The following is a 105,009-nucleotide window of genomic DNA, read 5'->3' on the forward strand; positions in this document are numbered from 1 at the left end:
AGCCCAGGCTGCGCTGGGCACTTCACCCGGCCACCCCAGTTTGGCCTTCTCCACCCTTGAATTGGGCTGGGAAAGGAGAAAAAAAGAGCCGCTCGGTGTGTAAGGCAGAGCCCACCGAGGGTGACGGGACCCAGGACCGGGTGAGGGCCTGAGGAAGCTGATGGGTGCGGTGGGGACCCGGAGCCTGCACGTGGCGCCGGGCTCCGGCTGGCCAACCATCCCAGCTCCAACACAGGCCCAGACCCTCCCACTCTTCAAAAGCCAGAAATGGGGACTTCCATGAAATCTGGTGTTTCAGTGCTGACTGGTTTTCTCTCTGCCTCTCCTTCCTGGAGTCATGGCTCACCCTGGACTTTCTCTAGAGCCCTTGAGACTCGTAGCCTCGGGGTTCCTCCCCAAGGTCAGAGACCAAAGGAGGCTGGGGACAGGGGGTTGAGCTCCTTGAGAGTCCCAGGCCCGAACCTGGCCGCCTGAGGCCATCCCTTCGCGGGGATTGTGGCCAGGGTCCCCAAGCAGCAGCAGCGTCCAGAGAGATGACCGAGGGACAGCCCACGGCAGCTCTACTGGCTGCCGGCCTTCTGCCCAACAGGCCAGCCCCCTCTCTGAGCCTTGGGGGGCATCTGTGAGACGGGATGGGGGCCAGCTGCAAAGCTGTGAAGATTTAAGAGACCATGTAAAAGTGGTGTGAAGTAACGCACACCCTCGAGGGGTTACCATCGGTCCCCTCGGTTACCCACCACCCTCGTCATTCTTTACCGGGCTGTGGACTGGAGAGAGGAGGGCAGAGGGAGAGGGAGAGACAACAGGCAGAACAGACACAGCATTGGGCTTAGGACTCCGCCCACCCTGCCCTCTGCCTGGCCTGCCCTCAGGGTGACCAGGGGACAGCAGGGGGCCCCTCTCGGGACATTGATGTCCACCTACACCGGGCCTTGTTTGCATAAAGGGTTTAAATGCAAAAACAACAAAAAGCTTAAAAACCACTCCCTTAAGCTAAGTCCTTCTAAGGCCTAGGATACAAGGTTTTAGACTCTATCCCAAGAGCAAAGTCTGAGGGGGAAGCAGGAGGACTCCGAATGAGGATGAGGGGACAAGAGCCCTGGGCAGGCGGCCCCCAGCACCCCCGCAGCTTCGGGGACCTGGCTCGCCGTGCTTCCCACCCTCCCGTCTGGCTCCGGAACAAAGAAAGGACTTTCCCTGCAGAGGAGCAGAATGTATGCTTCCAAGAATTGTGAGCAGCGACAAGACAGGAAAGAAACCAACTGTTCTGGCAAATTGAGGAGCTGTTAGAAGAAATCATCACGCATCCTGCCGTGGAGCGCTTCAAAGCAGTTAGAGAGTGAAGCAACTCTCTGTGTATCAATATGGAACAATCCCTAAGACACATTATTACAACCGGGAAAAGCAGAGGCGTTGGCCCATGCCTGGCCGTCATGGACACAGAGTCTCTGGGAGGAACACGCGCCACAGCCAGGCCGGTAGGGGTGGAGCTGCACTGTGGGATGGGAGGGGAACAGTGGTTGCTGAAATGCCTTTTTGTGTTGTGGTTTTTTGCTGTATACACGTATCACCTACTCACAAAACACATTTTACAGGAGCACAGTGGGGACAGATTCTCAGCAGAAGAACTTCCCAACCTGCCGACTTGCCGAGTAGGGGGCAAGTCCTGGCTGTTCAGTAATTCAGGTTCTAATCCTTTGCAGACGAGGACACGGGGGCCCGAGGGGGGGACGTCATTTGCCGAAGGACAAGCCAGGCCTTAAGACCAACTTTCCTGATTCCAAGCCCAAAGCCATTTCTGCCCTACAACCCCATGGCTCGGGGTCCTACCACACTTGTTGATTAAAATAGAAATGTAACTACTCTAAAGAACGGTATGGAGGTTCCTTAAAAAACTAAAACTAGAGCTACCATATGATCCAGCAGTCCCACTCCTGGGCATATGTCCGGAGAAAACTGTAATTCAAAAAGACACACGCACCCCAATGTTCACTGCAGCGTTATTCACAATAGCCAGATCATGGAAGCAACCTAAATGTCTATCGACAGATGAAAGGAGAAAGAAGATGTGGCACATATATACAATGGAATTCTTTTCATAAAAAGAATGAAATAATGCCATTTGCAGCAACATGGATGGACCTAGAGATGATCATACTAAGTGAAGTAAGTCAGACAGAGAGGGACTTCCCTGCTGGTCCAGTGGTTAAGAATCCGCGCTTCCACTGCAGGGGGCACAGGTTCGATCCCTGGCTGGGGAACTAAGATCCCACATGCCACATGCTACGGACCAAAAAAAAAAAGAGAGAGAAAGAAAAACAAATATCATATGATATCACTTATATGTGGTATCTAAAAAAACAAGATACAAGTGAACTTATTTACAAAACAGAAACACACTCACAGACTTTGAAAACAAACTTATGGTTACCAAAGGGGAAATGCGGGGTGCGGGTGGGGATAAATTAGGAGTTTGGTGTTAACGTATACACACATATATATATGATAGATAGTCAACAAGGACCTGCTGTTATAGCACAGGGAACTCTACTCAATACTCTGTAATAACCTATATGTGAAAAGAATCTGAAAAAGAATGGCTATATGTCCGTATAACTGCATCACTTAGCTGTACCCCTGAAACTAACACAACATTGTAAATCAACTATATTCCAATATAAAAGAAATTAAATTAAAAACTAGTAATTCAGTCTTGGAAAAGCAGGCATGTCAGGTCCCCCATGGAGAGAGGAAGGGCCGAGGGAAGAGTGTCATCAGCGGGGCTGTCGTCACTCAGGTTGAACTTTCCCCGAGGATAACACAGTCATCCTTACCTGTCTCTATACTTACAACTTATTTCTGAGAAGCAAGAACCCAAGTGTCCATGAACAGATGAGTGGATAAACCGAATGTGGTCCCTCCACACGATGAAACATTATCTGCCCATGAAAAGGGAAGTACTGATGCTGCTACAACCTGGATGAACCCTGAGGACATTCTGCTCAGCAGAAAGAAGTGAGCCACAAATGGGCGAGTATGGCCCGATCCCGCTTATATAAAACATCTAGAATAGACAGATTAATAAAAGTGGAAGCTAGATTAGAGGTTCCCAGGGCTGAGGGGAGAAGGGAATGGGGAGTTATTACTTAACAGGTATGGACTTTCTTTTTGGGATGATGAGAAAGTTCAGGAAATGGTTACAAATGGTGGTGGTTACACAACAACGTGCATGTACTTAATGCCACTGAATCGCGCACTTAAAATGATTAAAATGATAAATTTTATATTATGGGTTTTTACCACTGTGAACGACTAACTTGAGAGATTCGCGTGAGGCTAAGCGGATTTCCCTGCAGCCCACACCATGGCTGGTCCTCCTCCGGGGGCCTCCCCAGAGGCACCCACGTTGTCTGTTTTTTGAATATTGTTTTCCTGACACCTGGCCAGAGATTTGATGAGATCGGGGATTATTTTTAATTTCCCCAAGTACATTCCCACTGAGTCTCCCCAGCCCCGCTTTCCCGGAAACAGGACCAGGAATCGATCCAGTGGAGAACACGCCCAAGTCAGGCTCCTGTCAGCGGTTCCCAGGCCTGGTTCCTTCTGAGGGACCCGTCCTACCGGAGCCCCCTCCCAGCCACCTGCCCACCAGGAATCGGCCGAGTGACCCCGCTTCCTCGCTGCCCGAAGGCCCGGCCCTCGGCCCTGTCCCTGCTCGGGACGTGACTGGACCAGAGTCAGCAGTGGCGCCTGCTTCTGCACTTGCAGCTCCCAGTCGGTCCGGAACCTGCGCCCCTCACGGGCTCACGGGCCGGCTGAGTTGGGAGGCTGGAAATCGGCGCCTACAACGCAGACACGTGCCTACAGGGGCCTGAGGCTGCGAGCCCTTCACAGGCCGCCAGGAACGGCACGGGCCCTAAACCCACACTGCGGGGAAAGGTGGCCCGATGAATAACTGGGTTTTCCACGTGAAGCCAACTTCTAGAAGTTTGTCAGTGGTTTCCCTACCCCCATCTTGGCAGCAAAACCGGACTCCAGCTGGACGGGATGATGGAGGGACCAGGTCAAAATGATCGGGTCGGGGCTGATGGCCCGGTCCCGGGTGCAGACACTGCCCAGCTGCAGAGACGAACCGGCCCCACACCCAGCGTTCCCTGTGGCTGACAGGCTAGCGGGGCAAGTAGGGTGAGGGGCGTCACAGAGGTGACATGCCTTGCTGAGACCAACGGCTCTGCCCAGACCCCCGCCACCTGGCCCACGCCAGCCTCGAGTGCCTCCCTGGCTCTGCCTGGGAGGACACGGGAGGGGGACTGAGCTGGCAGCAGTGGGGACGGGAGGAGGGGAGGGGGCGGCAGGGGGCAGAGGCGGGGTCGGGGAGTGTCTGAAGCACGGCCCCCCACCCCGCCCCGTGAACTGGGATCATTTCCACCGTCAGACAGTGCTTAGGATTATGAGGGGCAGGAAAATGTCCAGCACCAAACTTGCACAAAGCAGGTGAGTGAAGGGACAGAGGAGGCAGGTTAACGTGGGGCACGAGTGAGGCGGCCCGTCACCCCTTCATGGATTAGGACCTGGGGGCCGGGGGTCAGTAGTGCACCAGTGGTTCTAAAGAAAATCAATAACTCGAAAATGTTTATAACACGTGGAGAAACTGAGCTCGGAGAAGGGGGTGCTGCGCCCAAGGACAGTCCAGGCTGACCTGCCCGCCCTCTACCGGGCCCTGGTTTCGAGAACTCCTGGGCCTCTCCCTGCGAAGGATCCCTTCCCCGCAGGGCTCCACTCAGGCTACGCTGAGCAAGGTGCTAAGGGGAGAAGACGGCACTTCTCACCATTTCTACATCTTCTTCACCTGGCTGTTGGGAAGGGGCTGTGATTCTGAGATCTCACTGCCCCAGCAACATCCCGAAGGAACCCAGGACAGACAACCCAGGGGTCCTGGGCAGCGGAAGGGGGCTGGCTGGCACAGGGCAGCCTCAGCGACCACGCGTTACGACCCAGGCCTGGGAGGACCAGGAGAGCATCACCAGGTGAGCGGCTCAGCTGGCGGCCCTGACGGGTCACACGCACCCCCTCCTCCCTTCCTACAGCCATCCGATGTCAGCGGCAGGGCTGCCACGGCCTCTTCTGGGCCTCTTGCCCCACGCCGTCCTCCGCACAGCAACCGACTGAGGTACTGTTAACACGATCTACCGCTTCCCTCCCCACCAGCCTCGGAGGAAGCGGAAACTTTTTCGGGGGCACTGAGTCCTCCGTGGGCTGGTGATCACTCCTGCCCTGGCCACACGGTCTGCCCCTCCCTCCAGCTCCCAGAGTCCTGGGCTGGGCCCTCCTCGTCCAGTCCTTGGATACACCGGCTCTGCCCCATGCTAGTGACCAATCAGTTCCCGCTCCTGAGCTCTGCCCTGAGGCAGCACCCTGCAGGCTGGCCCCGCGGACCTGCACGACACCCTCTTGGGCAGTTCGGTCACCTGCCCACAGCCACACACGCAGCTGCATGCAGGAGTCAGCATCTGCTCTAATCTTGAGTCCAGCCACCTCTCTAATCCAAAGCCATGGGCTTCTGCCCAGCCAACTGCATCAGCCTCTCCCTGGCTCCAGTCCACCCAGGACAGTCTTCTAAAATACTGCCAGCGTAAGTCTTCCACGGCCCTTAGCAGAGACCAAAATGCCCTCTGAGGCCATGTACGCCCTCTCGTGCCAACACATTGCCCTCACTGCCCGAGCTCCAGGGCCCCCAGCCCCACCCAGACCCCACCGTGGCACCCTCAAGCTGCTCCCTGCCGGCCCATCCGCATGGCCAGCCCCCTAGGGAGCGTCCCTCCCACCCAGTCCACCTCGGTTGGGTCAGGCTCTCCCAGGGGCCTATTTATACACTTGTTTAAGGTATGTTTCCCCACTGCCCGCTCCCCACGGTCCCCAGGGCTCCGTGCTTGGTGCCCGGTGCATAATGGGAGCTCAGTAAATACTGCTGAATGGACGGACGGCCGCCTCACTCCAAGCCCGAGCTCTTAGAACCACCTAACCTTCCACTCTGCCAGGCTTTGAGCTCTCAGATGCAGGACTCCCCAGCTCACCCTGGACGGGGTGGCTTGTGGCGGGACCTTCAAGGTGTTAAAGGTGGGACATTACAGCCCCTCGAGTGCAGTCCACGGGCCACGGCAGGAGGGGTGCCCACCTGTGTCAGAAGCTCAGATGCCCATGCTCGCCCTCGGGTGGAGGGAAGGAACGCGCTGGGCGGACGCGGGGGCGTTTTGGCTTCCTCAGGACAAGTCCCTCGGTCTCAGGCACGGCCCCTACGGTCAGGCTGTTCACGCAGGTCTAGGCATTCTCCCTGGGACGACGTCTGACCACGGAGGATGCCTTGCTACGTGGGGCCACCCTAGTGGGCAAACGGTGCGGCGGGAGGGCAGCAGGAGTCAGGACAGGGGGGCGGTCCCTGCAGGCAAGCCGGGACGTGGCAGGACCCTGGGGCTGCAGTGACCAGATGACCCCGGCGGCCGGCGCCGCGGCTGAGCCAGTCTGTGTGCCTGTGAAGTCTGGGCTCGGTAGCGCCTGGAAACTTCCCGCCCTGGCGCGCAGCGAGTCGGCACCCAGCCAGGCCCCTGGAGGCAGCCCCGCCCCCTGCGAGCTCGCCCCGCCCATTACGTAGTCCTCCTCCACCGTCTCGGTCCGCGAAGCCACGTGACGGACAAGGCCCGCCGCTCGCGGACCACGCCCACGCTAGGCTCGCCCCACCTCCCCACACGTCTCCGCCTCCGTGATTGGCAGCTCCAGGCTGAGCCGCGGACCTGCCCCTGCGGGTGCTCGTCCACTCGAGGGCTGGGCCCGGGGTTGGCCCTCGCCTCCGGCCTCCAGGAGCTTCTTCCTGCGCTGCAGGGTCCTCGCACCGTCTCTTCCATGTGCCCGGCCGCCTGGTCGTCCACACCCACCCTGCCTGCTCCGGGCTCCACAAGCTGGTGCGCTGAGACGGGCCCCGGCCCTGGGCGATGGGGAGCCGCTGGGGGCTGGGCTGCACTTGCATTCGCCTTTAGTTAATTTTCACACCCTTTGCCGTTACCGGAAAACTTTTAAGTCTACTTAGAACAACTTCGGCACATGAGTCCACCTTTCCAATTTCATGATTTCGAAATAAAGATCGAGTACGCCATAAAAATTTAGCATGCTCCAAACTGAGATGTGCGTCAGTGTAAGATACATGCTACACTTAGTATGACTGCTATCAGTGATCAGTACTTTGTGATGATTATGATGGTGAGAAAACTGTAAGTATTTCGTTAATAATAAGTTTATATTGACTACTGGTTGAAATAACATCTTGGAAATAACGGGCAAAGTAAAGATATATTTTAAAAATTACTGTCACATGATTCTTTTTACTTTTTTAATGTAGCTACTAGAAAAGTTTAAATTACACTTCTGGCTCCGCTGCATTTCTACCGGCAAGCACTGCTCTAGACACGCACAGTGCAGCAACACACAGAGCACTCCCCCCCCCGCCTGCTCTGAAACCACGTGGGAGTTTCAGGCCCAGTTCCCTTTTCCAGGACTCTCCCGGCAGCCTGCTGAGACCAGGTTCCCTTGAGGTCCCCCTGGTAGGATGAAGAGACCGAGGCTTGGCGGGGAGAGGAGACTTTCCGAGTCACTCACCCTGGGGGCAGCAGCCTCCCTCTTTGTTCCATCCAGTGATGGAGTCCAAGCTTGCCTGGTGGACCAAGTGCGGATGGATCCTGGCTGAGACCCAAATGCCTTCACTGAAGGTGAAAGCTGCCTCCATACTTGGCCACGGACCTCGCATTGCAAGCCAAGACCATTAAAAGCTCCCCCACGGCTGCAGGTGAGGCATTCTCTGCAGGGCCCAGGGGAGTCCCGGAAAGCCTGAATTCCACCACTAGTCTCTGACTCCAGTCTGGTCTCCGGGGACGGAAGAGAGGCAGACTGAGAGGCAGAGGTGCGGGTGCAGACACAGCTCCCTGGTGCACCCGCTCTGTGCCCCGTGAGTCTCGGCCTCTTCACCTACCGCTTGTAGGTTTGCTTTGAGGGGTCAGATAAGGCGTTCCACTCACAGGGACCAGGGCCTGCACACAGCACACCTCAGCAGAGGCCAGCTATTCTTGTTTCCTGAAATGGCTTTAAAAACGGTAAGGCGCTACACGCCCCTGGGTGATTGTCGTTCCGTGCAAATGGCTCCAAGGTAGAGCACGTGGGGACCAGCCATTCATGCCACGCATGTACTGAGGTGGCAGACGGGCAGGAGCAGCACCGGGGCTGGGGTGGATTCTAGGGAAGTTAGGGAAGGTCAGACGTGGCTGTGGTCCAAACTCAGAACCTACTGCAACTCTGTTCATCTTTTGGAGCGTGGCTAAAATGATGATGGTGGTGGTGGTGGTGACGGCAAGCCCCATATATCTTATTTTATTTATTTTTAACTTTTCTTTTTTGGGGGGCCCCATGCTGCGCGGCTGGAGGGATCTTACTTCCCCAACCAGGGATCGAACCTGGGCCCCAGCAGTGAAAGCGCAGAGTCCTAACCGCTGGACCTCCAAGGAATCCCCAAGCCCCATCTATTTTAAGTGGCTGCGCTAAGCACTTCACCCACATTCAATCCTCACGAGCCAAGTAGTATTACCATCCCTTGTTACAGATGAGAAGACTGAGGCTCGGGGTGGTGCAGCCACCTGTGTGGAGTCACCCAACCAGATTCCACTTGGGCTCTTTGACTGCAGGTCCTGGCCTTTACCCATCCAGACCCCAGCTCTGCCTCACGAGCCGTACACCCCTAAAAATTTCTGAGGACCCCTAGGGGCTTTTATCTATCAGTATTTGCCATATTAAAACTAAGGCTTTGGGCTTCCCTGGTGGTGCAGTGGTTGAGAGTCCGCCTGCCGATGCAGGGGACACGGGTTCGTGCCCCCGTCCGGGAAGATCCCACATGCCGCAGAGCGGCTGGGCCCGTGAGCCATGGCCGCTGAGCCTGTGCGTCCGGAGCCTGTGCTCCGCAACGGGAGAGGCCACAACAGTGAGAGGCCCGTGTACCGCAAAAAAAAAAAAAAAAAAAAACCCAAAACTAAGGCTTTAAAAAATTTATGTATTAAATCATTAAAAGTAACAATAATACATCCACATTTCATAAATGAAAACTAATTGTAGTTTCCAAGACAAAAAATTTTAGTGAGAAGAGTGGTATTCCTTACCTTTTTGCGTCACTTTAATGTCTGGTTGAATAGGAGACAACTGGATTCTCACAGCCGCTCCACATCCAATCTGCTGTGACGAGTTGTTTTGGTCAAAGCATGTGAAGATAATCCGGCCTCACATTGGGGTGTAACTGGAAAGGCGAGGAGCATTGAGGATGCTGGCTGAGACCAGGGCACAGTGACGGGTTGAGTGACAGCACCAGATTGCCAAGGTCTGTAAGGTTCAGCTGCAGCCTGATGAGAGACCCAATGTGGGGATGAGGAATTCTGCAGGAAAAGCACATGGGAGACCCCTCGATCAACCTCCAGGTTGAAAGTTTAGGTCAGCCCACAACTAGTGATGCTACTGTATGCAGACCCAGAACAGGCCCTGCTGGCAGAGATGAAGCCCACAGGCCTCTCAAGGAGCTGGTGGACGGATGGAACCAAGTCACTCCCAGTCAGGGATGGGGGCCACCCGGGTGGCCAGATAGGCTCTGGCTCAGCCCATATGCGTGGGCCAGCCAGCGGGGGCCCAGGTTTGAATTTCAGCTCAGCCACTTGCAGGCTGTGTGGCCCGAAGCAAGTGGCTCAGCCTCTCGGGCCTCAGTCTTCTCATCCATGAAATGGGTGTTATCTGTAGCCGTCTACATCCTCGGTGGCTGTGTGGATCAGATACAGAGGGACGTGCAAAGCTCTCAGGACTATACCTGGCACGTGGTAAGCGCACGCACTCTGGCTGTTAATATTCAGCGCTTGGATCCCTTCTCCTGGTGGTCCTTCGTCACCAGAAGCTTGCTACCTCACCTCTGGGCAGCTCATCCTGCAATGTGGCCTGGACCTCGCTCCGTCTAGAGGTGGGGCCTACGTCTCCTCCCCTGGAGGCTGGGTGGACCTTTGCAACCCCTTCGTCCCACAGGAGGGGCAGAAGTGGCACTGCAGGACTTCCAGGGCCCTGTCATGAAAGGGGCTATGCCCTGCGTGATCTCTGCTGCGGGGCCTTTACACTCGCAGTTCCTCCTGCTCTGGAATCTCTTCCCTGGCAGCTCCTTCTTGCCATGCACGTCTCAGTTCACATGTCATTGCCTCCAAGAAGCCTCCCTGAACCCTCAGGTGTGAAGTGGCTCCCCCGGCCCTCAACCCCATGGCCAGCTTTCATAGTCTTTATCTGAAATTCGCTCTCTCTCTTTATGACTAGCTTCTCTCTCTCTCCACTAGAATGTGAGCTCGAGAGCAGGGGCCTCACCTGTCTTGTTCTCAACCTGGTGCGTAGCGGGTCCGTAGCAGCCAGGTTCCCGGGGGGCACTCGGTAAACGCTGGTTGATCAAATGAATGAAGGCAGTCCCAGATCTCCAAGTTTCTCCAGGGTCAACACCCACAGACGAGGGGTCTAGCCCCTCTGCCATCTGGTCTCTCTCCCATCCAGGCATTTCAGCCAGGCGATATCCTCTCAGCGTTCCACACCTATATGCCAACCTGACATGGCTGGTGGAACCCTGTCAGAGAAGGGCTTTCACCTCCCTTCTCTACACTTTTACTAATGCAGCCTAATGGACCAACCTTTGTGACCATGCTTTAATCAAGGCTCAAGGGTTGGAAGAAACAGAAACCCACCCAGAGGCACTTTAAGAAAAAGAGGCAAATGTATAGGAAGGAATCAAGGCTACCTCATAAAAAAGTGGCCCTCACGAGACCAAACTGGAAACTATTAAAAACCATCTGAGGGACTTCCCTGGTGGTCCAGTGGGTAAGACTCCGTGCTCCCAATGCAGGGGGCCCGGGTTCGATCACTGGTCGGGGAACTAGATCCCGCATGCATGCCGCAACTAAGAGTCCACATGCTGCAACTAAAGATCCCGTGTGCCGCAACTAAGACCCGGCACAGCAAAAATAAAACAAAAGAAACCACATCTGAGTTAGCGGCTGCCTGGCTGGCTGTATCTGGGGCCGCAGGGTCCCTTGCGCTCTCTGTCTCCACACACATGGTGGAAGGTGGCTGTCCTCCTCCATCTCACTTGCTGCTACCAGGGGAGACAGAAGGGGATTCTAACTCGAGGCCCAGGTCCCAGAAGAGGTTCTGATTGGCTCAGCTGTGCGCCTCTCAGACCAGGGGGCGGTGTTCGGGAGGGGCGTCGCGCAGTGCTGCCTCGGCTGCCGAACTCCATCACTGCAGGTGGGTGGGCAGTTTTCTGAGAAGCAACTGGCCCCAGGGTTGAAACCACCCCAAAAGGCCTCCTCTCCAGGCGTGACATTAAAAATACTCCACAGTGGCACAACCAGACGCTGCGCCAGGGCATGGACGGTGGCCATAGCGGCGGGGCGGGTCCTGAGGCCCCTGCTGTGGGGCTGCCCCCTTCCTGCTGGCTGGCTGTGAGGGGTCAGCGTGCTAAGTCCCCAGACCCCCAGCACTTCCCAGCCCTCATCCCACCCCCGCAGACAAAGGTTCACACTCATGTTCTGGACTTGAGACTCCAGTGGGCATCCTTCTCAGCCTCATTTCATCCTAGAGTCCCAGAGCTGCCCCCAGCGGGAGTAAGTCTGTGCAACGCTTTCCCTTCCCAGGAGTGCCCTTGCTGTGGACACGCCTGGCGGCGTGTGCCTATCACAAAGCGTGTGGTGGCCAGGCGGGAAGGGAGTCCCCTCCCGAAGCGTCTCCCTGGATTTCTCAGGACCTTGGGGCCTGCCTGGGGCCCCACACAGCTCTGGGAGGGCATGAGCCAGCGCCCACTCTGTGGCTCGAGGCTGGTGGGTGGGCAGGTGGCAAGACACGTGAAACGCCGGTGGCGCCAGCTCAGCGTTGCGGAAACCGGGGAGGCCTCCGGCCGCTTCCTGTCCATCAGCTTATCTACAGGGGGCAGGGGCTGGGCTAAACGGCACGCGGGGGTGGGGGTGGGGGTGGGGGGCCGAGCGCACAGTCACTACTGTCAGGCCCTGGCGCTGCCACCTCTCCAGACCGGGTGTTTCTCTGTTTTCAAAATGTGAAACACAGAGTGGGAAACCAACTTGTTGCACCCTCCCTCCTGATGAGCAGCTACAAGCCAGCCGAGGCGTACAAGGTCCCCTTATCGCCTCTGGTCTCGAGAAGAGGCTATGCCTGCGGCATAGGCTCCCAGGCAGGTCTAGCCTCCCACACGCTGTCCCTCTTTAACGCGCAGGAGGCTCCGCTTTGACTCAGGTTGATGCCTGCCTACAACCCCCAACCACCGTTTTGATTAAAAATGCGTTTTATGAAAATCAAAACTACAATGAGGTATCACCTCACAGAGGTGAGAACAGCCATCGTTAAAAAGTCTACATACAGGGGGCTTCCCTGGTGGTCCAGTGGTTAAGACTCCACGTTCCCAATGCAGGGGGCCCAGGTTCAATCCCTGATCAGAGAACTAGATCCCACCTGCCGCAACTAAGAGTTTGCATGCCACAACTAAGAGCCCACATGCTGCAACTAAAAAAAAAAAAACATCCTACATGCCGCAACGAAGACCCAGTGTAGCCAAATAAATAACTGCTAAAAAAAATAAATAAAAGTCTACAAGTAACAAATGCTGGAGAGGGTGTGGAGGAAAGGGAACCCTCCTACACTGTTGGTGGGAATGTAAATTAGTGCAGCCACTATGGAGAACAGTATGGAGGTTCCTCATAAAACTAAAAAGAGAGCTACCTTATGATCCAGCAATCCCACCCTGGGCCTATATCCAGACAGACTTTAATTCGAAAAGATACACGCACCCCTGTGTTCACAGCAGCGCTATTCGCAAGAGCCAACACATGGAGACAACCTACATGTCCACCAACATATGAACAGATAAAGATACACGCACCCCTATGTTCACAGCAGCGCTATTCGCAACAGCCAACACATGGAAACAACCTACATGTCCATCAACATATGAACAGATAAAGAAGATGTGGTGTATACAGACAGTGGAATATTAGCCATAAAAGTGAAACAATGCCATTTGCAGCAACATGGACGGACTTAGAGATGACATACTAAGTGAAGTAAGTCATAAAGAGAAAGACAAATATTAGATGATATCACTGATTGGCAGAATCTAAAACAAAAATGATACAAATGAATTTATCTACAAAACAGAAACAGACTCACAGACCCAGAACAAACGTGTGGTTGCCAAGGGGGAGTGGGAGCCAGAGAGGGTTGGATTGGGAGTTTGGAGTTAGTAGATGCAAACTATTATATATAGAATGGAGGAACAGCAAGGTCCTACTGTATAGCACAGGGAACTATATCCAATCTCCTGAGATAAACCATAACGGGAAGGAACATATAAAAAAAGAATACGCATGTGTATGTATAACTGAATCACTCTGCTGTACCACAGACATTAACCAACATTGTAAACCAACTATACTTGAATTTTAAAAAACACACTTAAAACAAAAAACATGCTTTACTTGGTGGCTCAGAGTACACACACCAAAAGAAAACTGTAACAAAATGTAGCCTTAAAAATGCTGGCCTCGGCCCACCAATAACTTGCTACTGGCTGCTAACAAAATATGGATCTAGTTGCTGTGCCCTTTATAACATGTGGGCAACGATGCTTCTCTACCAAACCGTCTCATCAGCCGCCAACTTTCTCACTCTTGTCATTTTGCAAGCGCCACCCCAACTGACGTTTCTGTTCCTTTAAATTTTACTTTTGTAAAGGCACGATTCATGCTCCTCACAGAAAACTTGGAAAAGATGGCAAAGTAAAACTCCCGTCTCAGCCCTCACCCCCTCCCACAGACAACCCTTGTGATTTAGTTTCCTCCCAGACCTGTGGTCAGACTTCAGAACCGGGCTGACTGCATTTTTCTGTGATGGGAATTCCACAGACATTGAGCCTGCCAGATAACCCAGCTTCAGGCTTTAAGAACTTTCTTTCCAATTTGGCCATTTGAGAGCAACATAACAGCTTGATTGAAACATAACCTTCACCCTTAAAGAAGTGTGCTTCTTTAAGTGGTCTCGGTCCGTTCGCAAAACTGCCGAACACCTTCTTTCGAGGCGCATCCACCAGCCTCAGGGTCCTGGGCCGCACACTGGGCGCCAGGCCAGGCCCAGGACACGCCGAGACCCCCGCCCCCGCGGCCACGTGCGCAGCGCCCTCCTAGTCCGCGCAGCTGGGCGCCAGCTTCATTGCACCGTATTAGTTTAAATTTCAGGTGGAAGCAGCGCAGCATGTTCCTCTTTGCCAGGACAGCACTGGCTCGACGGCCACCCGGCACCGTGCCGCCCGGTGCAGACCCATCCGGCACTCGGGAAACGGCACACGCACCGCCAAACAACCGAGACCCTCGCCGCGGCGCATGCGCGGTAGGCGCAGCCCGAGAGGGCCAGCGCGCACGCGCCCGGGCCCGTCCATATTGCGCCAACCCCCTTGGCCAAGGCGCCGATGGTTCCGCCTACGGCCGGGGCGGGGCCAGGGCGCGGCGCGAAAATCAGCGGGAAAAGCGGCTCCACTTCCGCCTGTGGTCCTGCAGTCGTGGTCCTGCAGCCGCGGTCCCGCAGCCCCGGTCCCGCCGCTCCCGCCGCTCCCGCCATGGCGCAGTGCCGCCTCACCGACTTCTTCGCGCGCCGCCGTCCTGGGCTCCGGGCCAAGCCGACGCGCACCAAGCCGGCCTGGCGCACCCCGAGTCCCGCCAAGCCCGCGCCCCGCGCCCCGGCCCCCGGCCCCGGCAGCAGCCGCAAGCGCGCCCGCTCGCCCGCCGAGCCCACGCGCGCCGAGCCTGCACCGCCCGCGCGCAGGAGGCTGCGGCTGCCGGCCAACGCGGTGAGGGCGCGGAGGGGAGGAGGAAACTGAGGCCTGGGAGGGAGACAGATGGGAGGGAACCGGTGGAGCGGTGAGCCGGCCCGGGTGGGGCGGGGGCGGGGCTGCTGGAGAGACCTGCCCTGGAGGAGGGCACCGACCCGGGTGGAACCCAGGGCCCCCGCGGGAGTAGGGGCTAGGGCCAGCTCACGCGCACCTGGCGGGCGGGGTCCCGTAACCTCGCGGGGCCTCCCTTCCAGAGGACTTCCACTGACGGGGAGCGGGGGGGGGTGCCTGATCTGACACACGCTGGGGGAGGGCCAGAGCCCAGCGGACTGGTAAACGCCAGGTTCGTCTGCAAGAGTGGGCGAGGGGTCAGGCCTTCTGCGAGATGTTGCACCCCGGAGTCTTATGGTTTCATCACCTCTGGGGTCCTTCCCACCAGGTCTCTGGCCCTAGTTCTCCAGCTGCGGCTGGCTCCCCAGAGCACTCTTCTCCCCAAAGCAAGAAGACAAAGAAGGCCCCCCTCTCAGCCAGCCAGCGACCTTGCCTGGCAGCCCAGGAGGGCGAGGACAAGGTGAGGCTGGACTGAGGGCAGGGGAGGTGGACTGGCCCGGGGTGACAGGCGGGCTGACAGCACTCTGTGTCCGCAGGTCCCTTCCAAAGTCACTCTGTCTGAGCTCACGTCGTGCCTGCAGCGGGCACAGGAGCTGGGGGCACGGGTCCAGGAGCTGAAGGCAAGCGCACAGAAGAATGCCGGGGAACCCAGCGCGCCGGACGACGAGGGGCACCCAGCCGGGCTGTGGTGAGTCTAGGGAGGGCGGCTGGGCACCCAGGAAGGGGTGGCCTGGTGGGAGGCCTGGCGGGGCCGGGCTGTGGTGGTTTGGGTCAGGGAGGGCCGCGTCCGCCAAGGGGTCAGCGCAGTGCAGTTGTGTCGGCCTCCGTCTGTGAGAGGGCCAGCTCCTGCGAATTGCAGACCACCTGGACAGCCAGCAGTTCCCGGGACCTGCTGCCTGGCGCCGGGTCTGTCCTACCAGGTCACGTAGTTACCGTATGCTTCTTACAGACAAGGAAGCCAGGGCTCGGATGGTCGGGGACCGCCCTGGGGGACAGCTGGCTTTGAGGCCAGGCTTTGGTCTCTGTCCCTGGTAGTGCTCGTGACCGGAGACAGTGGGCGTGTAGGGGCTTTGTAAACTGGTGCGCAGTGTGCCCTGGGGGTGGAACCCCAGGCTCTGGGGTCTTCCCCCACCACCGCTTTGCCTGCCGTTGGGTGCTGGAGGGGGTGGGTGTGGTGCTTCTCTCACGTCCCCGCTCCCTCCCTGGCAGTGGTGAGCCGATGCCTGCCTACCAGCGCTTCCACGCCCTGGCCCAGCCGGGGCCCCCGGGCCTTGTGCTGCCCTACAAGTACCAGGTGCTGGCCGAGATGTTCCGCAGCATGGACACCATCGTGAGCATGCTCTTCAACCGCTCTGAGACTGTGACCTTCACTAAGGTCAAGCAGGGCGTCCAGGACATGATGCACAAGTGAGCAGGGGTTGGGGGGTCAGGGCCTCGTCCTGCCCTTGGGAGTCTGTGCGCCCTCCGACCCCAGCTCTCTGACCCCCTGCACCCTCGTCCTGTAGGCGCTTTGAGGAGCGCAACGTGGGCCAGATCAAAACCGTGTACCCTGACTCCTACCGCTTCCGCCAGGAGCACCACATCCCCACCTTCAAGGATGGCGTCAGGAGGTCTGATTACCAGCTCACCATCGAGCCGCTGCTGGACCAGCGTGAGTGTGTTGGGCCTCGGCTTCTTGCCCAGGACGCTGCACTGTTTCAGCGTGGGTGTAAGGCCTCAGGCACTGAGCCTTGTCTGAGACCCGTGGGGGTGGGCTGGGTGACTGGGTAGGCTCGGCCCTGGGGCTCAGGCCTGGACTCTCCCCACAGAGGCTGGCAGCGCGGCCCCCCGGCTCACGGCGTCGCACCTGTTGCAGCGGCGCCAGGTCTTCACCCAGAAGCTGGTAGCCCGAGTCCGGGAGCATCACAGGGTGAGCGGGTCCCCCGGCTCAGGTCCTCATGTTGTCCCTGCTGTCGCGGCCCCATCTGCCGCCGCAGGAAATGGGCTCCTCCCGAGGCTGAATTCTAGAGTTCTCTTAACCACTGTCCACGGCTGTCTTCTACACGTGGGCAGGTGCGGGGCCGGGCGGGGACCCTGGCCCTGAGCAGACAAGCAGGGAGCTCGAGGCTGGTAGCCTCTGGCCCCGGGAAGCTTGGGGAGAGTCCAGTGGGTGCTGCTGGGTGCTCTATGCTGCACCCGCAGCCCAGCTGAGCACCTGGGGCTCAAGAGAAGTGAAGTAACTTGCCCGAGTTGCCCAGCTGGGACAGGAACCCGGACAGCTCTCTACGCCCACAGGCAGATGTGCCCAGGGTCAGCTGGTGCCCCCTTCCCACACAGGCCTTCCTGGCCTCCCTGAAGCCCCCCGTGGAGGTGCCCGAGGACCAGCTGACACGCTGGCATCCCCGCTTCAATGTGGACGCAGTGCCTGACGTCGAGCCGGCCGAGCTGCCCCAGCCGCCCACCGTGGAGAAGCCGGCCTCCGCCCAGGAGGTGCTGGCCCGTGCCCGCAGCCTGATGTCACCCAGGGTAGGCTGGTGCGGGGCAGCCTGACCCCCATGTTGGTGCCTGGCAGGCTCCACCCTTGGCCGTGGGCCTCAGGGTAGCTGGACCTGCTCTCCCCACAAGCGGAGCACCGCCCACCAGCAGGCTCTGCCCTGGGGCGGTGAGCACAGGCCCTCGATGTGCCCGGGTGACCCTGGGCCAGACAAAGGGCTCCCGGGGGGGTCCACACAGGCGGGGTGTGAGGAGCCTCCCCTGTGGCTGAACCGGGGGGAGGCGTCTCCTGACCTCTCCCCTCTGACCTGCTTCAGATGCAGAAGGCTCTGAGTGACCTGGCCCAGCGCACGGCCCAGCCTAGCAGCCCCTGGCCCCCCAGCCCGGCACCGCCAGCGCCCCCGCCGGCCGCCTCGCCTGCCGCTCTGAAGGGGGTGTCCCAGGCCCTGCTGGAGCGGGTGAGTGTTCGGCGTCCCCGCGGGGGGTGGTGAGGGGTGAGGCAGACGCCCCGACCGTCCATGCCCGCGGCAGGTCCGGGCCAAGGAGGCGCAGAAGCAGCTGGCGCAGATGACGCGGCGCCCGGAGCAGGAGCTGCGGCTGCAGCGGCTCGAGCGGCTGCCCGAGCTGGCCCGCGTGCTGCGCAGCATCTTCGTGTCGGAGCGCAAGCCAGCGCTTACCATGGAGGTGGCCTGCGCCCGGATGGTGGGCAGCTACCGCGCAGCCATGAGCCCCGGTACGTGCAGGGCCCTCCCCAGGTCCCAGGTGAGGGCGGGCCCCGTACCCTTGGGCTCACCTGAGGTTGTCTGGCCCCCTTGCCTCCTGCAGCCTTGAGGGGCTGTTCCCACCCTATCGACCCAACCCAGCCTTGTTTCCCCTGCGGTCCCTCCATCGGCCCCCAGGCCCCATAGGACTTGCCTGTTGCCTCCAAGGTCTCTGGTCCCTCAGCTGCGGGGCGCCTCCCATTGTGGGGTTTCCACGGGAGGGTCAGCTCCTTGGCAAGGCTGCGAGGTCACTACTGGAGTCCTTCCCAATCTTGTCCTGGGAGGCCTCATAGGGCCCTGACCCCCAGCCTCACGTGCCCCCTCTCTCCGCAGGGGAGATGGAGAAGCACGTGCAGCTCCTCTCTGAGCTGCTGCCCAACTGGCTCAGCCTCCACCGCATCCGCACTGACACCTACGTCAAGCTGGACAAGGCCGCTGACCTGGCAGGTGTCACGGCACAGCTGGCCCGCCTTGCCCGTGCTGAGGAGGCGCTGTGAGCCCGGCGGACAGGTGCCAACACCGCCGGGCCGCCGGGCCTGTGTCTGTCTTACGCTAGGAACACGACGCACTTTGCTTTCCCTGTCCCGAGTCCCCGTGAGGGTCAGGGCTGTGGCTGCTGGGCCGAGGGCTTCTGGCCAGTGTGGTGGAGGCCCCTCTCGTACACAGGGTGCAGGGAGGGTAGTGTGGCTGGCAGCTAACCCTCCCAGGTGTCCACGTGGGATCCTGAGGTGGTCCTGGAGTATCTGGGTGGGCTGGGTGTCACACAGGGCCCTCGTGAGAGGCAGGCAGGCACATACTGAATCTGAGATTGGGATGCCCGGGGCCGAGAGCCAGGGAACAGGCCCCCCCTGGAGCCCACAGAAGGAACCAGCCCTGCCTACCCACACCCTGGTGTTTGTACTTGGCCTCCAGAACTGTAAGATAAAGTTGTTTCAAATCCACACGCGTGTGATGAGTTACAGCAGCAGGGGAAGCCAGGGTGGGCTGCCCGTGTGTGCATACGGCGGCTCACAGGGCTCGAGAACCACCAAACGCTAATGTCAGAAAGCGCCCAGCCTGCCGGGTGGGCCCCTGCACCTTCCCACACTGACACCGGGGAGGAGACTCCGCTCTAGAAAGTCAGCTGTTTATTCTCATTCTCATTCCACTGTCAATGAGCCTGCAGCTCCAGGCCTTGGGGCTTCCAGAAGCCCCAGCAGGCCCCCCAGGCAGCAGCCCCGGCGCCCAAGTCCCGCCCCGCCCTGCCCCAACGGCTGATCCTCTTCTCTTCCAGTTGGTGGGGGGCTGGGGCCGGGGTCACTCGTACTGCAGGAGAGAGAAGAAGGGCACAGTCCCCAGCTTCTCCCTGCCCTTCAGAGAGGTCAGCTCCACCAGGCTCACGCACTCCAGCACCTGGGCCTGCAGCTGGCCCAGCAGCTCACAGGCTGCACGCATGGTTCCTGGGGACGGAGGGACGGAGAGGCGGTGTGGAGACAGGCCCTGAGAAGCTAGAGTGCTGAGACCCACTGCCCACCCCCCCAGACCCTGAGGCCAGGCCCTCACCACCGGTGGCCAGCAGGTCATCCACCACCACCACCTTCTGCCCTGGCTCCAGGGCGTCCCTCTGGATCTCCAGCTCAGCCTGCAGAAGCAAGCGGGCACGTGATCTACCAGCTTCCCCAAAAGGGCCTTAGTGTGCAGAGCTGGGGAACTGACAAGGGGCCACCCCCTGGGCCCCAGTTCCAACCCACCCTGTCTCCTGGCTCTGTCAGCCTGGCCCAGCTTCTCAGTCTGAGTTCCCATGTCCACTCCAACCAACCACAGCAGCTCCACTGGAGTCCACGACTCTCCTTTTGGGAATGGAGGGTCCACAGAGGCAGCCCCCAGGCTTCTCACCTTCCCGTATTCCAGTGCGCATGAGGCACACACAGTGGGGCCTGGCAGCTTCCCTCGCTTCCGGATGAGAATGCAGCCCAAGCCCAGCTCCTGGGCCAGGGAGGGACCAAACAGGAAGCCACGGGAGTCTAGGCCTGTCGGCGAGACCTGGGATGTTGGGGGGCAGCCGCGTGGTATGGTAGCATTGGGGTCCCCATGGGTTAGGGCTGAACAGTGACAAGTAGTCATCACGACACAGGACACACAGCCTTGCTGCCTCCAGATGAAAGACCACTGACATCCAACCACTCTGGGAATGTTCACAGATCACCTACCACACAGGGACTGCTAGGTGCTAGAGAGGTCAGGAGCCACTCCGTACGCGGCGGTGTAAATAGCTGTGTGGGCTCGGGTAAGTCACCTGACCTCTCTCCAAAGCTCAGCTGCTCACCAGTGGCTGGTGGTACCTGAAACGCCCTTAGCAGACGGTTCAGCGTCTACCCCAGGAGCTTCTAGTCCAGAAGGAGAGGCAGTCCACCTCCGGGGGTGGACTGAGCTGTGATGGGGGAACTCAAGGGCCTCTTCCCCACGTGCGAGTGTGGTTAGGGAGGAAGAGCTTCTGAAGGGAAGAATCCTCTGCAGGGCTCAACCAGTTGGAGCCCTCCAGCCTCCAGGGCAGTGCTGTGGCCCCTCAGGGTATCCAAGAACCAGGGAGTATGGGGGGTGGGCTCGCAAAGAGAAACAGGACCTGCGCCAGGATCTTCCACGATCTCCTGGGTTTTCCTAAAACCCACCACTGGGTACAGGACCCGGCACACGGCAGGCGCTCAATACCCGCCGGTAAAACAAGAAAGCATGCTTGGCCCCGTGGATTCTGGTCAGACAACCCCACCTGTCGTGCCTGCCCTCAGCCCCGCCGCCGGCACCCACCCATCAGAGGCGTTCCCCGGCCGCTGGAGGGGCCTGTCGCCCCTCTCACGGCTGCAAAGTCGAGATGGGGCAGCGGGTCTGTTCTTACAACCCAAGCACCGTTGGGGCGTCCGGCGGGTCCCCTGAAAGACCCCCAAAGCCACCCTGCCCGGGGTAAAGGACTCCCGACACTGCGCCCTCATGGCAGACTCGAGCAGCACCAGGGAGAGTCCGGGGACCCGGCGGAGCCCTGACGCTCCACTTGCCCGCGATGTAGTCGATCCTGCCGCCGTGGGCCTTTTTCAGGTGATTAGCCAGGAGGCTGACGGAGGCGCGGAAGGAGTCGGGGTCCTTCAGGACGGGTGAAATGTCCCTGGCACGCAAGGACAAGCCTGGTGACTCTCGGGCCCAGGCAGAGCCCACCGCGCCCCGACATCCGGGGCCGCGCGGCCGGTCCGTCCCTCCGTTCCTCCACCCGCGCGCCCCACGTGGCCCGGCTGCCCGTACCTGAACAGCACGCCGGGGACGGGGAAGTCGGGGAAGCTGCGGATCCGTCGCGCCACCAGCTGCAGCTCGGAATCCGCCATCTCAGCATCCGCGCGTCTCGAGGGCAAGAGCCGGTTAGTACGCTCCGCGCCTGCGCGGGGTGGGGGAGGAGTCCCCCAGGGGGCGGAGCCGGGAGCCCAAGGCGGCTCCGCGCCAGCGTGGAAAGGGTCTGGGTTCGGGTGGGCGGGGCCCACCATCTCCCGTAGGAGGTACCGTATTTCATCGAATCTGAAGTGCGGTCGGTCTTAAGACACGTGCTTATTTCTTGTGCCCTGAACACTAGCGTCCCCGGCTCAAGGACGTTCGCGCGGGGCCCAGGTGCGAGTCAGGGTTGATGGAGTACGGCGTCTACGCAGCCCCGGCCGGACTGCCGGGGAAATCCTCGCCCGGTTCGGCCGAGCCGAGAGCGCCCGCAGGTCTTCGGCGCAGCTGTGGCCGGGACCCCAGGCCTCGGGCGACGCGCACTGCCTCGCCCGCTCTTCTTCCCTCCCCGGCGGGTCTCGGCCGTGCTCTTGCAGCGCGGTGCGAGGGGGCCAGCGCGCGCACGGCGCGCACGGCGCACACACACAGCCTGGCCCTTCCCCCAGGAGCGCGCCAGTGCCTGAGGACCGGAGCAAGGAGGGACTCCGAGCAGGAGTGCGGTGCAGAGGCCCGGAAGAGAGCAGTTCAGAGAACCAACGGCCGGGGGCGGGGCGAGCCAGAGGCGGAAGCCCAGGCGTTTGTTGCCTGGCTCCCCCGGGACCTGCTGGGGGAGGGCAGCGGAGGAGGGAGTGATGGAATGCTTGGCCTGGCCCACTCCAGCCCCCACCGTGGTACCCAGGGGGGACAAATTCCCCCAAATAGAATTTCATTTAAAAACAAAAGGCTAAAATGCCTGTTACTTTATTCTAAACCTGTTCTCTTCATAATTTCCCAAGTCTTAACAACAGTACAGAGTTGGTGTGACAGGCTGCAGAGTGGAAACTCCACACAATGGAAACGACCCACGAGCCTTAAGGGGAAGTCCCTGGAGGCCGTTCACAGTCCTGCTCAGGCTCTCCTGATTTCGCTGGTGAATGGGCTCGTCCTCAAGCGCTGCCACCCTGGGCCCGAGGACGGGAGTGCTGAAGCACAGGCGGGCCCCACGGTGTGCTGGGGTTGGGAGTCCTGATCTCCAGGGAAGCTGATGGCTTCAGCTGTCCGCGCTGGACTGGGGAGGCCTTGGCTGTCGAGGCTCCTCCGGGACAGGGAGGCCCTTGGCCTCCTCCCCCTTCATGTTCACACCCCTCGACCATGGTGGGGGGAGGGGCGCTGGGGTATCCCCTGTGCACAGCGCCAAGGGGCAACGCAGGATTGGCACGGCCGCCCTTGACACCAGGGCTGAAGTCCTGAGGGGACTGCAGGGGCAGCCACGGCGAGTCAGGCCTCTGGGTCCTGCGGCAGAGCTCAGGCCCTGGAAGAGGCAGCTGGGAGGTAGCTGGAGCAGAGCGGAGGACATGAGGCAGGCAGCCTCCGGTTCAGGGGCTGATGTGAGCCTGCGGCTGTAGAGTCAGACAGGCCCGGTGGGCTGGGAGCTGACTCCAGGGCTGGGCTGCGTAGTCTTGCGGGTCCTGCTGCTGGCTACAGGTGCCGTCCGTCTGGCAGCAGTCAGGGCAGAGGGAGCTGGGGCTCTTGCAGCACAGGAGCCCTGAGGCTCCTGTCCTGAGCCCAAGCCGGTGCTAGTGGGGCCAGGAACACTTCTCTGGGACAGACTCCGGGGGCATCAGGCACTTCCCTAACTTCTCGCAGCCCGGGGGCGCCCAGTTCTGGGTAATGAAAGTTCAGAAAGGGGACATGCAGTTATTCCAAGCACTTGTGGACTCAGCACTTTCCAGACTCCTGCCCTGCCCAGGCCTGTGACCTGCCCCACCGCAATAGGTGGCTGCAGTGTGGAATCACCTGTCTCCACCCGGCTCGGAGGCAACTGAAGGCCTGAGGCCGGCACAGGAGACACTGCCCCACAGCAGCCTGGTATTAACAGGGCCTGCCTGTCACTGAAGGGGACAGTCCGCTAACTGCCCACACAACCTTGGCCTCCCGGTAAGCTCTACAGGTGGCGGCCTTGGTGCCCCAGGGAGAGCTGGCCTGCTTCAGCACAGGCTCTCCTGGCTGCACCTTCATGGGCTGACTTCCTTTGTGTGGCCATGATTTCCCGGCAGCAGAACAGGACACTCGGGCTTCCCCGGTGGTGCAGTTGTTGGGAATCCGCCTGCCAATGCAGGGGACATGGGTTCAAGCCCCGGTCTGGGAGGATCCCACATGCCGCGGAGCAACTGAGCCCGTGCGCCACAACTACTGAAGCTCGCGCGCCTAGAGCCTGTGCTCCGCAACAAGGGAAGCCACCGCAATGAGAAGCCCGTACACTGCAACAAAGAGCGGCCCCTGCTCGCCGCAACTAGAGAAAGCCCGCGCGCAGCAACGAAGACCCAACACAGCCAATAAATAAATAAATAAATGTTCCTTTAAAAAACAAGACAAGAAAAAAAAAACAGGACACTCATGCCCCTGAGAGGGAGCCTTTGTGGCGCTGTCGTGTCGCCTCACCCAGGAGGTGCACCCATCCCCCTAATCACCCTGTGGGGGGCACTCCCCCTACTACCGCCCCTGCCAGGGCCTGAGTCTGAATCAGAACATCAGCGCCAGTGAGAACCGCAGGTAAAGCCCTCCCCTGCCCTGAACAGCATCAAGTGGCCGCCCGGCAGGGCCAGGGTTAGATGAGGAAGCAGCTCCCAACCTCTGAGGCAGAGCAGAGGAAGGGGCCAGGTGCCTGCAGAAAACAGATTCTGGGCCCAACCTGGGAGCCTGGGGGTTCAGGGAGGCGGGCTGCCCGGGCTGCTCTTGTCCCAAGAGCAGAGGTCGCTACCCAGAGTCCTCACCCGCTGGCCTGGACGAGCGGGGCCCAGGCAGAGTGCGGGGACCGGGGAGGGCTTTGCACGCTCGCGTGTGTGCGCACGCGCACACACACACACACACGCCCACACACTTTTAAGTCCATGCACCTCTCTGGTGGCAGTGCTCGCTTCAGAGTCTGAGGCCAAGCCACGCTCTTCCGGGGTCCTCAGCTCACTTGGGGCGGGGGTCCCTGCTTTCTCCTGTTACGGGGTCGGCCGAGCCTCGGCAATTCCTGCCGCGCCCAGCAGGTGGCAGCAGCACCCCGGCCAAGTCAGTCCCTCCCCATCTCCCCTACCGTCACTAAGACCCCTTTGGTCTCTGAGCCACCAGGCAACGGCTGCTACCTGCAGACTCGGCCCACGGGGCAGGCGTGACAGGAGATGGCGTGCTGGCGTGCGGACAGCACCGTGTCACAGAGGACAAGACAGGTCTGCAGGGGGCACCAGGGGCTCCTCGGACCCGAGGGGCCGCAGTGGTCCTGAGCCAGGGAGGCCCTTCTGCTCCAGTGCTGAGTCCAGAGGCCGGAATGCCAGCCTGGCGTCCTTCCAAGGGAAGGGGGAGGCCCTGCTGGCCCCCGCCCCAAATGTCTTCCCCTGTGAGCCCCAGATGTGGACAACAGCGACCAGGCTGCCCCACTGGCCCTGGCCAACGACCCTCGGCCGCCCCCAAGGCCACCGGCCCCCTGCTACACCTCACCGCTAGGGAATGCTTCCAACACCCGTGCGTCGTCCTCACGCGCACCCATCACAGCCACCCGGCAACGCTCAGTCACCTCCTGGCTCGAGGCAGCGGCTCCGCAGGCCCGGCCGCGCCCGCAGCTTCAAGGGGCTTAGCCATCCTCACAACCGCCAGGTGGGTCTGGGGAATGGGGTGTGCGGGGCAGGGGCACTCACGGGCTGGAAGCCAGGCTAAGCTACTGGCTTTGCTCTGCGGGTTTTGGGGTGCTGCCGGAGCTTCTGCCGCGGGGACGGGAGACTGCCCATCTTTGTGGAACAGGGAGCCACACAGACTCCCCAGTTATGGGACAGACTTGTGGGTGAGCCCCCATGGAGTTGGAGGAGGCTGTGCTCGGAGGTGGCCCATGGGCTTGCTGCACCCCAGGCCATCTGCCCAGCCTTTCAACACCCACATCCCACATGGGGTTGGCTCGTCCTGCACCTGCAGAGGTACCAAGTGACCCCTTGCCACTCCTGTGAGTTCGGAGACAGAGAAGCAGGAGGGAAGTGGGGTTCGTGCCTGCAGCAGACCAGTCAGCACTCACATGGCCCTGGGATGCCCCCCACAGCCCACGTACGAACCACTTACCATGACCGCCCGGTTGCACACATTGAGCTGCGGCTGTCCGGGGACCAAGGCCTCCTGGTGCTGCCGGACAACCGGGGTGATCTGGCGAAGGGCGTCCAGGTACTCGGTGCTGGCAATGCTGCAGGCGAGGGGCACCAGGTCACCGAGGTGGAGGGAGGGACAGAGCAAGTGGGGCAGCCCACCCAGGTAGGCCAGGGTTGGGGGGGAGACTGAGGAACAAGCCCCCCACCCCGGGGTCACCATCCAGCAGCCTCCCGGGAAGAGCAGCTGGGGCCCACACCTTGTTCCGCCCGCCCTCCCCGAGAGGCGTGCACCCTGGGAACCACCCAGCAAATGAGGGCTCAGGCAGAGCCACGTCACGCCCAGGACAGCAGCTGTGACCCTTCAGCCTGCTGCCTGCAGGAACCCCCGGGGCACCGCCCGGCATCGCAGGCGCCCTGAGCTGCACAGGCTTGGCCGCGCCCGATCTCTCCTCTCTCAGGGTCCCTTTTAATCCTCCGGCCCCCGTTCATCTCTCTCGGAGAGGCTGGTCCTGCCCCAAACGCCCTGAGACCGCGTGGCTCCCGGGCCCTCGGCGCCCTGCTCAGTCGGCTGCACTCGCCCCACAAGGGGACTTGGGGCCCCGTAACCCCCGGCTCACCTGAGGGGGAACCTCTCCCCGGGGTCTCGTCCCAGGTGGAAGACCAGCGGCAGCTTAGTGTGCTCCTCCTGCGAGTGGGTGGTGACCCCTGACACGTTCTGCCCGGGGCAGAAATCCACGCCCTGAAACGACAGGCCGGAGCGCAGGTGAAGTGTGCGGGGCTCGCAGCGGGCGAGCACAGCAAGACCGCGGATGCCGTGCTGTGGGGCGGAGCCTGCTTGCCACCCAGCCCCGGGCTGCGTGCCATCGGCCCTGTGCGCCGTCCCCTAGGGCTTCGGTACTTTCCTGGGGGAGGGGGTGGTGAGTCTCTAACATATTTCAGTCCTTCTATCTAATTCCTAGAGCAGAGCTTTTCACGTCCACCCTATCTGCCTCGTGGCAGACGAGGTGCGCAGCGGTCGGCACTCCTCCAAGACTCCTTGGCCAGCTGAGGAGGAGGGACCGCAGGCCTGAAAGCCAGAGGAGACACAGGGGACCCGGACGCACCGCCCCCACCCTTAACAGGAGACGGAGCGTCTTCTCCACCAAGGCTCAGGTGTGCAGCCCCGCTCCGCGCCCTCCAGGCGGCCTCTGCCCTCGGGGTTCAGCCTTTGACGCGCGCGTGAGATGGGGTTCCCGCGCCAGCATGTCCCCCAGGCTTGAAGGCTGTCCCTCGGGGCTCCCTGACTTGGTTTAGGGAAAGGCCTGCTGCCATCTGGGCAGAGTGGGGTGAGGCCAAGGGTTGCCACCCCAGAAGCACTGGGGACCTCAGGGCCCCACAAGCAGCTGGGCACTGGTCTCCAGGCATCATGGGACACTGTTTACAGGGTCTGGAGCGGGGCCGTGGCGGGGCCCGTTAACCTTAAAACGGGGCCGGGGACAGAGACGTGCCTCCTGCCTCTCCTGCGGGCAGCGGTGCGGCCTGACGGCAACCCTCCCAGCACCCGCGGGTCTGTCCTGGACGGCCCGGCAGTGGAGCAGTGAATACCCTGCTTCCCAGTAGAGCAGGGAAGTGAGGAGCGAGATAAGTCCCAGTCGTCTGCCCTGAGCTGTAGACCCCTGAGTCAGCGGCTGCAATCTAAGCTGTGGAGAACGGACACCCAGGTGGGTCCCAAGTAAGTGACCTCTGACCTTCTGGGAGCAGACCAGCTGGAGAACAAAAGTGGATTTAACGGTGGGAGAAACAACCACGTTCAGCATAAAAAAACCGAGCAGTTAATGGAGAAGAATCCAAGTCTAGACAGAAAACACGAGTTACCATTTGGAATCAAATCATCAGCTATTTGATTAAGACGCCGCTAATTAGTACAGGAGTTTCCTCTCACAGCCACTCTCGGGAGGGAGGACCCGCCCCAGGGGCAGCGCAGCTGAGCCCCACGCAGCCCAGCCAGGCAGAGGGGGCGCGGGGCGCCCTGTCCCAGCACAGCACTGGCGTTGGGAGGACGGGAAGGAGGAGGGGGGCGGGCGAGCCGTGCCCTTGAGCCGACGCTCGTGGATTTAGTCCAGAAATGCAGAAGGTCCCATGGACACACGGGCCCTCCCTCCTGCCTCGGCCCCCCGGGCCTCAGACGCCTCCTGAGGGGAGGCCACGGGCTTGTGGGCGATGGCGGCGCCAGACCTGGCACAGGGAGAATGCGCACTCCTCCTTCGCCTCTGGTACCCGGTCAGGACGCGGGCAGGTGGGCCCACAGGCACTGGGGGGTGGGGGGGTCGAGGGGTAGGAGATGCCCCAGACAAGGGTACAGTGGGAAGTTAACAAGGTCCCCTCGGGCGACCCCTGCACCTGGGGACCCCTGACCTCCTCAGCTAATCCACGCCCCCAGCCTGCAGACAAGGCTGCCCCTCATGTGTTGATCGCCTGGAAGGGATGCAAGAGGCGGACCCAAGTCTCCACAGAGCTCAGGGAGCTGTCGATGGCCACAAGGCCGCTGTCGTGGTTTCTGGGGCCCCTCCCTCCCGACTGCACACACCCCCTCCGCCTTACTGGTCCCTGCAGGGAGAAGGGCCATCAAAGCAGCGTGCGGGGCCCCCCCCCAGCATCTGAATGGAACTGCGACCGTGCAGACCCACCGCAGGGGGCACCCCCCAGTGCCTGCACGCCTGCGTGCCCTGGAGAAGAGACGGCAGTTTTGCGCGTTTTGTCTCACAAGAGGACAGCGGCCGTGCGGACCAAACCAACCAGAAGCCCCACAAAGCACCCTTGGGAGGGAAGCAGCGCCCCCCGCGGAGCCCTGCGCACGGGTGTCCCCACCGCGCCGAGGGGGCCTCTCCTGACGCTTTCCGGCCCCACCGTGAACGCACTCGAGTCAGCACAGGCCGTGCAGCTGGCTGCCCGCTGCCTGCAGACACGCGGGGCTCGAAGAGGCTCCCCAGCCCCTGTGGGCTCCGGCTTGGGTGGAGGCTGGGCTGACCACACCTGCCCTCAAGAGGCCCAAGAGCCCACGGTGCGCGAGCCGTGGCTTCCAGAATGCCAGCGAACCCGTGCAGCTGGACGCAACGGGGACCCTCCGGGGTGGGGTGGGGAGGGGCCCGGGGAGGGGCAAGGGCCGCCACGCTGTCCCCAAGGGCCCTCAGGCGGGGCTCCTAGGCCCTCGGCCCCTTGGCATCTTCAGGGGCGAGCCAGCCGCAGCCCTGCCCGTCGGGGTGCCGGGTGCTCAGGACAGCTCAGCAGTGACGGGACGTGGGGAGGCACAGGCTTGGCTAGGGGAGGGCGAGCAGGGGGCGGCCCAGGCACGTGGAGAGGAGGTGGTGGGCGGCCACGAGCTGGGAGGGCCGAGGGGGGCTCCGGGCCTGGCAGGGGCACTCCACCGTCAGGACTGGGGGTGGACACGGGGAAGCAAACATGGCGACAGCATCTCGGGGGGCCGCCGAGCACCTGGCCGGGCCAGTGGGTGGACGGGAGGGGAGGCCGGGGAGGTGCCGGGTCTGCCTGGGCCCCTGAGGCATCTGACCCGGGTTTGGGGCTGAGCGGCCCTGAGGCCTCGTCTCCGGAGCCTGGGTGGCGCGGGCCAGGGTGGGTGCTGTCCTTGTGGCCACAGCTCGTCACCCCAAGTCCCTGACAGCAGGTCAGCACGTGAGCTGGGGGCACAGAGGCCTCCCCAAGGTGGGACGTGAGGGACGAGGCATCCACGGAGCCGGGACCGCCTCACCTGCCTGAACTCCTCCCAGGAATTGGTCCAGGTCCAGAAGTGGGCCTTGTACTGGCCACGGGTGACCGCCATCAGCGTGTTGCCACGGTAGTAGAATACCGGCCTGTCAGGGGGACAGGCGGCGTCAACTGCAAGGGTCCCCGGGCTGTGGAGGGGCCCCCTGGCCGCCCCTCATCCCCGGTGCTGGGGAGGCTGGCGGCGGAGGAAGGGGGTAGCACGCGGGCACGGCAGGCGGGCCTGTGGGGACGAGCATGGCGGCTGGCACCCCCTGCCACCCCCGCCAGGGGTAGCAAGCTCTCACGCCAGGTTTCAAGACAGACAAGAGACGGTGAGCCGTCCACTCCTGGCCGTCAGCCTGCTCTGGTTACACTATACACCCTTCAGAGTCCACGCCCCTTCACGGCAGCCTGGAAACTCATTTTGTTTGAGCAAAACAGTAGCAGATCTTGAGCTGGAGCAACTGCCTCTGGACAGCGTCCCGGCGTGGAGCTGGGCGTAGGCTGGGGCCGGGCAGAGGGTGAGGGACGCCGCAGGGAGGAACAGGCCTCCCCACCCCACCAAGCGCTTCATGCCAAGACCCCCGGGTCTCACCTCCCCCTGGGCGAGGACACCTGCTTTGTCAGCCAGCTCGGCCCCGGCGCCAGCTGCGGGGCGCCAGGCGGGGCGAGTGCCTGGCGGGAACCTACCTGTCTGTCAGGCGGCCCTGGAGCATGGTGGGGAGGAGGTCCAGGCCGTCGATGGCCCTGTCCCTGGGTGGCTCCAGGCCTGCGAGGGACAGGCTGGTGGTGAAGAGGTCCATGATGCTGCCCAGCTGGTGGCTCACCTGCAATGGACGTGGCCCAGACGCGCTGAGGATGCCCGCCCTGCCCTGCCCAGATGGCGGCCAGGGGCCAGGTCCCCAGGCGTGCTCGCTGACGCACATGCACACGCGCACACACACACACGCGCAGTCACATCCCGCTGCATGTCCACACACGCAGAATAGAGGCTTTCCCTGCCCGATGACACGTGTGCGTGGCAGAACGAGCGCAGGGAGCAGGCCAGAGAGGGGACCAAGGCTTCACGCCCCAGGATGACTGCAGGGCAGGCACAAGGCCGGCTCTCACTCACCTGGCCGGCAGGGATGTGCCCGGGCCACCAGGCGATCGCAGGCTCCCTCATCCCACCTTCAAACGTGGTCTGCTTCCCGCACAGAAAGGGGCCGTTGCTGCCACCTGGGGACAGTCGCCCATCAGACCACGTGCCTGAGTCCCCAGGGCCATACACGCCCTGCCGGGCACTCGCCCTCGGGACACGTCTGTCCACCTGGCTCCCCGCCTGGCCCTTTGGAGGTGACATTACTGAGGCACTGAGGCCGTTGTGGAGACAAAGGACCAGCCCTGGGGTTCAGGCCTCAAGTTCAAGGTCGGAACGCCTGGAGATGGCTCTGACCTAGAGCTGTGGTCATAAGGTCACGCCCCCATAGACCGCGACCACGCACACACACAGCACGTGGACATGTTAGTGAAAGACGTGGGAACGTTAAGACACAGTCCCGACCCCGGGCCTGGCAGGTGCCAGGTTCCCTAAATGTCACTGTGCACGAGCAGCTCCTGTGTGCCTGGGGTTTGGGGGTGCAGATCCCGTGTTTCTGACACGCCCTGCTCTGAGCAGGTGGTCCCTGAACCCGGCTGTGGGCGGTGCCGAGGGCAGACAGCCAGGTCCTGGCGAATCGCACGTCCCCGGCTCGCTGCCATGATGGAGGGAGGGACCCCTGAGCATTGGCCTCGCTGGTCAGCACAGGGACAGCAAGGGTCACAGGCCAGAGACCAACGAGGGCCTACTTCTCTCCTGCTCCTGTCTCTCCAGCTGGGGGTGGGTACATGGATTTTCATTGTCTTGTTCTGCCCCTGCAGCTCCTTCTCGGCCGAAGCCAGTTGCGCTGTTCCTGTCCCTGGCGATCCCTGGGCCCCTCTGCCCCCAGGACACATGGCTGTAAGGTCCCCCAGTGCCTCCCCAGACAGGCCCGGCCCTGTGGGGTTTCCAGCTGTCTGTGGCCTTCCTTCCAGAGCTGTCTGAGTGACTCCGGGCCCTCCTGGGGCCCAGCCTTTTTAAGAAGAAAGAGAAAAAGAGACACCACCACGGGGGTGTGAAACCCTCATAGGACTGTGAAACGCCGGCTCTAACAACCTCGCTCCAGCTCCGCAAGGTGGAAAAGCCTCAGGCCTGAGAGGCCTAGAGCCAGGGTCCTCAGGAGGACTGCAGGCTGGCAGGGACACAGAAGGAGGGTCTGGGGGAGTGAGCAGGCCCCCCGCGCTGCGCCAGGGGCTCCGGCACTGCAGGGGAGGGGGGCTCGCTCCCTTCCCTCCCGACACCACCCACCACGAGGCCTGGGGGGGCCTGGGCCTGGCTGCCGCAGGGTCATCGCCCCCGTGGGAAGGGAGGCCCCCAAACACAGAAAAAGGGGCAGACGTGTCCAGTCACAACGGCCGCTGTGTTACAGCTGAGATCAGAACGGAAACGCTGATAGGGGACGTTGCAGCTTCAGAGAGAGAACTCCGGACGCGACTGGCCCCAGGGGTGGCCAGTAGAGAGGCAGGACGCGGTGAGGGCCGCAGCCTCTGCCTCCGCCTGCCCCACCGAGCTCTCCCTCCTGACCAGGCACCTGCCAGGCGGTGGGGAAGAGGGGCACCGGACCTGGGGGGCGCTTGCCGGTGTCCCTCCCTCCCCAAGGCTGAGCCCTTCACCCTCGGCCCGGTGCGGGGGTGCTGGGGGGCCCCAGGTGGAGCCCCATCTGCTCAAGTCACCTGCCTTGTCTAGGCGCAGAAATGAGGGCAGCGCCGTTGTCGGACGTGAAGAAAACAAAGGTGTTCTCTGCGATGCTCAGGTCCCGGAGGAGGTGCAGGATCTTCCCGACGCTGTCGTCAATCTCCCGGACGGCGTCCCCGTAACTGCGGGAAGGAGGGAGCGGTCAGCAGGGGCCGGCGGCCTCCGGGACCAGAGGGCGGCCGAAGCCGAACCTCAGGGAGGGACGAGGAGGGGGCGTTCCAGTCGAGTTTCAGACGGAATCGGGGCAGAGGCACAGATGCTTCCCTCTGTCCACAGCTGACAGTGGTAGCGAGGGCCCAGCCTCTGGTGGTAACCAAGCACAGCTGACCCCCCGCCCCGGGGCCCAGGTCTACATGCCCAAGGACTCACCGCCCTCGCTGGCTGGTGCCCAGGAAAGGCCTGGAGGCATAAACAGGCGCGTGTGTCGCGTCGATGGCCCAGTGTAGATAGAAGGGGCGGCGAGCTGCCTGCTGCCTCTTAATGAAGTCCAGTGCTTCCTGAGGAGAAGTGCACACCGTCTTCCCCGCCCCAGGCCCACCTCCCACCCCAGAGCCGGGCCAGCCCCTGCTGTCGTCACCTGCAGGTAGATCTGGGTGAGGTTGGCTTCTCCGGTCTTCAGGTTAATTGGAAATTCCTCATAAAATCTGAAAACAGTACAGATCCAGACAGAAGTCGGCCTTCAGGGCAGGAAAGCCCCCCCCTCCCCCGATTTCCTGGGCCAAGTCAGGGGCCTCGTTTACAAGAGAGACGGAAACGTTCACGTCAGAACAAAACCGGAGCCTGGAAGCTCCCAGGCCCGTCGGGGACCCACTGGGGTGGAGTCTGGTGCCCCGGTGACCCCACCATCTGGGAGGAGGGGAGCCCCGCCAATGAACAGGCAGAATGGTGCGAGAGGAAGCGGCCAGTCCACGGCCACGGAGGGCACGGCTAACGGGTGTGGGCATCTCTCTAGGGTGACGGAGGCGGTCTGGGATGGGGGTGCTGGGTGAGCTACACCTCAGCAATGCTGGCCCAGCTCTGTGGTCCAGTGACGTGTACTGCGCTTCCACCAGAACAAAAATAATTTAAAAAGGAAGAAAGGGAAGTTAGGCCAGACAGGAAAGACCAGGGCCTGCCTGCAGCCACCTGACGGCCAGACCAGGTCGGTCCTGCAGCCGACGGCCCCCCGGACGGTGGCTCGGAGCGAGGCTGACCGTGCAGAGCGTAGCCCCCTCAGGGCACGGGGCCCAAACCCCGGAAGCCGAGTGACGCGCCTCGCTCTGGGGAGCATCCGGGGCTCCCAGCACCTTTCCTGAGACAGTCAGAAGCCCCCGGACGCGGGGCTCTTGTAAGTCAGAGGTCACAGCACGAGGTCTGGGCAGGACGAGGAGCTGGCGGGTGGGCAGCAGCAGTGGGCGGGGCCTGTTACCTGCCAACCATCTCCCAGTCCCGGTACACAGGGATGTTGGGCCTGGCCTTGTTGTCATAAGGTCCAAAGTGACAGTTGGGGGATCCAAACCACTCGTCGAATCCGTGCTTCAGGGGGTGGAACTGAGGCCTGTGGCCCAGATGCCTAGAGAGAGGAACCCGGGGCACTTCAGGGACCGCCGCACGGGCGCCCCGGAGCTCCAGGAAGCAAACACCCTCGCTTTCAGAGAACAGCTCAGGAGACAAGGCTCCAGCCAGCCCCAGGGTGTGCTGAGCCCGGGTGCCCCGTGGCCTGGCCCCCCTGCCCGCACAGTCCACCCAGGCGACAACCGAGGGGCGCACATGGGGACGGTGACCAGGTCCCTGAGCGCGGCTCACTGCCCCGGCGCCCTGGGCAGGAGCCGGACGGGACGAGAGGATAACACGGCAAGGTGCCTGCGGGGCAACGGCCCAGCTGTTACCGGGCTCGGACCCGCCCCCTGCTCCCACCCGGGAGCCCCTTCCCCGCAGGTGCGTCACGTCGGGTCCTCTCGCCAGTGGGAGGGTCTCTCTTGAGAAGGCGCAGCTTAGAGAAGGGGTTTCGGGGTGAGGTTCCTCCTCCCTGGGAAGCAGACAGGTTTCTTGGGGTCACGTTTGCAGAAAGCCTCTCGCGGCCAGCATCGCCGGCGCAGCGCTGGGGGGCTGCACCGGGCCAGGCCGACTCCACGTCACCGTGAGCTTGCCGCACAGCTCGCTCACTCAGTCAGGTGGATGCGGCCCGAGGCAGCTGGGCAGGATGGGGCCGGAACTGAGCTGGCCGGCAGTGGAGTCTGGGCGCCGGTAAGTGAACCTCTCGGTGCCCCCTGCTGGTCCCGAAACACTCTGCCTCCGCCGGATGGCTGCCCGGCTCCTGGAGCCCCTGTGCCGGGGGCACCCGCACGGGCTCTGCCCTGAGCGCTGTCTCTGCAAAGGAGAGCCAGCTGCGCCCCGTGCTTCCTCTCTGGGCCCGCAGCTATGATGCCCCCTCCATGCTGGACACCGCTGGGTGTGACACTCCTCGTCCTGCATCCTTCAGCCCAAACGGCCTTCACGAAACAGAAACACCCACGAAGGTCCGGCTCGTGTGAAGTTGTCAATTCCAGGTGCTGGTCCCAGGGCAGCTGCGGGGTCAGTACTGCCTGCCAGCGAGCTGAGTGACAGCACGTCGAGCCCCTGGGACTCAGGGCAGCCTCTCGCGGGAGTCCAGGCTCCATCCATCCCAGGCCTTGGTTAGGCTGACAAAACCCGGATCCGTGGTGCTGGGGCCCGAGGCTGGCTGTCAGGCAGTCACGGCCACGGCCACCAACACCCCCTGCGGCTCTGATGGGACCCTGCTGAGACCAGCACACCCACCTGGCAGAGGAGGGACCGAGCCCCCTGCCCCGGGCCTCCCAGAGCCCGTCATCCCATTGGCCATGGCCGCCCTGACCCCGGCTGGTCCACCAGCTCTGCGTCCACCTCCCTGAGTCCATGGAGCTGCCTCTCCAGGCCCTGCCGCGTCCCTTCCTGTTCCTGAGTCCGCCCATCTCTGGAGCTCGTGGGGACAGGCTCCCACTCCAGCTCTGGCTGCCCCGTGTCAGTGACCACGAACGGGAGGCCCCTGGACCGGGGCAGAGCCGCCAGGCTGGGCAGAGAGCGCCGGTCATCGCAGGGGCTCCTCCTTCTGCGGGCGCAGCCCTGGCACGGCCCCGGCGGGCCTCGTAGACACCCTACCGCCATCTCCCGGGCCTTCCCGGCACTGCTGGGCCTTGCAGGCTCCCACATCCTGCACCCTCGTCAGCTCTGCTGTGCAGCCCCCACCGCCTCCAGGCTCGACCGCTCGGCCAGCAGGACAGCTGCCAGCCCCTCTCGGGGGTGAGGAAGCAGCCTCCATGTCCTCAGGTTCCCTGAGGACTCCTCTCCCGGTTTCTGCAGATCCCCCATCACTAGGACTGTCAACTGCGTGGGGCAGTGGTCCCCAAGGGGCGCAGATGAGGTGCTTGCCCTCGAGGTGGTGAGTGCCATAGGGGTCAAGGCGAGAGGGTCCAAAGCACGGCAGCGGCCGAGCAGAGACGATCAGGGCTGGAAGTCAGGGAAGGCTTCCTGTAGGAAGCAGGCTTGGTCTCCAAGGGCTCCAACACGCGGGAGAGGAAAGAGGACATCCGACCTTCATATCAACCTCTAGGGCTGCGTACTCAGGCATCCCCGGGGAGTACAGCGCGACACGCGTGTGACAACGTGATCTTTCACGATCACTTGATCCCGATGATTCCACACCACACGACCGTCCCCATCCCCTGCTTGCTTCTTGGTTTCATCACCAGACAGAGCCGCTTTGCTCGCTGGCGTGTCATCGTGACGGCACGCGTGTGCAATAACATGGCTCCTTTGGTGCTGCCGTGGCAGCCACCACCCCAGCCTCACCACGGGAGGTCCCACGGGCACGGCCACAGCAGCTTTTAAAGGGATGCTTTGGACATCTTAGCGGACCTGGAATTCAAGGACTCTACTCCCACCCGAGGGGCTCCCACTGGGCAACGTGAGTAAGGAACCCGCTGGGTGAGCCCAGCAGGCAGGTGTGGGACTCACCACTTGCCCACGATCTTGCTGGTGTAGCCGGCCTCCTTCAGCAGCTCCGGCAGCAGGAGCTCTGAGTCCGGGATGCCGCCCACTATCTCCTGTGGAGTGTAGGCTGGTGGAGCAATGCACCGTGTGAGCCGGCAGGGTCGAGCGGCAGAGCCCTGGTCGGGGCAGCACCGCCCGGGCACTTTGCAGGTCTTCCGGCGCTCATCACAGCCAGCACCATTACCAGAGCGAACAGGCAAACGTGCCCCCGAGGGGGTCTGGACGTCAGGGGTCAGGGGTCAGGGGAGGGCCTGCCCCTGGCGTCTCCAGAACTCGGGCTCTGAGACCACACCTTCCTCCAAGGGCCCCTTGAAGCCCCACTTGGTCGGGGAGCCCACCTAGAGCCGGGCCGCCCCCGCCCCCGGGACAGGGCGGGAGCCAGCCCCACCCTCACCGTCCTCCCCACTCGCCCAAAACACATTGTTTCTGATGGAAGCTCTGCATTCTGTTTTAACATGAGTTACGACACAGACAGAAGCCTCAACCCTGGGCGACAAGTGCGCCCGGGAGAAGCCAGGTCACCAGAGAGGACAGGTGACAGACGCCCCCTCCCTCTGCCCCAGGGCACAGCCTACCGTTCCTCGCGTGCCCGTTGGTGGTGTAGAAGCCACTGCGGATGGGCAGGCGTCCGGTGAGCAGAGCCGCCCTGGCTACGCGGAGGGGACACAACAGAAATATGGGTCACGCGTGCAGCCCGAGGCCAGCCCTGTGGTACCCGAGTCCCCGGCAGCCACTTGAGAGCCGGGTGGGAGCACAGCTCCGCAAAGACCAGCAGCGGGGCCGGACGCAGCTCCCCCTCGCTCGCTCTCCAGCTCCCGGGACAGCCCACAGGCCTCCTCAGGTGCCGCCCCTTGCGGGGTCGCCTCTCGTCCTCCAGATCAGAGGTTCTCCCCCCTGCGAGGCCACTACCCCCCCAGCTGGCGATCCCTTCCCTGGCTGAGCACCTCCCCCGAACCAGCCGCGACACTCAGCTCCGCGAGTGAACAGCCGCCGGCACCGAGGCGGCCGCTTGGGCCTCAAACGCCCGCAGAGGCTCCGAGCACTTGGCGGCCTCTGGTGGCCCCGCGCTCCCCAGAGCATGGAGCTCAGGTGCTCCCAAGCACCAGGATCCGACAGAAGAGGCCGCAGCCCGCCTGCCAGCCCTCTGCCCCTTGCAGGAAATGCCAGTGGAGCCGACACCCAAGTCAGGGCTGCCACCCCCGTGCTCCGTGCCCGCACCCTGTGCCCTTTTCTGGCCTACGCATTCCCCGCCTCCCCACCGCGCCTCAGTCTCCGCGCCCCGTGCCCGCCCCCCTTGTGTGCCCCCACCCAGCATGCCCTACGCCCGGCCCCACTCCCTGGTGGCCTGAGCAGGCCGTGGCTTACAAGGGGAGCCATGCCCTACGCCCGGCCCCACCCCCTGGTGGCCTGAGCAGGCCGTGACTTACAAGGGGAGCACAGGGGATTGGCCGTGTAGAAGTTCGGGAAAAGCATCCCTTCCGCAGCCATCCGGTCCAAATTCGGGGTCTCTCTGGAAGGTTCTCCGTACACCCCAAGGTCGCCCCACCCCATCTGCAGGAAAGAGCGTGTGCAGGTAGGATGAGAACGTAGCCGGAGCCGTGGCCCCCAGCGCACCCCAAGTGCGGCAGGTGCGCGGTCAGCGCTCCCCGGTGCAGATGCCCAGCGCCCACCTCCTCCCGGCCCCGACGCCGGCCCCACGTGCTCACGGGGCCCCGGCACCAAGACACACACCTCTGCCTTCTGCACAGACGAGAAGGCCGTCCTACTCTGCGGTGTGAATTCACACTTAAAGACGGTGGCCAGGCCCCATGAAGCTAACCCGGTGAGGCCCCGAGGCCCGCGGTCCTCCCGAGCTCGCTGTCCCGAGAACTGGGCCGGCCGGCACCCAGGCGCCGCACGAATGTCCACAGCAGCAGGACTCCCGACTGCTCAAAAGAGACAGCCTGTGTCCATCACTGATCAACAGTAGACAGATGTGGTCCATCCATCCAGGACCGGGGTGAACAGCAGCCTCCCGTTTACGTCCACTCAGGACTGGAGAACGTAACCATACTTGGAAATACGGACGTAATTAGCTAAGATGAGACCACACTGGACCAGGGTAGCCCTAAATCCAGTGACTGGGTCCGTGTGAGAAGATGGGACACAGAGACAAGACAGACACACAAGGAGAGGCCAGGCCTCCACGACGGAGGCAGAGACTGGAGGGTCGCAGCCACAAGCCAAGGAGCACAGGAGCCCCCGGGAGATGGAGGGGAGGGAGGACCCTCCCTCGGAGCCTCCGGAGACACTGGCCCTGCAGCCCCTCGATTTCAGACTCTGGCCTCCAGGACTGGAGGAAACAGATTCCTATTCCAAGGCACCAAGTCTGTGGCCACCTGTTAGGCACGAGGGACCTGATACACTATGGACCAGTACTCGGCCGTAAAGAGGAACGAGGTGCTGACACTCACGAAAACAGGCTGCTGAGAAGCCGGTCAGAAAAGGCCGCAGGGTGTACGATGGATGTGAGACGTCCAGAACAGGCAAGTCCACGGGGACAAGGCAGGTGGGTGGTTGCCAGGGGCCGGGGGAGGCGGAGGAGAGTGACTGCCAGTGGGAAAGGGGTTTCTCTTCGGGGGGTGGGATGTTCTCAGCTACCGGATGGGGGCGCTGCACAAGCCGGTGCATGTGCTAAACACCACCGAACTGCACGCTTTAAAATGTTAAAAGGGTGAATTCGTGTTATGTGCGTTGTGCCGAAATAAAACCCGCCGGGTGGTGAGGTGGGTTAGCACGTGCACGGGGACGGACGGACGGACAGATGCGAGACAGAGCAGGCAGAGTCCAGGCGGGGCGACAGGTGTGCACTGCGACACCCTTTCAGCTGCACGGGTGTTTGACAACTTTCATCGTAAAGCGCTGAAGAAATACCTGAAAAGGGCAACGGGACGTGACTTCGCTCTACGACCCAACGCATCCTTCTGCGGCCAGTGGCGTGGGGCAGGAGTGACCCCGACAAACTGATTCCCCTCGGCGCTGCTGGCGGGCGCGGCCCTGCTTCCCCTCTGGATTCTCTAGACGCGCCAGCCCCCTCCAAGCTGGCTCTCCTTCACCGGCCGCTCCTCCTGGAGGGGTGGAGTGGGGGGAGGGCGGGGACGGGGCTTCTTCCCGGGGTTATGAAGATGACCTACAGCTGACCGAGGTGACAGGTGCACGACGCTGTGAAGGTGCTAGAAACCGCGGAATTGTGCCCGTTAACTGGTGAACTGCATGGTGGAAACTGCATCTCCGTAGAGTGCCGCTGGAAAAGCGCAGGCACCTGGTGCTGCAGCGGCCTGGCCGTGCCTGTCTCTCTGGGGCCCCTTAAAGCTCTCCAGACTCACGGGCCACGGCCTGCCAGCCCACAGCAGGCTCGGCAGGTCTGCACGGAGACGCTGGGGAGAGCGGGGCCGGCGCGCACGAAGCTCGGGGAGCCCTGGGTCACACGTGGGGGCCGAGCACGCAGGTTTGCCCGGGATGGTCACAGGTAGGTGTGTGGTCTGGCTGTCATCATTCATGCCCCCTGCACTGGGCAGGAGCTCACACGGCGCCCTCTCCGTCAGGGAGAGCCAGGAGGGGGACACGTCCCCTCGTCTCCCGGCCTTCGGCCCATCCTGACACTCGGGTCCCAGAGCTGCCTGGGGGCTTTTGCCCTTGGACTGTGCGGTCTGTTCTCAAAGACCCTTCCAGCCATAGAGTCCCTTTGGAGATGGTTTATCTTGAAATTACTGAAAAGGCTTTTCCGTTCACCACAACAGGAGCTGGAATGAAAGTTGCCCCTGGAGGGAAGTGCGGCCGACAGGGGCAGGAAGTGGAGTGGAAGGCACGAGGCTGAGGCTCCAGGCCTCTCCCTGCTGCCCCCTCTCCCCGCACCCCACGGGGCACAGGCGGGCTGCCGACCCTCACCCCCAGGCCAGGTAGGAGGAGCAGAGAGAGGCAGAGGGGCTGGGTCCACTGGCACCACCCAAATCCCAGCCTCCCAGGAGGGAGGTGGGGCTCGGCACCTCAGCACGTCTGCATAAACAGTTTAGGCACAGGGAATGCTGGGATACTCCCCAAATCCAAGTTCCCAGATGGCGGCCAAGGGCCCACCTATTTACAGGTGAGCCTCTCTGAGGCCTGCAGTCACTGGCCTGCTGTGTTAGCTCCTTCCTGCTGAATCAAGTTCTATTATCACTTATCGGTAGGCTTTCTTGGCTATAAAAATAGGGATGTTAACATCCACCTTGCACGGCTATCACGGCTTCCATGAGACCGTCCTCCACGGCACCCTGGGCAGGGTCTCCCACAGAGTGTGAAGGATGTCTCCCCTCTCCCACGTGATCGCCCACCCGCGCTCCCAAGGCAGCTGGAACCCGGGCCTATGGTCCTCCTCCTGGCCTCGGCCTTGCCATTACTCGGTGGGAACTTCAAGACTTCTGGGCGTAACTAATGAGAACATAGCACAGGGAACTCGACTCAGTACTCCCTGGTGACCTAAACGGGAAAGAAATCCAAAAATGAGGATATATGTATACGTACACCTGATTCACTTTGCTGTACAGTAGAAACTAACACAACACTGTAAAGCAACTACGCTCCAATAAAAATTAAAAAAAAAAAAAGACTTCTGGGCAATGCAGGGGCCACACACAGCTACGAGGGATTATTACCCGTGCGTGTGTCCACATCGACACGTGTGCGAGGCCCTGGAGGGTCAGGGCGGGGGCACTGGCTGGATGGGCCCACCGTGGGCACACAGGGGCTCGCCTCTGTGCAGCCTGGCCTTACCCTTCCCAGTAGCCCCAGGGCGTCCTCCTTAGTCCTGTTTTACAAGTAAAGAACTGAGACACAGACGGCACTCGGGCCCAGCTGGGCAGGAGGGAGCTCTGTCCCTGCGCCCCGGCCCCATCACCCATCAGCCTTAGAGAATGGAGCTTCTCAGCCTCTTCTAAATTCTTCCACAAGTTGATGCCTACCAGGGCCTGCGCCTCCTGCCAGGCCTGATGACCGCCTGGGTGAGGACGCAGAGCTGGGGGGCCTGAAGCCTGTCTAGTCGGGAGAGCCTCGGCCCCCACTTCTGCTAAAGTCGCTTTGAGTGTGTTTCCTGTCATGCGCTGACCAGGACAGAGGTCTCCCCGACTTCTCTGGGCTTCAGCTGCCAAAGAACCCCAAAGTCACAGGAGGAAGCCGCAGAGGAGAGTCAGGGCATTGGGGCCTCCTGGCCCACTGTTCCTGTTTCCTGGACCCACCCTGGGCACCCAGGCAGACGGGCCCCTGGGTCAGCCCCCCTCGAGTGAGACGTGCCCAGTGCCGGTCCCCCTCCACCACTCAGGGCCTCCGACAGAGCCCAGCGGCCCCGGTAACGGGCAAAGAGAAACAGGTGGGTGTGGGCACAGGTTGTACTTTCTGTAGCCCCATAAATCCAGAAAACGACCATCTCAACCAGCCTGCAGCATCGACCTTCACTAATGAACTGTCACCTTGGAGAGAAAGGGAGGGGCAGAAATCGGAGAGGCTAAGTGCTCAGCAAAGCCTTGCTTGCCCCAGTAATTCATGTACTTAAACAGCCTTCCTGCCCAGGAACCTCAGCTTTGAGAAGGCTGACCCGCTGACACAGCGAGCATTTCCAAGACCCACGTGTTCGTCACGAGCAAAGTTTCCGTACCAGCCATTGGGGCGGGCTCCGGAGGAGAGGAGCTTCCGGGTCCCTGCGGAAGCCGTCCTGTCTGAACAGTTACGGGTAGAGAGAAGCACGGTCTGCGTCACCTCTGGGCGGAGCCACCATGGGCGGGTTTCTGCGATCTTTTCCGGCTTATTTGAATGTTGGTAACTTTTTGTAATAAAGAATTATTTTCATAATAAAAAAGTTACATGAGATATATTTTATGTCTTTTTCTTGTACTAGGTCTTTGAAATCCGAGCGTGTTTTTTACACACAGCACCTCGCAATTCCGACCAGCCAGGACCGCCCAGCAGCCACGTGAGGCCCGTGGCCTTGGTCCAAAGGCTCCCGGGAGTGTCTCTGCTGGTCTTTTGGGGAACTTTGAGCTATTTTTACTCACAACACTTCTGACACCAAGTGTGTGTGGGTGCGTGACCACAGCAACTACTTCTCTGGCCTCTGGGCACCGGCTGGGAGTGCAACAATTCAGCTCCGTCTGACTACCTACCTGGACCTGGCATCTGACCCCACAGGTCAAGGGCTCAGCCCCACAAGACTGCCCCCACTTCACATGCCAGGCCCACATCCTGGGGCTCCTGTAAGTCAAGGCTCCCACAACCCACCCCCACTGCTCCCAAAGTTGGATAATTTGCTAGAACGGCTCACAGAACTCAGGGTGGCGCTGTGTTTACTATCACCTGTTTACTATCAAGGATACAACTCAGGGACAACAGGGTGAGGTGTCGGGGGGACTTCCCTGCCCTCTCTGAGCCCTTCCACGTGTACACCGACCTGGAGCCCTAACCTTCCAGTCACGCCTTGGCCTTCCTGGCGACCACACCCTGAAGCCATCCAGGGCCCCCCCCTACAGACACTGGTATCACTCCGGGTTCGAGGGTTTAGGAGCCGTATGCAGGACCCTCTGCACTGCCTCAGCCCTCAGGACGGGGCGGAGGGGAGGCCCAAAGGGCCGCGGTCTCCCCACAGCTCAGGGGCAGCAGGCACCTGAACGCAGGTTTGCCTGCGTCCCCACTTTACCCCAACGCCCCACAGGGACTGATTCCAGAGCCTCCATTTCACTCCCCAAAAAGTGCCCCCCAAATACAGTCCCGCTTCCTTGGGAAGGAGCACAGGGACCAAGTCGCAAAGGAGGCGCGAACAGCACGGCTCTGTGGGAAGGGTTGGCCGCCGCTGTGACCAGGGTGGCCTGGGGCTACACACACACCCATCCGGGGACATTCCTCCGGTTCCCAGGGCAGGTCCAGCAGGCCAAAGGCAGCGGGGAAGGCGACTTCCAGGGCGGGCAGGCAGGCCGGGGTCTTAGCCAGCTCTGCACCGCTTCCCTGCCACCCACACCCCCAGCAGTGGGGGGCGGCAGGCGAGAGCAGGGGTCCTGGGGAGGTGGTCCTCACGCGGCCAGCATCGCAGCACGCCTGAGGGGCAGCGGAAGGAGCGGGGGAGGGAACAGGACAGGAGGGTCTTCTCCTGGCCCGGCCTGGACACTACACCTCACTTCACCCTCACCCACGAGCCAGGCTGCGGCCTGCAGGGCCAGGCGCGACCCCCACACCGCCGGCCGCCCCCAACCCCGCCCGAGCGCAGTCCTCCCGGGAGCCCGGCCCACACCCGCACTCACGTCGTCCATGAGCAGGAGCAGGATGTTGGGGGGCTGCGGGGCGCCTGTGACCCCCAGCCCCGCGGCGCTCAGCACGAGAAGCAGCCGCCACCTCGTCGCCGCAGCAACCGCCGCCATGGCAACCACGCCGAGCGCCACCGAGCCCCGGAGCGGCGGGAACGGCCCGGCCCGGCGAAGCGGGCGACCCTTCCGGCTGGGCGATGGGGCGGGGCCATGCCGGCTGAGTGACAGGAGAAGCGGGGCCCTGACCGACAGAATGAGAGGTGGGGCGGGGTCAGACCGGCTGAGTGACAGGGATGTGACAGGCGGGTGGGGCGGGGCCTAGCCGGCCGCATTACCGTCGTCGTCGTCACGTGACGCGGCCTGTCGGGCTCCCAAGATGGCGGTTTGCGTAGCGGTGATCGCCAAGGAGGTGCGTACTCCGCCGGGCAGGCCCGCTGCAGCGTCAGCCTAGCTCTCCGGTTCCCCTCCTTCCCTGCCCCAAGGGCTCCGGAGGGTGGGCCCGGGGGCTTTGCCGAGCGTAGGTGGCCAGGGGCGGGCCCGGCGGAGGCGCCGCCCAGACCTGCACCTGCCGCTGCCGAAGCGTCACGGGCCGGGTCTTCCTCTTCCGTGCGGGCCGCCGCTCCGCCCAGCCCCCCGTCCGCGGGCTTTGTGGTTTCCTGCTACCGAGTCTAGGCGTCCACTTCTGTCCATCCTGTTCGGCCGCGCGCTCCCAACGGCCAGGCCGTCGACCCCCGGACGAGTGATTGTTTCCTCTCCGCTCAGCAGCCACAAGTCAGACCGTTGCACACCTCTGCCTGGAAGCCTCAACAGTGGCTTCTCATTACCGTAGGATCATGTCCGAATAATCCCCTCCCCGTACCACAGACACGCTCCACTCCAGCTGACGGACTCCCCCGGCAGGCTCTGCTCCCTCACGTCTGGGCCTCTGCACCTGGAACCCCTTCCTCCTTCTCCCCCACCCCTGTCCCCTCCACTGGCCACCGAAGATTTCACTTTCTCTAGAAAGCTCTTTCTGAATCCTGAGATTGGGCTGCGTGGCCATCCACGCGCTCCTACTGCACGGAGCCGTGGTGTCCGCCCCGGCGTTTTGAAGACTAGGCTTCTGCGGCGGTTTTCCCGTGAAGCTCTTGTTACGCTGACTTCCGTCTTATCACTTGCTGCGTTATTTGTTGGTGGGTTTGTGGACTGTCTCCTTCATCTGTCATCTCCATCAGGGTAGGGACAGCGTTGTGTACACTATATCTGTGCAGTGCCAGGCCTGTGGGAGCCTGGGAAGACGCTGTTAACTCCAGGGTTAGGTTGCTCGGAAATGGCCCTGCAGAGATGGAGGTCTGAGACAAGCCTTGACGGGTTTAGAGGGAGCCTGCCAGTGCCTCTGAGACTGCAGGAGCTGGAGTGTTGGGAAACAGCCAGTATGACGCGGCCAGGAGGAGGGCACGTGCTAGGATGGGGCCCTGCTCAGAACGTGAGTGACAGGCTGCGCTCAGACCCACTTCAGAGGCGTCTTCTCTTTTCTGCCCATCCTACCCATGCCCCTTTGCAGACAGTATGAAAACCTCCTCAGATTAGATTGGGTGCCCTGAAGGCAATGCCCACGGCAATTTGAAGGATATTTTAAAATTTATTTATTATTTATTTTCGGCTGCGTTGGGTCTTCGTCCTTGGGTCTTTTTTGCTGCGCGCGGGCTTTCTCTAGTTGCAGCGAGCGGGTTGCTTCTCTTGTTGGGGAGCACGGGCTCTAGGCGCGCGGGCTTCAGTAGTTGTGGTGTGCGGGCTCAGTACTTGTGGCTCGCGGGCTCTAGAGCGCAGGCTCAGTAGTTGTGTTGCACGGGCTTAGTTGCTCTGTGGCATGTGGGATCTTCCCGGACCAGGGCTCGAACCTGTGTCCCCTGCATTGGCAGGTGGATTCTTAAGCACTGCGCCACCAGGGAAGTCCCAGTTTGGAGGATTAGGCAGTGGGTTTTGGGGAATGAGAGCGTATTCCATGGCTAATTGGCACTTGGCCGATCTGCCCTCCTGAGTGCCCCGTGGCCTTGTTTTCCAGGCCAGCGCACATGGGGTGGATCCTTGTCACTTCAGCCCCTGTCATCCTTTTCTTGCAGAATTACCCTCTTTACATCCGCAGTGTCCCCACGGAGAACGAGCTCAAGTTTCACTACATGGTGCATACGTCCCTGGACGTGGTGGACGAGAAGATCTCAGCAATGGGGAAGGCCCTGGTGGACCAGAGGGAGCTCTACCTGGGCCTGCTGTACCCCACAGAGGACTACAAGGTGTATCCTCGCACCTGGCAGTGGCTTCGAGTCTGGGGATTCCCTGCAGTCGCAGGGTGCGCTGTAGCATTAGGTCCCCCTGAAAAGCATCTCGTAACATCACTTGAAAAGAAAAAAGATGCAGGCTTTTGGCCAGTGGGGAATTAGAGCAGCTTGAGGACACTTAGGACCTCACACCCTTTTTCTTTAATTAGGAGGATAATGTGGGAGCAGCCAGGCTTGAATTGCCTTGTGACAGTCTCCACCTGTCCCTTGGGTTTGTGGAGGAACTGGGGACTCTCTGGCTTCATGCCGTCTCAGCGGGGCCACCACCTCCTGAGCAAGGGGTCATTGTTCACGCATCTTTTTTTTTTTCAGTATTTATTTATTTAGACCGCACAGGGTCTTACTTGCAGGATGTGGGATATTCCTTGCAGCGTGCAGAATCTTTAGTTGCGGCATGTGGACTCTTAGTTGCAGTATGTGGGATCTAGTTCCCCGAGCAGGGATCGAACCCCAGCCCCCTGCATTGGGAGCGTGGAGTCTTAGCCACTGGACTACCAGGGAAGTCCCCACTCATCTCTTTGCCAGGCCCGGCCCCACCAGTCACTGTAAGATCTTGACCAGTCCTTGGGACAAATGGCTCAAAACCTATGGAGTTCAAAGACATTCCCACAAGCAGTAACGAGCTCGCCCAGTGTCACTGCCCGGAGCCACTGTTCCGCAAGATGGAGTGGCCTTTAGAGGTACAGGTACCTTAGGCAGGATTCGCCTCATTTGTGCAACCTCTGGTCTTGCAGTTAACCCTTCCCAGCTGGGAACTGATGCAGAGAGAAGGCGAGGTGCCCCAGGGTTTGGGCAGGTTGCCCCGGGGCTTGATCATGATAAGGCCCTCTGCTTCTCCAGTAAACACCAGAGCTGTCTAAGGAAGTGTCCATCACACCTGCTGCAGTCCTGTGTCCTCCTGGCACTGTGGGAGTGGCCCAGCCTGGGCCACTTGCTGTGATGCAGGTGTCATGCTTCTGCAGAGCAGCTTAGCAGCCGGAGGACATGCACAGATGGCCTTCCTCTCGCAGGCTCTGCACGGTGATGCCGTGCTTGGGGTTGTCACAGAGTCCCCGCATTAAGAGCGTGTTCCCTAACCAGCTGTGCAGTTACGGCTACGTGACCAACTCCAAGGTGAAGTTTGTCATGGTGGTGGATTCCTCCAACACGGCGCTCAGAGACAACGAGATTCGCAGTGTGAGTGTGGGGGCCGGTGGGCGCGCCTGGCCGCTCTGTTTTCCGTCTTTGTTCAGAAATGCTGAGAAGCCCGAGCGTGGCAGCAGCTGTGTGTACTTACACGTGTGAATTAAACACGTTGTTGGTTCTGGTTCCAGATGTTCCGGAAGCTGCACAACTCCTACACAGACGTGATGTGCAACCCCTTCTATAACCCGGGGGACCGCATTCAGTCCAGGTGGGCGTGGCGCCTTCTCGGGTAGCCCCCGCCTTGCTGAGAGGCAGCGATTCTGAGAGGCAGGGAGGGAAGGTCTTTTTAAGCGACGGGCACTGTCCGTCTAAGGCAGCCATTCTGAAGAGGCAGAACCCTGTTTTTCCAAACAAACTCTTCCTTGGATCTCCAGGTCAGCAGAAGGGGAGTTGGGGCGCGGGGGCCGCAGAGCTTGTCCATCTGGTCTCCCAGGTCGGCCCAGCAGGTCCTGGGGCGCCTCCCCAGATCCCAGTGAGGGCCCAGGCATGTGGACAGGAGCCTCCGGGAGAAAACGTCCTCCTGTCGCTGCCCGATTTTGTCTTTGACGTTGAACTTAGACGATTAGGAAGTTAGGGTGCAGGTGTCTTCCAAATAGCCTTCAGGTAAACACAGACCTAACATCTGGATGTCACAATGATGCTTCCCAAAGAAGCATTCATGAGCACGTGCTCCAAACCTGCTCTGGGAATTCCCTGCATCCCAGACACAGTTCCCAAGGGGTTTCTTGTAGCCGGCCGGTGACCCCAGCCAGGGAAGATGACCCCTTCCTCTGCTGCCTTCCCTCAGTGGTGACAGTGTGTCTTGGGTCATCCTGGGTGCCCCCTCCCCCCCCCTCCCCCCTCCCCCCTCCCCCCTCCCCTCCCCCCCTCCCCCCTCCCCCTCCCCCTCCCCCTCCCCTCCCCCCTCCCCCCTCCCCCCTCCCCCCCTCCTCCCCCTCCCCTCCCCCCTCCCCCCTCCCCCCTCCCCCCCTCCTCCCCCTCCCCCCTCCCCTCCCCCCTCCCCCCTCCCCCCCCCCTCCCCCCTCCCCCCTCCCCCCCTCCCCCCTCCCCCCCCCACCCCCGCCTGGAGACCCAGCAAGGGCAGCACCGTGGGAAACCGCACAGGAATGAGGTGGGACACTCAGATTCTCACCGCCTGATGTGGCGGCATGCATGTCCTGGCCTCAGCCAGTTTTACTCACCTGGACCTCAGAGACTGACATCTCTGCCAGCCAGGGATGGAGGGCCTGGGTCTGCTTCTCTGATTGTCTGTTTCTCTTTGCAGGGCCTTTGATGGCATGGTGACGTCCATGATGATACAGGTCTGTTGAGGAGAGCTCTGCAGCCCGTGGCTGGAAGGAATCGTTCTGTGCATAACTGTGTTGTTCAGATGTATCTTTATTTCTACTTGTCTCCTCTTGGGTGTCATGGACGTGCCACTGGGGGCAGGGCCTCATGCACGGTGCCTGTTGACTAAAGGTCTTGTGAGATCAGGTTTGGCTTTTTCCTTCTGCGTCAGCAGAAGGTTTAACTAAAGATAGTTTAGGGACTTACCTGGCGGTCCAGTGGTTAGGACTCTGCGCTTCCACTGTAGGGGCCGCAGGTTCAATCCCCGGTCAGGGAACTAAGATCCCGCATGCTGCACGGCATGGCCAAAAAACAAAAGGAAGGAGTTTATGTGGACTTTCCAGGGACAGAGCAGATCAGGGACCAGACAGAGCAGGAGCTGTTGTCCCCACTAGGCACGAAGGGGCAGGGGGAGCCGGGTGGCAGGAGCTCTCAGAGCTTGGAGCCCAGAAGAGGACCCGTGGGCCGGCCGCCCCCTCCAGTGGCTCAGCAGGTGGGCTAATCTGGAGGGGTCCGCCTTCTGTGCCCAGAGCCGGATTAGAGGGGCACGTGGGACGGCCTGCACACCTTCCCCCGGCGGGAGGGCCCTTCCTCCTTCTGGTCTGGCCCGGCCCTGGAAGGCCACCCTCCCGAGACCGTGTAACTACAGCGTCCTCATCAGCTGCTGCTGGGCATCGAACGAGCAAAGTGCAAGAGTCCCCTCCTGCCTGTTAGTGCCCTGAGGTTCCTGAGGGCCCGGGGCCGGGTGGGTGTTGGGAGAGGAGCCCCCTTCCCTGCTGACCCCCAGGGCCCTGCGCAGGCTGTGGAAGGGGCGCTTACACTTGAGGAGGGGCTGGTGTCATCAGATTTCCGCCTTCTGCTGCCCCAGAAGCCTGCTCAGTCAAGGTTGATCACAGTTCTAACTGACCATGATTGAGGCCACGGCCCCTTCTGGGATCAGGTGACCCAGGTTCTAGTGCACTTTGTCATTTGGTGACGGCGTCTCTGAAGTGGAAGAGGCCCTCCTGGGCCTGAGCCACCTACACAGTCTGCTCTGTGTGGTCTCAGCGTGGCTGGCTTCCTTGATCAGGCACCCTAAGACACCACGAGCCCCTCCTGCCCCCTCAGTCACTCTGGAGAGGGTCTCTGACCAGGAGGAAGGTAGGAGGGTGGCTCAGACCCACTAGGAACAGGGAGGCTGTGAGCCGTGAGCGTCGTCGGCCCAGGGCTGGAATTGGGATGCACTCTGCTCGTCTTTGGGTTTCCTTCCCTTCCTTTGAGCACAGAAGTAAACAAACAAAAAACAGCTCAGAGTGTGTGTTAAAGACACACGTCCCGGGCTCCCCCCCACCCTGCCTCGCCTGCCACAGGTGGAATTGCAAGACCTAGAAGAGGGCTGAGAAGTGCGACCAGCAGGTGTTGGTCTGATGCAGGCCACCCTCACACGGGCTTTCTCCCCACCGTCCATCCTCAACTTTCTGGTTGAGCTTTCACTTAGTAATCTCTCCTGCCTGAGTGATGGCTGAGGCAGGGACTACAGGTTGCCAAGGCAACTTCCATTCTCTCTTGCTTGCTACTAACAGAACCCTAGTGTTACTGGGGACAATTGGCTAGACAAAATACGCTTCCTGCCCGCACAGGGGTAGGTGGTTATGGCGTTTAAGTGGCTGGCGTTGGGAAGCACTTGCAGGAAGGACACTTAAAAGGGGGATTCAGCTGGCAGTACCTTCATCTTTACCCTTCCTCCTTCCTGGAACTTAGATGTGATGGCTGGAGCCCAGGCAGCTATCTTGAGAGCATGCAGGCAACATTCATCCCCTGAGGATGGAGAGCAGAAAGCTAGAAGGAGGCTGGGTCTTTGCTGACATACCAGCCCTGGACTACTTATGTTCAGCATTTTTTTAATGAGGAAATGAAACCCCTGTCTTGTTGAAGCCACTGCTGTTTGGGTTTTCTGCAGATGGAGCCAGAGCAACCCATAATGGTTTTACACTCGAGGTTCTTCACGTGCATCGTCAGGTAGCGTTCCCGTTTAGGTCTGAGAAAATCAAGGCTTAGACGTGACCTGCCGGCCTTTGCTTTGCCCGCAGAACGGTCAGATGGCAGTTTCACTTAACTCTTTGCATCTCTGTACTGTGAGGCTCGCCTCACTGAGGGCCACCTGCCTGCCCATCCTCCCCACAGGGCTGAGCCCCGTCAGATGCAGCCCCTGCTCAGCCCTTGGCTGCTGCTCCAGGTGCTTCTGCTGAAGTTCTGTCCTCTCTCCCCATCAGCATTCCTTCTCCCTTCTTCCCCGGGCCAGACAGCCAAGAGGATCCCGCGTGTCTTGGCTTTCTCTGGGTATAGCTGAGAAAGTGTGGGTCAGAGCCCTGGACACCCACATGGGCTGCTTGGGCCTGAAATCCACAGGAAAGGAGGGACTCAAGGGCCCACTCTCCTCGCAGTGGCCACGCAGAAGGGATTAAGAAGATACATCTGAAAAGGGACCAGTTCTTTGGGATAGAAGCCTGTCTGCAGGTCCTTCCACAAAAGCAAGATGCACAATGAATGCATCAAGACCAATGCACAGCCTCGCCAAGGAGGAGACTGGCACAAGGTACGGCGCGGCAGGAGCTGGTGCTTCATAAAGTTCAGCTCCAGGAACTACGCCTGGGAGGCCTCCCTCTCCTGCAGCCCCCAACTGCACATGATCCAGGCCTGGCTCGGCCCTGAGCCACCCAGCAGCCTTGGCAAGGTCCCTGCCACTCAGCCCCTCCTACCCACATTCTCCAGGGGCCAGTGGTGGTGCGTGTGTGCGCGCGCGCACGTGCACGTGTGCACATGAAAACAGAAATCTATTCTCTCACGTTTCTGGAGGCCAGAGTCAGAAATCAAGGTGATGGCAGGGCCGGTTCGTTCTGCAGGCTCTGAGGGAGGGTCTTTTCAGCCTCCCCAGCTTCTGACGGCTGCCAGCGACTGCTGGAGTTCCTTGGCTTACGGACGCATCACCGCAACCTCTGCCTCTGTCTCCACGTCACGTTCTCCGTGTGCCGGTGTGTCTCGTACCCAGTGTGTGTCACTGGGTTTAGGGCCACCCAGGTGATCCAGGGAGATCTCCAGGTCATTAGCTTAATCACATGTGCAAAACCCCCTTTTCCAAATAAGATCACATCCACAGGTACTGGAGATTAGGATGTGGACATATTTTGGGGGGGATTTCGTTCACCCCACCACAAGGGCCAGTGCTGACCCCAGATCACAAGTGGAGTGTGAACCTGGCCAGATGGACACGCAGATGGAGAGCACAGGCGCGCCCTCCCGAGAAAACACTGGTGCTGGAGAGGGGACACTGGGGACTGGGGACCGTCCACCTGTGGATAGCTTAAGGACCTGATAATCAAAAAAGTACAAGGTGGGCTTCCCTGGTGGCGCAGTGGTTGAGAGTACGCCTGCCGATGCAGGGGACACGGGTTCGTGCCCCGGTCCGGGAGGATCCCACATGCCGCGGAGCAGCTGGGCCCGTGAGCCATGGCCACTGAGCCTGCGCGTCCGGAGCCTGTGCTCCGCAACGGGAGAGCCCACAACAGTGAGAGGCCTGCGTACCGCAAAAATAAATAATAAATAAATAAATAGTACACGGCAAAGAGGGTTGCTTTAGAAAAGCCCAGGCTGAGATCTGTTAGTGGTTATTTAAGGCCAGGACCGCGTGTGTCTGCAGCTGGGCCCCAGAGCTTCCTTTCCCGATCCCAACGCAGTCAGAGGGCAGAAAGCACGCTGCACCATCAGGGAGGGAGAGAGCGGGGCGTCTGCCACAGGGAGGAGCGCAGGCAGGGCGCCCGTCATGGAAGCCCCTCTGCGTCCCTGTGTGAAGAAGCCCAGGCTTGCGCCAGGTGCCCGGGCGCACCCTCCTGCGGGGCCTCACAGGTGAGGACCCACAAGGCGACGTCTGTGTCACTCGTCACGGGGGAGTGTGTGCCCCGGAGGCCACCAGGCCCGGGTGAGGCGCGGGGGCTGGCGGTGACGCTGTACACCCCGAAGCTAACGCTTGGCTGCCGGGAGTGAAGGGGGTAGAGCTGGGTCTGGGATCCACAGCCGCAGCCCATCCCCCGCCTTCTCTGCACAGTGTGCACCGAGGAAACAGCGTCCAGGTGAGGCGAACAAAGCGGGGCGGTCTGTTGCCAGGTGCTTTTAAAAAATATTCAAGTTTAATAATTTATGCTTTACCAGTAAGACACACATTTCTACTTTTCTGTAAAAGGCGTTAGTGGAACAGTCCTGAGTATGCCGCCCCGAAGCTGACCCGACGCTGCCTGGGCCTCACCTGCCCGCAGCTTTGCCCGGTCCCCTCCAAAGCCCCGACTAGCCCGCGTGCCAGGTCCACCCCGTGCCCTGCTTCGCGACCGGTGGCTTCGGCCGTGGGGTCTGGGCTGTCCTCCCGCCGAGGGAAGGGGGACGGATAGTTATTCTGCGCGGAGTAAATGGTCGCACGAGGAGCACGGCTGTCTACTCCTGACCCAGAGGCAGCCCCACTCTCAAAATCGGGCCCTCCCTTCAATACGGTGAATACCACGGCGAGAATCTTCCGCGCCCCCTGCCCGGAGAGAGGCCGGGGAGCGAGCGGCCTCCAGGGCTCCGCCCACCGGACCCAGCCAGGCCCAACAGAGCCCCGCCCACCGGGCCCCGCTCCAATAGGATCCCGCCCTCCCAGGGCCCGGCCCACCGGTTCCGCCCCCGTGGTCTGAAACGGGCCCCGCCCTGGAAGTTGCTGTGGGGGAAGGGTCCCCCCCTGGCGCCTGGGTGTCCCCGAAGGCCCCCGCGGTCCGTGGAGCTGATCCCTGGTAAATTGGTTCTTTTGGGCAGCACCTGGAACCAAAGGCCGAGTCCGCCTGAGACCTCTGTTCTCACACCCTCCTCCCCAGCCCAGGGCCAAGACCAGGGCTAAAGCTGCCTCCAGGAAGCCTTCCTGGGTTTCCCTGCTGAAGGCTCACAGGCAGGTGAACACAGGCCCCAGCACCCACCAGGCCCTGGCGGCCCCAGGGCATGGGGCTGCCTGAGGCATCAGATCTTAACCTGTTCCCAGGCCCTGTCAAGCCAACATCTCCCCCTGCAGGGGGGGTCAGGAAGGAAGCCTCCCCAGGGCGTACACCCAACCAAACCCACTGGGGTCTGAGGTGCCCCCACACCAGCCGGAGGATGTGCCCAAACACCGGACACTGGAGAAGGGTCAGGCTGGTGCGGCTGCCTGCTTTGCCTGTCCCCTCGGGGATTAATGGGTTAACGTAGACAAGCTCAGAGCAGAGCGCTCCCCCCATCCCCCGCCCCCGCAGTGACTGGTGGGGGACACGCACCTTGATGACCCGGCCTCGGAAGACGCTCTTGTCCAGCTCCACAGCGGCCTGGGCCGAGCTCTCGGTGGCAAACTCTATGTATGCATAGCTGGGGCAGGGCAGAGCCAGGTGAGGGCCACGCTCACCCACACAGAGGTGTCCCCGCCCCCCCGGGCGCCCGGCCCCTCCCCGAAGCCCCAACCGACCCCTTGGGGTGTCCAGAGAACTTGTCGCACAGGATGGTGACCCGCTGGATCTCCCCGCAGTGGTTGAAATAGGCCTCCAGCTCCTGGGCTGTGCCCCCGTAGTCCACCTACAGGCATGGACCCTGGTGGGGGGCCTTCTGCAGGGGCCCCCGCCTCCCAGGGTCTCCTGCAGCACGTTTTCTTGGTAGAGAGGGGGTGACTGGGCCCCAGGGTGAAGGTGGTCGCCTAGACCTCTGCGCGCCCCCCTGCTGGGGGAGTGGACTGGATATCCAGATGAATGCTCCCCAAGTTTACTGGCCTATGCAAAGGGTGCGTGGCTTTTTCAAGTGGAACTCGTTGCCAATAATCTGCCCACTGGGAGATTTCACGTGGAAATTCCGAATCCCAGCCCACAGTGGGAAATCAGGCCTGACCACAGAGGGTCCACGCTCCCTCATGGGGACAGCCCCCTCATCAGAGCCCCCCCTCCTGCTTCTCGCTTCCAGGCCTATGTGGCTTCTGAGTTTGCTACCCATACTGTCCCTTCCTTTAATCCTCACAGCCAGGAGGCGGCTGCAGAGCCAGTGCTGCTGGGCCGACCCCACCTCGCCCCCCTCCCCCCACTCACGTTGCCCACGTAGACGGATCTGTGATCGGCCTCCACCGCCTCCGTGGGGCTGTCTGTGGAGAGAGGGGCTTCAGGACCAGGGGGCTTGGCCTGGCAGGGGCCTCCGGCAGCTGCTAAGGGCAGGCGCCTCAGGCTGGTGGCTCAGTCCTCGCTCCTCGGGGAAGAGGGACACCCGGGTTCTTGGGGAAGAGCACCCCTTGGGGCCTATGTAGAAGGACCACTGCCAGGCCGGACCTCATGGACACCCTGGCCTTTCCCCGGGAGCCCACACTTTTCCTGCAGCAGCACGCAGCTCAACCGCATTTACCCTCGTGCCCGAGGACTTGCGGGCCACAGCCCAGGGAAGGGGTCAGCCTGGCCCTCTGGTTCCTACCCGTCTCGGGGCTCAGCAGCTTCCCGGCCAGCAGGGCCCTGGCGTCTTCCTCTTCCCCCTCTGGGCCCTGCTCCCCGGGCGGCTCCGGTCGCTGGGCCTGCTCCATGGCCCACAGCTTCAGTCTGATGGCTTCCAGCTCCTGCCAGCACACGGCCCAGGCTGAGCCCGGAGGCGGGACAGCCCCCAGGCTCCGCTGGAGGGAGGGCAGAGGGGAAGGGGGCCTGACCCTGCCTGTTCTCAGGGTCATGCTGGGGGCTCCCTGGGCGGGGGGAAAAGGGAAGACCACACGGACTCGGGCCTGGAGAGAAGCCCCTGTAATCCACCCCCAACACACAAAGTCCCCTTCAGGCCGGAGAGGCCACACTGCCCCTTCCAGCCCGTGCACAGGTGGGCGTCCCTATACCCTCTTCCAGGCGTGGGGACAGTGGCCCTCTTGGCCCTCTCACCCCTGGGGTCAGAGCTGCAGCCGTCCGTCCCCCTGCCCCCATGCACAGCGTTCCCCAGGTTCCCGAGATCCCGGCCGGCCTCCACCAGGCGCTCGGCGCCACTGTTACCTGGTCAGCTAACGGGCACTCGGCCAGGTGCCCCCTCTCCAGGACAGACAGCAAGAAGCCTGCGTCTTCCTCGCGCTCTTCCGCTTCCCCCGTCTCCTCCTCCTCCGTGTCTCCAGCCCCCGGGCCCAGAGGGCTCTTCTCAGCCTGGCTCCAGGCCCCCCAGCCCTGGGCCTCGGGGTCTGAAGAAGCCCTCCTCAGCCAGGCCTCAGTGGGGGGCGGGAAGAGAGCGCGGCTGAGGAAGGGCCACATGGCGGATGGGGCAGGAGGGGCCGGCAGAGCCTGCGCGCTCGCCTCCACGCTGCCTGCCGGCACCTGCCTGCACCCTCCCGGGCTTTAAGCCCTCCCCCAGGCCAGGTGTTCCCACTAGAGGCCTCAGAGGCCTCCCGGCTGCGCCAAGCCTCCACCCTGGCTTCCGAGCCCTGAGGGGTCAGAGGCTGGACCCCCGCCCCGGTGCCCTTCTTCCTCACTGGCCGGCCCCTCTGGGACACTCCAGGTGGAGAGGGTGCAGCTGCGGCACAGCCGGGAGGGCCTCCTGGCGACAGCTCGGCCTCACCCGCCACGATGCAGGAGCCAGGAAGCTAAGGGGTCGCAGGTCCCCCCACCTCGCTGTGTCACGCCTCCAGTGGCCGGCCACGGTTAGGATGACGCGGGGGGAAGCAAGTTACCTGAGTGTGCAGAGCACGGGTGGGGCACAGGGGGTCAGAGCAGACTTCCTGGAGGAGGTGGCATTTGAGCCGGCCTTCAAGGGTTGGGTCAGGCAGAGCCGGGTGAGCGTGGCCTGGGCGGAGGAAACAGCTTGAACAAAGGTCTGGGGGTGGGGGGTAGGGGAGTGCCACGAGGTCAGCGGCTTCTCGGGCCGGGCCAGGGCAGGGTCCTGGGCCAGAAGGAGTGACATCCCTCCTCCTGACCTCTCCTGGATTCCCTGCGGTCCCTCCCCTCCCCACCCCAATTCTGGGCCAGCTCTTAGGTGGGAACCACGTAACGAAGCCGGGTCCCTGCCCGGGCCGCAGGGCACGATGATGAATTCTGTGCAGGTCAGGCCTGGATACTGGGGGCCTCAAGGCAGTCTGTCAAGTCCCGCCCCATTCCTCTCTCTCCCCCAGGGCAGCTGCAGGCCTGTGTCCCTGGGTGCCCTGCTATCCTCCGTCTGTCCTCCCTAGCAGCTGCTCTGGCCTCTTCTCCCCCTGGCGTCGTCTTGGGGGAGCTCCTGCCATGCCTTTTCCATCCTGCTGACGTGTTTATGGGGGGCCCTTCTGGGCGCGTGTGCCCACCCAGCCCACATCCCACCCTCCAGACCATTGCTGGTAGGGTCTCTTCCCTGGGAATGTGGAGTTGGGGGAGGGAAGAGTTGCAGCCTGTGAACGAACCCTGGGGGCCGTGGATGGGGGGACGAGGCGTGCGCCCTGGAGGGAAGCGGGGGCCGCCGTGGCTGCCTTTCTCCTCCCGGCTCTGTTCTCACCTCCGTGGAGGCTGAACCCCCCCGGGCCCTGCAGGGAAAGGAGCCGGCCTGAGTTGGCTGTAAGCCTGCAGGCCTGGCCTCCCAGCTCCCGGCCCTCCTTGCCTGCAACACCCCCTTCCCCCCACCCCCCACCCCCGGCTGCACATGGCTTCATGCACTTGCATGTGTGAGGCTCCAGGGGGCACTATTCTCACTGTGCTGCTGCTTCCAGGAAGCCTTCCCGATTGCTCCATCTCCCTCTTGTGGCCACGGTGCCCGGGCCTCACCCTCTGTCTGACCTGTGTAAGTTACACGTCCCCAGGTCCTTCCCGGATGGCCAGAGTGCCTCAAGGGCAGCACTGAGGACAGGGCCCCAGCCCAAGGCTGGCTGGATGAGGACAGAAGTGCGGCTGCCGCGGGTCTTTCTCCCATGGTTCGGGGCAGGCCCCCTCTCCTGCGGGCCGAGACCCCACGGAGGGCCCCTCGCCCAGGCCCTTCCCTCTACCTCCAGGTGGGAGGCGGGACACCAGGGAGGCTGCGTCCAAGCCAAGGGCCGGCTGGACTCGGGCCCGGCCCGGCCAGCCTCCCTCTGAGCTCAGACCTCTGCAATGGAAAATCGCTGTCATCCCCTCTGTGCCGGGACTGCTGACACACCAGGCCCGGCTGGGGCGCCGGCCAGTTGCCTGGCGTGCGGACAGGCTTGCCCCCATGCTGGCCTTTCCAGTGACGCCTTTCAAAATACACCATGTTCCAGGCTGGGCCCGAGTATTAATAACACCTCTTTCCTCCCAGGGGCCACCCGTGAGCCCACAGCCCTAGCCCTGCACACCCACTAGGGGTGGGACCTGCCCTGTGAGCCGGGACACCACGTCTGGGACACCCTGGCTCCTCAGGGTCTTGTGGGAGGTGCCCACATGGCCACAGGCAGGGGGGGCTCGAGCCCTTGAAGCCACGAGCGTGTCATCTGGGGTCCGAGGTCGTCCCGACCACCTCGAGGACACAACCTTCGAGAGTTCACCCCACTTGGCCGGAACTCAGGAGGCAGAGGTCATCCGCCACGTCCCGCTCACGCCCCGACCCTGCACTACACGTTTGTCCACCCCTGTGGCGTGGTGCACCCCTCTTGTCCCTCCTGCCTGTCACCAAGAAAGCCCCCCAACACAAATCTGGTGAATCAGTGTGTGAAACGGGCTTAGGCGGAGTCGCCAGGGACCCAAGGAGAGGCGGAGCCCGTGATGGTGAACGGCGGCTTTATTCCATGACACAGAACCCACGCGGCCGCGAACAGAGAGATGGGGGGACACGGGAGGGCGGCCACCAGGACCCTGCCTGGCACCGAGGAACGTGACCCAGCACTCTCGGTCCAACCCCTCTGGGGGAATTAAAAAATAAAATCACATGAAGAGGAAGTGGACAGTCAATCCATTGCCCACGAGGCTGCCCGAGCCCCTCGGCCCACGGAGGCTGGCCTGGCTAGGCCCCCCCTTGTCCTTCATTCTAACGTTTAAAGCCAGGCTCCCCTTGAGTCCCGACGTCGAGTTACTGCTCTAAGGGGTCTCTGGGGAGGCACTCCAGGGTCTGGCTGAATTGAAGCAAAAGCAACGGGAAGCAGGCAGATTCCAGAGTTCTCTGGAACGCCGGGGACTGTGCAGGTGGCTGCCCAGACAGCCGGCTCCCCGGGCCTCACCTGTGCACCGTGTCCAGGCTCGCTGCAACCTCTTCTTCCTCCTCTCCTGCCAGCAGGAGGTGATCCCGCGGGGGGTGCAGGAAGAGCCCCGTAGGTCGCGGGAGCCCGCAGGCAGGCGTGGGGCTGAGGGGCCCAGGGAGAGCCGGGGCTGGGAGAGTGTGCTGCACCTCTAGGGCCACAGGGACACCCACCCCACGACCCCTGGATGGAAGACGGGCATAGGGGTGAGGCAGAGCCGGGCATGAGCCCCCGGGAGCAGGGGCTCCAGGAGTACTGGCGTCTTAGGGAGGCCAGCACGGGGCTCTGTCTTGCCCCTCCCTTCCTGGGGACACCTCCAGGCAGTGACCCCTGGTGACAAGGAGAGGAGTGAGTGGCGCCAAACCGCAATGTCTGGGACTTGCCAGGGAATGTGCGCTCCCCGACTGGTGGTCCCGGTCACAGGGCCCCTGAGCAGCTGTGCGGGCCACCTCTAGCGCCTCTCCTGGCCCACGGCCACCACACTTGCTAGGCGGGCCCAGACTGGCCAGAGCTGTTGCTGGGACATTGGTCCAATCTGCCCACGTCTGCAGCAGAACCTTATCTGTCCCGGGAGCAGGCCTGGACCAATGGGAGGGGCACTGGGAGGGGGTGGCCAAGGCCACAGGGGACCCGAAGCACCCCCACGGCTTTGGATCACTGCGGGAGTTGGTGACGCTACACTGGGTTCTGGCTGGGGATGGACTGAGGCGTGGTTGTGTGGATTAGATGGGAGACACATGTGTGGTGTGCAGACAGGTGGATGGTGAAAGGATGAACGGAGGACCAAGTGATAGCTGCGATAGAGTAATGGATGGATGGGTGGATGGACAGATGGATGGGCAGATGGACAGATGGGTGGGTGGATGGATGGATGGATGGATAGATGGACAGATGGATGGGTGGATGGATGGATGAGTGACTGGATGAATGAATGGATGGAATGGGTGTATGGATGAATGGCCAGAGAGATGACAGGATTGGTCAGAAGGGTGAACTGATAAAAGAATCAATAAGTAATTGTAGGTAGGCTGAAGGGACGGGCAGGATCATGGCCAGACAGACACGCTGCAGTGAGCTGGGGCAGGCAAGGTGGGTGGCGCCAGGGACTGGACTTTGGTGTCATTTTGAGGATGTATTTGGAGAAACTGGCAAATAGGAGGAAGTTAGGGCCTGTCCCGATCCCTCTCCACGCTGTCATTGGGATGAAACCGGAAGCAGCGCTCCCTCCCACCTGTGTCCCTCCGCCACTGAACCTCTCGGGCCCTGATGAGCAGCCCCACAGGGCGGCCCCTTCCCGGGAGGCAGGCTCCTCTTGCACTACGGCCCTTACCCTCCTGGCCCCAAGGCTTTCTCCAGCTCTCCTCTCTTCCCTGGTAGCACCCAAGGCTTTCCTTTGGTCCTGGGGACGGGAGCCCTCGTGATGCTGACGGGGTCGGGGCGCGCCAGCCTGTCCACGGGGGGGGTGTAGGCACTGGTCTTTGTCAAGAGAACACCCCCCAGACACCACCCCCTGGGGACAATGACACGTCCTAAGAGAAAGAGAGGCGGGGGTGGGAAAGGTCGAAGGGTCACACGTCAGGGCGCTTTCCACCGGGGGTGAGGGGACCCCGGCGCCAGCATCTGCTGTCCCAGCCTGGGCATCTCCCTGACTCGGCCCTGTGGGCCGGGAGCTCCGGCCGCCGCCCGCCTCACTCTGCCCTCCTGCGGCGCTTGGCCTCAGAACAGGGTAATGCTGCCGTTTGGGTTTGACTTGTGGGGGAGGGAGGGTCTGCGAGCAGCCGCATCGCACTGAGCTTTGGGTCACCAGCGGGTCCGATCTCGGCCCCTGGGGAAGAGACCCTCACGCGCACACCGACGGCCCACAAGCTCGGGAGGCAGCAGGGCAGGCCGGTCTCTGAGCTGGACCCCCTTCTGTCCAGACGCCCTCTTTGCATAAGGAAGGCAGGGCGAACACAGACCACCAGCAACTCCACCTCTGGCCGCCCCCGCACTCCCCGACCAGAGCTACTCATTGGGAGTTTGCCTTCTCTGTGAGCACTTTGGCCAAACAGGGCCCGAGCACAGCGACCAACAGACATGCCGGCTCCCAAAGCACGGAAGGGGCCCTGGACGGAAGGAGCCGCCTGCTTGGTGTGACCCAGCCCACACCCGGCATCCACTGACATGTCGCCCCCGGGGACACCCCCTCCCGCCCCCTCTGGGCCTCAGCCTCCTCGCTGCCAGCCCCGCCCACCTGGCTGCCACCCTCTGACCCTGCGGACCCTCTCTGCTGGCAGGGGCTACGTCTGTCGGCCTCTGGCCGGCCCCTCGTGCCAGGCTTCTGTAGCCCTGGCCAGAGGAAGGTCTTGGTATATGAGATACAGGTATGGGGGTCACGCAGGAAAGATGGCCTTTCCTAGCTGGCTTGAGGCGACCTCTTCCCAACAGCTGGGGTGGAAGGGGCCGTCCCCACCTCGGACCCTCAGCCTGTGGTCCGGCCCTGCAGGCTGGTCTGGCCCGATGGCACCAGCTGGCCAGCCCTGGCGCGCCTGCCTGAAATCAAAGGGGACCCTGCGAGGGGAAGAGGAACAGAGGCCGGCAAAGCACACCCGCGGGGCTGCAGGTGAGGAGCTCCTCCCAGCCAGGACTCATCCCGCAGTCCTGACATCAGGGCCTCAGACCTCCACACCCACACCCCAGCGCGCCCAGGGGGCCACCCTCCACCGGCACAACCTCGTGGGAACGGAGTCCGAGGGGAGAGGCGGGGCTCCGTCACAGCACGTGCACAACCGCCCTTCTGACAGGTTCAAGTCTCGCGAGAGAGAAAGCAGACTGGAAACATGACGGGTGGGCGCCCGCTGCCTCACGAGAGCCGAATCCCACCTGGCCCCTGGTCTTCTGAAACCCACAGAAGCGAGCCTCTGAGAGGCGGGTGGCCCTGCAGCCCCAGGCGGCCCGGGAGCTTTCTGGGGGGTGAGATAGGTCTAGCTCGATGGTCAGAGTTAGGGCTCCTGCCAGGTGGGGTTCGGATGGGACCTGGTCTGTGTACCGATGGAATCCTTCCTGGCAATACTCAAAGGGTGAATTCTTACAACTCTGAAAAGTAACAGCGATCAACAAACCTATCGCTCCCCGTAGGACCGCAGTTCGGCTTTCTTTGAAAACCTAGTTCCTGAACTTTACATACTTCCATGGTTTCTCTTAATTTTTTTTTTTATTTGGCAAACATCTCTTCTTTATTACCATCATCATGAATATCATCATTTGGACCTCTGCAAGGACTATATACATTCACATTATCGCAGACTATTGACCTCTTCCTCTCGGTGGGGCCCCTGGGCACCCGGTTTCAGTAGCTGGTCACTATTGCACTCCAGTCCAGGGAACTCCTTACAGCCATGCAAGAAAACACAGATCGGAGACCGTGTTTGCTGTCTGTTCTCCCACTGGGTACAGATCAGAATTTCCTTATTCTTTTATTTCCTCCTTGAGATCGCTGGGGGAGTTGAGTGTGGTGGGGGGACAGGGCTAGGCTTGGCGGGGGGATTTCGGAGAGAACATCCCCTGAGGAACAGCTAGACAAAAATGCAGGGTTATATACAGCTGATCAAGTCTCCAGAAGGTGCGGGGAGGGCGGATTGCTTTCCTTTGTCGTTTTTTTCCTTTTTCTGCAGAAGTGTGGAGCTGCAGGAGACACAGGGGCTGGGACGGAAAGACGAGGTGGGCGGGAGGCTTCTCGGAGCGGGCAGCAGAGGTAGAGGATGACAACGAGAAGCAACAGTTGACGGCGCAGTTGCTGTCTCCTCGCGCTTTGAAACGCAGTCAAGAATCAACCCAAAAGATTGTCACAGTTTCGTCTCAGAATTATGTTCTCTCTGGGAAGGACACGTGAGCACTTCTTTTTCACCAATGGAAAGAATGAAATGTGACGGAAATTCACAGATGGAGTGAGGACAGACGAGGTACCCTCCCTGCGCGTGTGCAGACGCACGCTGGGCGTGCCCCGGGTGCACACGCAGACGGGCACGCACGCGTGGGTGCCGAGGGCCGAGCTGCCCACCCCACCCGGCCCCGGCGGAGGTGCTGCTGTCGAGTTGAAAAGAAAGAAGTCGCTTCTTGTCGGACAAAACACTTCAAACCCCAACATCCCAACCCCCCCGAACAGAATCAAAGCAAAAGACCGACATCTGAACAAGCCCAGGCGTAGAGTAAGACAGTGAAATAAATACTTTGGCAGCGACAAAAAAATTGTGGATTTGGACTTGTCGTGTTTGCTTTTTGGATTTCCTTTGGAGCAGAGGTGTGTCCGGCGTCCTTGGCTGGCTAGCTGGCAAGGTAGTTTACAGGTATGCTTCCTTCACCTTTTTTTAAAAAAACTTTTTGGATTTCTACTTAAAGCCAAACAGTTTGACATTAAAGGAAAAAAAAAAAAACCCTGAAAGCAAAAATTACTTCTTGAGTCTGAAATTGACATCTTTCTAACCGTCCTCGCTGCACCGGCCACACACCCTGGGGGGTGGCTTCCGGGACACAGCGGCTCAGATCTCCGGCTACAAAAGAACAGTTTTCTTTTTCCCTTTTGAATCAGGAAGGGGGAAAACAAACCCCACAGTTTTCTTTGTCCATTTCTGAGTAGCTCTTTTGCCAAACAGCCCCCCAAAATTCTTCAATGAAAATATAAGCCACCAAACAATTAGATTTTTTCATTGAAGAGAAAGTGTGTGAAAGTCATAAAGAGAGAAAAATGAGAGGAAAGAGAGAAAGAGGGAGAGGCGGGTGTGGACAAGCCGGTCACCTCCGGCCGGCGTCCGTCCGGCTGCCTAAAGCTCGTCGGGTGGTTTCTCGGGATGCGCGAGAGGTTGAGGCGTGATCGTCAGGTAGCTGAGAAGTTGCATTGATGCAGTCCTGTTGGTTCTGTTTTCTTTTGGAGAGAAGCAGTAGCAGCAGTGACTCCCAAGGTTGGCTCCCAGGTCTGGGCGCGCGTCTAGCGGGCCGGGCGGGGCCGGGTGGGTCGATGGGCACCGGGTCCGGGCGGGTCAGCGGGGCGCGGCGTCCAGCGGGCCGGGCGGGCCGGGGGAGCCGGGGCGGGAGGGCCCCGTGGAGCCCGCCTCGCTGGGGCTGGCGGCGGCCGGGGGCAGGCAGGGGCCCAGGCCTGGGGTGGCGTCGGGCTGTCCGGGCACTGGCTCGGCCGCTGCGGCCGAGGGGCCCTGCAGGCTCTGGCCGCACACGTGATGATGCTTCTCCCAGTCCTTGTGCTGGCAGAAGGAGCCGCAGTAGCGGGCCGCGTTGCAGCCGCTGCACGTCTCGCTGGCCTTGCGCCCGCAGTTCCAGCAGCTCTGGATGTGAGGGGGCACGGTCAGAGGTGGCCCGGGCCGGCCCCCCAGGTCCCCAGAGTACCCTTCCTGGCTGCGGACCAGGGAAGCACACACTCCAAACACACCTGCTCAGACCCAGCCATGACATCACCGGGCAACAAGAGAAAAGCCCCAGCTTGCGATGACCCTCTGCAGACTCGGCCCCTCAGCTGGGCCGTTTGGGGGGACGGGCTCCCACAACTCCAGCCCACCCCAGACAGGTTCACGGTGGGCCACAACCCCCTGCCTCTCTTCCAGGAAGCCCTCCTGGCCTCGCCAGGGCCCCGATACCAGAACGTGGCAGCCCTGGCAGAGTAGAGGTGGGCTGCACAGCCACAGCTGCTGAGGTCCCGTCCTTCCCCTACCACTGGGCCTCTGATCCTTTTTTCTGTAACAAGCGACGACCCCAGCTGCCCACATGAGCAGAAGGTGGGCGGGGATTCCAGCGAAAGGCCGGAGGCAGCAGCCCAGGCTGTGGGACGGGGAAGCTAAACCACCCTGGGAGAAAGGCCCAAGCGCCCATTTAGCCCCCAAAGCCTCCTGCTGGCCACACTCTGCAGGCATGCCCCCCGCCCCACCCTTGCTGCTCCCCAGATTCCTGCCGGCTCACTCCCTCAAGGACTGCTCGGACGGACGGTACCGCTAGCGGGCTTCCCTGACGCCCACCGTCCTCCCTGCGCACGTCCACGGCCTGAAGCGCCACAGGATGTCCTTCTGTGTCCCTGCTCCCCTTGCCCCCTCGGGGCCAGCTCAGCACAGACGGCTCCAGGGGCCTTTGGACAGTCCCAGGACCCCTGGAGAGCCTCCCCCTCCTCCCGACCTCTCTGCCGTCCAAGCGCTTCTCAGACAAGGAGAGAACGCAGTGGACGCGCAGGTACCAACACGGTGACTCTCACGCCCCACTGCTCGCCTCTGCTCTCACAGCTTAGAGGGAACCTTGATGTCTGCCAGCCTGGGTTCAAGTAACGGCCCCACCACCTCCTAGGGAGTGACCTGGGGTAAGCCATCTACCCTCTGGAGCCCTCAGTGTCCACATCTGTACAATGGGGACACCCACAGGACCTGCCTCACCAGGCCGTGTGGGGTCAAGGGGCCCCGGGGCTGCCCAAGGTCACGTGGCTGGGAAGCACGTGACCGGGAGGCGGTAGAGTGGGGTTCTGGCCCCGGACTGGGTGTGGGGGGGGGCAGGGAGGGCGGGCGGCCCTACCTCGCTGGAGTCCTCCTGCTGGTTGACCACGGTGAGGGCGTCCTCGGAGGCCTGCCGCCGCGCCTCGGCCAGGGCCCGCTCCATCTTGGCTCGCTCCATGCTGATGAGCTCGTGGGCCTTGCGCTCGGCGTCCAGCACGGCTTTCTGCAGCTCCGACATCGCCTGCCGCTTCACCTCGTTCACTGCTTCCTCTGCAAAGGACGCCCCCGGCTGGTCGGCACCTGGACCGGCCCAGAAGGGTCTCTCTCCCCTGCCCACAGCCCCGGGGGCACGAATGATAGCGGGGGAAACCTGCAAAGCCAGCCCTCTACTGTAGTGTAGAGGACCGTCCCCTGGAGGGCGGGGACCGGGCCCACGCCCACATTCTGAATCAACAGGCCCGGGCGCGCCCGCAGGGACCCCTACGCAGACGCAGACGCAGACGCAGACTCAGACGCAGATGCAGACGGGGAGGGCGAGGGGGTCTGGGGCCCCGGGCCACCCCCACTCACCAGCCTTTCTCCAGATCTCCTCGGGCACGTAGCTGGACAGGGTCCGAGGCACGGACTCCCGCTGGACATCTGAAACACAGGAAGGCCGGCATCACACACAGGACGGGGCCCACCCGACTGGGCCATGGGGGCAGGGTGTGTGATCTTGGGGCCCCAAGATACCAATGGTGGAAACCCTGTTATCAGTTGCTGGGCGGGGGGAGCAGGGTGATGTCAGGAAGGGAGACCCTCGGGAGCCGATGGGCTTTGGATTCGGCTGGGAGCTGGGCCGAGCCTGGCCCCTCTGCGTCTCCACGGCCATCATGCAGGGGCCTCCCAGCGCCGGGCCCCTGGCCTATCGGAGCCGAGAGCTGGGCCTCCCAGCGTGTCAGGCAGCCCCTCGTTCCCAGGTTACACGGTGTTGGGTGCTATTTCACTGCAGGGCCGTGTGAGAGCGCTGCCGTGGCGAGTGGTGGCCCCGGCCCCGGTGCCCCGCGCGCGCCCACAGAGCACACCTAGCTGAGAGCCCTCAGCGCCCGCGGAGCTGCCGAGGGGCCGGGCGGCGGGCGCGGGGCCCTTCTTGCTGTCCTGGGCGGCGTCACTGTGGCGCCGGATCCAGTGGTTGAGCTCCTCGCGGTCGGCCTCCTGGCAGCGGCGCAGCACGGTGAGCGAGCGCCGCGTCTTCTCGGCCATGTCCATGATGCAGGTCAGGAGCTGCGGGCACGCGGGGCCGGGTGAGCCACTCGATGACGAGGACAGCCGGGACACTGCCCCACACTCCGGGCCCGGCCAGCCCGCCCGCCAGGCCTTCCCAAGGGGGCTCAAGGCTGCGGCCTGAAAACCCACCTCCACTGCCCGGAAAGACACCGAGCAGCTGGGCGGGGCTGGCGGGGCGCCCGGGGCACCACCCCTGCGGGGAGGCTTGTCCCGACCCAGGGCTGGGGCTCTCCCTGCAGCCCTCGAGGTGCGGCCTGCCCCGCGAAGCAGACGGGCCAGCGCCGCTCTCTTGGGCTCCCCTCCCCAAAAGGACGCGGGGCAGGGATGACCCTGAAAATGGTGTTAAAGGGGTCCCACCCCCGCGGCCAGGGGGCCTTTCTCCGGGAGACGGTCCGCGGGGCCCTAGAAGGGAGGGCGCTGAGGGGCCGACCGGGAGCGCACGGGCGACCCTAGACAGGCGGGCGCGGGGCCCAAGGGGCGCACACGAGCCCTGCCCCCGCAGCGCCCGCAGGTTGGGCAGAGCGCCTGCGAGTTGCTGCGACGCCCCGTGGCCCGGGCCTGGACACTCACGTTGTTGAGGTGCTTCCACTCCTCTGACCACTCGCGCTCCGTGAGCCTGTGGTCAATCACTTCCTCAGGCCGGGACCCGTGCACGGCTGCGGAGGAGGCCGATGGTCAGGCCCCGCCCCCGCCCCCGCTCCCAAGCCCCGCCCCCGCTCATCAAGCCCCGCCCCCGCTCACGCCCCTGCCGCAGGCCCCGCCCACGGGCTGTGCCCTCCCGTGGAGAGGTGAGGAAGAGAGCCCAGGGCACTGACCGTATGCCCACTTCCCTGGGGGCTCAGAACAGGCCTGGCCTCTACTCATGCTTCGGAGGAAGAGACCCCTGTCCCCATCCCGCGCTTTGGCCACCCCTCCCCCACCTCCAAATCCAGCCACTCTCACTCTTTCTGCCCCCTGCTGCTGGCATAGTGGCCTCAGACCTCAGTCAAGGGGCTTCCCCACCGCTCAGGGCCTCCTGTGGCTGCCTGGCTTCACCCATACTTTACTGCTTCCCGGACTTCTATGCGTCCTTCAAAGCACGGGTCCCAGGCTCCTTCCTCCTCAGCAGCCTTGGGCTCTCAGGCTCCCTTAAGCCCCATGTATCTCTGGTTGTGTAGTAACTATAGGTGCTACTTTGCTTATCCTCAGTCCTGCCAACAGACTGTGTCAGTCCCCAGGGCAGGGCCAGTGTGGCCTGTTCACCTCTGTGTCCCCTGGGCCGAGCTCCAGCCTGGGAAGAGGGGTGATCCGGCTTATCTGCTGGGTCTCAGGTGAGCAGGTGTAAGTGTGGTCTCCTGGGAAACAGTGGGGTCGGGAAAAGCCAGAGCCCTGACACTCATTCCCCATGGGACCTGGGCCCTTTGTCTTGCTTGTGGCCTCAGTTTCCCCCACCCTGCCTGCCTCCCGGAGGTGTGATAAGACTCCCGGGAGACGAGATGGAGGGGAGGGCCCTGGGTGTGGAGCAGGGCTCTGTGCTAAGGGCTTTACGGGTTCATCCCTGCCTCAACCTCCAACCGTGTGTGGGGGGAGGGGTCCTGCCGTTATTTCCATTTTATAGATGAGGAAACTGAGGCTGGTTACAGGGACATGTGGACCAAAGTAAAGCGAGGTCGGCTGGAGCTGGGGCTGTGCCCTTAGCCGCTGGCTGGTATAGCTCCAGAGACTGAAACAATGGGGTGCCCACACCCCGTAATCAGAAACAAAACAAACAACTGAGAGCTGAGAAATTCACACCAGCAGGGCAGCGTCTGGCTTCCTCACAGCAGCTCCTCCTACACTTTTTGAAATACTGAATATGCTCATCCCACTGTGACCCAGCAGGGCCCATGCTTCCTGGGCTGGGGTCTACTTAGGCCTCTTTTACCCCCCAAACCTGAAATGCCTACCCAAACTGCAGCAGAGGTGGGAGGTAGTAGCCACAGCCCGCGGTACAGCACCCTGCCCTGCTGCCCACAGAGCTGGGGCCTGCACCGACGCCCTGCCCTGCTGCCCACGGAGCTGGGGCCCGCGGTGCACCGCCCTGCCCTGCTGCCCACGGAGCTGGGGCCTGCACCGACGCCCTGCCCTGCTGCCCACGGAGCTGGGGCCTGCACCGACGCCCTGCCCTGCTGCCCACGAAGCTGGGGCCCGCGGTGCACCGCCCTGCCCTGCTGCCCACGGAGCTGGGGCCTGCACCGACGCCCCAACCAAAATAGTGGCTGAGATCTGCCTGACAGCTGGTGTTTATTTTTGCTTTAGCAGAAGCGGGTGGGAATTAGCACCTGCCTGACCCGGCTGCAGGGAGCCAGACGCTGTCACCTGCTGCCCGGGCCTGGGCCCGGGCCCTGGAAGCTTCCGGGGGGAGGAGGCAGGGGCAAGGCCTCTGCTGACCCTTCCTCTGGGCCCACCATCGGCGCCCTGGGCCTCTGCCTCAGGGGCAGCTGTTTCCAGGTTTCCCGCTGGGGGGGGGGTGTCCCTGGGGTGGAGGCTAATCCTATTCATCCCTTTGACCCAGCACAGAGGAAGGTCAGAAGGTCAGTCGTGGTAGCTAGACGACTCTGGGCCTGTCCGTTACCCCCTTGGGCCTCAGTCTCCCCATCTGTGATGTGGGCACGCTAACACATCACACGGGTGTGTCAGAACACATCAGGGTGCTGCCTTCTAGGACCCAGCGAAACATACAATGCCAACAAGAGGACCCCCGGGACCGGCCACACCACCCCCAGTGACAGCTGGGTCTCAGCACCCACTCTGGGCGAGGCCCTGTATTAACACCCTCTCACCCCCTGAAGGCGGGGCTGCTCTTAAACCCAGCCAGCAGGGAGGAAGCAGGCATGCAGGGCACGTGACCTGCCCAAGGGCACACCTGCCCCCGGGGCGTGTCGCCCCAGCGCCCAGCCTCCCTGATCTCCTTCGTTCTTGCACGGACCACCCTCTACGGATTTGGTGTTTTGGTGTAGCAGGACCCGCCGTGTGTGCTCAGTGGTGCCCTGCTTTCCCTCGGGGCGCCTGGGCATTACAACTCCTGCGACTTGGGGATCCCCCACATGCCCGGTCTCTCCCGGCTGCCAGTGCATCCTGAGCGGCTCTAGATCCCATACCTGGCCCTGCAGAGTCCCCAGGACAGGCACCTCTGCAGCCACAGCGCCCACCTGCCATGGGGAGGGGCCCTCCTGGCCCTCAGGTGGCGGCGTCCAGCTGCCCCCCCGGGAAAGATGGCTGTCCCTCAGGCTTCTGGGCGCAGCCCAGGCGGGGTGGGGCGCAAATCTCTCCTCTGCACCCACGTCCTCAGTGCCCATCCTCCCCAGACAGACGCGGCCGGGCAGCGCCAGCGTTCACGAGCACACGGCAGCCCCGGATGCTCCGCCCGCCCCCACCTCCACTCGGCGCACGCGTGCACCCCCGCAGCGCGCCGCTCACCCAGCTGCCGATGGCGCTCCCGCAGCTCCCGGGGGTCGAGGTGGCGGTAGGAGTCCCGGAAGTGGTGGGCCACGGCCATGTCCTCCAGGCGGTAGTGCGGAGGCGGCGTGGGCTGGGGCAGCCCGTTGCTGGGGCTGCAGCGCTGGGCGGGGCTCAGGGTGCACGGCCGTTTGCTGAGGTGGTCCGGGTGCAGAGGGTCGCGGTCTGACCCGTTCTCTTTGGTCCTGGTCCCAAGAGCAGGCAGGGGACAGTGGTCACGGGGCCACGATCCGTGGACAGAGGAGTGACGGGAAGGTCGGGGCGCGGGCAGAGAGCGAGTGAGCGAGCGAGGAGGAGACAGACCGAGGTGAACAACGGGAGAGATCAGACCCGGCCGCTGGGCGCCCAGCCCGGTGCGCCCCTCTTCCCCCTCCTCTGGGGCTCCTGGGGTGAGGTGGTCAGGAAGCCTGGGCCTCCTTGGAGAGAGTGGGGGAGACACCCTCCCCCATCAGCAGGACAGGTACCCACGCTATGACCCAGCAGTGCGGGCCAGCCCAGGCACCTGGGCACCTCGGGCTGCTGGACACTCGGGGTGCACGTCCAGAACGAATAGCCAGGGCATGCCGGCCAGGCAGTGTCTGTCCTGCCTCCGCCCCTGTCCTCCCGGGGCATCCGAGTCCTCAGGAGAACCCGCCACAGCCAGACAGGGCGGCCTCGCACCTCAGGCTGAACCTGACCAACCCGGCAGCGGCTGCCACGGAACGCAACGCGGTATCGGCCTGCGTTCTCTCAGCCCCGGAACTGGGGTGCCCGCTAAGCCTCGGCGCCAGCGCAGCTCTCGAGAGTCAGGTAGGGAGAGAGCCGGCCCCTCCACCGTCCCCCCAGGTACCTGTCAGGTGTCCTCCTCTTGCCGTTCTCGTTGACCTCCGGTAGGAGCTCCGAGGAGTCGGTGGGGGAAGAGGCGCTGGCATCCAGCAGGAGCTGCTCGTGCTGGGCCAGGTACTGGGCGGGGGTCTGCTTTGCCAGGCGGGCGCAGTGCAGGAGCTCCCGCTGCAGCAGGGGCAGGTTAGCCTGTGGGGGACGGGGAGGGGCTTGGACTGGCTGCTGACTGAGGTCAGGGCGCCAGGTGCTTGGAGGTGAGGCAGGGACGCCAGCGGCCAGCCTTGCTGTGTGACTCTGGGCAAGCTGCACGACCGCTCTGGGCCTCGAGTTCCTCTGCTACAGCCTGGGGATGAGGGCGGGACCACGCCCCCCAGGAGACCCAGTGGTTTGGGGTTTCTCCCCTTCACCAAGCTCCCTCCTGCATTGGCATCTGGAGAAATCGAGGCGGGCTCCTCACCAGGACCCGCTGCCTGCGCCTGAGGAAACAGGCCCCAGACGACCGCCCGCACGGAGAAGGAGAGTGAGGCTCAGAGGGGACGGGGCAGCCCTGCACACAGTCACCGCAGTGGATGAGCAGGACCCCAGCACACCTGCCGCAGACCCCAACGTGCGCTGGCTGGTCCTGCCTGCCCACTTTCTGCGGGTTCCCAGCCCAGCCTTGAATGAAGGTATCAGTGTACCCACGCCGCTCTGGACCGTCACGCGTGTCACCTCCCGGGGTTGGACACGACCACTGGGTTCCACATTTGTGGGTAAGGACACCACAGCACAGGGAGCAGAATGGCACGTGGGGGTGGGCACGGGATTCGAACGCAGATGCCGCCTGTGACCACCGTGCGTAACTGCCGTGCCCTCCTGCCTCCGCTCTGCTCTAGGCCTCCCGGCGAGCACGGCAGGGCCCCGGGGGCTCGGCAGTCTCCCCAGGCTGGGTGGGGGCGCAGCGGCAGGCCGCTTGGGAGGGCCAGAGTTCTGAGTATTTGTAACGAAGGCAGTTCCCCAAGTTTCTCACGGTGTTTCAAAGCCACTTCGGCAGCCTCTCCCGCCTCTGCACCACCAGCCCCCACTAGCGCATCCACCCGGACGCGATCAAGCAGCCAATGTGTTTTTGTCAAGCAGCGCCGGCTGCCAGGCCTGTTCTTTTCCTACTTGGATAGCTGAACAGCGGCCAGCCCGCCATCTGTCGAACACGTTAGGAGCGTGAGCTGGGAAAGGAGGTCCCGGGAGGTCTGAGGACGCCAAACATCCTCCCTCCCCCTCGCCAGCCCCTCCTCTCCTGGTGCAGCAGGGCGGGGGACAGCACGGGCCCTGGCTGGTTGTGTTAGAGCCATGGAAACATCTGGATTCCTGGCCGGCTGGACCCAGCTGCGAGCCGGGGCCACGGGTGGAGGGCTGGCTGGGCGGGGCAGCATCTCCCAGCTTCCGGAAAGCCCCACCACTCAGCCCTGCACAGCGTCAGGCTCAGGAGAGGGTGCAGGGGACCTGGGGCCTTTGGCTGGGGGAATGGGGACCAGGGCCCAGAAGAAATGCATAGACACTATGGGGGGCGGTGCGCCTCTCCTTCCTGGGCAGCAGCCCCAATTCTGTCTCCAGGGCCTCGGAGGCCTCGCCACTGAGATGCTGGACAGACCGAGCTGGTGAATCCCAGCTCTGCTACCTGAAAGAAGGTTCCATGCTGCCCCCTTCACAGACCGGAACTCCGGCCGGAGGGAAATCAGCGTTTGCATAAACACCCGCAGTCAGTGTTACTGGAGCAGGTGTCTCCCATTCGGTGAGGGTTTATGATGTTTCCACTGCTTTCCCAAGGATCTCCTCCACTGCCCCACACTCCACTGCAGGCCCTGTGTCTGCCCACCCTGGCTGTGCTGTGTGACCGTGGGCAAGTCACTTAACTTCTCTGACTTCTGCCTCACCTGCAGCTGGAGCTGCAAGCAGCTCTGGCTCCTCCCATCCTGGGTGTGAGGCTCCCACGAGCTTCTCATGAGTTAACTCTCCCAGGCCCACCTGAGGAGGTGGGCTGTCACACCCCAGGGACCCGGGAGGGGACTGGGAAGTGGGAGTTTCGGTTGCCCAAGGGCAGAGCTGGGCTTGAGCCGGGCGGGCTGGCCACTGCTCCTGCCTCTGCTATAGGAGACGGCGCCAAGGGCCACCACGTGGGTGCGCCACGGTTGGGCCCAGGAGGCCGTCAATCCCCAGGAAGGCGGTGCCCCCGCTGCTCCCAGGTCACAGGTGGGGAAGCCGAGGCCGCCCAGCAGGCCGGCACGCCCCCAGGCTCCCTGCGGCACTCTGCGTGCTCAAGAGGCCAGGGTCCCACGGTGAGTGGGGGGGGGGCAGGGGCGGGGCACTTCCCAGGCAGGGCCGCGACGACTTGTCCACAAGCCCTGGGAACAGGACTGGCCATGCCCAGGAGCCCCACGTCTGGCAGACGAATGGACTCTGTCCCTGACAGCCCGCCGGCCCAGGGCCCTCACCCAGCTGCCCCATCACCAGGAGAGCAATCGGGGCGCCACAGCTCCGACAGCCCCATGACTGTGCTGCGGGCAGGGGGCACAGAGGCAGGCACTGCCAGGCCGGCGCGTCCCGCCTGGCGCCTCGCTGGGGTGTGCCTGGGAGGATGCGGGGATGCCAGGGCGAGCGGGCCTGGCCGGGGTGCGCGGGGATGCGGCGTGTTTTCCCTGCTCCTGCTCCTCTGATAAACAAGGGCAGCGGACACGGGCAGGTGGGACCTGTGCTGTAAATGTCTAATCTGACAGGATAAGCAGGCACTGCGTCCCCCACGATGGGGAGCGTGGAGTCAGCAGTACGTTGAAAGCAGGGAGGAACAGGCAAGGGCTGCTGATGAATTGCAAATGACTGCCAGATGGGCAAACCCTCAGCCCAGCTCACAGTGAGCTCAGAGGGGTGTGGGCGGGAAGGCGGGAGGAGGGAGCGGATGTGGGGTCCCCTTGCAACGAGGTGCGGGCCTGGGGCACACCCCGGGCAGGCTGGGAGGCTTGGAGCTGGAGGGGTCGGGGCTCCGGCTCTGCTCCACCCCTCCACCAGCGGGGACCTCAGGGCCTCAGTTTCCCCACCTGTTAACCGGGAACAGTGGCAGTGCCTGGGCCACCCCCCCGCACCCCGAGGGCTGCTGAGGGCCCAGCAGGGGCAGCTGCAGAGGACACGTCGTCTGCAGAACACCTGAAATCCCCAGGTGATGACGCCCAGTGGTAGTCGAGCGCGTCCCAAAGTCTTTACCTGCGTGTCTCCCCACAACCTTCCCAATAGCCTGAGAACGGTTCCCACTTCACAGCTGCGGAAACGGAGGCACAGAGGGGTGAACTAGCTTGGCCCAGGACAGTGGGGGCTAAGCGGCAGGGTCAGGGCTCGCATCTGGGCGCGTCTGGTATGGCCTGTCTTCACGACCCTCTGAAAGGCAGGCCCCGCCAGGGTGCAGCTGTGCAGGTGGCTGGGAGCACCACCTGGGCCCGGGAAACGAGAGCCCACCAGGCGCTCCAGGGCGGGCATCTCCCAAGCGAGCTCTGTGGAACCTGACCTGAGGAGGTGCACGCCAGCAGGGGCACCCGTGGTCAAATACATTTGGGAAGCATTTCACCTGCACCCCCTCTGGGAGATGTGCGACCCTCAAGGGGAGCAAAGGCCCTGAGGAGCGCGGCAGGGGAGACACGGGTCTAACGCTTGTCCCCGTTTTGTGCACACGCCGCCCAGCACCTTGTTAAAAGGCAGATTCTGACTCAGTGGGTCTGGGCTGGGGCCCGGGAACCTGCCCTGCTCACACACCCTGGTGTTGCTGCCGCCACCCCAACACCAACTACCGAGAGGCCCTGGTCCACTGTTTACCTTCCGAGACGGCCACACGGCTGCCTTCCAACTGACACCCGCTCAGCCATCTGTCTGCTTACGCACATGACCACCGTCTGTCCGCTGTCCCCCTGCCCTCGCTCCGTTCCGGGTACACCCTCGCTGCTCCTCAAACAGCAGGCACACCCCTGCCTCAGGGCCTTTGCACGTGCTGTCCCCGCTGCCTGGCTCTGTCCCCCACTCTCCTCCCTCGCCCCCCTCTGTCCTCAGAAGGCACCCTCCCTGTAGCCCCAGAGTCTATGACCGTTGTCAGCTGGCATAGAGCAGGTGCTCAGAACATAGCTTGTCGAGCGGCTGAGTGTATTGGCCACTAATATAACAGGACTGAGCCTGGGAGCTTGGTCTCCGAGCACAGGGTCGGGTGGCTGACTACTCTGGCCTGGCAGCGAGCTTGCAGGAGTCGGCCGTGACGACGGGTCAGCACTGATCCCCCCTGGGGGACAGGGGAGTCAGAGTCTCGAGAACAGTGGCTGATCTGAGCTGGCAGAGAAAAGACTCGGGGCTCCTGGGGCCCCAGCGCAGGGGAAGTGGGTTTGTCCCTACCTTCAGGAAGGGGATGACGAATGGCCGCAGCGGGAAGTTGGTGGCCTCCTGGAGCTTGGAATGGAACTCCTCGATGGTCAGCGTGGAGTTCTGGGGGGCGGGGCGGGGCAGGGGGAGAAAACACCTTGCTTCAGCCCGGGGAGAGGAGGGCAGAGACTGAGGGCTGGCCCGGCCCGGGGTCACCACGTCCCCACCCGACTCACCACGAGCCCCAGCACCAGCGTGCGCACGCGCTCCCCGATCTCCGGGGAGATGTCACTGCCGAACTGCTGCAGGGTGGCCAGGAAGCGCTTGAGTTTGCTGAGCTGCCGCGCCCCGCAGGCCGGGGGCAGCTGCTGCGTGGACAGCGCGGCGGTGCACGAGGTGGCTGGGCCATTGCTGAAGCCGCTGGGCGTGGATGGGGTGCCGCTGACGGCCGTGGGCGAGGGGCTGCTGCCGTTCATCACTGCGCGGGGAGAGGCGGGCTGAAGACGCGGCAGGGCGGCCGGGCCCCACGGACCCCCTTTACAGACGCACAAACTGGGGCCCCGGCAGGGTGGGAGCACAGACGTGATCCAGGCGTGGCCCGGGCTCAGCAGCCCCTCGGCTTTGCTCTGGGCCGCGCAGTCAGGCCCTCCACACCCGGGGACACCACGGCCGCACGCTGCCTGGCAGACACGCATCTCCTGCGAACAGGTAGAGGGGCTTCCCCACAACCGGGATCTGCGGGCCCACCCTCCTCTTCCACGGGGAGGTCCCTCATCCCCCCTAAAGGGTAGTGACCACCCCCCCACCACGACAGCCCAAAGCCACGCCCCAGTGCCTACGCAGGTGCCAGGCTGACGGGGCTCAAGGTGGGGCAGGGGAGCCTGGACCCCCGGGACAAGCGGGGTCGGATGCTGGCGGGGGGGACACCGCACAGCTGCTGTCTGGGCTGCTGCACGGGTGGACGTGTGCGCACACGGGCCCCAGCTGCGTGCGGAGGACGAGCAGGTGACCCGAGGGGCTTGCGCTGAGCTTGTGCGGGGGCCCCGGAGCAGCACTGTGGGTGCCTGTGGTGACAGACACTGGGATGCTGTGAAGGGGACCAGGGGCAGGACCGTGATCCTCAGCTGAGTCTGCCCCAGGGCCGGGGAGCCCTGCAGAGCCTGACCACCTGCACCCACTCCCCTGCACCAGGGCCTGCACAGAGATCAGAGGTCGTGGGCTCCCAGGGCCCTCGGTGATGGCGGAGGGGGTCTGGACACGGGAAGGCTGCACGGGACCCGCGCCTTCACACTCCTGCTCGCACACCCAACTCCCGCTCCTGCGCACGTCTGTGCTCCCTACACGACCGTCCCGAAGCCCACCCTCGCCCACACCCTGCACTCCACGCACCTTCCCTCCCTCAGCAGCCCTGCACGCACCTCACGCAACATGCCAAACACACGTGCACTCATGCTCGCATACACGTGCACGCACAGATACATAAATGTGCACACACGTGCACACACCTCATGCGTGCTCGCACACAGGCCTATATGCACTGCACGCATGCACACACGTATGTGCACACGGACCCAGTGCACAGCCCACAAAGACCTATGCACACACGTGCACACACATGCCCACAAGCATACCCCACATGCACACTTGCACACGTGTGCACACATGGGCACGATGCAATGTAGCCCCACGGCGCACCCATGTGCACACCCACACAGCACACATAGACGTGCACACTAGCACACGCACACGTGCAGGCGCACGTCTCACTCACTCAGCTGTGGTCCCCAAGGCCCGTGCCCTGGCCCTCCCGCCTTGTCTGGCTGGGTCTGTGCAGAGGCCGTGCGCTCACGCCTCGCTGGACTAGGGATCTGGGGACGCAGGACAGCTCAGAGCTGCTGTTTTCTCAGGGCCGGGTTTCTCCAGGGCTCCAGCATCTGCTGGGGCCTGTGTGTGTGGAGACGGGGGAGCAGCAGCCCCCTTCTCCGGGCTGGGGATGCTGCTGGGCTCGGCTCTGGGAAGCGGCCCTTCTGAACAGCCGCAGCACGGGCGGAGGGTGTGTCGCCCTGCCCCTCCAGACCACGCCAACCCGGCTATCCTGACCTGGCTCTGGGGGGTGACCTCCGCCGTCTTGGCCTCGCCCAGCCTGCCAGGGCGGGAGCACGTGAGGTGACCGCATGCCCGTCCCTCCTCCCTGTGCCTCGGCTATCCCAGGGCTTGGCTCTCCAGGTCCCGGTTGCCGGCTCCACCCGCCCCTGCAGGCCTGTGGGAGGTAGCTCCCCTCCAGCCCTAGGCCTGTGCCCTCCCCCTCGGAGCTGGAACTGGCGCCCCCCGTTAACCCCGAGCCCACTGTCTGGGCGGCTCTGCACCTTCAGCTTCCATGACCGCCTGCCGGCGACACCTGCGAACGCTCCCCCCGGCCCCCCCGCCCTGAGCTGCGGGCCAGGGACAGCCACCTAAGCCCCAGGCAAGGGGCCTCGCAGTCCCTGAGCAGCACCCACGGTGCTCAAGGTCGCCTCCCATCCCCCGGGGGCCCCGGCACTCCGCAGACCCTCAGAGGCAGAGTAACGCAGCCCAGCCCTTGTGGGCGCAAGATAAGCACCCCGGTTGGGAGTGGGCGTCCTGGACCAGCCCAGACATGCCGTGTGGGTGAGATTCGGGCCTGGCCCCCATTTCCTCATCAGCACACGGCCCTCGGCCCAAACCAGAGGTGGGGCTTCTGGGCCCGGAGGACGGGGTGTTCCGTCTGCTGCATGCTCCCCCTCGCAGGACCCAGGTTATCCTTCTCCCACCGGAAGGCGCCGGAAACGCCTGACCTGATTGCTTTTACGTGTTGGGTGATGGCTCATCGATAACCGGCCCCACGTAACAGACGTTTGGGAAGCACTGGTTGAAAGCTAGGGTTGGCGCCAAAACAGATGTGCTGCCTCTGTGTCCCGAGAGGGGGCGGGCTGCAGGCGTGGTGACCCGCTCCGCTCCGGGGCCCGCGCCCTTCACTCGGCCCTTGGTCCCGCTTCTCCCTCCCTGGAGACACAGTGCAGGTTGAAACCTGTTTGCCCCCCTGCTCTGGGCGGCCTTAGAAGCTCCTTCTAGGACCCACAGGTGACACGCCGGCTCAGGGGTAATCCTACAGGACAGTCACTCTGGGGACTTCCTCTCGCTCTGGGATGGAAGGAGCTCCAGACACAGAACACGAAGGGCCCTGTCCCTCACCCTCTCCGAGGTGTGTCCAGGGCACCCTTGGACCAGAAGACTCTGCTGTTGTGCTAATTTTCTCTGTCATTGTGGAGCTGATGCCCCCCCCCCCACACACACTCGTTGAGACTGATGACAGCCGCTGGCGGTCACCCCAGACAGGCCGGGAGGTGGCCTGTTGCATGGGGACCTCACCGCAGCGGGGGCTCCTGGTCACTCACGGCAGAGCTGGGCCGTCGCTCGGGGTCTGGATCCTCAGGGGCTTCGAAGACGTGCGGCTATCCATGCCTCCTGGGACCCCGCCCGCCAGCCCCTGGCCTGGCCTCCCCGTGGCGCCCTTACCCGCTCGCCCTCGGCGCCTGGTCCTCCCGGCGGCCGGCCTGCCCTCGCTCGCTGCGCTCCCTCCCAGGCTGCCGGGCAGTCTCAGCCGCTTGCTAAAGAGACGCCGAAAATAACCCTCGGCCACAAGTGCTTTCATTCCCGTAACAGGTGTGTTACTAAGATAGACCACACGTGTCCCGGCCGAGGTTTGGGGGCACAGCACAGCACCCCACGGCTCCCCCAGTCCCGGGGCTGGGCCGGGGGGGCTAGGACGAGGCACCGAAAACAGCCCCTCCCGCCAGCCCCCCTCCCAGCCTCGGTGCTGGGAATCGCCATCCTCCTGTCCACACAAAGCTCACAGGCATCACAGCACCGCAGCTCCGTGCACACGCCGGGCCCTAGATGATGCCACACCTGGGCTTACATCGGGCCGGTCCAGATGGGCGAGCCCGCTGCGCTGGCTGGCTGACACACACTGCCAGCATCGCCCCATGAGAGCCTCGCCTAAGGGCATCAGCTGCGGCTTGGGCGCTTGGACGGGAACGTCCACGAGTGACCAACATCTGCTGAGCACCCCGCGTGGGCCAGACTTCGTGCTGACGTGGCCCAGGGTTTCGTGCGATCACCCCTGGCGCGGGCGCCATAACTTTCTTTCTACAGGTGGTGGCCCCGGCCTGTGGACACTGTGCCTGGAAGGGTAAGCGTGGGGTCTGCCCCAGGCTGGGGTCTGCCCTTGAGATGGGCTGTGGACTGGCCACTGACATCTGACCTTCTTGCAACTCTGGGACCTGCCTGACTCGCCCTGTTTTGAGTTGGGGAAAAGGAAGCTGAGCGAGGCCATCCGCCTGCCTGAGGCCACAGAGCGTACGAGCGGCAGGGCTGGGTGTGAACTCAGTCTGTGACTCGGGGATCCTGGCTGCTCTGCTCTCCTGGGTCTGTCCCTTGGGCTCCATCCCCTAAGAGAGGCCTAGCCCGGCGGATGCAGGGGTGCAGGCAGAGCAGTGGGCGCCGGGTGAGGACCTCCCGGGAGGCCGCGGTTTTTGTTATTTTACTTACAAAGACAGACCATAGACCATTTTAAGCAGCCATGAAAACGGCCGTGGGGCAGAGACATCGCAGGCCCGTCCTCTCGATCTGTAAGCAAAATAAGAAAAGCGCGCTGTGAGGAAGGAGGCCGGCGCCGGACGCTGCCCCGGGGGGTGTCTACAGCCGGCCCCTCCCCTGCCTCTCGACAGCGTTTTGGGGATTGGGACTCTGTCACCACCTTGGGCCAGTCCACAACCTTCTCTGGGCCTCGGCTTCCTCCTCTGAAAAATGGGCTGGACCAGGGGGTGTCTTAGGGCCGTTTCTGGCGGGAACATCTGGGGCTCCACAGGGTTCTGACACCTCCCTGGGTGCGGGTGGGGCACCCTGGCTCTTAACAGCTGCGTTTCTGGAAAGCGCCTGGTGACCCCACTCGGCACCATCCTCAGGGACCCGGAGCCCAGGTGATGGGCTTGAGGTCAACAGACACACCAATGGTGGTTCCGAGACGAAGCCCAGGTCTGAGCTGCCGCGAAGGGCAGAAGCACCGAAGAGGAAGAGAGATTTGATTCGTCTGAGCTGGAGTTAGTGGGCAAAAGCCGCAAGGAGACAAGCTGAACCACTGTAAACAGAGACTGAGCCCCCGTCACAGGGGGCAGGATGGAGCGCTAGCCCCTTAAGGGTCGTCCCCGCTGCCGAGTAGCTCCTTACATCCCTCCCCAGAGTTCTCTCAGCCCTCTGCCCCAGTCCCGAGCCACACCACAGCTTCAACTCTAAAATGAATTCGTGCCCAGGGCAGTCACCAGGCAAGGAGAACCACAGCCCTCAAGCCATGGCTCAAGGTCAGTCTCTGGTCAGCTTGGCTCGCAGGCCGGTCCTGGGGAATCTGGGGAGGTTCTTGGCAGGAATCCGCAGGGAACGCGGGGGCTCCGTCTACTCTGGCTCCCACCAGCAGGTGCACAGACGCGGTTAACCCCCCTGCTTTCAGGGAATTCGTGGGTTAGGGAACGAATCTGAGGCCACCTTGGAGGAAGCCTGACACTTAAGACAAAAGCCCCCAGCAGCCAGAGAGCACTAGGCGTCAGCTTAGGAAAGAAAGACGCTCTTGTCTCTCATAACCTGCATGCCCTGAACGGAGCCGGGACCCCAACGAGAGGGGACGGACCCTGAGCCACACGCAGGCTGCCACCCGCACGTCTGTTCCCAGGCCTCACGGAGGCGAGCCGGTGGTGTCAGCTGACCCCAGCCCAGTCCACAGCCTGGAACATCTGGTTCCCAGACCAGCACTGTCTGGAACACGGGCTCCTGGACCGGGAAGAAAAGCAGGCCAGGGAGTCGTGCCCACGAGGGTCGGGGTCCCCGGGTCGGAGCCCTCGACCAGACCCTCAGATGGTCTCTGCTGGTCTCTCCTGCTTGGAACCCGGACAACAGTTGCGGGGCAGGTCATCTTCCCAGGGGGAGCTGCTGTTGCCCCGTCAGGAAGAACTCCCTTTCCCGCCCGGGCTGAGCGTACGCGGGGGAAGTTTCGCCAGGCTGCAGCCTCCCCTCTCCACCCACGAGGCCGCACGCGGAGGCAGCGGTCCGTGGACGGAGACCGGCCTGCGGCTCAGCCCGAGGTGAGGACTGACTCTTCTGGAAAAGAGGGAGGGGTGACAGTCCCCGGGCGAGAAGAGTGAATGAGATAAAGCACGGCCACCTCTGGCCACTCCTGTGCGGCCAGTGCAGGCTGCGCACCCAGGATGGCGGGGGGCAGGGCCCACCCCAGTCTCCGGCACATGTGGGGACCCTCACTCAGACCGACCCCGGGGGAACAGAAGCTGGAACATTCTGTGCCAAGCGATGTGTGGGGAGGGGTGCTTGGTCATTAAGCTCCTACTGTGCAGGGGTCGCCCTGCTTTCAGGTGGCTGCTCCCGGGAGCAGGTGGTGGTGTCCCATCTCCCAACAGAGACCAGCTCACAGCCAACATCCTACAACAAGGGGCCCAGCCCGACCTCCTTCTCCAGGTGGGGGCCGCTGCCTGGCCTCGGAGGGCAGAACCAGTACCCTTCACGCCCAGATATAAAAGGAGCAGGCCGGGCCCTGGGGCCCACCCTGGGCTCTGAGCACAGCCCAGGACCCCGGGTGGGTGGAGTGGAGCCCGATGAAGCCGGTGGGAGCCAGGGGCCACCAGGCCAAGGCATTTGAGGTTCCTGCCCCAGAGACGGGCTTCATTAGGGTTTCAAAGCCTGGGGAAGGGTCCCCCGGTGTGGGGCTTTCTGGCTTCTGAACATGTGGGTGGGGGAGGCACGTGGACTGCCCGCCAGAAACACCTAGGACACACTGCTGAGCCCTTGGTCGAGGGGACAGGGAACAGTGTCCCCCCAGCAGCCCAAGCCGGGGGTCTCCTCCTCAACTGCTCTGACTCAAAGGACCGGGGCTCAGGTGGTGCCTGTGGATTCCGAAGCCCACCTAGACCCTCTGTGTGTGCCGAGATGCTCAACCCAGGGCCCAGGGCCAGCGAGATACCACCACGTTGCTGGCAGCCGAGGCCCCCCTGACCCCAGCTCCTGGCCCACCCACACACCCGGCTCAGGCCCGGCCGCAGAGCTCCTCCAAGGCCACAGCTGCCTCCAATGGGCCCTCCAGGGCGTGCAGGCCCAAAAGGATTCACCCACATGCAAGTGACCTGCTGTGTGACCATGGGGAATGCCTCATCCCTCTCTGAGCTCCAGTATAGCAGCTAACCTTGACAGAATGCTCACCGTGTGCCCACCGTGCTAAGAACTTCTAACTCACTCGCCCTCACAGCAGCTCCTTGAGGCAGGGGCCATGACCAGCCCGGCTTTACAGATGAGGAACGCCGGGCCCAGAGAGGTTAAGAAGTTTGCCCAAAGCCTCACAGCTACGAAGCAGAAGAGCTGGGACCCGAACCTCAAAGCTTGGGCCCTGACCCGTGATGACATCCTCCCTCTTAAAGGCCCAACAGGGGCGTTTACAGGTCCAGGATGGAAGCTCGGACCTTAACGGGCTCGAGGGACCCCCGGAGGTGCCTCTCCCCGCTGCGCCCCTCGGGACCGGGCCCTGGGGTTACTCACTTGTGTGGGGTGTGAAGGGGGGGTGTCGCGTGGCCCCCTGGGACGCGGCGGGCGGCGGGGGTGGCATGCTGGGGGGTGTGGCCTGGGGCTGCGTCTTCACCTCGGCTGGGGAGCCAGGCATCGTGGAGGCCTTCTCCTTCCTGTCCGCTGTGGGCGTCACGGCCACCGGGGTGGGGGAAAGGAGAGAGAGACAGAGAGAAAGAGAGCACGGGTGAAGCAGGCCGAGGGGCACAGGGGTCGGCGCCGCCCAGCCCCACCTGGTTCCCGGCTAAGGGCCCCAGCAGCTGGACGTGGGCCTATGTTGCTGGGGGCCCAGGTGGGCGACTCCCAGATGGCCCCCAGGTAGCTTCCGGCTCTGCCTACAGAGCTCGTCCCAGGCCCCAGCCTGCCCTAGATAAGCCCCAGGTGTGCTCACAGGTGGCTGCCATCCCACCCACCTAGGACCGGAGAGCAGGCTTGGGTCGGCCCATTTCAGGTGGGCTGGAGGGTGTAGCTTTCAGAACTCTGGCCAGCCAGAGCCGGGCTGGAGTTCTCACTGTGGAAGTGGCCCTGGGGGAGCCTGGATTGTCTCTCCTGCAGACCAGGGAGTCGGGCGGCATCCCCCAAGCCTGCGGTACCCCGACTCTGCTTGCATCAGCCCCTCCTGGAGGGCATGTGCAGACAGCCTCCCCACCCCCATTCCTGAACTCAGCAGGTCCGGAGCGGGCCTGAGACTCCGCACTTGTAACAGGCTGCCGGGGAGGCCCCCGGGGCCGCAGCTGCCCAGGTATTCTTTGCAGGTGGAGGGGGGTGAGCCTCTGGGCCTCCCCCCTCCATCTTAGCTCAGGGTCAGGCCGCAGAGACCCGGGAGCAGCGGCTGGGATTGTGGGTGCGTCCCCGCCTGTAACGAACAGGCCCAGCCCACGTGGCCCCAGCCACTGCTCGCCCTGCTGACACTGACGGAGTCTCCCGGGGGCCGGGGGCCGATGGGGCCAGGCTTGACACCTGTCAGCCACCACCAGGACTACAGCTCTGTCCCTCTGCCTCTGCCCATCCTCCCCTCCCTGGGGTCCCGCACGATCTGGGCAGAGGTGGAGACGCACATGCACCCGGGCAGCCACCTCCGTGAACAGCGATGATGCTAATGAACGGCATTTACCGCTACCTGTGCCCCAGACCGTGCAGACCTCCCCTCATCGCTCCCACATCCTCCTTTACAGAGAGGAGATGCCCTCGGCACTCCAGGGCCCAGGGGGTGAGAGCAGAGAAATCCCCTCCCCACCGGGCCCCACGGAAGGGGGAAGCAGCCGCTCACCAGCAGCCACCCGGCCTCGCAGCACCTGCTGTCCACTCAGCTGGCCTCCCTCCCGCCGGGCGCCCTGCCCCCCAACAGCCCGTCTGTCAGGAGGCTGACGGCTTGGCACACGTGTGCCACAGCTGTGGGGGCCCGTCAACGCCACGCCTGGCTACGGGGCTGGCGGCCAGTCTCCAGTGACAACCAAAGAAGGAAAACGTGGCCAGCGCCGTGGGCTCCAGGCCACCTCTGTGGGGTGCAGCCCCATCCTGGCCAGCCCTTCATCTGACCAGGCCACCCTGGGGCAGGCAGTCCCGCCAGCAGGCCAGGGAGGGCGCTTAGGGTGCCAGACTGGGACGCCGGGGATGCAGGGCCTGGTCGGACCTTCCAAAGCCCTTCCACGTCGGGCCTTCACCGGAGCATCATGGGTGGAGCAGACCAGAGAAGTGGATGGAGAGAAGCCGGCGGGAGGGGGCCATCAGGGAGGGTGGACCGAGTGTGCCCGCGATGACGAGGGTGCCACATCGCAAGGAGTCTTGCGCCCACCCCACTGATGCCTGCCGGGCCTGTGGACGGAGCGGGCAGTGCCCTGCTGGTGCCCGGAAAGCAGGCCCGAGGCTGTCCACTTACAAAGGAGACACACACACGCTTCTGGAAGATGACAGTCGTGGCGCCTGTTCCCAGGAAACCCTGTGAGGGGGACGCTGCTGCCAGCCCTGTCTTACAGGCACAGAGAGGTGCAGCCATCCACCAAGGGCACACAGCACGTATGGTTTGGGTGGGTCTGCAGGGTTCCAAGGCCTGGTTGACATCAACGCGAACTCTCCTCCTTGCAGGAGAGGCAGCAAACCCAGGTGGATGGAGGTTCTGGGCTGGCTGGGTGGGGGCACCCCTGCGGCTCTCCCAGGTCCCACCTCCAGCCCTGGGTCCTGGGTCCCCAAGGGCTGTGCACCGTGGAAACCCCACAAGAAACCCCACAGGTCTTGAATCTTGTTTGAGTCTGGCTCTATTGCCTCCTGGCTGGCTGTGTGACCTAGGGCCAGTCACCTCACCTCTCTGAGCTGACTCTGTAAAGGCTGAGGGCAAAGCGCTCAGTGAAATTCGGTCACGGTTTACGGAGCAACTTGTGCGCCGGGACCCTGCTCTGGAGGCTGCCCTCGGCACACACCCCAAGCCACAAAGCAGAAGGTGACAGAGCCCCTCGGGGAACAGCAGAGGTGGAGACGGCGAGCGACAGCAATTGTGGTCCAGGAACAGAGAACACAAAGGCAGCAGGGAGTGTGCAGGGCCTCTAGCTGTGCAGGGAATCGACAGGAGGCTGGCTGGGCCGGGCTGGTGGGCAGTAGGGAGCCAGTGAAGGTTCTGCACAGCATCCAGTAGACATCATCTCTCCTGCCTGAAACCCTCCTCCCCTGCACGTGGGGCTTCCCAGGGTCCTACCCCCCGGCCCGCTCCCACGACACCCACCCAGAGCCCCAGCTCCAAGCCCTCATACCCCCCCCCCGGACCACTCCCCCTTCCCTCCTGGGGGTCCAGCTCCGACCTCATGTCCTCAGGAGAGGGGTCCCCACGTGAGACATGAGGGTCTCTAGCTCCCCTGGAACGTGACCCCCCGAGATGACCTTGTTTCCTGGCTCACCTGTCGCAGGGTTTCTGGAAGGCCGGCCACGAGAATGAGGTCACCACCGGCAGCCCTCCTAGAGGGGTCTCCCTGCTCAGGGGCCAGAGGGGGCAGGTCGGGGGGTCCTGGCTGCCCTGCCTCCAAGGTGGGCCGACACGGGGGCTGCTGAGGGGCTGTGGGCGCACCCACAGCTCACCCTGCACCCTTGCCTTCCTTGGGGCTCGCCGAGCGAGGACAGCAGGGTGCGAGGGAGCTGAGTCCCACTCTCCTGACGAGTGGCTGCCTCTGAGCCGGGCTCCCCACCTCCCCGGGGTGCAGCATGGGTCAGAGGAGGAGGAGAAGCGTTCTTGGTGGGGGGCCGAGCGCCCGCCGTGGTCACGCCACCCGCGGCGGTAGCTATTATTACCGTCCTCTCGCCGCCTCTGCACCCCCGAGTGGGGAGCCCGGGTCAGCCTGCGCTGGAGCCAAGCCTGCCCGCCTCTGGCCTGCGTGGCCTCAGGGCACACGGCTAACAAGCTGCCAGACAGGCAGCCTCACTCTCCCAGGAGCCGGCTTCCTGCCCAGCCCCTTTCAAGGGCCCGCGCCAGCCAAGGGCTGCTCCCTCACCCCCTAAGACCCACTGTGAGGCTCGGACCCCCGAGGGCTAGGGCACAACCTTCCTGCCCATCTGGCAGCCTGGGTAGGGCCGTGTAGGCAGGACCCTGCACCCACAAGCCAGCACGAGCAGGAGCTGGCCAGGACGCGGGGGCCTGGGGAGGGGCCCGCTGTTGGGTGCTGACTGCTGGGGGCCGGTGAGGGGGCAGCTCCCACCCCCGCCAAGGCTGCGGCAGGGGGGACGTCCCGGCAAGTTCCAGACTCCACCCAGAAAACCTGGGCCGGCCTTGTGGGGCAGCTCTTCCCCCCTCCCCCATTCTCAGGTACCTCTGCCCCCAGCGTCCACTCCCAGGGGTCCTCAGCCCCGGGGGAAGCCAGGCCCCGTGTGCTGCACGTCCACACGGCATCTCATTGGATCCTCATGGCCCCCCCCAGAAGGCGCTGTCAGAGCCCCTGTACCGTGGCATCCTGTGCCCCGCCTATGAGAGGCACTGACCCCATCCATGGGACCCCGGGCTCGAACGGTCCCCCTGCACCCACCCCGGGTCTGCGTTTCCCCCACTCCTGATTCTAGGGTCATTGGGGGTCCTCAGCCCGAGACCCTCCACCCAACACCAGGGGTCCTCCTACACAAGCCCCCTTTTAGGGAGCTCTGATCTAGCAAGTCGGTTATGGGGCCCAGGCAGCTGAATGTATGTCAAGTTTTAAGTTCCTTGTTTCTTATGAGATTAATATATAAATAACAGCTTCCCCCATGATGGCTTAGCACATGCCCCTCATGCCTCAGCTTGCCTGCCCCTCAGGACCCCAGGGACCGACTTTGACTAAGAATTCCATACCCCTGCTCGAGGACACACTGCACCTCAATAGCAGCCCCAGGAGGCAGGTCCTGCCATCGCGCCCATTTTATAGATGGGGAAACTGAGGCTCGGGGAGGACAAGTGACTTGCTCAGGGTCTCAGAGCCTGAGGGCAGCAGGGACCGAGCCTGGGGACTCTCCATCAGAGCCTCAGGCCCCCGCGCCCTGCAATCACTTGGGAGATTAGAAAGTTCTGAAGCCAACCCAGGGCTCCCTGCATGGGCCGACCAGAACACGGAAAGGGCAGCTGCCTGGGGTTTGAGGCCGGGGCAGGGTCATTGCTCTGAGTCAGTGGGTAATGCCCCGGGCGCCCTGACTCTGGGGCAGGGGAGCACAAGGACCACCTTCCCAACTCCCCGGGCTCTTTCCAGATGTTAGAGCTCCAGGGAGGAAGAATCGGGCCGGCCACAGCATCCCCGTCCCTTTCCCAGCCCCGTCAGCAGCCAGGGGCCAAGCCAGCAGCCACGGCAGCCCCAGAATCCCACACAGAAATGAAGCAGAAGATGGGGCGGAATCTGAAGACACGTCTGGGCTTATCCCCAACCGGGGCTCCCCGCCAGCTCTCCTGGAGTCCCCCACAGCGCCTCGACCAGAACGGCGGCCCTTGTGCTGCCGGGCGGGAGACATCTCTAGGGGTGCCAAACCCCGCACCCATGGTCCTGGCTCAGAGGTAGGCAGACAGGGGCGAGGCGCCCAGTCAGTGACTCGTGACCCTCTCACAGCCCTCGGAGGCAGACGGTGCTCTGCTCCATCCTATGGATGGGGAAACCGAGGCACAGAGGGGCTAGGCGACCTGCTCTGTTCACACAGCTGAGAAAGGGCTGGAGGCGGCCCCGAGGGCTGCCGCTGGAGGTGGTCCCCGTCCAATCTTCTAACTGTCCGTCCCCCGCTCCCCACCGCCCCATTCCGATCCTGTAGGGCGGGGGGTGGTCCCCGCTGGTGACAGCCAGTGAGCTGGAGGGTGAGACGCGAGCGGCCCCCCTCGGGGCTGGACTTCCTCCCCTGGCCTCTGTCGCAGCCCCACCCACTGCCCCGCACTCCCAGCCCTCGAGAACGTTCCCAGACCCCTGCGGCGCTCCCCAGGGCCCCGGGAGACCCTGCGTCTTTCCCAGACCGCGGCTCCAGTTCCCACTACACGTCACTAATCTGTTGACAGAGGAAGCTGCTCTCTGAGCCGGGCGCAGCCGGTGGGAAAGAACGTTGAGTGTGCGGAACAAGCCACCCCATCCATCACTGTCCTTGCCTCCTGTGTTCCCAGCCCGCCCTGCCCGTCTGAGAACCGGCCACGGCCCAGCGCTCCCAGCCCTGGGGTTCTAGAACCCTCCACGGGAGGGGGGCCATGAGCACCGGCACAGCCCATTCCCCATCCGTGCGCCGCAGAAACGGCGGGCCCCGCTTTCATCTTTTGTGCTCTGATTCTGCCGTTACCTCATTTGACCCTCATAGAAGCCGCAGGAAGTGGGAAGCTGGGAAGGTGGGCCGGTACCGACGGGTAGCACAGCTACGGTGACAGAGTCCGGACTGCGAGCCGGGCCTGAGCTGAGCAGGCCACACGGGTCCCCCGGCCTGGGAGGTGGCAGATGAGGAGACCGAGGCTCAGGGCCCAGAGGCCACTCTCTCTGTGGGGTCTCGGGACGTGACCTGTGGCGCCCCCACACCCGGTCCCTGGCACTGACCCGCAGGCAGGCAGGGCTCCCCAGGCCCGTGGTAGGCTCGGCAGGAGGCCTGCACCCTGAGGAGAAGCCCTGCGCCTCGGCCCCTCCCCTGCGAGCGGGTGGCCCCTGGGCACACTGCCCGGCCTCAGCCTCCACAGCTGTAGGTAGGGGACGAGGAGGGAGCCCCACGGGGCCCGGCTCTGAAGTGCTGGCCTCCGCCCTGGGCCGGGCAGCCGGCCGAGGTTCTGAAGCTCCTGCCGAGGTGGACCGGACGCCGGACTTTCTTGGAGGCAGAGGGGCGAGCTGGCCCCTGAGACACGTTTCCTAAGAGCATTACCAGGTGGCCCCCTGCCCCTCAGCCGGCATCCTGAGAGTGCCCCAGGACGCTCTGTGACTGGCCGTCCCCTCTGCCCTCACCTCCCACACTCTCCTCCACGCCTTTGCCTGAATGCGACCATCTTTCTCAGCGAAACCAAGTGCCCAAAGTAGGGCCAAGCGCACAGGAGGTGCTCCACAAATGCTGTGGACTCAGGACCAAGGGAATGGGGAGATGGTCCACGGACAGCGGGACGGTCACAGCCTCGCCAGCCCCACAGGCTCCCTTCCGGCAGACGCCAGTCCTGAACCCCCAGCCCAGAGCCTCGGCCAGAGACGAGGGGAACCTTCCCAGTCAGGTGTCCTCTGGAGCCCCGTCCTCCGTCCTCGGAAGGCCTGCGGGCAGGGCAGCAGCTGGCTGGTGTCAGGTGTCCCCAGCGAGGGCACACAGCCACCCGTCCCCGGCGCCTCCGGGCACACTCTGTCCTGCTCAGGCCAGACTCTCCCGGGAGGATTGCAGTGTCCCATCCCCACAGACATCCTGCCCAGGGCGGGGCAGCCCATCCATCGGGGCCCAGCCTGGGCTCCCGGGACCCTTCATCCCACACCAGCCCTCGAGGAAGACGCCGCTATCACCCCGCTTATGGATGGGGACAGCAGGGCCCAGAGTCACAGTAAGCGAGGTGCTTTCCCATCAGCTCCAAACTCTGCGTGTGGCATTCGGGGCCCGCACGGCCTCATCTCCGTGTCCTCCAAGGCCCCGACGGCTCCCGAGTGCCCACGCTCTCTCAGGCTCCTCCTCCGCGTGGCGGAGCCCTAGTCCGGGTGGATGTCGCTGCCCGCTGACGCGATGAGGAAATCGAGGGGCTGGAGGTCGGGGTTCACGCAAGACCACAGCTCAGCGAGGCTGCAGAGTCCTGGCTCTGGCACCACTGGGTCCCGGCCAGGATTCCCCTCCCTCCTTCCCTTCCTTTCTTCTTACACCCCCTATCACACCACCGCTATGAGCCCCAAAGCCCCCTCTAACTACCAACAGCCCCCGACGCCCCACAAGCACAGAGGAGACAGAAGCGGGTGTGTCTGTGGGGAAGTCAGGCAGCGCACGCTGAAGTCCACGGCTTCAGGGCGTCCCTCGTGGGCAGCACCCGCTCGAAGACGTGCCCATGTGTCAGACACGGACACCGTGGGGGCCCTCGGACCCCGGTGCAGCGTGGTCGAGCACGGCACCGTCCCCCAGCACTGACAGCTCGTGGAGGTGAGAGCAAGGTGCCTCGGCCCACGAGCGGCCCTCCTGAGCGCCGGGCGCCCACGGGGTCCCGCTGCGTCCACACGAGGGGTGGACGTTGTTCTGCTCACGCCGTCCCAGGCAGGTTTCTGGCCTTATGACCGTCAGGCGGGACCTTGGAAGCCGTGAGAGACGCAGGCGATGCTGGCGGTGCAGGCGAGTCCTTCCGGAAGGCCGGCCCCGAGCACGCCCTGGGGACAGATCCAACTCCTTCGAGGCCACTGACCACTGCACACTGGCTGCTGTGGGGCCTGGGCAAGGCGGGACAGACCCACTGCCAGCGCGCAGAGGGGGCGGCGGGACAGCGGGGCAGACACCTCTGCTTAGGTAGCTCCTGCCCCCAGAATGCCCTCCCCCCCCTCAAGGCTTCCCGGAGGGTGGGTGGGGGGTTTCTCTCCTGGACCCTGGGGCTCTCGAGCAAGCCGGGCAAAACCGCCTGAGGGCTAACGTCCTGGAGCAGGAAGAGGGGCACAGGGACCCTCCCAGAGCCTCCCAGTGGGCGCGTGTGGGACAAACAAGGGAAAAGCTAGGCCTGCACCCCAGGAAGCAGCCGCGTCTCAGAGGGGCCTGTGACCCCGCCGGACGGGGCTCTCAGGCAGAGGCGGAGGGACTCGGGGGGCTCCAAGGACATGGGGTGACCCCTCACATCAAGATGGGCGGGTTTGACCAGGAGGCTGACCCCTCCCCACCCCCTCCAAGGCCAAGGTCAGGGGACGGCTTGTCTTTGATCCCCAATGCTCTGCAAAGCAACGCGAATTCTGGGGGGCGGGCAGCCCTAATGAGTCCCAGGAGCTGGAACTTGGGCCGCTTCCCACATCTGGTTTCAATCAAGGTCTCCGCCGACCGACGAACCAGTAATAATATACACAAGGATTAGTATCTTCCCTCCCTTGGTCTGGGCGGCCCTCCCGCCCCCGCTGGCGCTCCAGCCACGTCCCTTGGATCCTCCCGCGTGGCCCTTCCCGGTCCTGGGGTCTGACCGGGAGGGCTGTTCCTCTGTGCATTGCTGCTGCCGCCGCCGCCCTTCCCGCTGCAGAGCGCTTAGCCACCCCGGCCGGCCTGCCTCCAGGGACCCTGTGACCACCGGGCCTGTGGGTGACAAGGTCACCCGTTGCCATGGCAACAACACTGGGCCGGGAGCCAGGAAACCTGGGTCCCCCATCCTGCTCTGTGACCGACTAACTGTGCTTTTTTTTTTTTTTTTTTTGCTGTACGCGGGCCTCTCACTGTTGCGGCCTCTCCCGTTGCGGAGCACAGGCTCCGGACGCGCAGGCTCAGCGGCCATGGCTCACGGGCCCAGCCGCTCCGCGGCACGTGGGATCTTCCCGGACCGGGGCACGAACCCGCGTCCCCTGCATCGGCAGGCGGACTCTCAACCACTGCGCCACCGGGGAAGCCCCGACTAACTGTGAATCCATAAAACCACCCCAGCATGGCTCTGAGCCTCGGTATACCCCCATCGGTAAAATGGGCCCGTGACTCCCTCTTCGCAGGTCGGGGGTGGTCTTAGAAAAGGAAGCGTAAGGAGCAAGGCCACCGTGGCTCCTGTGTCGGGGAGGCTCCAGGTGGCCTCCCTCCACCCGTCTCAGCCTCTCGGCTGGAGTGTCAGTGGATTTTCTACCTGAGGCCTCGGTTTTCTCACCTGTGAGATGGGGATGAGAGCAGAGCCGCCCCGTAGAGGCTCGGAGGGACGGGACATGCTCAGCCAGAGGCTCCCAGAGGCCCGTGGGCCTGGGCACCAGGCGGGGCACAGCTCTCATTTTAAACGGGCTCCCTTTTGCTGGGAGCTGCGTATGTGCCTGGGTGCCAAGACCCCCTCATCCTGACAGAGCCCTGATGTGTAAGACCCGAGTTGCAGATGGGGAAACCGAGGCACAGGGCGCGTGCTGGGGGTCACACGGCCATAAGGCAGCAGATCCCACACGTGCAGCCCTCTGGCTGACGACCCTGCTGGTCGCAGGAAGAGTCCCTCACTGAGGACCCTCGGAGCCTGCCCAGAGGGGTGGCGGTGAGCCTCTGTCTGGGGGTGGGGTGGAGGGGCCACAAGAGAATGTCCTGCTACTCAGGGCAGCCCCTCACAGCCTCAGAGGGGGCGCTGCGGTGGCCAGGCCGCCCCCCGCATCAGCAGGGGCTCATGAATCCCGCTGGTGCGGAGAGGAAGCCGTCTGCCTGGACGGGAGTTTCCCTTCTACCACCGAGATGCTGTGAAACTGGGCCAGACACAATCTCCCCACTGTGCTCCAGCCCAGGGGTCGCCTCAGGAGCGGTCCAATCTCCCCTTTGGTCTGGCTGCACGCCCCCAGGCTGGGAGACCCCATCCCAGGTGCTCCTGTGCGGCCGCAGGGCCTCCGCACCTGCTGGGACGCCCCCCACGTCCACACGAGGCTGTCTCCTCATCCTCACTCAGGATTGGGTCCCAATGTCCCCCCTTAAAGGAGCCCTCCTAGCCCCCACCCCTGCCCTCCCTGCTGCATCACCCACTTTATCTCCTGGGGAGCACCTGTCAGCACCCGCAATGGTGGTCCGTGCAGGTCCCTGTGTTCACCACCCCTCGCCTCAAAGACACGGGCCTCGTCTTTCCGTGCACTGCTAACCCCAGACCAGCACCGACGCCTGGTGGTCCGTAAGATGCTCCACAAAGGTGTGCCGGCTGACCTGTGAGAAACCCAGAGCGGCCCCGCCTGCCCTTGTGCTGCCTTGGCCCCCGGCCCAGACCGTTCGTGTTCACGTCGGAGAGCATGGTGGCTGTGGCCGGAGAGCCCGGGCGGAGCTTGGCTTGGGACCTGCCCCGCCCAGCGGCCCCAGCAGGTAGTGCCCCTGTGTGTGTGGGGGGGGGGGCCGAGGAGCTGTTCTGAGCCTGCCCCACAGCAGTAAAGCTTGCTCGTGGCTGCCTAGGACACCCGCCACCTGCGGGGGTGGACGGATTGCAAAACGGCCTCAATTCTCGCGCCCCCCCGCCCACTCACACCCCTTGCAATGTGACTGCAGCTCTTTCCACCCGGAGATGGAGTCGATTTCCCTGCCCTTGGATCCGTGCTGGCCCTGGGAGTCGCTCTGGCCACTAGGATGCGGCAGAAGTGATGTCAGCCGGCTCTGAGCCGGACACCAGGCGGTCAGCTCCACTTGCTGTCCTGTGGAGCCTGCTGGAGGGGAAGGCTCACATGGGGCAGGGTTGGCCCAGCTGCCCCAGCTGGGGGTCCAGGCGCATGAGGGGCCCGGCCACACTCAGCAGAGCCAGGAGCAGGCCAGCCAGGACCAGGACCTCACACATGAGTCGCCCAAAGACTATAAGGCAGATGAAGGTGGCTGTTTTAAGGCACTAAGCTTTGGGCAGCTTGTCACCCAGCAATAACTACCAGGTACACACTGGTACTTAGAACCACAACATTTTGGAGCTGGGAGGGCCCTTAGAGACCCAAGGATCAGATGTTACAGGGGCAGGTTCCAGCTGGACCAGGGTTCCTGCCCCTCTGCTCCCTGCTCTGGTGGAGACATCTGGGCTCAGGTGAGCAGGCCACCCAACGGACCACGTCTGAGGACATCATCCGGCCCAGACAGCGACCTGCAAGGAAGCTCGCCACAGCATTGCTTGTGAGGGGGATGAGCCCACAGATGACAGGTCAAACACATCCTCCGCCAGGGGGGCCCTACGGAACCTGAAGTCACACGGTGGGTACCTTCACTCAGGAAACGGCTTTTCCGTGCCCACAAGCCTAGAGCACTGCACACACAAGGCACAGCGGCTTGCTCTGAGGCGGGGAATCAACGGAAGTGCAAACAGCCGGGCATCGGCAGCAAAGGACAAGAACACTCACTGGCCACTGTCACAGAGGCCCATCGATAGGTCAAGGGGCAGATCCACACGGCAGAATACTATGCAGCAAGGAAAAAGGACACACGTAACCCCAGGCACCAACACAAGGCTGAGTAAATGACACCAGATCCCAAAGGGGACGGGCCACGTGATTCCACTTACATGAAGTTCAGAAGCTGGCATTAGGGTCAGGGTGGTAGTCCTGCGACAGGCAGTGACCGGGAAGGGCTCGGGGCCTGGGGCAGGTCGGGGAACGTTGCCTGGTATCTGCACACTCTGTGAACACTCCCACATACACTCTTCTGTGTGTGTGCTGTACTTCAAATACCCGATTACTAGCAAAAATGGTGCCGCAGAATACCACCTAATAATAGGGAAAATCAAAAGAGCTGGAAACACGTGAAACTCCATCTTGTAAATAAACGTACGTGCAGAAAAAGGATGAGAAACAAAAGGTGACCGTGGTTCCTGGTAGAAGGCTGGTCAGAGCCATTCTGTCCATGTCTGTGTTTTCAAGAGGGGTCTGGGGGTTTGGCTGGAGCGAGGAGGCCAGAGCTGCCGCCAAGCGCAGATGCCCCAAACAAGGAGGGGGGCGAGACTTCCTTCTTGGACCAAGCCTGGGATGGTCACAGAGCCAAGTCCACGGCGCCCCGGCGCTGAGCGGAGTTCTGAGGCGGCCGGGGTGGAGAGCTCACAGCAGCTGGAATGGAAACCCTCCCTGCTCTCCGCCGGCCGCAAACGTGATCCAGATGTCCCCCGGCTCGCCCCGCGGCTGGCGCACAGAGGAAGCACATTCCTCGCCCAGCTGTCCGGGCTGCGCGGCCAAGAGCAGCTCCTGAGAGCTGAGGGGGAGGCGCCCGCCATCTGGGCCGCCCGCCGTGTGTGTGTGTGTGTGCGTGTGCGTGTGCGTGTTGCCGGGGGCAGTGGGAGGAAGGGTGCCCTCCTCTCCCAGCACCGGTCCTGGCGCTCTGGGAGTCCCCTCCCGTCCACCCACGCACACCTGCCCCCAAGGGGGAGAGGCTCAGCTGCAGGCGGCACACCTGGTTAGTGTGAACAGGCTGGGATGATAAACGCGGTGGTGCCTGGGCAGGCACGAGGCGTGTGGGCACGTGGACAGACACGAGTGGGTGAGCAGAAGGCGGGGGGATGGCGCTGTGACCCAAGCACGATGGACGGAGTCCCCTCCTGCAGCTCTCAGTGGTGGAGGCGATGGACACACAGGCCACCACACAAGGTTGCGCGGTAGGGGGGAAAGGCCCAGCTTTGGGGGCGGGCAGGCCGGCCTCCAGCCGTGGCCTCGTCACTGGGGTGGCCCTGGCTGGGCCTCCTCCTCTGAGCCTTGCTTTCCCCAACTGCACACTCGGGCCGACGTCCCCGTGAGGACTAGCTGTGCGCCTGTACAGCCCAACACCCTGCTTTGCTCACACACACACACCTGGCGGGGATGTGATGGGGTGGGGGAACCCGCCACCCCAGGAGCTGCCTCGCCTGGTGGGGGAAGTCCTCCTGGAGCCCAGGACATCTACACTGAGGCCTGAACAAAAGACATGTCCCCCAAGGGCTGCGGCAGCACCTGGTAGAGGCCGCCGCGCAGAGTGTGCACGTGTGTGCGTTTCCTGGGGGGAGGGGCTGTGACCCCAAAGAAGACTGCAGGACACCGGGGAACAAAAGACGATCTGATATGTACACGGAGAACCTCTAGAAGGAAACAAAAGCTGCCCCTGGGCAAAGGCAGCAAGGCCCCCTCCTCTCTGCCTCCCTCCTGGACCAGCCCCGCTTTTAAACCACCTCCTGATTTATTTTTAAACTGCCTGCCGCCCACCAGCATTGTGCCCCCCGCCAGCTCTGAACGAAAGTGACAGTAACGTGAGCAACAGACAGACAGTGACAAAGTGCCACTGAGCGAATAAACAGAAGCCTTAGTCCAGATCCCTTATTTTAAAAAAGGAACTGACAAAACGCAAGCAACTCTGGCCACAACACCCTCTGAGGATGGTCGGTGCTCAGGCTTGGGTGAAGCGGGAAGCCCTGCATCCGCACAGGCACACCCGGACTGGGTGCGTCACTGGGAGAGGCAGGGGAGCCTTGAAGAAGAGGTGCGTTGCCCCTGTGCGATGTGCACAGCTGAAGCTGGGAGGGCTTCCTGGTGGAGGGCGCAGCTTGGCAAAAGCAGTGCGGTCGGAACTCCAGGAACAATCTAGGATCGAGCTCCGCCTGTGCACGAAGGTGGAGAGCAGGGCGGGGAGGCCGGAGGGTCTGGAAACCTAGGCCACGCGGTCGGGATATTCCCCTGCCGGCAACGAGGCGCCCCCGAAGGCTTACCCGATTCCCAAGGCATTTTCGTTGCTTAAAAAACGTGCAGACTGGCTGCATATCACCTTGAAGGCCCCAGAGGAATGTGGGCAAAATATAAAATAATCAGGCCGCGCCTGGGAATGCTAAATAACAATTAGAGACCGGCGGTTTACCCTGCACGCACGGCCCATCGAGGGCGCCTCTCCGGAGGGCCACATGATCCTCCCGCCAGCCCCGAGACACAGAACGCCGCCCTCGGCACACGTGGCCCGCGAGGACCCCGGTCACCCGTGACGGGAGCCACCGATGCGGCGAGGGGGTGCTGCCCGCGAGGCCTGAGGGATCCCACGTGGTGACCTGCACCCACTGAAGCAGGTTTAGACGTCACCGCCCGCAGAGGTGGGGGCTGAGGAGGTGGTCCGGGCTGGCTTTGCTCCGAGGGCCGGGGTGTCTCCAGCTCTCACGCCCCACTTCCGTAAGGATGACCCGAGAGCTGGTTTGGTTGCTCTGCGGTGAGCGGCAGCCCGACATGGCGCTGCCCCCGTGTCTGCTGCGGGAGCCCCTGTGGACCGGGACTGGGGTGCGGGCAGGCCGGTGGTCTCTCGCCCCACCCAGAGACAGCCAACCCCCCTTCTGTGCCCTCTCGCTTCCTGGACGTGGAAGGCCCTGCCCAGGCCCCTCCCTGACCCACACACCCAGGGACGAAGCCGGGCCCACGAGAGACCCCACCGCTGCGGGGGCAGCAGCCCTGGGCCCCAGGCCCTCCCGTCTCTGCCTTCATGGGGGAGGCTGGGGGCCCCTGGAAAAGCTCACGCTTCCTCTGGCAGAGAACTCGGTAAAGACAGGAGGCGAGGTACCCTGGGGGCCTTACAGCTACAGCATTCTATCCTGGTCAAAGCTCATAGCACCGGGGAGGCCATCACTGCCTCCCTTCCCACATGCTCAGAGAGGTCCAGGTCTGCACCCGAGGTCACACAGCACTGGTGCAGGCTGGGCGCTCCTAAGGACACAACAGGCACGTCTGGCCCCAGCAGCTCTGTCTACTGCTCACCTCCTCAGATACCTGTGGTTAATTTTACAATTTAACGCCAGCCACGCCGGAGAGGCCTGGGGGCAGAGTGGCCTCACACCACCTCTTGGAGGGAGGCACCGGGCCCCAGCCTCTTTGCATCCCGGGCACCATCTTCCCAGGACCCTTCTCCCTGATGGATTCCAAACAGTCCATCTTCTTCCCCAGGAACCGTCGAAACGTTCCAGAAATTCCAATCACATGTCACCCAAAAGTCACGGCCCAGACCCTCCCCCGCAGGGGGGCCAGGAGCCTCAGGGGCCACACACAACCCGTTTCCAGTGCAGACAGCTTCCTGCACGTTTGCTGCGTGCCATGGGCCATGCGTCTCACCCCACTCCCACTGTCACCTCACGCAGTCCCCGGGACCCCGCTATTTCCCTACTTTCAGAGAGTCAGCAACGTGCCCGTGGTGAGCGTGGCAGCTGGCCCCAGGTGGGGGTCATAGTCACACAGGAAACCCGTGACTATAACCCGCTCCCACCCCTCCCAGCCCCCACCCACAGTAACCACCGCTGACGGGTCTCCAGGATCCTTCCAGACACTTCTGTGTAAACACAACTCTGTGTGTGTGTGTGTGTGTGTGTGTGTGTGTGTGTGCGCGTGTGTGTGTGTGTGTGTGTGTGTGTGTGTACGAGACCCGGAGGCTATGCTCATTCCCGCTGCAGTCTCCTCACCTGTGCAATGGGGAGGATGGGCCCCACCCTCGAGGGTTAAGAGGAGACGCAGAGGGCTTCCCTGGTGGGAAGAGTCTGCCTGCCAATGCAGGGGATACGGGTTCGAGCCCTGGTCCGAGAAGATCCCACATGCCGCTGAGCAACTAAGCCCGTGTGACACAACTACTGAGCCCGCGAGCCACAACTACTGAGCCTGGAGCCACAACTACTGAGCCCGTGAGCCTAGAGCCCGGGCTCCACAAGAGAAGCCACCGCAATGAGAAGCCCATGCACCGCAGCGAGGAGTGGCCCCTGCTCGCCACAACTAGAGAAAAGCCCGTGTGCAGCAACGAAGACGCAACACAGCCAGAAGTAAATAAATAAAATAAGTTAAAAAAATAAGACGCAGAATAATAACTAGTACAGGCAGCAGCCAAGCATACAGCAAGTGCCAAATTAGTGCCAACCTACAACAGGAGACACCCCGAGCCCTGGCTTTCTCGAAGGTGCTCCCCGAGCCCTGGCTTTCTCGAAGGTGCTCCCCGAGCCCTGGCTTTCTCGAAGGTGCTCCCCGAGCCCTGGCTTTCTCGAAGGTGCTCCCCGAGCCCTTGCTTTCTCGAAGATGCTCCCCTGAGCCCTTGCTTTCTCGAAGGTGCTCCCCTGACCCCTGCCGCGAGACGGAGGGACGCTGCGCCACACCACACAAAGGCAGGTGGAAAGGAAGCCTCCCCCTCCGCACCCAGAGGAGCCCCCAGCCTGGCAGGACGGTGTCCCCTGCCACTTCCCAGCCCTGCCCCCCACCCTGCTGGGTGGTCTCCCCCCAGCCTGGCCCACCCAGCCTGGAGGCCAGAGCCCCCAGCGGGCCCTGGGGATGACACTAAGGGGACACTAAAGCCTTCTGGGGAGGCAACCCCGTGAGCCAGCGTCCACACAAGCTGGGAACAACCTCCTTTCACTGGATTTAAGGAAAACACAGTCCTCTGGAAGCAAACCTTTTAAACAGATGTTTCCTCTTGGCACGAACTTCCCGGGCGGGGCCTGTGCTCTCACACAGAGGCGCCGGAGAGACCAAGTGATTTCCATTCTTTTTAGGAAGGGGAGGAAAATATTTTAAAAAATGTGTTTTACAAGCCTGCCTTTGCCATTGTTTATGTAAACAGGTAAATTGTTTCCTGCCTCAATTAAAAACATCTGCCACATAAATGAATACCAATTAACTCATCCTGCTTTTAATTAGCCTGTTAATTACACGCAGGCAGCAGAAAGGATGCCTAGAGTCGGCGAAGCCGCGTGCGCGCCCTCCCCCCAGCCTGGCAAGGATCTGGGCTGTGTCTGGCTCCTGGTGGATGAGCATGGCAGGGAGCTGGTGGCGCGGTGCCAGCCGGGATTCCCTGATCTGGGGCTGCCGGGTGGGCACCTCCTCCAGGGGCCCCTGGATGGGGTGGAGCCCCCTTCTACACCCCCTTCTGCCCTCCCCCCTTATCTCCTCCAGCCACCCCCCTCATCACTGGAGAGGAAGGAGGGACCTTAAGGGTGCCCCACTCACATCTCGGCCATATTTTGCTGGGGGAAGGAGGCGGCCAGGGAGTGGAGGCCTGTGCCTGGTCCAAGAAGGCCTGCCTGGGAGGGGCGGGGTGGGGGGGAAGACGGCTCGGTCAGACGCTGCATCGCTGCATCGCATCGCTGCATCCTGAGCACCGGCCTGGCCGCCTCAGGAGTGCCCTCACCCACCGCTCGCCTGCGCCCCTCCTCCGCAGCCTTCACCATGGTTTGTAATTTCTCACCGTCTTGTGCCCGCTTCCCCGAAGCCCAGCCCAGGGCAGGAGGCGCCCCGTACACGCCCTGTGAGTGAGCTTCATCCAGGGAGGCTCACCCAGGCGATGTCATTATTTCCACTCAGGAGGCTCGGGAGGGCGGAAACCCCTCCAAGGGGTCACATGGTCACATCCCCCCTCCAGAGGGGCTGGATTTGAACCCGGGGGAGCCCTGATTCCAGGGTGTACTGACAGCACCGAGGACATCACAGAGGCCAAGCTCCGGAGCCGACGCTGTCCCTGGGGGCTGGGCTGGCGGGATCTCAAGCCTCACGTCTGATGGGCCCCTGGGGTGCCCCCTCCTTCCACACCCGGCTCTCTCCTTCCAGGGTGGGGGGCACATCCCGGCCTCCCACAGACACTCTCCCCACATCTCCCCCAGGTTCCCAGGGCTTACAGAAGCAGAAATGGTCAGAGCCCACCCAGCCAGAGCGGTCAGTGGGCTTCCACTCACACTCCAGGCCCATCAGGCAGGTGGGCACCAGAGCCGCTCAGCGAGAATGCTGCTGCTGAGGAAAAGGGAAAAGGGAAAGGTGTGTCCGACTGCGTGGTGATGTCTGCCACGGGCATCATAGCAAGTGGACGGAGAGGTACCCAGGATTCAGTCCACCTTTCACCCACAGTGTTCTAGAACAGTCTGCCTCTCCAACTGCCGGTGGGCACCTGCTCTGGGGGCTGCCTGCACCAGGCCTTCTCTGAGAGGCGGTGAACAGTCCACAAATGGACAGGCCAGAGGCCAGGGGCCAAGCCCTTCCAACACCGGGTCCCAGCTCACAGGCCCCACCTGGAATCCTGTCCCACCCTGGGAGAGGGGGAGGGGAGCAGCCAGGGCTAAGTAACCAACAATATATTAGCTCATTTAATCCTTCCAACAGCCCCGTGAGGTTTTCCTGCTATTTAATGATAACGTCGAAACATAAGACGTGTTACCGCCCCCCCGCCCCCCCCCCGCCGTTTTACAGATGCAACTCACACACAGAGGTTCAGTAACTGCTGGGCACACGGCTGGGGAGCGCAGGGGTGGGGCTCCACCCAACGACGCAGCTCCGCGTGTGCCCAGCCTGAGCGCACACAGCTGCCTGGACCCAACCCGCTCCTCTCCCAGACCAGCAGCGGGCTGCTGGGGGGAGCCACAGCCTTCGGGCTGAGTCGGGTAGCCGTCCACCTTCCGGCCGCAGCTACGCGTGGGTCCCTTCGCTCGCTCGGCCTCAGCATCTTCCCCGGGAAGTGGGGGACCCTCACCCTGCCTCGCGACACGGGCGCGAGGATTCTGGGGCTGTCCTGCCAGCCTCCCTGCGTGCCTCCCCTTCCAGGCAGGCCACCAGGCTGAACTCCTGCACGTGGCCGGGCAGTTCCTTGAGCTGCTGGAGGCCAAGGCCAGCACGGGACCGGGCGCGCCTGCACCTCAGCCTCGCCGGGTGGGGGCCTCTTCAGACCTTCTGCAGCGTGCTGTCCCTTCAACACCCGCCGGCCATCAACCTCACACGGGTCTGGGCCTTTCTCTGGGGTTTTTTGGCCAATAAGATGCATTAACGGCAGCTCTGCACAGAGCGCTGGGGCAGCTGGGCCTGACGTGGGGAGCCCCGTGCTAGCTCACCCTGAGCACACCTCCATGCCCGGGGGGCTCTCCGAGGAGTGGCCAGGAAGGACAGCCGTCCCCAAGGCCCGTCCTTCAGGCCAAGAGATATCTTGCTGGCAGCCTGCAGCCTCACGTGTTCCAGAGGGCCCGCCTGCTTGCGGGGAGGAACCCAGACTTGCTGGTCAGGACTTCAGATGGGCAGTGCCCACAGGGAAAGGACCACAGGGACCCTCAGGTCCCCCACGCCCCGGGTCTGAGGCAAGGGCTCGTGATGAGCCGAGTCAGAACAGGGACCCCGCACCCCAGAGGCCACGTCTGCGGCGGGAGGGCCGCACCCCGGGGTTTAAACCCCAGTGACCTCCTCTGTGTGTGGCTAGATGAAGCCGCCCCCTCAGAGATGACACAGGCCGTGGGTGGGCAGTTATAACAGAGGGACGGTCCTGCAGAAATGAGATGCCGCCGGCCAGCGGGCGCTCACTGGTCAAGTGCAAGGTTCAGAGTGTCCACATGCTACATCAGCCCCGAGGTGGAATCGCTGTGCTGCTTCCGAGGGGCACGGAGAGGGCAGGAGCCGGCCCGGGGTCACAGAGCGGCAGCCTCATCCGCCGGCCCTCAGTCCCCTGATCTGGAGAACAGGCTGTGTCCACAAAGGGCAGAGGATCTGTTTCCAGCCCCGCCTCCCCGCCTTGGACGGCACCGGGCGGGCAGATGGGCCGGCGCTGCTGCAGCCGCGATGGCAGCTGCTCTGGGAGAGGGAGCAGGGAGCCGGCTCCACACCTCCCTCCTGGGCGGAAGCTTCTGGGTGTTCTGACTCATTCCACAGAACCTCCAGGAGCTCTGGGGGTGGGGCCCTGCTGAGTCAAAACAGCCCGGGGTTCTCTGTGGAGGGAGGAGCAGCGCTCTGCCGGGCTGTGAGGCCATCCCCCGCCTGACAGCAGGGAAAGCCGAGGCCACCACTGGCCCCGGGTCTCCCCTCTGACCCTGGGAGGCCAGGCCAGGCCTGTCGTGAGCCTCGGGCACGTGCGGAATCGGGCGGCGCTTTATCTGGGGCTGCACCCCCATCTCCCGGGTTCCCCTCAGGGTGGGCTTCCCGAGGCTGAGAAGTGGGGGGCCCCGATTGCGGCCAAGGCCGCGGGGCGCTCCCAGTCACGGGACACCCTCCCGCCCCAGTAGTGTGACCTTTTTTTAAAACAGAGCTGCTAAGGAGGCCCCGGCGCCTTGGAGGGAACACCTGTGTCCGTAGGCCTCACGCCGACCGCCCCCCGCGGCCTGCAGGGCGGCCTCTATGCAGACGGCGCTCCGTGCGGGCGTGTGGGACTCGCCCGCTTGCCCTTCCTGTGATCCGGGGACAGCCCACGGCAGGGCAGACGCTCTGAGCTCAGCGTGCTTCAGACCCACAATCGTCCAGCACAGCAAGCTTCCGGGGAGTGAGCGGGACGGACCCGAAGGGCAGCCCGGGCTCAGTTCCGGCCTATTCCGGCTCCACAACTCAGCTGCAACGCCCTGAGGACGCCCGCGGGCCCTCCTGGTCTCTGAATGCCCATCTTCCGACCCTCTCCCAGCAGCACAGGGTTCAGGGCACAAGTGAGCTTCCCCCTCCTCCCTCTCGGCAGGCCTCAGAGCGGATGGAGAAGAAGCACCTGCCTCAGCTCGAGCAGGAGGACAGGGCGAGGCCGAAGCCGCCAGTCGCGGGGCCACAGCCTGACCCAGGAGGCCCGCGAGCCTGGGAAGGGGCAGCTCCACGCGGGGATCTCCCTCAGGGACAAACTGGCCGCCGCCGTGCGGTCATGAGGGTGGGGGGCAGGCAGACCCCAGGCGATGCCAGGGCTCCCGTCGGATCAGCCCTGCGAGTGCTTCAGCGCAAAGCCGGGCACACGGGGAGCTCGTGGCTTTTGCATGCCTTAGTATCGTTTTTGCTCTACTTTTCGCCGGGCCACGCGGCACGTGGGATCTTAGTTCCCTGACCAGGGGTCGAATCCACGCGCCCTGCTGAGGAGGCACAGAGTCTCGGCCGCTAGACTCCCCCGCCAGGGAAGTCCCCACGCCTCAGTGTGGATGCCAGCACCTCCACCAGCCAAAGTCCTCAGTGCCCACCGGCGGTTCCCGGGCCGTGCTCCGCCCTTCTCGGCACTCCTCCCTCGTGTCTCTCCAGCCACAAGCCCACCTCGCTGGTCCTCAAATGTGCCTGGCACACTCGTGCCCCAGGGACTTCACACAGGCTGTTCCCTAGGCCAGAGGGGCTGTGCCCTGGTGGCCTCCTGGCTCCCTCCCTTCCAGGCTTCAGCTCAATGTCACCTCATCAGAGAAGCTGGACCTGGCAAGGACAGCAACCTCCCCCCAGCCACAGGCCCTCCCCGCGGGCCCTGGTAGAGAAAATGTTCCTCAACCCCTTCGTTTATTGTCCATCTCTCCCCAAACAGAGTAGCAGCCCCGCAAGGGCAGCGGTCCGTCCGCTCGATCCTGGAACAGCACCGACGCACGACAGGCCCTCAGGCGCTACCTGTCGAAGGAACGAGCAAGCACCGCCGAACCAACTGCGTTCTAATCGACGGCTCGTCTCAGCTCCACGTCACCCAGCTCTGTGCCGGCGTCCCAGAGCCGCTGGGCGTGCGCTGTGCCGGGCAGCAGTGACGCCCACCCTGGGGCCAGCCTCCCGGGCTTCGTCCAGGAAGGAAGCAACGGCTGGAAAGCGGGGTCACGCTGGAGGGGGAGCCCTGATGAGCAGATGTGAGCGGAGGTGGGGGGCAGGGAAGCGCCGCCTGGAGTCAGAACGCAAACCCCCAGCCCCCCCGAAGCTGGGGGCACGGTGGCTTTGGCCAGGCCCACCCACCCCCAGCATGCAGGGGGCTCAGAGGAGGAGTGAGGGACTGAAGCTCTGCTGCAGTTCGAGAGCTCCGCTGTCTTCCAGTTTGGAGAGAAATGAAAAATCCTCATCTCTTGCACCCTGGCCAGGCCCTGGGTATTCAGATTCTGCCCTGTGTCCAGACAGGCGAGGGGAGGGGCCGGCGCCTCTGGGAGGGGAGGGTCCATCTGTCCTTCTCCAGGGACCGCCCCACGTGGGGTGGGAGCCGGGGTGCCCAGGGGGACAAACTGTGTCAGCTGATGGCGGACAGGCATACCACGAGGTGCCAGGCTGCTCCTGGCTTTGCAGTGGCCCCAGAGGCCCGGGCTCCCTGGCAGCTGGGAAGGAAAATGCCTAATGTCTCAGTGGTTCCCGGGACGGGGCCGTCCTGGCTGGGGAGACTGAAGCAGAGGTGACCCGGAGCGATCTCCACCGCCCTCCCCTCCTCTGCCCCAGGCCCAGGTTCTGCAGGGTCCCAACCCCCAGGGGCCTGTCCTGACCCCCCACCCTGAAACCCTCCGTAATTCTTCCTGCAGGAGGGGGCCTCCTCCCCATGCCACACAGGCTCCTTACCCACGAGGAGTCCCCCATCCTGGGTGGCCAGAGGGAGAGTCTGAGGACATCACGAGG

At 63.0% G+C, this 105,009-nt stretch overlaps 7 protein-coding genes and 1 long non-coding RNA gene across 17 annotated transcripts in view; 3 read left to right on the forward strand and 5 right to left on the reverse strand.

The window, feature by feature from the left end:
* Positions 1 to 14,627: 14,627 nt before the first annotated feature.
* Positions 14,628 to 19,217, forward strand: CDT1 (chromatin licensing and DNA replication factor 1). Of its 2 annotated transcripts, none has more exons than XM_060129984.1 (10): positions 14,628 to 14,950; positions 15,372 to 15,503; positions 15,580 to 15,731; positions 16,253 to 16,450; positions 16,549 to 16,694; positions 16,852 to 16,952; positions 17,318 to 17,548; positions 17,833 to 17,973; positions 18,047 to 18,248; positions 18,610 to 19,217. In XM_060129984.1, the coding sequence occupies exons 1-10, from the start codon at positions 14,720 to 14,722 to the stop codon at positions 18,771 to 18,773; spliced, it is 1,698 nt and encodes a 565-aa protein (XP_059985967.1). In that variant the 5' UTR covers positions 14,628 to 14,719; the 3' UTR covers positions 18,774 to 19,217. The 2 variants fall into 2 exon arrangements, with proteins under 2 accessions (XP_059985967.1, XP_059985968.1); XM_060129985.1 differs by having other exon boundaries at positions 14,630 to 14,950; positions 17,360 to 17,548.
* A 169-nt stretch (positions 19,218 to 19,386) lies between these two features.
* APRT (adenine phosphoribosyltransferase) lies at positions 19,387 to 22,315 on the reverse strand. Of its 5 annotated transcripts, none has more exons than XM_060130003.1 (5): positions 21,547 to 22,315; positions 21,306 to 21,412; positions 20,152 to 20,285; positions 19,819 to 19,897; positions 19,387 to 19,715 (listed from the first exon to the last, which is right to left on the reverse strand). In XM_060130003.1, the coding sequence occupies exons 1-5, from the start codon at positions 21,780 to 21,782 to the stop codon at positions 19,573 to 19,575; spliced, it is 699 nt and encodes a 232-aa protein (XP_059985986.1). In that variant the 5' UTR covers positions 21,783 to 22,315; the 3' UTR covers positions 19,387 to 19,572. The 5 variants fall into 5 exon arrangements, 4 of the variants coding, with proteins under 4 accessions (XP_059985986.1, XP_059985985.1, XP_059985983.1 ...); XR_009536942.1 differs by having other exon boundaries at positions 19,656 to 19,715; positions 20,007 to 20,285; XM_060130002.1 differs by lacking the exon at positions 19,819 to 19,897 and having other exon boundaries at positions 20,007 to 20,285.
* A 136-nt stretch (positions 22,316 to 22,451) lies between these two features.
* GALNS (galactosamine (N-acetyl)-6-sulfatase) lies at positions 22,452 to 43,913 on the reverse strand. Its single transcript, XM_060129987.1, has 14 exons — positions 43,707 to 43,913; positions 37,833 to 37,956; positions 36,981 to 37,055; positions 36,370 to 36,472; positions 33,785 to 33,928; positions 32,954 to 33,020; positions 32,746 to 32,873; positions 32,359 to 32,498; positions 30,679 to 30,782; positions 30,255 to 30,391; positions 29,569 to 29,671; positions 26,441 to 26,562; positions 25,801 to 25,918; positions 22,452 to 23,369 (listed from the first exon to the last, which is right to left on the reverse strand). Exons 1-14 carry the CDS (start codon positions 43,821 to 43,823, stop codon positions 23,283 to 23,285), a joined length of 1,569 nt encoding a protein of 522 aa, XP_059985970.1. The 5' UTR covers positions 43,824 to 43,913; the 3' UTR covers positions 22,452 to 23,282.
* Positions 43,914 to 43,975: 62 nt separating this feature from the next.
* TRAPPC2L (trafficking protein particle complex subunit 2L) lies at positions 43,976 to 48,684 on the forward strand. 3 transcript variants are annotated; one of them, XM_060130012.1, is made up of 5 exons: positions 43,976 to 44,118; positions 45,812 to 45,984; positions 47,116 to 47,203; positions 47,341 to 47,420; positions 48,477 to 48,684. In XM_060130012.1, exons 1-5 carry the CDS (start codon positions 44,086 to 44,088, stop codon positions 48,520 to 48,522), a joined length of 420 nt encoding a protein of 139 aa, XP_059985995.1. In that variant the 5' UTR covers positions 43,976 to 44,085; the 3' UTR covers positions 48,523 to 48,684. The 3 variants fall into 3 exon arrangements, with proteins under 3 accessions (XP_059985995.1, XP_059985997.1, XP_059985996.1); XM_060130014.1 differs by having other exon boundaries at positions 44,057 to 44,118; positions 45,835 to 45,984; XM_060130013.1 differs by lacking the exon at positions 43,976 to 44,118 and adding an exon at positions 44,215 to 44,881.
* A 684-nt stretch (positions 48,685 to 49,368) lies between these two features.
* Positions 49,369 to 52,131, forward strand: LOC132509257 (uncharacterized). The gene is made up of 2 exons (XR_009536945.1): positions 49,369 to 50,536; positions 50,820 to 52,131. It is a non-coding gene; the product is annotated as an uncharacterized LOC132509257 (long non-coding RNA).
* Positions 52,132 to 52,679: 548 nt separating this feature from the next.
* Positions 52,680 to 56,222, reverse strand: PABPN1L (PABPN1 like, cytoplasmic). Its single transcript, XM_060129994.1, has 6 exons — positions 55,564 to 56,222; positions 55,010 to 55,148; positions 54,637 to 54,689; positions 54,030 to 54,136; positions 53,845 to 53,932; positions 52,680 to 53,359 (listed from the first exon to the last, which is right to left on the reverse strand). Exons 1-6 carry the CDS (start codon positions 55,810 to 55,812, stop codon positions 53,048 to 53,050), a joined length of 948 nt encoding a protein of 315 aa, XP_059985977.1. The 5' UTR covers positions 55,813 to 56,222; the 3' UTR covers positions 52,680 to 53,047.
* CBFA2T3 (CBFA2/RUNX1 partner transcriptional co-repressor 3) lies at positions 55,629 to 85,231 on the reverse strand. Of its 3 annotated transcripts, XM_060129983.1 has the most exons (12): positions 85,034 to 85,231; positions 82,709 to 82,855; positions 79,667 to 79,744; positions 75,334 to 75,575; positions 75,131 to 75,220; positions 70,740 to 70,921; positions 69,872 to 70,095; positions 67,004 to 67,089; positions 66,232 to 66,430; positions 65,738 to 65,806; positions 65,247 to 65,437; positions 61,891 to 64,021 (listed from the first exon to the last, which is right to left on the reverse strand). In XM_060129983.1, the coding sequence occupies exons 2-12, from the start codon at positions 82,827 to 82,829 to the stop codon at positions 63,722 to 63,724; spliced, it is 1,782 nt and encodes a 593-aa protein (XP_059985966.1). In that variant the 5' UTR covers positions 82,830 to 82,855; positions 85,034 to 85,231; the 3' UTR covers positions 61,891 to 63,721. The 3 variants fall into 3 exon arrangements, with proteins under 3 accessions (XP_059985965.1, XP_059985966.1, XP_059985964.1); XM_060129982.1 differs by lacking the exons at positions 61,891 to 64,021; positions 79,667 to 79,744; positions 82,709 to 82,855; positions 85,034 to 85,231 and adding exons at positions 55,629 to 55,767; positions 56,229 to 56,341 and having other exon boundaries at positions 75,334 to 75,840; XM_060129981.1 differs by lacking the exons at positions 79,667 to 79,744; positions 82,709 to 82,855; positions 85,034 to 85,231 and having other exon boundaries at positions 75,334 to 75,838.
* Positions 85,232 to 103,314: 18,083 nt separating this feature from the next.
* LOC132509246 (uncharacterized) overlaps positions 103,315 to 105,009 on the reverse strand; it is a 2,201-nt gene continuing 506 nt past the window's right edge. Inside the window, exons 1-2 of the mRNA XM_060129993.1 lie at positions 104,953 to 105,009; positions 103,315 to 104,717 (exon numbers count right to left, since the gene is read on the reverse strand). The exon at positions 104,953 to 105,009 is cut by the window's right edge and continues 506 nt beyond it. Of these exons, the coding sequence (XP_059985976.1) occupies positions 104,079 to 104,717; positions 104,953 to 105,009 (696 nt within the window). The 3' untranslated portion in view covers positions 103,315 to 104,078. The remainder of the gene's footprint in view (positions 104,718 to 104,952) is intronic.

This window comes from Lagenorhynchus albirostris, chromosome 19 (genome assembly GCF_949774975.1).
Source record: "Lagenorhynchus albirostris chromosome 19, mLagAlb1.1, whole genome shotgun sequence".
In the NCBI taxonomy this organism is placed as follows: domain Eukaryota; kingdom Metazoa; phylum Chordata; class Mammalia; order Artiodactyla; family Delphinidae; genus Lagenorhynchus; species Lagenorhynchus albirostris.

What these genes read in the sequence shown, in the direction of transcription:
- CDT1 (XM_060129984.1), top strand. Translation starts at nt 14,720, where the DNA reads ATGGCGCAGTGCCGCCTCACCGACTTCTTCGCGCGCCGCCGTCCTGGG. An exon ending in GAGTCCGGGAGCATCACAGG is followed by an intron (nt 16,953 to 17,317) that starts GTGAGCGGGTCC and finishes CTACGCCCACAG; the next exon opens with GCAGATGTGCCCAGGGTCAG. An exon ending in CCGCGCAGCCATGAGCCCCG is followed by an intron (nt 18,249 to 18,609) that starts GTACGTGCAGGG and finishes CTCTCTCCGCAG; the next exon opens with GGGAGATGGAGAAGCACGTG.
- APRT (XM_060130000.1), bottom strand. Translation starts at nt 21,782, where the DNA reads ATGGTGGGCCCCGCCCACCCGAACCCAGACCCTTTCCACGCTGGCGCG. An exon ending in GTCCCCGGCGTGCTGTTCAG is followed by an intron (nt 21,413 to 21,546) that starts GTACGGGCAGCC and finishes CTTGCGTGCCAG; the next exon opens with GGACATTTCACCCGTCCTGA. An exon ending in TGACCTGCTGGCCACCGGTG is followed by an intron (nt 19,716 to 19,818) that starts GTGAGGGCCTGG and finishes CTCCGTCCCCAG; the next exon opens with GAACCATGCGTGCAGCCTGT.
- GALNS (XM_060129987.1), bottom strand. Translation starts at nt 43,823, where the DNA reads ATGGCGGCGGTTGCTGCGGCGACGAGGTGGCGGCTGCTTCTCGTGCTG. An exon ending in CAACGGGCACGCGAGGAACG is followed by an intron (nt 36,473 to 36,980) that starts GTAGGCTGTGCC and finishes TTGCTCCACCAG; the next exon opens with CCTACACTCCACAGGAGATA. An exon ending in TGTGCAACCGGGCGGTCATG is followed by an intron (nt 23,370 to 25,800) that starts GTAAGTGGTTCG and finishes TTCATTACCCAG; the next exon opens with AACTGGGCGCCCCCGGGCTG.
- TRAPPC2L (XM_060130012.1), top strand. Translation starts at nt 44,086, where the DNA reads ATGGCGGTTTGCGTAGCGGTGATCGCCAAGGAG. An exon ending in TAGCGGTGATCGCCAAGGAG is followed by an intron (nt 44,119 to 45,811) that starts GTGCGTACTCCG and finishes CTTTTCTTGCAG; the next exon opens with AATTACCCTCTTTACATCCG. An exon ending in GAGACAACGAGATTCGCAGT is followed by an intron (nt 47,204 to 47,340) that starts GTGAGTGTGGGG and finishes TTCTGGTTCCAG; the next exon opens with ATGTTCCGGAAGCTGCACAA.
- PABPN1L (XM_060129994.1), bottom strand. Translation starts at nt 55,812, where the DNA reads ATGTGGCCCTTCCTCAGCCGCGCTCTCTTCCCGCCCCCCACTGAGGCC. An exon ending in GCTGCTGAGCCCCGAGACGG is followed by an intron (nt 54,690 to 55,009) that starts GTAGGAACCAGA and finishes CTCTCTCCACAG; the next exon opens with ACAGCCCCACGGAGGCGGTG. An exon ending in TCCGAGGCCGGGTCATCAAG is followed by an intron (nt 53,360 to 53,844) that starts GTGCGTGTCCCC and finishes CTTTGGTTCCAG; the next exon opens with GTGCTGCCCAAAAGAACCAA.
- CBFA2T3 (XM_060129981.1), bottom strand. Translation starts at nt 75,792, where the DNA reads ATGCGTGTCTGCCAGGCAGCGTGCGGCCGTGGTGTCCCCGGGTGTGGA. An exon ending in AAGAGGAGGACACCTGACAG is followed by an intron (nt 70,096 to 70,739) that starts GTACCTGGGGGG and finishes TCTTGGGACCAG; the next exon opens with GACCAAAGAGAACGGGTCAG. An exon ending in AGCAGGAGGACTCCAGCGAG is followed by an intron (nt 64,022 to 65,246) that starts GTAGGGCCGCCC and finishes CCTCACATCCAG; the next exon opens with AGCTGCTGGAACTGCGGGCG.